At 46.0% G+C, this 144,179-nt stretch overlaps 2 protein-coding genes across 2 annotated transcripts; both read right to left on the reverse strand.

The window, feature by feature from the left end:
* Window positions 1-2,147: 2,147 nt before the first annotated feature.
* Window positions 2,148-4,206, reverse strand: LOC135050698 (uncharacterized). Its single transcript, XM_063957101.1, has 2 exons — window positions 3,746-4,206; window positions 2,148-2,919 (listed from the first exon to the last, which is right to left on the reverse strand). The coding sequence occupies exons 1-2, from the start codon at window positions 3,927-3,929 to the stop codon at window positions 2,231-2,233; spliced, it is 873 nt and encodes a 290-aa protein (XP_063813171.1). The 5' UTR covers window positions 3,930-4,206; the 3' UTR covers window positions 2,148-2,230.
* Window positions 4,207-50,849: 46,643 nt separating this feature from the next.
* On the reverse strand, window positions 50,850-108,985 carry LOC134991434 (dipeptidyl aminopeptidase-like protein 6). Its single transcript, XM_063950742.1, has 11 exons — window positions 108,712-108,985; window positions 108,537-108,629; window positions 107,698-107,789; window positions 105,876-105,923; window positions 89,515-89,633; window positions 87,071-87,118; window positions 82,485-82,583; window positions 59,902-59,968; window positions 59,397-59,591; window positions 50,992-51,046; window positions 50,850-50,891 (listed from the first exon to the last, which is right to left on the reverse strand). The coding sequence occupies exons 2-11, from the start codon at window positions 108,549-108,551 to the stop codon at window positions 50,850-50,852; spliced, it is 780 nt and encodes a 259-aa protein (XP_063806812.1). The 5' UTR covers window positions 108,552-108,629; window positions 108,712-108,985.
* Window positions 108,986-144,179: the final 35,194 nt, after the last annotated feature.

Raw genomic sequence — 144,179 nt, forward strand, 5'->3', positions numbered from 1 at the left:
GACAAAGCATCCGAGCTGTAATTCAATATAGTCTCAATGTACGCGCGATATGCGTAAAGATTGTTGGATTGTGATATGAGCCTGTCGCCCAAAGTTACATCCACTTGGTTGAATAAAGTCGCTATGGGGTAATTAATAAGTGCGACCCGCGCACCTCGAGGTATCGGTGTGTTATCGGTTCGTACGATCTTGCACTTCACGTACAACAGCGTGTTGTTCAGATCGTAGTAGTGTTCACCGCTGTCAGCTATATAAAATTCAAGCGGAGCTGTATCGGATAACGTCGCTAAAGGTTGAACTTCGATGTATAGACTTTTCTCTATGCTAGTTTGTGTCGGGGGCACGTCAAAAAGATCCAGCTCTGTTTTTGCACATTCGATGGACTCGTGGTGTATGAAAGACATGTTTAAAAAATATCACCAACGGAGCGCTTCGGCTAAAGGTTGAACTTCGACGTATAGACTTTTCTCTATGCTAGTTTGTGTCGGGGGTACGTCGAAAAGATCCAGCTCTGTTTTTGCACATTTCACGGACTCGTGGTGTATGAAAGACATGTTTAAAAAATATAACCAACGGAGCGCTTCGGCTTTCTCTTCCTCTTTGTGTTGCGTCGTCTCTGGTTTTTATTTAAAAAGGGTATGTCCCAAGGCGGAAGCGCTATCATACGCTTCCGTTTTCATTTAGACATGCCTTTTCTTGTATATATTGGTCCTGAACCGTCTTGCTTTGCTTGGTTCGCATCGTGTATCTTATTCACCACGGCCGTTGTGGCTTGTCCGATAACATCTTTCGCTATATTACGTGCCGCGGTCTTCATATGCGGTTTAGCTAACTCTAAACCTCTCCGGAAAAGAGGAACAGCTTTTCTGAAAAGACTTTGAAAAATACCGCCTAAACCGCAGCCGTACATGTACGCACTGCCGTGAAAACCTGGTAATCCATTACCGGCTTGAGATTTATAATATTGCGCGTAGAGACCCGGATCGCCATAATTTTTAACAGCGACCATTCTGCTTAATTAATAAAATTCAGTTTTGCGGCGTTTGAAGTGTAGCTTCACGATCGCTTTCCCAAACTTAAATGCCATGTTCTCGTTCTGATCGTTCTTTATCTCTATGGCTATCGTGTCAAAATGTGCTTTGCACAATAGTACGTAATCGGGCTTCTCGTATCGTATTGTGATCACCTCATTGTTATAACTCTTCATTTCAACAGTGCGAAGTAGCGGTACATAACTATCCCCGACCCGCTGGTGTTCGATAATGTCTGTGTACACGTACATCGTATATTGGCCGCCTTTGATGTCGGCGCATGGTTTAGAAATCTTAGTTTTAGGTTGTATATCGATGACGGTTAATATGTATTTAACACCATAGTTGTATTTTGACAAATCTATCAGCGAAACCAAATCGCATTGCCACTGTTGATTTATACCCGATACACAAATCCTGTTCCTTTTATAGTTTTTGTTTGCCGGTTTGTACAACGTGTATGCGTCTTGTTCTTGTAACTACTTTCTTACGTCGGATCTTTTACATTTATTTTTAACCGACCCATAATATTTATCAATGCCACTAAAACTACCTGGTTTTAACACTGTGTAATATGCATCTTTCATCCGCTTGATTTGACGCGCTGCGTTGCGTGACATTCTGCGACTGGTGTTACGTGACACTCTTTTCAAAGCCATTGGGGCAAATTTACTAAGCTCCCGATTTTGACCGAGATGGTGTTTTTTCTTCAAAGTGTCATCTCGGTCATTTACTAAACAGAAATCTCGGCAGTGATGAGGGCATTCGTATTTTTTTAGAAGTCAACTGGAAAAAATACGAATGAATACACCATCGGTCAAATACGCCTGTTATTTGGTAGAACTCGGTTATTTACCAAGAATTCGTATTTGTATTTTTCACCGTGAAAGGTCCATTACGTTCGTGTTCAAGATAGAATCGTAAAAAAATACGCCAAAAAAATAGACCTGCTTTTGAAAAGCGTGTTTACATGTGTTGCACCCTCACCAAAAATTACACATATAATTGTGATACTTTAAAAGGTCAATAAGTACAAGATTAATATCTCACCCTCAGAAATGGTAGAAATAGCGATTATCCACAACATTTTTATGTTTAAACCACAAATATGTTTATTAAAGTGTGAAAGTGTGTACATTGCAAACGTCAACAGACAGTGTTAACCCCACTTATGCATCTGCCATCTGCAGAGGCTGGCTTTATTTTTTTCGTGTAGCCTTGAAGGCTTCAGAGGTGGGGCCAGGGACATGAGGTCTTGATCTGCTTGACCTCCTTATTGGGGAGGTCACTGGGGTATTTATTGGAGTTGTAGTTCCTGAGCTAGTGCTCGCTTGTTGGGAGTGTAAAGCACTTATGTTGTGGCTTAAGTTAGTGAGTGTAGCATTTAATTGGTTATTGGAGGCCGTGTTATTCTCTATAATTCTACCCAGACTTTCTGTAAGGCTATTGTTCCTTTCAAGGAGATGCAGGTAGTTTTGGTGTTGCCTCATTTGTTCATCCAGAATTCTCTGTAAAGTGGTCATCATGGTGCTGTTTTCTGCCCGCATTTGCGCCAGACAAGTCGCCACACGACTGGTTTCCAAATGTTCTCTGCTGAGATTTCGACTTATGCGTGGCATGTAATGTGGCAGACTTGCCAGCAGCTGATTTTGTCTTTGGAGACAGTCTGAATTGAGCCTCTGGTGGTTTGCCCAGTTGGCCCAAAATGTCTGCTCTTCAGTTTGAGCCAGTGGTGTACTTGGGCTCATTATTGGTTGCGGACTTGTTTGTTGTGGAGGCGTGGCCACAGGTACCGTGCTAGGTTGCGTTGTCTGTAATGGGCGGAGATCCAGAACAAACGTGGCATCAGTTTGCAGTGTCTGCTGGTCCGTGGGCATGCTGTCATCATCTGTGTGTGGTATTAGAATACAACATTGTAGTAATATGCAACATGTATTTTATACTTCATTCATATTGCATTGCATTTATTATTCTGTTTGTCAAAAAATAACACACATATGTTTGAAACAAAAGCCACAACAAATATTTTTCTTAAAGGAAGACCCTATTTTGTTTTAGGTTCGTGGTTTTGATTGTTTTAAAAACATTAGACAATCAGGAATAGACAAAAAAACAATCATGTACAAACCCTGTTGAAGTAAGATGAGGCAGAAAACACAACATGAATGGCATAGTAGACCAACATTATTTTCTTTTTTGTAAGGTCGCAGGAGCAGGGACTTCTTTCCTCATGTTCCTTTTCTTTAATTTTTAAAACTATCTTATACTCAATACTCCCTTTGATGGCACCTAACACCGGCTTTTCTAAACCTGTCCTATTTTGTCCTGTAGTATAACTGTGCTTTTCAAGGTTTGCAGATTTAATTATGTACTGTGTTATGGGCGCTGCGGATCCCTTGTGCCGCCATATAAATCAAGGAAAATATTAATAATAAGATTAAAAACCAATAAGCAATGATCCTCATGTGCTGAAGCTTGCCCAGCAGATTATGGTGTGCACTTTAATAAGCATTATATTACTGTATACCTCAAGTGTGCACTCATGTAGTTTGGCTGCTTTAGTGAGGAGGTGTTCAGCCCTTTACATTAATGTTTGTTTTAGTAGTTCAAAAAATTATACTGACGCGGCATTACTGTGTGTTTGTTTCGTTGACATAATTATCAGAAGTACACTGTGTTTGTAAGTGTTTAGATGTGTTATTTTATGGACTCACCAGCCAGATGAGGGGATTCTGCTTCCTGTGTTGGGGAAGGTGCCAGTAATTGTGATGGTGGCCTTGAGGACACAGTAGACATGCGTCTGTGAGGGGGAGATGCAGATGTGGGCATCGGGAGATCTGGGCGTGGTCTTTTCAACGCCACGTGTTTGCGGCTGGATGTTGGTTGTCCTGTGCGCATTTGCGGACTAAGCTGTTGCCTGGATGGGACTATGGAAAAACACAATACATTAGTGTATTTTCATAAAAATATTTTGGCAAAAAAAACCCAACAAGGATACTTTACCTGTAGCAGCAGCAGCATCCTCCTGTGCAACATTTGTCCTGCTACTACGGGCTGCTCTTCTTTGTGACACTGAAATTTTTTTTGCATTATGGTTTGTATTTTTGGCAAAACATTTACAACATGATAATCAACATTAGCCATGTAGCCATTAGGAAAAACAAAACCATACCTGTGTTTTGAAATTTGTTATTAAAAATAGTCCGCCATATATTGTCGTCAGCAAGTACAGATATAATATACATCTTTCAAAAAAAACAACATGACCACACCTGCTTACTTTACCAAAAACACCTATGCTTACTACAACATAGATGTTTGCCACAAACAAGGAATGTGCAGTAAAACACTACATAACAAATGCTATATTCAAATACCACATATGCTTACAACCTATACATACAGTAGAACTGACAAAAATCAGCTGCAGAAAATATACCATCTGATACTGAAAACAAAAAACCATGCTAAGCACATTCAACATTAATGGATAAAGGTAATGGTTACAACTAGGAACACAATGTTTTACACACATCACTACTTCAACAATTTGTACCAGACAACTTAAGCCAATATTAATAGGTTTAAACATTAAACTATCAAACTGGGAACATACAAATTGCAAAAAATCAAGTATGGTCTGAGCCCCATATGGCACACATAATCGTTCCTTTTACATCACGTAAATGATGGTGAAAATCCCCCCCCCAAAAAAACAAACAAAAAAAAACCAACCAATTCATATGTCATAATACATATCCCTCATACACAAACACATTAAAACAACACATCCTCAATGCAACAAATATGCCAAACACTATAAACAGTTTTGCACACATTAAAACACATTTTTAAAACAATTACACTGATAAGAAAAAACAAAACAATACTCACCATCCTGCCTGGGCCGATCAGAATCTCTGACATGAGTGGCACGGGCAACTTCGTGTGGAATAATGCGACGCACGGGCTCCTCCCACTCAGCATATATGGCAATGAAAGGATGGCCACCCCCAGTTTGTCGGGCTGACTTTGCCTCCTTGGCCATCTTTGCCTTTACCCTGCACTTTATGTCATAAAATCGCTTTCAGCAAGTGTCCTCAGTCCGCCTCACCACACCCTCGCAGTTCACTGCCGAAACTACTTGACCCCACAACACAGCCTTTTTGCGAGATGTCACCTTGGAGGCCTGAGGGCCAAACAGGTGCCGATGAGGACGCATTAACTCATTCACCAATGCCACATTTTCTGCGTGACTAAATTTTTAATTTCTGCCTGTCTTCGATGTGGTGCGTGGCTGCGGAGCGCCATCAGCATCACTCTCACTATCACTGGAGGCCGCAGCAGCAACCTCACCCTCCTCCTCTGCCTCACTAACCTCCTCCCTCTCACTCACCTCCTCCACCTCACTCACCTCCTCCACCTCACTCACCTCCTCCCTCTCACTCACCTCTGACTGGGACATAATCAGGACAAACAACAAATAACACTGAGAAAAAAAACAGTAAACACACTCCTCCACTACCACTACACACCACACACACACACACACACACACACACACACACACACACACTCACTCACTCACAAACAATGACAATAGACGTTAAAAAAAAACCAAGACAAAAAACTAGGCAGACTTTTAAAAAACTACACAACAAGTATGACAAGACTACTTACACACACAGTACAGCACTCAACAATCGCAAATAACCTCCTCCAAACCGCCAAAAACTCCAAACAACTCACCAACTCCTAACACACCTTCCTCTCACCTCTCCACTAACTAAACCCACGAGGTGCGGCCGGTTTGGGGCGGATTTATAGTAATGAGCACAGACACTCCTCCATCACGAAACAAACCAATCACGGAAGAGTGACAAAAACGAAACTTAGAAAAAAAAACGCGGCCGGGAACGGATAAACACTGCCGTAACCGAAAAATTACGCAGTCGGTAAAAAAAACAGATAACACAGCCGCAAATCAACAAAATCGTCCGCATTCTACCTTTGAAAAACACGAATGACATCGACATCGGAAAACACGAAAATTACAAATACGACAGCTTAGTAAATGAGTCGTAATCCATTCAAAAAGTTGCACTTTTACACATTCGATGTCATTCGTGTTTGCACTTTAAGCTCATTCTGAAAAATACGAATTTTAGTAAATTTCCCCCATTATCTTTTAATACGGTTTAATATTGAACTCTATCAATTTTATATTACATTTTATATAAAAACAATATCAAACACTATAATTTAATATTAAAGGGGGCGTTCCCCAGGAGAAAGGGGGTGTGGTACCTGTCACTTTGACAGAAAGGTGGTCTTTATCTACTCCGGCAGCATATTTTTTCTGGACATCCAGGGAAACCCAAGGGCTACACAGACATTTCACGGGCTTGCCGATGTTCATGCTGTGGATCCACTGCTGCACCTTCAAAGGCATCAGTAGAGTGACCATATTATCCTTTTTACATGGGACGCTCATGGATTACACAGGTTCTTTGGTGTTTAAAACCAGCTGAAATGTAGGCTTGACGGCAGCCAGCCACAGAACCTGTGTAATCCATGAGCGTCCCAGGTAAAAGGGATAATATCGTCACTCTACCATCAGATCTTAGAAGCTGGCAGCGGGTGTCTTTTTTACACAAGGCTCCTCCTGCGGCTTTTGTCATATTTTTGCAAATAGACATGCGTCCACGTCTCAATCAGGCCCATTGTTCCTTACCAATTCATATCCATAATATTGTTTGTGTCATTGACTGGCAGCATTGTGCTCATATATCAACTTTGTATCATGTATTATAAGCAGAATTTTTAGATCATTTTCTAGGTTTCTTTTAAAGGTACTTTTAGTAAATATTGTGTTATTCAGGCCTCTGTTATTTTGTTGGTGTCTGAGTGCTGCTTTTTTCTGTTTCACAGTCTTGTTGTCGGACTGGATTTAAAGTTTGAAAGATAGATGGAAAGATTTCAGCAAGATGAAAAAGTTTGACCATGTTTGAGGCAATTCAAAAGCAAAATGCTGGAGCTTAAATGGCAACATTGTATGTTATTTTATATGATTTTCCATGTGCACTTTAAAATCGAACAGAACAATATTAACTAAAAAAAACAAACAAAAACAAACAAACAAACAAAAAGGGGCAATTCAGGGACTAATTAATTGGCTAATGTGATGTGTAAGGTAGAATCACTCACTGAATTCCCGAGAGTCATGGGGTAGGTGCCTAGTATCTAGCCCAGCAACTTGATGTGATATTGATTTCACAAGTGGACGGATGAACTCTGGAAATATGTTGACCCATGCGGTATGGATAGCTTTCCACAGCTCCCACACAAGAGTGATGCTGAGTTGTATGTATTCCTATCACATCTCCACTTAAGAAGTAACTGGGCTGTAATGGAGCCTACTCATGTAGTCCAAGTTCGGTGGGGGCGAGCTAGTACTTGGAAATATGCAACTCTCAGCAGGTGCATACAATCTGGTTTTACTCTGATTAAACATACCCTGTAAGCTGAAGCCTCTTGTGATGGTAATCCGAGGTACCTTTCGGAAAGTATTGCCGCTGCATCAAAATAATATAGAAATAGTATAAGTTAATGTTAGTGTAAATTAATAATATAGAATTTATAGTGCACAGCCGGCAGGATATAGCCCAGACATTCTCAATACATATAATGGTATGACAATTTATTTATTTGTACAATATCTATCAATATATCTATATATGTACATCTAATATTTACATTTTAAATCTATCGTACATACTCAGTGGCGGCACAAGGGGGGTGCGGACCGCCCCGGGTGTCACCCGCAGAGGGGTGATACCAAAGTGGGGGGTCCTGCTCAGTGACAGGAGCTGGGTGCTGCACTGTAACATTACGTGCAGCAACCTGGCTCCTACATGGTGACAGGAGACACGTTAGTCTTCGGGGGCAGCCCACAACTTCCCGACCCCCGGAGTGACGAGAACGCAGGTCGGAGAGCTTAGCCACGTCCCTTCCTGTGAAGCCAGTCCCCTCCTATGAAGCCACGCCCCCTATGCAGGCGCATAAGAGGTGAGTGACACCTCTGTGCATGCTGTATATATGTAGATAGATAGATAGATAGATAGATAGATAGATAGATTCTTTAATTTAACGGTTAATTTAATTATTATGGATTTTGGAATTTTGTTTTATATTACATAACACACACTACAATGCCATACTGGTGTGACAATGGAGGTGATAACAAAAAGGCCTGATTATTATTTGTAAGTAAAGCAAAAAAAAACGTAAATTTGTATCTGAAGTAAACCATGTTGCATGCAAAGGGAGCAAATACATTTATATTGTTTCTGTGCAGGGTAAATACTGGCTGCTTTTGCATGAAGCCCACAAATGTTAGATAGCTTTATTTTTACACTGCAATTAATTTATATTTAAATTTGAACACACCCCATCCAAATCTAATCTCTCTGCACATGTTACATCTGCCCCACCTGCAGTGCAACATAGTTTTGCCCAGTTGCCTGCTTTTTTGCTTTACTTACAAACAGTAATCAGGCCCAAAGTGTAAAGTGTATACTTTAACATAAATAACAATACTTCATTACACTGATCATGCATTTTCATCAATACAAATATGCATTTGAATAGACGTTTGCTGGCCACCTTTGTTAAATAAATCACAAGCTTGTACAAGATACGTTTAGAATGTTAGCTAATGTATAGGAAACTCTGTTACTTCTAATTTAGGTGTAGCTGTCCACTTGAGGTCGCTTGTCAGTGATTCAAGCTATTGAAACATGTATGAGAACAGAACACATAAGTAAGAAACTGAACATCACATAAGCCCAGTAAGAGGTACTGGGTATCATTCAGGTCCGGTGGCAAAGTGGCTATTGTATGCAGCCTATGTTTTCTTACTGCGCATGCATAGGAGCCGCAGTGCGCATGCGCAGTGATTAATTTGCTATAGCGGTTGCAACAAGGAATTTTCTCACAGCGTGAGTGACAGGAAGACAGCGTTTGGGGGTGGTAATGTGGAGTTGCTGGGTAAACGCAGATTGTTTTTTCGTACATTGCAATCTAATATAACATTATCCGATACAGTGACATTAACAACTGGAACTTTGCTTTTATTTACTGCTTGCTCTACATTAGAGCGGTGTCTAGAAACTACCTCTATCTCCGTGTGCAAATATTTATTTATTGCAGGAATTATTTATTTATTTATTATTTTCTATTACTTAATGATTTTATTTATTTATTTATTATTATTATTATTATTATTATAGGTCATTTCTAAACATATACCACCAATGGTGCATATATTATTTATCATATATTTGTCCACACACAACAGATTTTACGTGTAAAGATGGCAGTGTCTGCGGCTGTGCAATATTTAGTATCTTCTGACAGTAGAACTCCTTGTTATGCTACCACAAGCAAACACAATATTTAGTTTAACACATCAAGAGTATTCAAATGAAATTCAATGGGTGAGGAATATGACTTGAAAATAAATGTATAATATTTTTTTGCTATGATCTATAGGTGTTGGCCTAAGCCAGCTGTGGCCAACCTGTGGCTCTTTCTTTATTCAAAGGTGGCTCCCGACACGCTAAGTCACTTGACCACAACAGATCTGGAAACCGCTGCACTCTAGCCAGACATGCAGCAGCACTAAAGGGACTGAGAAGTGAGGGTGCCAGATACTAAAGGTGAGACATACAGAAGACACACAAGTGGCTGCTGCAATGGTAAGAGTTGGGTTGGGGGGCTGTAGTGACACATGAGGGGGTCTGTAGTGACAGAAGGGGGAGCTGGTTGGAGTGACACATGGGGCAGCTGGCTGGAGTGACACAGCAGGGTGCTGGCTGAAGTGACAGGAGAATGCTGGCTGAAGGGTATTATGTGAATCTGGCTTCTTCAATATATTTTATGTGGACCTGTCTTTTTTAAATTCTTTTATGTAGAAGTGGCTTTTTCAATGTATTTTATGTTGGATCTGTCTTTAAAGATTTATTTTATGGGGATCTTGTTTTTTAAATGTATTTTATACCAGGGGCAAGGCCTAGTAGGCATAAGGCCTCACCCCATTTTTATATGAACGCCTTCACCTCGATGTCGGCTCTTTGATATAGCTAACATGATTTTTTGGGTCTTTGTCTCTGACTGGTTGGCCACCCCTGGCCTAAGCTTTCAATGGAATACGTTTTTACATTCCAAGTGTACTTTATACAGGATAGTTAGTTTCCATGGCCTTCAGAAGTCTAATTTCATTATTTCAAAAAATTAAAATAGCTGGCCGTTCTGGAGAATGGATGTGCTCTCCCCAGCTCCTGCAGGCATAGTCCTTACAAAGTGTAAACAACACAGCGCTCAACCCCTGATATGGACTAATGCTGTGTCGGTGTTTACTATACCTATGTGTTCTTACCCATGATATTAATGAAGCACAATTGTAAATCAACTAAACACTGATGATGAAAAATAATGTTAACAGTTTGGTGTGCCAATTATCTTTTATTTCTGGAGTCACAGTGCTCCTAAAGGTAATTGATAAATATATGGTTAACTACACAATAATTCAGTCCATGTGATTGCGTGAAATTTCACCTGTAAACGATTATCAGGAGTATTGACCTCTTGCAAAGGTCCAAATTAATATGTCCGGATTAAATATCCGAAAAAAGCATGAAAAAAACTTATTTAAATTAAATTATGAAAAAATAATACATAGATTAAAAATGAAATTGGGAATAAAAAAGATCCATTGCTGATCGCAAATAGTCAGTATTATATGTGTTATCACTGCCCTAATTAGGGCCGTTTTACAGTCCTGCTGATCGCAGTAAATTGCCTGGTATAATTATTAGTGGAGATGCGAGTTGGGGGATATATGTTCTGGGGGTGCGGCGTCCCGTAACCCTCAGGTGCATATACTTACCCTTCTTCCTCTTGTTGTCTTCGTCTCTCGTCCCCCGCTGTGTCCGTTCATCTGTCCCTCCGTCTCTCTCCCCGCGGCCGGCGCAGAGCCCCTGTGTGCAGCCTGCACACCGAGGCAGGGACCTTCGGGGGCGACGGAATCACCGGCGGCTACGGCACTTCCGGGCACTTTCAGCCTGTTGCGGGCGTTCGGTCCCCGGCGTGCTGCAGCGACGACGGCGGCTCTACTTCACTGGCCAGTGAAGGAGACTGTGGAATCTGGAAGTGGCTGATCTTTAGAGCGGGTGTTCGATTGATGCTTAGGTAATAGATGTGGTAGTTGTGTCGTTCTTCTCCAACGCGTTTCAGCCTATATTGGCCTTCCTCTGGGAGCAGTGTATCATTCTGGGCTGCATGGGACTTTTTACATGGTCCCTCCTAGTTTCTGATTGGCTGCAATTAATTGATTGATTGTTGGTTAATCAGGAACGTGTGCTGAGTTGTAATTGATCCTGTCTGTTTGATTCAAACATTGATACGTTTTGCATTTGATGCAGAATTTCAGTTGCAGCTTTCACAATGCATATGAGCCTTCTTATTAATCATTCAAATAGTGCAGGATTTCTGATGTTTTAATGAAACCTACCATATTTTGGTGAAATTCTAAACCTAACAATGCTAACCTTTCAGTCTCGTGGATTATATACAGACTGACAACCCTTATAAATGTCATATATGGAATAACCCTGATATTCGTATTCCCTGATGGGATTAAATGTGTGCATCTCTCATATTAAGCTAATTGTTTATGGAAAGAAGAGATAATTACTATAGGAACCCAGTAAATGAATATAGTGTTTGTTTCCCGTTCTCTTGTACCATATCTGATTTATGTTTTATTTTTCAGTACAATGATTCCCTTTTTAAGTTATGTTGGCAAAGCCAGGTGCTTACACTGTGGGTAGGAGTATGGTTATACGTATCATGAGGGGGGGGGAATTGGTAGGGGGGGAAAAGTGTTGAATTTGGAGGGAAGGAAGGGGAATAAGGGAAGGGTGTGTAGGTGGAGGGTGGTTGATAGGTTGTATGAAAATGGATTAATTGATTGAACCTTATGAAACTTTGTTAACTTATGTTCAAAGTACTCATGTGTTCCTGATAATTTTTGTTGTATAATCATCCCTCGTATGTTGGGTCTGTGTTTATCTCACGATGATTGGGACTCTTATCGAGTTACTCTTGTATGTTATTCTATTTTCCTTCTTATGGAATTAGCTGTAGGTTATGGTTAACTGACCCCTATTTGGATTCTAATTCTTCTTGCAAATGATGGATCTGACTTCATTGTCCAGATTTAGTCCCCGAGGTGTGAATGTTTTTAATTTATACATCCATTTAAGTTCTGTCCTGTTAATCTTGTTTAAGAAGTTTCCTCCTCTCCAGTTTGGTGTAACTTCTTCTATGCCAATGAATCTCAGAGAGCTTGGATCGCTCTCATGGAATTCTCTGAAGTGTCTTGATAAGTTATGTTCTTCTGATCCTTTTTTGATATTTCTAATGTGTTCACTTATTCGTGTTTTAAGTGTCCTTATCGTTCTGCCCACATACTGTTTGTGACAGTCACATTCTATTAGGTATATGACACCTTTGCTGTTGCATGTTATCCTGTTCCTCACTTCATATTCTTTTTTGGTGGTGTTTGATGTGAACTGTGTTGTTGGTTTTGTGCTTCTAAATCTTGCATTTGTGCAGCCTAAACATGTGCCACAGTGATAGAAACCTTTTTTGGGGTCTATACCTGTTAGTGTCATCTGCTTCTGCCGTCTAGGGGGAATGTGATTGTGTACCAATGTCTTCTTTATATCTGGGGCCTTTCTGAAGACTAGTCTGGGTTGTGATGGAAGTTTGTCCGCTAGTGCCTCATCCTCCATTAGAAGTGGCCAGTTTTTCTTTAGGATCTTTCTCAATTGTGTTGCCTGTTTGGAGTAACCTGTGATGAAAACTAACTCATCATTGTTTTCTTTTTTCTTGTTCTGTTTCTTGTACTTTAATAAGTTAGTCCTTTCATAAGCTGTAACTTCGGTGAACGCTTTCTTCACCATTTCTTCATCATATTTTTTCTCTAGAAATTGTGTAGTGAGTTCTTCTCCTTGTGTTTTGAAATCTTCCATCCTGGAGCAATTTCTCCTCAGTCTTGTGAATTGTCCTTTGGGTACAGTCTGGAGCCAATTAGGGTGATGCCCACTTGTTGAAAGTATGAAGCTGTTTACATCAACCGGTTTCTTGTAAGTTTTTGTCTGTATTTCTCCTTCTTTTATGAATATCTCCAAGTCCAGGAATTCTATTTTCGTTTTACTGTAGTTCGCAGTGAAAATCAGGTTGTTGTTGTTGTTATCGTTAAGATATTTCAAAAAGTCTTTTAATCCATCTTCATCCCCGTGCCATAGAAAGAATACGTCATCTATGTACCTAGTCCACAGTACGAGATTTGCTCCAAGACCATGATGGTTCCAAATGTGTTGCTCCTCCCACCAACCCATGAACAGATTGGCATAGCTCGGAGCAAATCTCGTACCCATTGCTGTGCCAGTTGTTTGCAGATAAAAATGATTCTCGAACCTTACATAATTGTGTTTCAGAATGAAACTGATATTGTCTAGTATGAAATCACGTTGTGTTTGTGGGATTTGTTCCTCTTTGTCAAGGTGATATCTGATGCTATTGAGACCTTGTTCATGGTTTATGACTGAATAAAGTGATGTTATGTCTGTGGTCACCAGCCACATTTGCTCGTTCCATGTGACGTTCTGTAGGATGTTCAATATTTGTGTTGTGTCTTTCAAATGTGAAGGTAATGTTTGTACAAGAGGTTGTAGTATTGTGTCTAGATATTGTGAGAGATTGGCGGTGAGTGACCCTATCCCTGAAATGATGGGACGGCCTGGCGGTGTGTGTGGATTTTTGTGAATTTTTGGCAGGTAGTAAAATACTGGGATGATGGGGTGTGGAGTCTGTATGAATTTGTATTCCTGATCTGTGAGTATACCTGAAGTTCTTCCTGCTCGTATAAGGAGTTCGAGCTCTGATTGAAATGCTGTAGTGGGATCACTCTGTAGAATCTTGTATGTTGTGGTGTCTCCCAAGATCTTGTGTGCCTCTAATAAATAGTCAGACTTGTTTAGAATGACTATTCCCCCTCCCTTATCTGCTGGTTTCACTATTATGGAGTTGTTGTCTTGTAATTCTTGTAGTATGTTGCGGTCTTTCTTACTCAGGTTATTCTGGGACCTCTTCCTTTGCTCTAGTTTTTCTATATCGCTTTCCATCATTTTTACAAACGCACTGATTTGGGATCCTTGTATGTGGGTGGGGTAAAACTCTGACGGTGGTTTTAATCCAGTGTGTTTGAAATATTCTGTATTTTCGGTATTCCGTAACTGTGCTTGATTTGTAGTAGAGAAATACTTTTTAAGAGTCAGTTTGCGGGCAAATTTGTGTATATCGATGTATGTATTGAACTTATTCATTGAGATTGTGGGGGCAAACTTCAGGCCTTTGTCCAAAACTTTCAGGTGGTCTTCTGTGAGTGTAATGCTGCTCAGATTGAATATGCCCTTTCCTAAATCTGGTGTTCCTGTGATGACAGGACCTTTGCTTTTTTCTCCTCCCCTGCAACCTCTTCTTGTTCTTCCAGTTTTCTTTTTCCTCCCCTCACAATTGTGGTGATTGTGTCCGTTTTTGTTGTGAGGGTGCTCTTTCCTAAAAAAGGGACAGTGGCACATGTTGTTTCTTCCTCAATGTAGGTTCTTGGTATTTCTTTGGCCGTGCTGTTTTTCCGAGTCGTGTTTGGATCCCCTGTAACTGTGGTTGCTACTGCCCCAATCTCTATCTGTTTCTCTGTGTTCAGTAGACTTGTATTCCAACCTTTTTCTAGTGATAGTCTCGCTATATTTTCGTATCCAGTTTCCTCCTCTACTTCATGAATTGAGAAGGAGTCTTCTATTGTGTCATCCTCTGATGTTAAGTCAATGGACTTAAACAAAATTCAACACTTTTCCCCCCCTACCAATTCCCCCCCCCCCCCCCCCCCCTCATGATACGTATAACCATACTCCTACCCACAGTGTAAGCACCTGGCTTTGCCAACATAACTTAAAAAGGGAATCATTGTACTGAAAAATAAAACATAAATCAGATATGGTACAAGAGAACGGGAAACAAACACTATATTCATTTACTGGGTTCCTATAGTAATTATCTCTTCTTTCCATAAACAATTAGCTTAATATGAGAGATGCACACATTTAATCCCATCAGGGAATACGAATATCAGGGTTATTCCATATATGACATTTATAAGGGTTGTCAGTCTGTATATAATCCACGAGACTGAAAGGTTAGCATTGTTAGGTTTAGAATTTCACCAAAATATGGTAGGTTTCATTAAAACATCAGAAATCCTGCACTATTTGAATGATTAATAAGAAGGCTCATATGCATTGTGAAAGCTGCAACTGAAATTCTGCATCAAATGCAAAACGTATCAATGTTTGAATCAAACAGACAGGATCAATTACAACTCAGCACACGTTCCTGATTAACCAACAATCAATCAATTAATTGCAGCCAATCAGAAACTAGGAGGGACCATGTAAAAAGTCCCATGCAGCCCAGAATGATACACTGCTCCCAGAGGAAGGCCAATATAGGCTGAAACGCGTTGGAGAAGAACGACACAACTACCACATCTATTACCTAAGCATCAATCGAACACCCGCTCTAAATATCAGCCACTTCCAGATCCCACAGTCTCCTTCACTGGCCAGTGAAGTAGAGCCGCCGTCGTCGCTGCAGCACGCCGGGGACCGAACGCCCGCAACAGGCTGAAAGTGCCCGGAAGTGCCGTAGCCGCCGGTGATTCCGTCGCCCCCGAAGGTCCCTGCCTCGGTGTGCAGGCTGCACACAGGGGCTCTGCGCCGGCCGCGGGGAGAGAGACGGAGGGACAGACGAACGGACACAGCGGGGGACGAGAGACGAAGACAACAAGAGGAAGAAGGGTAAGTATATGCACCTGAGGGTTACGGGACGCCGCACCCCCAGAACATATATCCCCCAACTCGCATCTCCACTAATAATTATACCAGGCAATTTACTGCGATCAGCAGGACTGTAAAACGGCCCTAATTAGGGCAGTGATAACACATATAATACTGACTATTTGCGATCAGCAATGGATCTTTTTTATTCCCAATTTCATTTTTAATCTATGTATTATTTTTTCATAATTTAATTTAAATAAGTTTTTTTCATGCTTTTTTCGGATATTTAATCCGGACATATTAATTTGGACCTTTGCAAGAGGTCAATACTCCTGATAATCGTTTACAGGTGAAATTTCACGCAATCACATGGACTGAATTATTGTGTAGTTAACCATATATTTATCAATTACCTTTGGGAGCACTGTGACTCCAGAAATAAAAGATAATTGGTACACCAAACTGTTAACATTATTTTTCATCATCAGTGTTTAGTTGATTTACAATTGTGCTTCATTAATATCATGGGTAAGAACACATAGGTATAGTAAACACCGACACTGCATTAGTCCATATCAGGGGTTGAGCGCTGTGTTGTTTACACTCTGCAAAATTTTTCGAGTAGGTTAGATCACCTACAAACATCAGCAGCTCGCCACATCCAATAGGGGGTTGACAATACCTCAGTGCGCAGGTGGTAACCCTCCAAAAATAGTCCTTACAAAAGCCCTTTTCCCCTCCTGCCTTGAACCTGGATGTTCCAGATTATCATCTGTGACCCCTCCTGAGTAGCTGTTGCCGCTGTGGGGGACCCGCGGAGTCTGGGAGTGCTTTTAAGCACTCCTGCGGATTGCGGCCTTCCCCCAGCGTGAAGCCGGGACCTCGAGTTTGGGGCCGGGCCGGGCCTGGCGTCCGGAGGCGGGATCTCGCCGCCGTCTGCTTCCCACAGACACCACCAGCCTTCCGTTACCCCGTCCAGGTCCCCCGCACCCTCGTCTGGAGGCTGGGTGCTGGGGCTGGTCGTGAGGAAGAGGTTACTCGGGGACCGGAGTTCGAGCGGCGGCCATCTTGCCTGCCACCGCCTGAAGCCGTGGAGCCGCTGACCGTGTCCTCACTGACGTGTCTCCTTCCTCTCCCCTGCAGCCGGAGGACCGCGACGCTGTGCGGTAAGCTGCCCGGACCCCGCGAGCTTCCCCGCCGGTGCCCGCTTGCCTCCTGCTTTCCCCCAGCTTTGCGCGCCGGAGCTCCGTGGACGGGGGCGACAGTTGCACCAGAGATCCCCCGGAGTGCAGACGCTGGTCCCGGGGGCGCAGACGTGCATTGGTGGGGCTGAATTGAGGTCTCATTTAATTGTCAGGGTCCGTCTGTGTGCATCCGGGGACTGGGAGTTCACTAGTGGCCAGAGCTGCCCCATCTAGCTGGAACCTCTCCTCTTGCTGGATCAGTGGGCCCTGGTGCCCTCAGGGACGGCTCCCCACCGTGAGCACTATTTCCACCCCTGCTGCCTGGTTGCTTGCCTCTCTGCGCCAGGCTCCTGTTCCTGGCGATTTGGTGGGGGTCAGTGTCCCAACCCAACCCTGCTACCGCCGTAGGGGCTCCCTGTGATCTGTGCCTGTGCTGTGAGTAACTCCCCCCGCTTTGTGATAGCTGCTGTTGCCTTGTATTCCTGAGCTGCGGGCTCCGCACTGCTCCGCTACACGTGCCCCTCAGTACCTGGGAACTTTCACGAGAATTTATGCAGTGCCTTTTGCGCTACTCTGACCCTCCCTACCCGACAGCGGTGCACCATATTGCTGGACTCCTCCTCATTTACATACTCCCGGACGTCCACCCCGGGCTCGCTGACGGGATGTGAGCGCGACTGCTCTCCACGGCTATGCTGTCTATCTAGTAGGGGAATGTATCCCCCGTCATCCTTCTAAGACTATGGTGTTGTCCTTTTGAAATGGTCCTTTCATTTACCCTTTTCTGATGGCCAGAGGCAAGAAAAACCAACAGGGAAAATCCGCCCGGTCTACACGTAGCACTTCATCTCAATCGAATCTCCGATCCTACCTGTCCATAGCGACTGTTGTTGATCCCCCTCCTACTACGCCTGATACAGGTATTGCCCCACCCACGATGGCTTCCTCTCCCCCGACTGGAGATCTACGGGCTCAAATGTCCCAACTGCAGGGTGAAATTGGGGAAATCCTGACCCATGTCCGCTCCCTTCCTTCTAAACAAGACATGCAAGCTCTGGAATGCCGACTTCAGGACTCTGTTCAAACCCAGATCTCGTCGGTACAATCTGACATAAAACATTTTGGATCCAGAATTGTTTCCCTAGAGGAGGAAAGGGACACAGTGGAGGACCAATTACTTCAGCTTCGTGACACGGTTGCTCAACAGTGGTCGGACATGGAACTGATGCAGAATAAATTAGACGATTTGGACAACAGAGGTCGTCCGAATAATATTAGAGTTCGGGGCCTCCCTGAAGAGGTTCCTTCATCCGGCCTTGTTGACGCTCTAACCAAAATATTCGGCGAAATCCTGGGCCTGGACTCGATTGAATTTTACCGGGCTCACAGAGCCCTCAGACCTAAAGGGCCAGCTTCCGAACGCCCGAGGGACGTCATTTGCAGACTCCCTTACTTCTCACAGAAAGAGTAGATTCTTCGCAAGGTACGAGACTTGGAAGGAGTTTATTTTAATGGTACTCGGATCCAAATTTTCCAAGACCTCTCCTGGCACACGCTTCAACAGCGGAGACTGCTGAAGCCTCTGACAGAAACGCTGCGCAAACGTGACCTGAAGTACAGATGGGGTTTCCCATTTTCCTTGCAAGTATCCCATGCTGGTAGGGTCCTCTCTCTCCAATCCCCAGTGGATTTGCCTGGATTTTGCTTTGCTTTTGGGACTAGAAGATATTTCTCTCCCTGATTGGCGAGCTTTTACTCTCCCCACCCTGGCCTCCACCAATCCGACCAGAAGAGAGAGGTGGCACAGGGTCCAGAATCCAAAACGGAAATCCAAAGGCGAAGACCCTCTCTACTTGGTAGATGCCACTTGATGGGAGTACGGCTGAAGGACTTTGCTAGTCCTTTTCCAGTTCTGATTCTACTGGCTCCCGTGTCGAGTTTGTAGATGGACTCCCCTGTGAGATTTATTTGCTTCGTTTCTCTGTTGTTTCTGTTGCATGACTTCAGATTTGTGGGTTTTTTTTTAATTTCCTCTCCCCTCCTCTCTCCTTCTCCCCTCAGTCCCCCTAGGTGCTCGACAATATTTGTATCCTGTATTTCATCATTGTATCATGTCATAGCTGTCAATTACTGATTTGTTTTTAGACCTAGGCCCTTACTTCTACGCATTTACTTCACGCAATTTTGGCCCCTATTGGTGCCGCTTGAACCCCTCCCCCCCCTTTTTTTTTTGCCCTGAAAGGACCTTTCCCATTATTGTTATTAGTATTGCTATTCTTGTTGTTATTCATGTTACTGTTCTTGGATTGCACAACCAACACCGGTTATTTTTGTTGCTTACGCTCCACTTGAAATAAATAATTCTAGGATGGCGGGGCTGCGGCCCCCTAATGTACCCCCTACCACTACGGTTTTCCCGAGACAGAGGCACCCTTACGGTGCCTTTCCTGTCCGGTTGCGGTATCTTACTGTTCGACCTACTCAGGTATGTCGCTTTCTCTCTTTCTTGTTCATGGATTCTCTTCTCTTTTCTCTTTTTTTCCTAGTCCCACCTTTCCCTTTTTTCCTCTTGTCACCTGGTCCACAGTGTACGATCTTTGAGGTCCTACAATACCCCGACATATGGCTTCTACACTTAGGATCATCTCCATAAACGCGAGGGGTTTAAACGTCCCTGAGAAGAGGGCCGGTGCTCTCCGTTCGTTTCACGCGGAGAGGGCTGATATTGTCCTTGTGCAGGAGACCCATTTCCGACACTCCCCCTCTGCACCCCACCTTAGGAATAGGTTCTTTCCCACTTCGTATTATTGTAATTATTCCCAAACTAAATCTAAAGGTGTGGCCATCCTTTTTGCTAAACATGTACCTGTTACCAATGTGGTGGCCCACAGGTTGGAGGAGGGGAGATGCCTCGTACTTGTATGCTCTATTTTTAACACAACCTTTACAATTGTTAATATATATGCTCCCAATCAGGGTCACCCTGCCTTCCTCGAGGCTATTATGGACAGGGTTGATGCGCTGAAACAGGGGATCCTGATTGTGGGGGGTGATTTCAACTGGGCCCTCGACTACACCCTAGACACCTCCTCCGAGTCCCCGTTTGTGCATCACCGCTTGTCCAGGAAGGTGCGGCGCCTCCTTCACGTCCATCAGCTGTCCGACGTCTGGCGCATATTTCACCCATCAGACCGGGATTATACATATTATTCGGTCCCTCATTGTTCATACTCTAGGCTAGACTATATTCTACTTGACCACAGACACCTGTCCCTGGCTTGCGATTGTCACGATCCGGGTATCTGGACGCCATTTCTTACCCATCAGATGCCTCCTAAGGCTGGCTCAGCGCTCCAGGACCGGATCCCATCTGTTATCCTAATGTTCACATTCCTGCATCCTCTCCTGTCTCTCTGAGACGCTGTCACAGTAACGCCTTATTACATCTGGCATGGCGTCTCCCGCGGCCTCCGCCGCCGTCCCTGAGCTTCTGCATGCAGAGTGTCAGAGTGGCGATTACGTCAGCCGCGGCCTCCGCTGTGTCCGCGTGGTTGGATGTGCACTTGTCAGCCTGGCGTCTCCTGTCTCCAGTGGCCGGCGCCGCCATTACTGTTTTCATTACCACATGGATTACAAACCAAACTTCCCTCCAAGTGTCTGCATGGGCGCAGCCATCTTGGATTCTGTCAGCTGATCATTTCCTCCAATCTGTTGTCAGTATTGTTAATCTGCATAATTGCCTAGCCAATCCCTTCCTTGCTGCAGGTATAAATACACTGTGCCTGAGCAAGGAAGGCGTCAGTGCTTTGGTTGTCAAACCTAGTTCCTGTTTGTCTCTCTCCTGTGATTGTCTTCCAGGTTCCAGCTCCTGTCTCAAGACTTCCACCATAGAGACCCGCACCAGCATTCCACCTGCGGTGTAGCCTGACTCTCCAATCCTTTGTGGATTCATCTGTTTCCAGCTACAACATTACCTGCTTCCAGCTCAGCTTCCAGCAGAGTACAGCTTCCCTTAAAGGGCCGGTGTCCTTTCTACACTTTACCACTCTCCACCGGTATTATTATTTCTCCGCTCTCAAGTTCTACATTTCAGTTCATATTTCATCGCTCCCAAGTTCATTTATTATTTAACTGGTTCCAGCCAGTATCCACTCCGTGCTAACAACAGTCTGGTTCCAGCCAGTATCCACAGCAGCTGTTTTATCTTCAGCAACCCAGCTTTTCCTGGAACACCAGCTGGCACAATCCTGGGTTATCTCCATTGCTACAGTCGGGCCTGGTAAGGACTTTCCATCTAGAAGATCATAAGAACTATCTCACACTACCAGTGCCCTGTGGCTCCTGCCATCCTGTAGTACCCAGGAACTGTATTTATTCTTTGCTGACTTTTACGTTTTCTTTTACTGCTGCTGTGTTGCGGAGTTGTCATAATAAACATCATTGACTTTTATCCAAGTTGTCGTGGTCACGCCTTCGGGCAGTTATTATTCATGTTACTTACATGTCCAGGGGTCTGATACAACCTCCCAGGTTCCGGTACATCTCAGCCCCTACAACTGAGGCTGCCTCCCGTCAGCTCAGGCCCTCAGTTGTGACAGCGATGCTTCCATCGGCCAGATGACATGGTCCGATCACGCTCCGGTTAGACTGGACATTTCCATCGGTCCCCCTCCTGCTCAGCGATGCTCGTGGCGATTTAACGAGTGTCTATTGCACGAACCGTACTGTAAAGCCCAACTGGAGGATGCCATTCATATGTATATTGACTGTAATGTCTCCACTGATGTCTCTGATTTGACAATTTGGGAGGCTCATAAATGTGTAATCCGGGGAAAGTGCATTCAATTGGACTCCTATTTAAAGAAACAACGTTTGGGCCAAATTGAGGGACTTCTGCGGCAAGTTGAATCCCTAGAAACCGCCCATAAGGCCTCCCTCTCCCCTGACACCTATGTAGATCTGGTCGCGGCCCGTTCGTCCTTGAATAAATTGCTATTAGATAAAGTGAAATTCTCTTTTTGGAAGTGTCGCAATCGGTATTACCGCTGGGGCAACAAGCCGGGCAAAATGCTTGCCAGGGCTTTACGTTCCCAGAGGGCGCTTTCATTTATCCCCTCCATAAAGGATGCACAGGGCCGTCTGTTCCACAACACGGACAAAATTGCGGAGACATTCTGTTCATACTGCACCTCCCTTTACAATATCCCCTCCCCCTATTCGGCTAGCGATCGGTCGCGCGACGTGGACTCTTACCTTACAAAGATTGGCTTCCCTAAACTCTCGTAAGATTCCGGGGAGGAGTTGGAAAAGCCCTTTACTTCCCAAGAACTCGATGATGCCATTAAATCCACTCCATCTGGAAAGAGTCCTGGCCCTGACGGTTTTACCATCAATTATTATAAAGCCTTTAGGGATAAATTGTCCCCTCTCCTCTTAGACGCATGCAACACAGTCTCCGATACTAACCCTTTTTCTAGGCAATCCCTTGAGGCCCACATCACGATCATCCCTAAGGAAGGTAAGGACCCCTCCCTGTGTCCCAGCTACCGGCCTATATCCCTTCTCAATGTTGACGTCAAGCTCTTCGCCAAGCTCCTTGCTAATAGGCTCAGGTCCCTCTTACCCTCCCTTATACACAATGACCAAGTGGGGTTTGTCCCTGGTCGAGAGGCGAAGGACAATACGTCTAAGATCATAGCTCTTATACACTACATTTCCTCAAAGGACTCCCCGACGATCCTACTATCTACTGACGCTGAAAAGGCGTTCGATAGAATTGACTTGGGGTTTATGGCCGGGGTGTTGAGACACATGGGACTGCGTCCGACTTGCTTGCATCGCGTTCTAGCCCTTTACGCCTTCCCTTCGGCCACAATTGTGATTAACGGTTCCTTGTCCGGATCGTTCGATATTAATAATGGGACTAGGCAGGGCTGCCCCCTATCCCCCATGATTTTTATTCTCTGCATGGAGTCCTTAGCTAGGGCGATTAGGCTTAATCCAAATATTTCTGGGATCAGGCTCCAGGATGAGGAATATAAACTTGCCCTCTTCGCCGATGATTTACTGGCTACAATCACAAACCTCACAGTCTCCTTGAATAATTTAGTGGATGAGTTTAAGCTCTTTAGAGAGCTCTCTAATTTTAAAATAAATTATTCAAAATCGGTGGCCCTGAATCTTAATGCCCCGTCTGCCATGGTATCAGGACTTAAAGCTGCACTCCCCTTCACCTGGCATACCTCTCACTTGAAATACTTGGGGACTGCCATTACCAGGGAACTTTCACGTCTTTTCGATTCTAACTTTACCCCCCTCCTAACTAAACTTCGTGCAGACCTCCAGTCCTGGACTTCCAAGTCTTTCTCCTGGCTGGGCAGACTGGGTATTCTCAAGATGAATTCCCGCCCTAAAATCTTGTACCTATTGCAGACCCTACCGATCAAAATTCCTTCAACATGGTTCCGGGAGGTCCAACTGCTATTTAGAGAATTTATCTGGGGAGGCAAGAGGCTGCGCTTGAAATTTTCCATAATGGTTAGGCAGAGAGACAAGGGTGGCCTCCGCCTGCCAGATATACAAAGCTACCATCGAGCCTGCCATCTCCAAAGGATCCTTTGGTGGTCTAGAGCTTTCCCATCTAAACAATGGGTGCAGATAGAGAGTCAGGTGCTCCCGTCACCAATTGCTGTCGCTCCGTGGTTGCATACCCTCCCTGCCATTTCCCACCCCACTATAGGCCCCACTTTGACGTGTTGGAAAGCGATTAGAAAATCCCCCTCTGTTTCCTCGCCGACTTCCGCTTACATGTCCTTTTTATTTAATGAACGATTTCCCCCTGGTATGGCCATGCGGGCCTTCCAGTCTTGGTATGACTTGGGACTCTGGAGGGTCGGACAGCTGATGGATGGGGGTGGGGTTGTCTCCTTTTCGAATCTACAAGAGAAATGACATTTGCCGCCCAGAGACTTTTGCCGTTATCTGCAAATTCGCCACTTTTTGGTGTCTCCAATTTTTCACTATCACAGAAGGACCCAATGCCCAAGATCTCCCTGTTATACTTGAGATAAAACAAGCTCTGTACAACTATAGCTAGTTGTGGATATTAGGAGAGTTACTAGCTGCCTGATTTTTTAATGATTTATTCAGAATATCTGCCTAAAGTCATACACACATTTGCCTAAACTACTGCAATGTCTTCCACCTGGGTATCCTAGTAAAATAATTCCATGTCACCCGGCAACTGCACTGTGTATCACCAACTGTCACATTTTAAAAATCTACAGGTGACCTGCAAAACATGGACCGTGTGGGTTCCTGAGGACCGAGTCTGAGAACCTGTGCTCTATTCCCTCCACTGGCTGCCTGTTAGATGGTGAATCTGTTTCAAGATTGGTTTATTTATCTCCAAAGCCCTACATGACCAGGGCCCAAGTTACCTGAAGCAACTTGTGATACCTAACTGCCCTGCTTGATTACTATGATCTTTAGATGAAGGACTATTAGCAGTATCTAGAATCTCCCTGAATTAATCTGGGGGTCGTGCTTTCAGATTTGCGTATCCGACCCTATGGAACTCGCTGCCCTGCACAGTTCGAGAGGCCTACACTCTAGAATCCTTCAAAAACAGACTCAAAACTTTCCTGTTTACGCACACATTTCACTAATGTTCCTATAAAAATGCAACCCAAATTCTTAGTTCTTTTTCCTGCTAAACTAATTTTGTATTTTGTGTTGGGGAGAAAAGTTATAATAATATTATTATTATTATTATTATTATTATTATTAATAATAATAATAATAATAATAATAATAATACTAAGAAAAAATGTGTGGTGGCTTTCACATTACATTTTCTTTGTGAAGTGCATATAAAGGTACACATACACAAATATGCAGTAATACTGTCCTAATGTTTCCTCCCTCTCTTTAATAAATGAGGCAGCACCAAGTTGAATGTAGGGGAAAAAAAGTGCAAAACTGACCTAAATTAAAGTGAACATTTTAATATTTTTGAACAGCTTTGTGCATGTTTTGCACTCTAGTAATTGACCGTTATGATGTGAATTGTGTGCAGATGAATTTTATATGGTGTCAAGGAACCTTCTAGTCCCATAAATATGCATAACATACTTACAGTGCAGGTGGAAACTGGTGATAGGAGCTACTGCTACACCGCAAGTAAACAACTCTTCGGACAAGGACAGCAGCTTCAGAGCCAGAAACCCACCATAAGCCTTGAATACAAAAAACAAAATTAACATTAACATTTCGATTTGCCTTGTGTCAAGGAGCCTTTTAAGCTTAAGGTGCAATTTTGATGATTAAACAGGTGCAACTGGGTGCCAAGTGTAGAGTATATAGGTACAAAAAGGCTATCAATGAAACAGTGCGAACGGTTCGGGACTGCACCTGCACGGCGGCCGCAATGCGCACGCGCACCGTTGCCTGGCAACGGCCGTCGCCGGGCAGCGAAGCCGCCAGCGGAAAAAGTGTTCACAGCGGCGATCGCAAGAAGACTGACAGGCGGGAGGCATTCCGGGGCATCAACTGTCCGTTTTCAAGGCGTGGTGAGGCGAACGCAGGCGTGTCCAGGCGTTTGGAGGGTGGATGTCTGACTTCAATTCCGGGACCTTTGTCGCTGGATCCATCGCACAGGGTAAGTAAGTCTGACCCTGGTCTTCTTTTGCTCAAAACTGTAGCGTTGGATCTTGATCCGAGGAACCAACAGGCTAAAGCTTTGACTGTTCCCAGGATGCATTGCACCGCCTCCTCTATAACCCCGCCTCCAGGCACTGGAGCTCAGTTTGTAAGTTGGAGCCTGCAGAGAAGGTCACTAACAGATGGGGCTGCGCTCGGCAGCCCTGAAAAGAGCTTTTTAAGAAGACTTCAAGGGCCACAGCACTGTTTATGTCATTGTGACATGCTGTGCTGCGGCTCCATCACCTCCCCAGCAGCGCTGCATACTCCCGCAGCCGGTTCCCGGGTACTTGCAGTGGAGGCGCACCGGTCATCAGGCACACCACCGCTGATGCTCTCCAGGATCGCGTGGCTGCACATCAGGGAGGAGGTAAGAGGGTCCCCCATGTGGGATCCGCCAGTTAATCGCGGTTCAGTCACGGTCCCAGGAGACGGACCGCGCCGCTGGCGTGGACACTGTACTGCACAGGGACCCCACTATATCCACCAGGGCAGGGAGCACAGGTCGGATTTACTAAAATCAGTTTTATATATCCACAGTACCCGGTGGTGAGGACCAGCATAGGGGATAAGGCGCTGACCTGTAGCCCCTCCCCCAGCACCGGGCGCCGTCTACTGCTGGTGTTCCCGCCCTGGAGCTGCATTTCACTCTCCCACACTCACAGAGATTTTGGCACCATCTTCACTACTAGCTGGGCTGATCTCCGGAACTGCAGGGCTCTGTAATGCCGCCTGTCTCATCAGCGCTGTGCATTTACAGACACTTAACTATTCTACATGTCATTTAAGACAGTGTTAGTTAAGAACAAGTGTACTGCTATCTGAATATTTAGTACAAGTATTCTGTGATATACATCCAGTGTCTACTGCGCATTGTTATATCTATATTCATACGTATTTTGTTTTACTAGTCCAGTACAGTTTTATTGTTTATCTGTAATAACTTCTGCATTGTACCTGTGACTGAGTGTGCCTGTAGTGGGGATTTCATTCTCGTGTATCACACATATTGCTATCACTATATTCTGTACCCTGAGGGGCTAGGTGCGTCAGGGTTCCATACATTATATATAAATGTATATATATATATATATATATATACATATAGTGCTACACAGAATATACGATTTGGTATTTTTTTTACTGTCACCTCATACGCTTATATCCTCTGTTTGTGTCCTGTATTGACTGTCACATAACACAGGGGGATATTTGCAGGTATTGTGTTTGTCTGGCTATATTGTGCTGTCACGCTGTAAGGTTACATTCCCTATAATGTCTGCCACACAGGGCAGGAAATCCGCGAATGCTACTCCATCCTGCAGTGCTGGCACCACAGATTTACCTGAGGGGGAAGTGTTAAGGTGGGTACACACTAATAGATATATCTGCAGATCAATTGATCTGCAGATATATCTATGGACGGATCGGGCAGTGTGCTGTGCATACACACTGCCCGATCCGTCGGGGACTGACGTCATGAACTGAGCGGGCGTGTGTACACGCCCGCCCAGTTCAGCTGGCAATCACCGCCGGCCGCCGCAGCATGTGTATGGCCGCCCGCCCCGTACACACACAGCGACGCGCCAATATATCGGTAGATATATTAGCCGTCGACTGTGCTGCGCGGCCGTCGCGATACGTCTGTGAACGACGGAGTTCACAGACGTATCGGCCGTACACACTGGTCGACGGTCCCGTGATATATCGGCCGTTCAAAAGAATGGCCGATATATCGACCAGTGTGTACGGGCCTTTAGCTGCTGGTTCAGGCGCTGGGTGCCATACACCTCCCAGTCAACCCGCTGCACCTGTGGCCAATCAGGACCCACCTTGGGCAATGTTCTCAAGTATGCTGAATACACTTGTAACACGTCTTACGCCCCCTGTGGGACCTCCTGTGCCATTACAGCTACATATTGTCCCTGTAGTTAATCCGCCCTGGGCGGACACTTTGTCTACCCTGTTAAAACAATTGAATCAATCTTTGGGTAGATATAAGTCTACCCCACGCCCCTCTGGGGCCAAGGGGTCATCTAAGTGGGCCATTCCTTCCTCACAATCCACTAATATTTCGGATAATTCTTCCGATGAGGATGGGGAATATACTGATCCGTCAGACACTGATACAGTTGCTTCTGATGAGCAATCTACAACCCAGGTTGATGTTCCTGACCTAGTGGAGGCTATTAAGCTGATTCTACAAATAGATGATGAGATCGAGCCTTCTACTACGTCTAACAAACCTGATAAATTCAAACGTCAGAAGGTTGCTAAAAGTAGTCTTACCACATTCTGACCATTTAATTGACATATACGCCAGGAATTCTGGTCGTCTCCAGGAAAGAAGTTTTCCCTGTCTAAAAAGATGCTAGCTCGTTATCCTATCCCTGCGGAGTTGAGTGACAAGTGGGAAACTCCATCGCCGGTGAACTCTCATGTTGCACGTCTTGTGGTGTCATCTACTCTGCCTGTCACCACTGTCACTTCACTGAAGGAACTGACAGATAAGCGTGTGGAGGGTTGCCTGAAGTCTATTTACTCTCTTACTGGTACTGTTCATAGACCCACTATGGCAACCTCCTGGGCTGTGAAAGTAATTGAAGCATGGGTTTAAGCAATTGAGGATGAGCTACCTCAGGATTTTTCTGACAATGCCAGACAATATCTGTCTTAGATTACCACAGCCTCCCACTATGGGGGTAATTCTGAGTTGATCGCAGCAGCAAGTTTGTTAGCAATTGGGCAAAACCATGTGCACTGCAGGGGGGGCAGATATAACATGTGCAGAGAGAGTTAGATTTGGGTGGGTTATATTGTTTCTGTGCAGGGTAAATACTGGCTGCTTTATTTTTACACTGCAATTTAGATTTCAGTATGAATACACCCCACCCAAATCTAACTCTCTCTGCACGTTATATCTGTCCCCCCTGCAGTGCACATGGTTTTGCCCAATTGCTAACAAACTTGCTGCTGCGATCAACTCAGAATTAGGCCCTATATTCAGGAGGCGGCCTCTGATGCAGGTGTAATGGCGGCCAAGGCGTCTACTACGTACCACTTTTCATTCCCTTCGACCTCCAGGAAAAGCAAAAGGTCAGACGTACTCGAGACAGGCTCGCGCTTCCAAAACCACTAAGCCCAAATCTAAACAATCCTGGGCCGCCCATCAGCCTGCTTCCAAACAAGACAAGCCTGCTGCATGACTTGGCGGGACAACCCCTGGGGGACCCCAGAGTGGGAGTTGTCTCTCACGGGTACGCAATCTCTTTCAAGAGATGTCCCCCTTGCTAGTTCTGCACGACAGTTATCCCTTTGAATTCGTTAAAAGCGCAAGCTCTACACTTGGTTGTACAATCCCTCCTGGACACAGGAGTGGTAGTGCCAGTACCTCTGTCTCAGAGAGGCAGGGGATACAATTCAACCCTGTTTCTAGTTCCGAAGCTAAATGGGTTCTTCCAGCCTATACTCAACCTTAAATCATTGAACAAATTTGTGAGAGTATCCAAATTCCGTATGGATACTCTGTGCTTCATTGTGCTGGCCATGGAACCCGAAGACTATATGGTATTCCTGGACATACAGGATGCTTACCTGCACATGCCTATTGCCATGTCACATCAGCAATATCTGCAGTTTGCTATTGGCAACCTACATTATCAATTCCGAGCCTTGCCTTTTGGATTGACCACGGCCCCTCGGATATTCACCAAGGTCATGGCCGTAATGACGGCCGTTCTCGGCCGTCAGGGAATCAGGATCCTGCCATATCTGGATGACTTGCTGATCCTGGCGAACTCCCAAGAGGTTCTCCGCAGTCATCTGGAACTGACGGTCCAATTTCTACAAGCCCACAGGTGGCTCATCAACTGGAAAAAGTCCTCGCATGGTGCACCTGGGGTCACTGCTGGACACACACAGCCAACGATTGGTTTTGTCTCCAGAGAAAGTCCTGAAACTTTAGGACAGGATCAGATATGTCCTCTCTCACCCAAGAGTGTCGATACACTCGGCTATGCAAGTACAAGGCCTCATGGTGTCGGCTTTTGACATGGTAGAGTACGCTCAATTTCATTCCCGCCCTGTGCAGAGGTTAATTCTTTCCAAGTGGGACAGCCTGCCTCATTGGATTAGGTCTCAAATAATCACCTTGGCTCCGGAGGTTCATCTGTCACTGAGCTGGTGGCTACAGGACCAACAGTTGAGCAGGGGCCGTCCCTTCTGGATCTCCAACTGGGTCCTCCTGACAACGGATGCCAGTCTGCGGGGTTGGGGCGCGGTGTTGGAGCAACACTCTCTCCAGGGTCGATGGACCAGGGAGGAATCTCTCCTTCCAATAAACATTCTGGAATTGCGGGCAGTGTTCAATGCGTCGACACTGGGCACCTCTGGTACAGAACAGGCCCGTTCAAGTACAATCAGACAACGCCACCACGGTGGCGTACACAAATCATCAAGGCGGCACTCAAAGCCGCATGGCAATGCTGGAAGTATCAAATATCCTACGTTGGGGCGTAATGCCATCTGCCAGCAATATCGGCAGTGTTAATTCCTGGAGTCCTCAACTGGGAAACGGATTTCTTCAGTCATCAGGATGTTAATGCCGGAAAGTGGAGTCTTCATCCAGAAGTCTTTCAACTCCTAGTGGACAAGTGGGGCCTACCAGATGTAGACCTGATGGCGTCTCGACACAATCACAAGGTTCCGGTCTTCGGATCAAGAACAAGGGATCCTCAAGCAGCATTCGTGGACGCACTGGCAATTCCATGTAACTTTCGGCTGCCATATGTGTTCCCTCCAGTGTCACTTCTGCCCAGGGTACTATGGAAGTTCAAGCAAGAAAGAGGAATGCTACTTCTAGTCGCTCCAGCATGGCCCAGACAGCATTGGTTCTCAGACCTGCAGGGTCCATCGATAGAGCATCCTCTTCTGCTTCCTCAACGCCCAGACCTCCTTGTTCAGGGCCCTTGTGTCTATCCGGACCTGGTCAGACTGGCTTTGATGATGTGGCTCTTGAAGCTTCGCTCCTGAGGGCCAAGAGATTCTCTGAGGTGGTTATTCAAACTATATTGAAAGCCCGCAAACCGGCTTCTGCACGGATTTATTACAGGGTCTGGAACTCTTACTTCACATGGTGTGCTGCTAAGAATTATGATACCTATTCGTTCAGAACTTCTAGGCTTTTAGCTGTTCTGCAACAAGGCATGGATTTAGGCTTTCATCTGGCCTCCCTCAAGGTTCATATATCTGCCTTGTCGGTGTGGTTTCAGAGGAAAATTGCATCTATTACCGACGTTCATACTTTCACTCAGGGTGTTTTACGGATTCAGCCTTCCTATGTCCCTCTGGTGGCTCCATGGGATCTCTCTGTTGTCTTAAATGGGTCTGGGACTCCAGGTCGACAACAAAAAGGTCGACACACCTTAGGTCGACGCCAATTGTTCGACACACCTTAGGTCGACATGGACAAAAGGTCGACATGGACAAAATGTCGACAGAAACAAGGTTGACATGGAAAAAGGTCGACATGAGTTTTTAATATTTTTTTGGTGTCGTTTTCTTCGTAGAGTGACCGGGAACCCCAATTAGTGCTCCGCGTCCCCTCGCATGGCTCGCTTCGCTCGCCATGCTTCGGGCATGGTGCCTTCGCTCTGCTCCGCTTCACTCGGCACAGATTACCGTTCCAATCGCAGTTCACGTGGATCGTTAAGTATGAAAAAGTTCCAAAAAAGAAAAAAATTGTGAAAAACTCATGTCGACTTTTTTCCATGTCGACCTTGTTCCCGTCGACCTTTTGTCCATGTCGACTTAAGGTGTGTCGACCAATTGGCGGCGACCTAAGGTGTGTCGACCTTTTTGTTGTCGACCTGGAGTCTGGATACCGTCTTAAATGCCCTACAAGAGTCTCCATTTGTACCTCTTGAGTCTGTGGATCTTAAATGTCTTACACTTAAGGTCGTGTTTTACTGGCTATTGCCTCTGCTAGGAGGGTGTCGGACTTAGGCGCTTTGTCCTGTCGTCCACCCTTTCTGTTTTTTCCCTGTGACTGGGCAGTTCTTTGAACTGGTCCTGGTTATCTACCTAAGGTGGTATCATCTTTTCATCTTAACCAAGAGATTGTGGTTCCGGCTTTTATCTCTTCTAGTTTGTCCTCCAAAGAGCGGTCTTTGGATGTGGTACGGGCTCTCCGTATTTACGTAGAAAGGACTGCCTCCCTCAGGAGGTCAGATACCCTTTTTGTACTTTTTGGTTTTCACAAACGTGGCTGGCCTGCTTGGCCAGATGGATTAGAATGGTGATTGCACAAGCCTATACACAGGCTGGTCTTCCAGCTCCTGCTGCTATTAAAGCCCATTCTACTCGGTCTGTTGGACCTTCTTGGGCGGCCTGCCGAGGCACGTCCACTGAACAATTGTGCAAGGTGGCTACGTGGTCCTCAGTGAACATGCTCATCAGGTTCTATGCCTTTGATACTTCCGCCTCCCAGGATGCTTCCTTTGGATGCCGGATTCTTGTGCCCGTTACAGTGCGTCCCCTCCCATGAGAAACTGCTTTAGGACATTCCCTGTGGAATCCCAGTGTACCCCGCAGCAGGAAAGGAGATTTATGGTAGACTTACCATGGTTAAATCTCTTTCTGCGAGGTACACTGGATTCCACAGCGCGCCCACCCTGACGCACTTAGCTTCTTTGGGTTTGTATGGCATTAGCCGCTAGTCCCTTCTCCTGTCGTGAGAATGTGGTTCTATGTGACTAACATCTACCGTCTCTTTTACCTGCTATTGCATTGGACTGGTTAACGAAACTGAGCTCCAGTGCCTGGAGGCGGGGTTATAGAGGAGGCGGTGCAATGCATCTTGGGAACAGTCAAAGCTTTAGCCTGTTGGTGCCTCAGATCAAGATCCAACTCTACACCCACGATGTATTCCCTGTGGAATCCAGTATACCTCGCAAAAAGAGATTTAACCATGGTAAGTCTACCATAAATCTCCTTTTTTCAAACCCAGCTTGTAACATGGCAGTTAGGAAATGATTGGCTGTTACTTTATCACCTTCCACTTTATCACTTCACCAGGCTTAATAAATCTGCCCCATAGGGAGATGTATGAAGCAGTGAAAAATATGGAGAAGTGTGCCAGTGGAGACCTATCATTTTATAGAATGCACTTGATATGTTACTTCAAAGATGATTTGTTGCTATGGGCAACTTCTCCACTGCCACACTCCACTCTTTTCACTACTTCATACATCTACCGCATAGAGAGATCAGTGCCTCCATACTGGGGGAGTGCCGCTCCTCCCACACCACGCCCCCTGTCCGGAGGCACTGATCTCTCTATGCATGCTTAGCAGGTGATCTGCCTCCTCCCCCCTTCCCACGTCCCCCCCCCCCCTTTGTGTATTATCCAGCCACATTAAAGGTGCTCTGTCTGAACATTCAGATTTGCCTGCATTTGCCCAAACACTCCCAGAAAATGGTCAGTAGACACCTATAAATGCCTTCTTCCTGTCAATCTCCTTGCGATCGGCTGTGTGAATGGATTCTTTGTTAAATCCATCGCTCAGCAACGATCCGCTTTGTACCCGTACGACGCGACTGCGCATTGCAGTGCATATGCATGCGCAGTAGTGACCTGATTGCTGCGCTGCGAAAAACTGCAGCGTGCGATCAGGTCGGAATGACCCCCCTTAAGTGCTCAGGGTAGCCAACCTAACAGCTAAATTCTCCTCCGATCTTTTATACATTTTGCCCATAAACACTTGGTAAGTGAACATACTGCAAATTAAATTCTATTAAGATAACAAAAGATCTGCTGAAACACACATTTGCTGTATATATTGTGACAAACAAGGTAGTTTGTCCTAGAGAAAGACTAATGCACATTCATATTAAAGGGGATGCAGTTAAATTGCCAGCAGTCGGGATTTTCGGTGGTCAGGATACCGACGCCGGAATCCCGACTGCTGACAGTGTCGTCAGCCGGAATCCCGGCTCGCAGGGGCTATTTTCACTTGTGGGCGTCCACGACACCCATAGAGTGGGAATAGATTCTGTGGCGAGCGCAACGAGCCACCAAGCCCATGCGGTCTTTGCGCTTGTCCCGCTGCCAGCATACTGACGGCCAGGATGCCGTTGTCTGTATACTGACAGCCAGCATCCCGACCGTTTGTAATTCATATTAATCCCATGTTAAAGACAGGGTTAATTCCTCACATATCCGTGCACCCACAGCACAACTGCACAGGTGCATGACATAAGTGTGAATAATTAGATGGTGAGTGCTTAAGAGGAGGTATATGCACAGTGTGCTGTCTTGTGTTACCGGTGGGGTGACCGATGCTGGACTAGATGGCCAGCCAATAGCTATGTGACCAGTGTACAGCTCAAAGCAGGGTTGTCTTTGCTTGTAAAAGATTGAGGCTATCGTGAAAATGGGTGGTCTTCAGGTTGCCGACTGTCGGGATCCCGGCGCACAGTATACTGGCGCTGGAATCCCGACAGCCGGCATACCGATACTTTTTCTCCCTCGTGGGGGTCCACGACCTCCCTGGAGGGAGAATAAATAGCGTGGCGCGCTTAGCGCGCCACCGTGCCTGCAGCGTGGCAAGCGCAGCGAGCCTGCAAGGGGCTCATTTACGCTCGCCACGCTGTCGGTATGCCGGCGGTCGGGCTTCCGGCGCCGGTATGCTGGTCGCCGGGAGCCCGGCTGCCGGCATATCATACAACACCCCGTGAAAATCCTCAAGGCTTAGGTGAGACAATCCCTTCTATACTTGCATGTTGGAATACATCAATATATATATATATATATATATACATACAATAGACAGGAGTATAAAACACAGCGATACTATAAAAACAATAAGCCGAGCATTTTGGAAACCCCTCACAATCTAAAACCAGCATACTGGGTTAAAGATTATGTACTTTTGTAACTGCTACCTGTGGCATTTATACAGTATGTCTACTTTGAGTGCATTGTTTTTCCAACAGACAAACCACTAATTGAAATGAAGAATATTTTCCATTGCTACACAATAAACTTCGTTCCTATAATTCCAATAGAAAAGGAACCGCTTGTTTATCATCCCTCTATAACTCAGTAAATAATGGTACTGACTGCAAAGTCTGTAAATAATAAAGACATTTTTATGGCTACTTGGAGGAAACAATCAATGGATATTGATCAACAGCTCAGACTGAACACAAATGAATTATATATAAAATAAAAGTACTGTTTTGGACAAACAGCTAATTATGTTTCATTGTTTGAATACCTGGGCTTCTCCTGCCCTGAACACAGCATACTTTGTGCCCTTTTGCACAATTACACGATGTACAAGCAACTTCTTTTATACAGTATACGCTAAATTACTAACTATCCATATGCACAACCACCACTCTTAAGGTACTCCCTACAGTTATCCCCTGTATATGCACAACCACCTCTGATGTATATTAATAAAGTGTTCCATACATTTATCCCCTGTATATGCACAACCACCTCTGATGTACATTAATAAAGTGCTCTATACAGTTATCCCCTATATATGCACAACCACTTCTGATGTACATTAATAAAGTGCTCCATACAGTTATCCCCTATATATGCATAACCACCTCTGATGTACATTATTAAAGTGCTCCATACAGTTATCCCCTGTATATGCACAACCACCTCTGATGTACATTAATAAAGTGCTCCATACAGTTATCCCCTGTATATGCACAACCACCTCTGATGTACATTAATAAAGTGCTCCATACAGTTATCCCCTGTACATGCACAACCACCTCTGATGTACATTAATAAAGTGCTCCATACAGTTATCCCCTGTATATGCACATCAACCTCTGATGTACATTAATAAAGTGCTCCATACAGTTATCCCCTCTATATGCACAACCACCTCTGATGTACATTAATAAAGTGCTCCATACAGTTATCCCCTGTATATGCACAACCACCTCTGATGTACATTAATAAAATGCTCCATACAGTTATCCCCTGTATATGGACAACCATCTCTGATTTACATTAACAAAGTGCTCCCTACAGTTATCCCCTATATATGGACAACCATCTCTGATGTACATTAACAAAGTGCTCCCTACAGTTATCCCCTATATATGGACAACCACCTCTGATTTACATTAACAAAGTGCTCCATACAGTTATCCCCTGTATATGGACAACCATCTCTGATTTACATTAACAAAGTGCTCCCTACAGTTATCCCCTATATATGGACAACCATCTCTGATGTACATTAACAAAGTGCTCCCTACAGTTATCCCCTATATATGGACAACCACCTCTGATTTACATTAACAAAGTGCTCCCTACAGTTATCCCCTATATATGGACAACCACCTCTGATTTACATTAACAAAGTGCTCCCTACAGTTATCCCCTATATATGGACAACCACCTCTGATGTACATTAACAAAGTGCTCCCTACAGTCACCCCCTATATATGGACAACCACCTCTGATGTACATGAACAAAGTGCTCCCTACAATTATCCCCTATATATGGACAACCACCTCTAATTTACATTAACAAAGTGCATCATACAGTTATCCCCTGTATATGCACAACCACCTCTGATGTACATTAACAAAGTGCTCCATACAGTTATCCCCTGTATATGGACAACCACCTCTGATGTATATTAATAAAGTGCTCCATTCAGTTATCCCCTCTATATGCACAACCACCTCTGATGTACATTAATAAAGTGCTCCATACAGTTATCCCCTGTATATGCACAACCACCTCTGATGTACATTAATAAAATGCTCCATACAGTTATCCCCTGTATATGGACAACCATCTCTGATTTACATTAACAAAGTGCTCCCTACAGTTATCCCCTATATATGGACAACCATCTCTGATGTACATTAACAAAGTGCTCCCTACAGTTATCCCCTATATATGGACAACCACCTCTGATTTACATTAACAAAGTGCTCCATACAGTTATCCCCTGTATATGGACAACCATCTCTGATTTACATTAACAAAGTGCTCCCTACAGTTATCCCCTATATATGGACAACCATCTCTGATGTACATTAACAAAGTGCTCCCTACAGTTATCCCCTATATATGGACAACCACCTCTGATTTACATTAACAAAGTGCTCCCTACAGTTATCCCCTATATATGGACAACCACCTCTGATTTACATTAACAAAGTGCTCCCTACAGTTATCCCCTATATATGGACAACCACCTCTGATGTACATTAACAAAGTGCTCCCTACAGTCACCCCCTATATATGGACAACCACCTCTGATGTACATGAACAAAGTGCTCCCTACAATTATCCCCTATATATGGACAACCACCTCTAATTTACATTAACAAAGTGCATCATACAGTTATCCCCTGTATATGCACAACCACCTCTGATGTACATTAACAAAGTGCTCCATACAGTTATCCCCTGTATATGGACAACCACCTCTGATGTATATTAATAAAGTGCTCCATTCAGTTATCCCCTGTATATGGACAACCATCTCTGATTTACATTAACAAAGTGCTCCATACAGTTATCCCCTGTATATGCACAACCACCTCTGATGTACATTAACAAAGTGCTCCATACAGTTATCCCCTGTATATGGACAACCACCTCTGATGTATATTAATAAAGTGCTCCATTCAGTTATCCCCTGTATATGGACAACCATCTCTGATTTACATTAACAAAGTGCTCCCTACAGTTATCCCCTGTATATGCACAACCACCTCTGATGTACATTAATAAAGTGCTCCATACAGTTATCCCCTGTATATGGACAACCATCTCTGATTTACATTAACAAAGTGCTCCATACAGTTATCCCCTGTATATGCACAACCACCTCTGATGTACATTAATAAAGTGCTCCATACAGTTATCCCCTGTATATGGACAACCATCTCTGATTTACATTAACAAAGTGCTCCCTACAGTTATCCCCTATATATGGACAACCACCTCTGATGTACATTAACAAAGTGCTCCCTACAGTTATCCCCTATATATGGACAACCACCTCTAATTTACATTAACAAAGTGCTCCTACAGAGGATAACTGCAGGGAGCACTTTAGTAATATTACTCAGAGGTGGTTGTGCATATGGGTGTAGTATTGTATGCCGGTGGCCGGGCTCCCGGCGACCAGCATACCGGTGCCAGAATCCTGACCACCGGCATACCAACAGCGTGGCGAGCTCAAATGAGCCCCTTGCGGGGTCGCTGCGCTTGCCACGCTGCAGGCATGGTGGCGCGCGTATTTATTCTCCCTCCAGGGGGGTCGTGGACACCCAAGAGGGAGATAAAGTGTCGGTATGCCGGCTGTCGGGATTCCGGCACCGGTATACTGTGCGCCGGGATCCCGACAGCCGTCAAACTGAAGACCACCCGTTCATATACAGGGGATAACTATAGGGAGCACTTCATTAATATACATCAGAGATGGTTGTGCATATACAGGGGATAACTGTAGAGAACACTTTAATGATATACATCAGAGATATAGGGAAAATCAGGGACGTGCGGTGAGCTAAAGGGCTGAGGAAGCACTGGCTAGCACCAGAGCCAGATATACACACAGGGCCGGTGCTGGGGTGTTCGGCGCCCTCCTGCAAACTATAAATTTGCGCCCTCCCATACTTTACAAAGCAGTGACACGTATACACATAATGCTCCCTGTAGTAGTGCCGCTTATACACGTAACGCCCCCTGTACCAGTGACACACACATAACGCCCCCTATAGTAGTGTTGCTTACAAACGTAACATCCCAGTACCAGTAACGCTTACACACGTAACGCCCCCTGTATTAGTTACGCTTACACACGTAACACAGCATACACATGTAACGCCACCTGTACCAGTGACGCTTACACACATAACGCCCCCTGTACCAGTGACGCTTACACATGTAACGCCCCCTTTACCAGTGACGCTTACACATGTAACGCCCCGTTGTACCAGTGACGCTTACACACATAACGCCCCCTGTACCAGTGACGCTTACACACGTAATGCCCCCTGTAGTAGTGATGCTTACACACACAAAGCCCCCCATATTAGTGACGCTTACACATGTAACGCAGTGTACACACATAATGCCCCCTAAAAATGATTAGAAAAATGCAAAGAAGATATTTCAAACATATCCTTTGTATTTTTCATATACTTTATACAGCAAATACTCTGGCGCACACGTTAGTATGACAGGAAAGGCTCTGCCTCACCTCACCACACGTCATTGCTGTATATGCACAACCACCTATGATGTACGTATATTAATAAAGGTCTTCCTACACTTATCCCCTGTATACAGTATGCACAACCATCTCTGATGTATATTAATAAAGTGTCCCTACAGTTATTCCCTGTATATGCACAACCCCATCTGATGCATATTAATAAAGTGATCCCTACAGTTATCCCGTTTATGCACAACCATCTCTGATGTATATTACTAAAGTGCTCCCTACAGAAAACTCAGATGCATATTATATAATAAAGTGCTCCCTACTGTTATCCAACAAAACTGAAAAGGTTGTGACTGTAAATAGCAATTTGTTTTGAGAAATATACTTCTAGGGACTGTTTATGAACTGTGGAGAGGAAATTATTATTATTATTATTATTTATTTATTTTATTCCCCCCCCTCCCAGAATTTTTGCCTGTCTGTTCATTCCAGAATGACACAAAAACGACTGTATTAATCTGGATTGCGTTTTTACTATGGTATAGCTTAGTCCTACAAAGAAACTGAGGTATGTTTGATCTCAATGTGACATCAGGGAGAAGAGCAAAAAGAGGAAAAACTGAACGCTTGACACTCGTCACACTGAAAGCTGATAATCTGATCATGTTTCTGTGGAACTCCGCACAAGTTATGCAAGCCGATTTGGGGCCTAATTCAGACCTGATTGCAAAAGCAAAATCTTTCTCTACTGAGCAAAACCAAGACCCTCATTCCGAGTTGTTCGCTCGCTAGCTGCTTTTAGCAGCATTGCACACGCTAAGCCGCCGCCCTCTGGGAGTGTATCTTAGTTTAGCAGAATTGCGAACGAAAGATTAGCAGAATTGCGAATAGAAAATTCTTAGCAGTTTCTGAGTAGCTCCAGACTTACTCAGCCATTGCGATCAGTTCAGTCAGTTTCGTTCCTGGTTTGACGTCACAAACACACCCAGCGTTCGCCCAGACACTCCCCCGTTTCTGCAGACACTCACGCGTTTTTCCCAGAAACGCCAGCGTTTTTTCGCACACGTCCAGAAAATGGCCAGTTTCCGCCCAGAAACACCCACTTCCTGTCAATCACACTCCGATCACCAGAACGATGAAAAATCCTTGTTATTCCGTGAGTAAAATACCTTACTTTTGTGTAAAATAACTAAGCGCATGCGCTCTGCGAACCTTGCGCATGCGCAGTAAGCGACTAATCGCAATATAGAGAAAATCGGCAACGAGCGAACAACTCAGAATGACCACCCATGTGCGCTGCGGGGGAGGGTGGGGGCAGATATAACATGTGCAGAGAGATTTAGATTTCGCATGTTTTGTGAAGAATATGCACTAAATAAACGACAGACTTATAGTGACTGGTTGGCAGAACTGACTGACTGGTTGAATCAATGAAAAAGGTGAGAGTGCTGTACAGTGTCAGTGACACTGCACACCCACTGCACTGCACAGCATTGTCACCTTTTACATTGATTCAGCGTCCAGACATTACCCTCCGTAATATCACCCACTCTATCCGTTACATTAGCCATCTCGGGGCTTCCAGGCCGGCAGCCCAAGTGCTGTGTTGCGGAGCCAGGGCCTCTGGGGATCTGGGCTCGGCTGTGGTGGGTAGGTATTTCTGTGACATCACACGCAGAGGAAGCTCCGGGGCTCAGAGGGTATTCGGCGCAGGGAGGGCTATGAATGCCTTCCGCTGCGCCGCTTTCATACACATCTATGCCGGTGGCCGCAGCAGCTTTTGTTCTACCTGCACCGCGGGTTAGGGAGTGGGGATTGGTTTTGCCGGAGGGGGCAGGCGGACAGGCAGCAGGACATAGGGGGTCATTCCGACCTGATTGTAGCTGTGCTAAATTTAGCACAGCTATGATCACTTATACTGACATGCGGGGGAAGCCCAGTGCAGGGCTAGTGCGGCCCGCATGTCAGGCCGGCTCCCTCCCCCCCCACACACACACACACAAGTACAATAGCATCGCACAGCGGCGATTAATTTGTACTTGAAGAGTAACTCCTGCGGCTGCCGGGAAGTTACTCGTCGGTATCCTGGTCGCAGCGGCTGCGTTGGCCAGACCGTGCCCACAAAACGACGGCCAAACGTCGCCATGCCCCCCTCCCTCCCAGCGACCGCCTCTGCCTGTCACTCAAGCAGAGGCGATGGCTAGTCAATGACAGCCGTTGGCTGTCAGCCATGCGCTGACGCTCTGCGGTGCTGGCGCATGCGCAGTTCTGACCTAATCGCTGCGCTGCGATGAACTGCATCGAGCGATCAGGTCAGAATGACCCCCATAGGATGCTGCAGTAAAAGTTTTGTTTTTTTCCCCTATCCAATGTAAAATGCAGAGCCGCCTGTTATGTATATCTTACTGTATGATTAAGTGCTCCCTACTTTTATGCCTGCATATCTGAAAAACTGTTTCTGATGTATATTATATATTAAAGTGCTCCCTACAGTTATCCCCACTATGTGCACAGCCAACTCTGATGTATATTATATAATAAAGTGCTCACTTCTGTTATCCAATGTAAAATGCACACCCACCTGTTATGTATACTGTACTGTATAATAAAGTGCTCCCTACACAGGGCTGCCTTAACAGCAGTGTAGGCCCCTGGGCAAAGCAATGCTCTGGGGCCCCTACCCACCATGCAGCGGTAGGGATGAGGGGTGCTATCAGTGGCAGCTTTGATGTCCTGCGGGCGGTAGGGGGTGTTCTATCTTTCACTCAGCATGTAGGACTTGAAGCAGTAATATCTGCTAATTATTCCTTTACTGCACAGATGGTGGGAGATGGGGCAGAACACTGAACTGTAGAAAGGGGGCATTGGGTTGAATGCAGGGGACCAGGTACATGACTTCCAGGGAAGTAGGGGATGTTTAATACGTAGGGGAGGGGTGGATAGTGGAGTGGGCTTAATATTCATAATTTTTCCGGTTAGAGCGCAGCTTGCTTGACCGCAGATATCTCCACTTCCTGGCAATAGATTTATTAGCTTTCAATGGGATAAAAATCTAGAGAGTCCCACCTTTCAGGAGGTACTGGGTACTGGGGGATCAGATTTCAGGAGCCAGAGCAATCCACCAACGAATATATAATATACCGCTTCTGATGTACCGTATATTAATATAATAAAGTGCTCCCTACAGTTACTCCCAGTATGTGCACAGCCATCACTGATGTATATTATAAACTTAAAGTATAATAAAGTGCTTACTACTGGTATGCAGGGCCGCCAACAAGGGGGTGCCCTGTGTACTGTTGTCCCACTCTGACAGAGACACTGACCGCGGCTGCTACAGTCATTCCCCTCTGCCGCCCACCCGCTTCCGCTACCCCTGCCGCCGCGCACCGCTGGTCACCATCACTCAGCAAGCAGCAGCTTGCTGTTTAATAAAGTTTTTTCTATCCGGATGCGGCGCGGCGTGACGTCATGACGTCACACCGCGTCAGTAAAGAGGAGCCACAAAGAGCTAGGGACAGGAGGCCAGGAGCAGACAGTGTGGCAGAGAGGACTCTCAGGACGGATTTCTTAAGCTAAGTATCTGTTTGCTGTAGTGATGTGCACCGGAAATTTTTCGGATTTTGTGTTTTGGTTTCGGTTCAGCGGCCGTGTTTTGGATTCGGACGCGTTTTGGCAAAACCTCCCTGAAAATTTTTTGTCGGATTCGGGTGTTTTTTTACAAAAACCCTCAAAAACAGCTTAAATCATAGAATTTGGGGGTCATTTTGATCCCATATATTATTAACCTCAATAACCATAATTTCCACTCATTTTCAGTCTATTCTGAACACCTCGCACCTCACAATATTATTTTTAGTCCTTAAATTTGCACCGAGGTCGCTGGATGGCTAAGCTAAGCGACCCAAGTGGCCGACGCAAACATCTGGCCCATCTAGGAGTGGCACTGCAGTGTCAGACAGGATGGCACTTCAAAAAAATAGTCCCCAAACAGCACATGATGCAAAGAAAAAAAGAGGCGCAATGAGGTAGCTGTGTGACTAAGCTAAGCGACCCAAGTGGCCGACACAAACACCTGGCCCATCTAGGAGTGGCACTGCAGTTTTCTAGTGAGAGGATGAGTGCTTCCATCCTCATGTGAAGCTGAACCACTAGCTATGAACATAGGCCAGGGCCTCAGCCGTTCCTTGCCACTCCGTGTCGTAAATGGCATATTGGCAAGTTTACGCTTCTCCTCAGACGCTTTTAATTTTGATTTTTGGGTAATTTTACTGAACTTTTGTTTTTTGGATTTTACATGCTCTCTACTATGACATTGGGCATCGGCCTTGGCAGACGACGTTGATGGCATTTCATCGTCTCGGCCATGACTAGTGGCAGCAGCCTCAGCACGAGGTGGAAGTGGATCTTGATCTTTCCCTATTTTACCCTCCACATTTTTGTTCTCCATTTTTTAATGTGTGGAATTATATGCCAGTATCAATAGCAATGGCCTACTACTATATATACTGCGCACAACTGAAATGCACCACAGGTATGGATGGATAGTATACTTGACGACACAGAGGTAGGTAGAGTAGTGGCCTTCTGTACCGTACTGCTATATATTATATACTGGTGGTCAGCAAAATTATGCACTGTCCTCCTACTACTGCGCACAACAACTAAAATGCACCACAGGTATGGATGGATAGTATACTTGACGACACAGAGGTAGGTAGAGCAGTGGCCTTCCGTACCGTACTGCTATATATACTGGTGGTCACTGTCAGCAAACTGCAAAACTAAAATGCACCACAGGTATAGAATCTAGATGGATAGTATACTTGACGACACAGAGGTAGGTAGAGCAGTGGCCTTCCGTACCGTACTGCTATATATACTGGTGGTCACTGGTCAGCAAAACTCTGCACTGTACTCCTCCTATATAATATACTGGTGGTCCCCAGTACCCACAATAAAGCAGTGTGAGCACAGATATATGCAGCACACTGAGCACAGATATGGAGCGTTTTTCAGGCAGACAACGTATACTGGTGGTCACTGGTCAGCAAAACTCTGCACTGTACTCCTACTATATAAATATACTGGTGGTCCCCAGTACCCACAATAAAGCAGTGTGAGCACAGATATATGCAGCACACTGAGCACAGATATGGGGCATTTTTCAGGCAGACAACGTATATTGTTAGTCACTGGTCAGAAAAACTCTGCACTTTACTCCTCGTATATAATACTGCTGGTCACCAGTCCCCACAATAAAGCAGTGTGAGCACAGATATATGCAGCACACTGAGCACAGATATGGAGCGTTTTTCAGGCATAGAACGGATAAAACTGGTGGTCACTGATCAGCAAAACTCTGCACTGTACTCCTCCTATATAATACAGCTGCTCCCCAGTCCCCACAATTAAGCAATAAGCACAAATATTTGCAGCAACATTAATAAACGGAGAGGACGCCAGCCACGTCCTATCCCTAACATTTCCAATGCACGAGTGAAAATGGCGGCGACGCGTGGCTCCTTATATAGAATCCGAATCTCGCGAGAATCCGACAGCGGGATGATGACGTTCGGGCGCGCTCGGGTTAACCGAGCCATACGGGAGAATCCGAGTATGCTTCGGACCCGTGTAAAATGGGTGAAGTTCGGGGGGGGGGGTTCGGTTTACGAGGAACCGAACCCGCTCATCACTAGTTTGCTGTGTGTTTGTGACTCTCAGAAGTGGGTCTGGGGCTGGCTCAGCAATACATGGTGCAATACCCGGTGCAATGTGTCTCAGTGCTTTACATGGTGCAATGTGTCTCAGTGCTCTACATGGTGCAATATGTCTCAGTGCTTTACATGGTGCAATGTGTCTTAGTGCTCTACATGGTGCAATATGTCTCATTGGCCCTCATTCCGAGTTGTTCGCTCGTTGCCGAGTTTCGCTATATTGCGATTAGTCGCTTACTGCGCATGCGCAAGGTTCGCAGAGCGCATGCGGGTAGTTATTTTACTCAAAAGTTAGGTATTTTACTCACGGCATTACAAGGTTTTTTCTTCGTTCTGGTGATCGTAATGTGATTGACAGGAAGTGGGTGTTTCTGGGCGGAAACAGGCCGTTTTATGGGTGTGTGCGAAAAAACGCTACCGTTTCTGGGAAAAACGCGGGAGTGGCTGGCGAAACGGAGGAGTGTCTGGCCGAACGCTGGATGTGCTTGTGACGTCAAACCAGGAACGAAACTGACTGAACTGATCGCAGATGCCGAGTAAGTGTGGAGCTACTCAGAAACTGCTAAGAAGTGTCTATTCGCAATTTTGCTAATCTTTCGTTCGCAATTTTGATAAGCTAAGATTCACTCCCAGTAGGCGGCGGCTTAGCGTGTGCAAAGCTGCTAAAAGCAGCTTGCGAGCGAACAGCTCGGAATGAGGGCCCTTGTTGGAAGTTGCCCTATTATGGCTGGTTATGAAGGGGACCCCATAACAATTCAAGAGTCAGGGCCCCAAAAATGTAGGTTGGTTCGCCACTGGAAGCGAGTGCTCTGTCCAAGAACTTGCTGGTGATGCATAATTCATGGACAGAACAGCAGAACAGACAAAAGGAAATGAAAGACAAACAGACAAACCTTCCGTGCAAAGCTGACATACATGCAAAAACCTGTATGAGCCTCAGAGTTTAAAAACCGTCAATACATACTCCTTTTAACCCTTTTATGATAGTTTTGTAAAAAAATAAATAAATAAAATAAACCACAGTACATTACATATTGTACGAACTGTGAGCCTAATTCAGATTTTTGCACATCTGCGCATGCACGTACGCGGTGCGTGCATGTGCAAGGACCTAAACTGCGTTCTCTGCAGAATGCAGACCTGGAGGGGGGTGGGAACGTGGTGTCAGCTCCGCATTTTGTAGGCGTCGATGCTCTGTTTAAGGGTTGTGGTCCAGACAACAGTGGCGTGTGCCGGACAGTTGCGGCGGCGTGTTGCGGCGGCTGCGTGACATCGCACACACAGGGCCGTCTTTTCGTATGGGTTCAATGGGCACTTGCCCAAGGGCCCCAGGAGTATAAGGGTCCTAGGCTGATAGCTGAGGGTCCCCTCTTTCCAGGGGTACCAGATTTTTCGGCCTTGGGAAACTGGAGAGATCTGACTTCTAAGCAGTGGTCCCCATCCAAGCCTGTTAATTGCTCTTCCCAGCAAGATATCTCGGGTTCTGTCTGACTTAGAGTTTTTCTGAGGATATACTCCAAAAGCTGGGACAATCCCCTTTCGGTGCACACTGGCAGTTTGTCTCTAGTCTTCCCATAACCAGAGATATCAGCCTTCCAGCAGCTGGTCCCTCCTCCAGCTCCACACTCCTGGTATGCAGTTCTATAATTTCATTGGTGGATTGCTCTGGCTCCTAAACTTTGATCCCCAAGTCCCCAGTTCCTCCTGAAAGGTGAGACTCTAGTTTTTTTTTATCCTATTCAAAGCTAAGAAATACAGTATATTTCCAGGAACAGGAGATATCTGCGGTCAAGCAAGCTTCCCTCCCATCGGAAAATGATGAATATTAGCCCACTCCACTATCCGCCCCTCCCCTACGTATTAAACACCCTCTATCACACTGGAAGTCATGTACCAGGGCAACTTAATTCAGCCCAATGCTGAACAGTTTAGTGTTTAGTGTTCTCCCTCTCGCCCTATCAGTGCAGTAAAGGAGTAATTAGCAGATATTACTGCTCCAGGACCTACATGCTGAGTGGAAGATAGAACACTCCCTATCACCCGCAGGACATCAAAGCTGCTGCTGATAGCACTCCTCACCCCTACCGCTGAAGGATGGGTAGGGGGCTCAGTGCACTGCTGTGCCCAGGGGCCTACACTGCTGTTAAGACGGCCCTGCGCATGCAGCCTCTGTGATCAAAGTCTTCGTAGGCAGAAGACTACTCGAAACATGCAAAAGCATCACCGCCGTGCGATGCTTTTGCATTTCTGGGGGTGAAGGGCATGACCCGGCATGTGGGTCGGACTTGCCCTGTGCTGGTGGTCCCCTCCGTATATCAAAGAATTTGAGCGTAGATGTGTGTTTTATCTCACATCTACGATCAGGTCTGAATCACCCCCTGAATACACTAGAGAGCATTAACCAAGTGAAAATACCAGCTCCTAAGCACAAACACCCTCTGTCCGCTTGGATTTGCACAAATGTACCAACATTTCTATAGATTTGTTGAGACAAAGCTACATTTGTAGAGAAGAACTGTTAGGCACAGACAGAGAGAAGGAGAAAGTGTCCCCTGGGGACTATGGAAAATGTGCACCCATGTAAATAATTTTGCTGAGCAGCGCAGAAAGGAGGTTTCAATTGTCTGATCCCTGCCGTGCATGGCCATTTCTACACTGCAGAGGGACTTATATTATGCACCAGCTCAAACTGGCGGAGATAATGTTTTTTCTCTACTTTTAATAGAGAAAACCATCTTCATGTACAGTACACTATATAAAATGATTTATATAATGGATAGAATGGATGACATATAATAATCAAATTTGTTATCAAAACTGCGTCATCATACACCTCTCCACATGTTTGAGGGACGAGGGGTAGACAGAGAGCAGTAACCAAATCTGCAGAGATAGCTGTGGATTCATGGAGTTTACATTCAGCTCAAAATAATCTTTTACAGCTGCTTTAAATTTTAAGATGAGTCCTGAATGCAGTCATTCAATAACAAGTGAGATGAAACAGATTAAGGTGAGTGTTGCAACCAAGGGATTGCAAGAGGTTATAATAATGCGAATTCCAAAACAGCACCCACCACTAGCTACAACTGTATTCCACTACATTGTGGTGGTCATTCCGAGTTGTTTGCTCACTAGCTGCTTTTAGCAGCCGTGCAAACGCTAAGCCGCTGCCCACTGGGAGTGTATTTTAGCTTAGCAGGAGTGCGAACGAAAAGATCGTAGAGCAGCTACAAAATAATTTTGTGCAGTGTCAGAGTAGCTCCAGACCTACTCCTAGCTTGCGATCACTTCAGACTGATCAGTTCCTGTTTTGACGTCACAAACACGCCCTGCGTTTCCTCAGCCAGCCTGCGTTTTTATCTGGCACGCCTTCATTTTTCCACACACTCCCTGAAAACGGTTAGTTGCCACCCAGTAACGCCCTCTTCCAGTCAATAACTCTGCGGCCAGCAGTGCGACTGAAAAGCTTCGCTAGACTCTGTGTGAAACTACTTCGTTCGTTGTAATAGTACGACGCGCGTGCGCATTGTGCCGCATACGCATGCGCAGAAGTGATGATTTTTTGCCTGATTGCTGCGCTGTGACCGAAATCTGCTAGCGAACAACTCGGAATGACCCCCTATATGCACTATTATATATCAATTTTTCCACACACCAGTATTAGTCAAAGCCACCGTCACTTTCTATTTCATACCCATGTGATGTATTTATCTGTATCACAATATCCTCCATGTTCAGCCCTATGTAATATGCTAGCACTTTACAAATACAGAATAATAACAACAACAACAACAACAACAACAACAACAACAACGTGTAATTAACAAAAATGCAAAGATCAATGTAAATAAATGATCAAATATTTACAGATTATATATACACTGCTCAAAAAAATAAAGGGAACACTTAAACAACACAATGTAACTCCAAGTCAATCACACTTCTGTGAAATCAAACTGTCCACGTAGGAAGCAACACTGATTGACAATCAATTTCACATGCTGTTGTGCAAATGGAATAGACAACAGGTGGGAATTATAGGCAACTGGCACGACACCCCCACTAAAGGAGTTGTTCTGCAGGTGGTGACCACAGACCACTTCTCAGCTCCTATGCTTTCTGGCTGATGTTTTGGTCACTTTTGAAAGCTGGCGGTGCTTTCACTCTAGTGGTAGCATGAAACGGCGTCTACAACCCACACAAGTGGCTCAGGTAGTGCAGCTCATCCAGGATGGCACATCAATGCGAGCTGTGGCAAGAAGGTTTGCTGTGTCTGTCAGCGTAGTGTCCAGAGCATGGAGGCGCTACCAGGAGACAGGCCAGTACATCAGAAGACGTGGAGGAGGCCGTAGGAGGGCAACAACCCAGCAGCAGGACCGCTACCTCCGCCTTTGTGCAAGGAGGAACAGGAGGAGCACTGCCAGAGCCCTGCAAAATGACCTCCAGCAAGCCACAAATGTGTATGTGTCTACACAAACGATCAGAAACAGACTCCATGAGGGTGGTATGAGGGCCCGAAGTCCACAGGTGGGGATTTTGCTTACAGCCCAACACCGTGCAGGATGTTTGGCATTTGCCAGAGAACACCAAAATTGGCAAATTCGCCACTGGCGCCCTGTGCTCTTCACAGATGAAAGCAGGTTCTCACTGAGCACATGTGACAGACGTGACAGAGTCTGGAGACGCCAAGGAGAACATTCTGCTGCCTGCAACATCCTCCAGCATGACCGGTTTGGCAGTGGGTCAGTAATGGTGTGGGGTGGCATTTCTTTGGGGGGCTGCACAGCCCTCCATGTGCTCGCCAGAGGTAGCCTGACTGCTATTAGGTACCGAGATGAGATCCTCAGACCCCTTGTGAGACCATATGCTGGTGCGGTTGGCCCTGGGTTCCTCCTAATGCAAGACAATGCTAGACCTCATGTGGCTGGAGTGTGTCAGCAGTTCCAGCAAGACGAAGGCATTGATGCTATGGACTGTCCCACCCGTTCCCCAGACCTGAATCCAATTGAGCACATCTGGGACATCATGTCTCGCTCCATCCACCAACGTTGCACCACAGACTGTCCAGGAGTTGGCGGATGCTTTAGTCCAGGTCTGGGAGGAGATCCCTCAGGAGACCATCCGCCACCTCATCAGGAGCATGCCCAGGCATTGTAGGGAGGTCATACAGGCACGTGGAGGCCACACACACTACTGAGCCTCATTTTGACTTGTTTTAAGGACATTACATCAAAGTTGGATCAGCCTGTAGTGTGTTTTTCCACTTTAATTTTGAGGGTGACTCCAAATCCAGACCTCCATGGGTTAATAAATGTGATTTCCATTGACAATTTGTGTGTGATTTTGTTGTCAGCCCATTCAACTATGTAAAGAACAAAGTATTATTTTTTTGAGCAGTATATATATATATATATATATATATATATATATTTATTTTTTACTTCCTGGTTCCATTGTTCCATCAAATGTAAATAATAGATTACATTACTAACGGTATAATATTCTGTCAGTTTAAAATGATCTTTTGTGTGAATTAGAATTCAGAACGCTTATAGGTGGTCATTCCGAGGTGATCGCTAGCAGAAAATGTTCGCTGCGCAGCGATGAAGCAAAAATCCGGTACTTCTGCACATGCGGCGCAATGCGCACGCGCGACGTACTTTCACAACGGCCGATGCAGTTTTACACAAGGTCTAGCGAAGCTTCTCTGTCACACTGCTGGCCGCAGAGTGATTGACAGGAAGAGGGTGTTTCTGGGTGTTATCTGGCCGTTTTCAGGGAGTGTTCGAAAAAACGCAGGCGTGCCAGGAAAACCGCAGGGCGTGTTTGTGACATCAAAACAGGAACTGAACAGTCTGACGTGATCGCAAGCGCTGAGTAGGTCTGGAGCTACTCTGAAACTGCACAATTTATTTTTGTAGCTGCTCTGCGATCCTTTTGTTCGCACTTCTGCTAAGCTAAAATACACTCCCAGTGAGAGGTGGCATAGCATTTGAACGGCTGCTAAAAACTGCTAGCGAGCGATCAACTCGGAATGACCACCATAGGGTGTGTCTTATCCTGCAACTAAGATAAGGAAATACTGACATCTTAAGTATATGTTTTGTAGGTCTATTTTATTTATTCATGTTGGTTAGATATCATAAGGTTAGATTCATTCACTTACCTTCCCATATACTCCTATGCGATTTTGGTCCACAAATGGCAACTGTTTCAAGTGTCTGAAAAAATTATTGTTTCAGTTAAACCGAGACTGACCCAAGCTGACAACTTAGACATCCTTTTGTATTGTCTACCCTGTCTTAAGGACATCACTGTCCAAAATGATGTGTCACTACTGTAAAATAAGACTTTGGAAAATTCAGAACAACTTCTAGGAGTGGACTCTATGCAACTGAGGCCTAGCCGTAATCCTATATACACTGTATAAGAGAATTCAATACATACATTTTCTAAAGCATGGTGGACTTCCTGAGGATTGACCAAAGATACTGCCTAGGAGAGGAAGACGAGACTCGGGCCGCAGTGAGCCCAGGCAGGTGGTGGTGATTGTTAGGATTGCAGATCACTGTTGCCAGGTGAGAAGTATGGGCAGGTGCCTTGTGCTCCCTGACTCAGTAAGCAGCCACTGCTGAAGGATCCGGCACGGTCGCATCACATGTCAGAGCCCAGCTGCAAAATGGTGGTGAATTTACTGCTATGTTTAAATCCAGGGGCACTGAGAGGTGGGCTGATTACCCTGGCTCAGGTTTGTTGGAGGAGCCTGGGTCAGTTGCTGCAGTGAGCAGTGCTGGGCATAGTAGGTTTTCATTTTTTGTCAAGGGCGCAAGTTCAGCTCTTCACAGCCGTTTAAATCTGCAGTTTTTTTTAAAGCAAAACTAGGATGATTTTGTCTTTTAATAATTGGTGCTTCAAACAAATCTGGTGGCTAAATCGACAACATCTTGCATATGCCTCTATATCTTTTTCAAATGAGCAGACGACAGGGACCTCTGGTAATGGTTAAACAATATAATATTGATGAATTCTTTTAACAATTGTGTGAACAGTTGTAACTGATTTCTGTACTTGTGCTAAATTTCATTAATGATTTTCGGTAATTTGATTGGTGTTTGATGAAATAAGATCTCCATGTTTAACTGATGTTACTAATTAATCATGTAATTAACTTTAATAAGGTGTATATATTTTAGATTACAGTATGTCCTGCATGTTCATGCTTTTGGAAGAGACAGGGCTGCCATAAGAAAATGTTTGGCCCAGAACACAGGAAGAGATGAAACAGACAGCCACCCAGGTGCCCAGCGAAAGCACATGCCATGTTGTACCTTATTGTATGTATGTATATTATATTATATTTATACACACATACATACACACGTGTAGTAGGGTATGCCGGCAGCCGGGCTCCCGGCGGCCAGCATACCGGCGCCGGAATTCCGACCGCCGGCTTACCGACAGCTGGGCAGGCGCAAATGAGCCCCTTGCAGGCGCGGTGGCGCGCCACGCTATCTATTCTCCCTCCAGGGGGGTCGTGGACCCCCAAGAGGGAGAAAAGGTGTCGGTAAGCCGGGTGTCGGGATTCCGGCACCGGTATACTGTGCGCTGGGATCCCGACAGCTGGCAAACTGAAGACCACCTATATATACCGTATTTGCCGGCGTATAAGACGACTGGGCGTATAAGACGACCCCCAACATTTCCACTTAAAATATAGAGTTTGTTATATACTCGCCGTATAAGACTACCCCCTTCCACACACCAAATAAAACGTAAAAGAACATCAGATTTGTGACATACTGTATATTATGACCTGATAAGAGATTTGGATAGGGAGTATTTATCAAGGTATGCATAAGAAGGGGGGAGGGTGCGAGGAGAAAGTTGTAAAATGTATAAAAGTATACCCCTGTGTGCATTTAGTGTTACCGGTTTCACATGAGTGCCATTAGTATTAGTATTAGGGCCATTACAGTACCTGTCATTGTCACCATTGTACGGCCACAACGCGACTGCAGCGCCTCCGGCCAGTCCCTGCATCTCCCTGTAATTGGCACTAGTGACCCACCGCGGCCGCACAGGATATCGCGCGATACTGGATGGTGAGTAGAATGAGGTGGGCGGGCATCGGGAGGCCACTATGGGCACCGGGCGAGTATCGGAAGGCCACTATGGCAGCTATGTCTATCCCAACTGAAGTGCACCCCGCGTATAAGACGACCCCCCCACTTGGAGGCATGTTTTTCAGGGCAAAAAAGTAGTCTTATACGCCAGCAAATACTGTATATATATATATATATATATATATATATATATTTATTTATTTAATTTATTTATTTATATACATACATACAATAAGGTACATCAGAGGCCTGGACAGCCATTAGAGACCATGTAACTGACCCTCTAACAGAATCAGTGTATAATTTGAGTGCAAGTTCTGGAACCTGACATTAGAGGCTGGATTGGTACACACCAGGGATTTTCCCTGTGGGACAGTCAGACCATGAGCATCACTCACCGAGAAAAGCAGCACATCCCTGGCTCACTGACAGCGGCACAGCACTGCCTTACTATCATCAGCAAAGCACCGCCTCACGACAGCAGCACATCCATGCCTCACTGGCAGCAGCATATACCTGCCTCACTGACAGCAGCACAGCAATGCCTCACTGACAGCAGCACAACACCACCTCACTGATAGCAGTGACATACCTGCCTCACTGACAGCAGCATACCACCGCCTCACTGACAGCTGCCCAGAAATGCCTCACTGACAGCAGCATATCCCTGCCTCACTTACAGTGGCACATCTCTGCCAATCAGGGCCTTAACTACATGTGTGCACAGTGTGCCTTGCACACAGCGCACTTCGGCTGAGGGCGCATCGTGCGCTGTCTGCTGTAGGCAGCGGAAGTGGTGGATTTTTAAATGTTATTTATAGGTGTATATTCAATAAGTGTCTGATCCATTCCGACATGCATTTGCCGGAATGGATCCGATAAGGGCTATTCAATAGAGAGGCCAAATCTGACTGTCGGATTTGAGCCTAATCCGACTATCCGATTTGGCCGGAGTCCTTGCAGCTGCTGTCACATACAAGTTAGTGTCAGGGCTGTTATTGATTTTTGAAAAATAAATTTTCTTAAATAAGCCCTAACACTTACCTCACACCAAGTGGATTCCTTCTCCCCGGCCGCCCTGTGTGATATACATCCTATGCAGCAGCCGCCTCGTTGAGAGTCGCCCGGTGCCACTGATACTGACACTGCGGTGAGAGCGAGGTGGACGGGAAATCCCCACTGTCAGTGTCAGCGACACCAGGCGGCTCTCAGCGAGGTGGCTGCTGCACAGGATGTATATCAAACAGGGCGGCCGGGGAGAAGGAAGCCGGTTGGCGTGAGGTATATGTTAGGGCTTATTTAAGAAAACTTATTTTTCAAAAATCGATAACAACCCTGACACTAACTTAGGGGTGTAGTCAATAAGTGTCAGATCCATTCCGACATGCATTCAATAGAGAGGCCAAATCCGACTTCGGAGTTGAGCCTAATCCGACTGTCAGATTTGGCCGGCGTCCGTGCAGCTGCTGTCACATAAAAGTTAGTGTCAGGGCTGTTATTAATTTTTGAAAAAGACATTTTCTTAAATAAGCACTAACACATACCTCACGCCAACCGGCTTCCTTCTCCGCTGCCACCCTGTGTGATATACATCCTATGCAGCAGCCGCCTCGTTGAGAGTCGCCCGGTGCCACTGATACTGACACTGCGGTGAGAGCGAGGCGGACGGGAGATCCCCACAGTCAGTATCAGCGGCGCCGGGCGGCTCTCACAGAGGCTGCTGCTGCACAGGATGTATATCACACAGCAGCAGGGGAGAAGGAAGCTGGTTGGCGCGAGGTATATATTAGGGCTTATTGAGTTTTGAAAAACACATCACCTCATACCACTTTAATTCTCTGTTTGTGTCCTGTATTTACTGTCACATAAATCAGGGGGTTATTTGCAGGTATTGTGTTTGTCTGGCTAAGGTGTAGTATGGTATGCCGGTGGCCGGGATCCCGACAGCCGGCATACCAACAGCTGGCTGAGCGCAAATGAGTCCCTTGCCGGCTTGCTCCACTCGCCACACTGCGGCACGCATTCTCCCTCCAGGGGGGTCGTGGACCCCCAAGAGGGAGTATAGTTGTAGGTATGCCGGGTGTCGGAATTCCGGCGCCGGTATACTGAGCGCCGGGTTCCCAACAGCCGGCATACTAAATACCACTGGCTATATTGTACTGTTACGCTCTAAGGTTACATTCCCTATAATGTCTGCCACACAGGGCGGGAAATCCGTGGACGCTTCTGCATCATGCAGTGCTTGCAACACGGATTTACCTGAGGGGGAAGTTTTAGCTGATGGTTCAGGTGCTGGGTGTCATATATCTCTCAGTCAGCCCGGGGCACCTGTGGCAAATCAGGAACCACCTTGGGCAGCTGAATACGCTTGTAATGTGTCTTACGCCCCCTGTGGTGCCTCCTGTGCCATTGAACCACATATTGTCCCAGTGGTTAATCTGCCGTGGGCGGACACTCTGTCTACCCATATACAACAATTAAATCAATCTTTGGTTAGACAAAAGTCTACCCCACGCCCCTCTGGGTTCAATGGGTCATCTAAGCAGGCCGCTTCCTCATCACAATCCACAGTCCACTAATATTTCAGATAATTCTTATGATGAGGATGGGGAATATACTGGTCCGTCAGACACTGATACAGTCGCTTCTGGCAAGGAACTTACAACTCAAGATGTTCCTGACCTAGTGGTGGCTATTAAGCCGATTCTACAAATTGATGATGAGGTACATCCCACTACTGTGTCTAAGAAACCTGATAAGTTCAAACGTCCGAAGGTTACTAAAGTAGTCTTACCACATTCTGACCATTTAATTGACATACGTCAGGAATCCTGGTCGTCTCCAGGAAAGAAATTCTCCCTCTCTAAAAGGATGCTAGCTCATTATCCTATCCCTGTGGGGTTGAGTAACAAGTGGGAAACTCCACCGCCAGTGGACTCTCATGTCGCCCGTCTTGTGGTGTCATCTAATCTGCCTGTCACCATTGCCACCTCACTGAAGGAACCGACGGATAAGCGTGTAGAGGGATGCCTGAAGTCTATTTACTCCCTTACCGATGCTGTACATAGACCCACTATAGCAGCCTCCTGGGCTGCGAAGAGGATTGAAGCATGGGTTGAGGCAATTGAGGATGAGCTGCTACAGGATATTTCTGACACTGCCAGACAATATCTGTCTCATATTACCATCGCCTCCCACTATATTCAGGAGGCGATGGTGTAATGGCAGCCAAGGCGTCTACTACGTCTATACTAGCTCGCCAAATTCTGTGGTTGAGGTCCTGGAAGGTGGACCTAAACTCCAAAAAGACATTGGAGGTGCTCCCTTTTAAGGGAGACATCCTATTTGGGTAGGATCTAAATAAGATTGTGACTGACTTGGCGACTGCCAAGACTGCATTTCTCCCAAGTACTAATGCCGCCTGTCAGCCTGCTTCCAAACAAGACAAGCCTGCAGCATGACGGGGCGGGCCTCCCCCTGGGGTATTCCAGGGTGGGAGGCCGACTTCTGCAGTTCACCCAGACCTGGTTAAAGACCACTTTGGACACCTGGGTGTGGGAAGTTGTCTCTCACGGGTACGCAATCTCTTTCAAGAGACGTCCCCCTCGCCAGTTCTGCACGGCGGTTATCCCTTCGGATCCATTGAAAGCGCAAGCTCTACACTTGCTTGTGCGATTTCTCCTGGACACAGAAATAGTAGTGTCAGTACCTCTGTCCCAGAGAGGCAGGGGATACTATTCGAACCCGTTTCTAGTCCCGAAACCCAATGGGTCCTTCCGGCCTATTCTCAACCTCAAATAATTTAACAAATTTGTGAAAGTGTCCAAATTCCGTATTGAAACTATGCGCTCTATTGTACTGCCCATGGAATCCGAAGACTATATGGTATCCCTGGACATACAGGATGCTTACCTGCATATACCTATTGCCATATCGCATCAGCAATATCTGCGGTTTGCTATTGGCAACCTACATTATCAATTCCAGGATCTGCCATTTGGACTGGCCATGGCCCCTCGGATCTCCACCAAGATCATGGTCGTGATGACGTCCCTTCTCCACCGTCAGGGAATTAGGATCCTGCCTGCCAGGACTTGCTGATCCTGGCAAACTCCCAAGATGTTCTCCTCAGTCATCTGGAACCGACAGTCCAATTCCTACAAGCCCACGGGTGGCTCATCAACTGGAAAAAGTCCTCGCTGATCCCTGCTCGGAGCATGGTGCACTGCTGGACACACACACAGCCAAAGACTGTTTCTGTCTCCAGAGAAAGTCCTGAAACTTCAGGACAGGATCAGATACTTCCTCTCTCGCCCAAGAGTGTCAATAGACTCGGCGATGCAAGTACTAGGCCTCATGGTGTTGGCTTTCGACATGGTAGAGTACGCTCAAATGCATTCCCGCCCTCTGCAGAGGTTAATTCTTTCTAAATGGGATGGCCTGCCTCATCGGATTAGGTCTCAAATGGTCTCCTTGACTCCGGAGGTTCATCTGTCACTGAGCTGGTGGCTACAGGACCAACAGTTAATTAGGGGCCGACCCGTCTGGATCCCCAACTGGGTTTTACTGACTACAGACGCCAGTCTGCGGGGTTGGGGTGCGGTGCTAGAGCAACACTCTCTCCAGGGTCGGTGGACTAAGGAGGAATCTCTCCTCCCAATAAACATTCTGGAATTGCGGGCAGTGTTCACTGCTTTGACTCTTGCCCTGCCTCTGGTACAGAACAGACCTGCTCAAGTACAATCAGACAAAGCCACCACGGTGGCATACATAAATCATCAAGGCGGCACTCGAAGCTGCATGGCAATGATGGAAGTGTCAAAAATCCTTTGTTGGAACGCCATCTGCCAGCAATATCAGCAGTGTTCATTCCCGGCGTCCTCAACTGGGAAGCGGATTTCCTCAATCATCAGGACGTACACGCTGGAGAGTGGAGTCTTCATTCGGAAGTCTTTCAACTCCTAGTGGACAAGTGGGGCCTACCAGATGTAGTCCTGATGGCGTCTCGACACAATCACAAGGTTCCAGTCTTCAGATCAAAGACAAGGGATCCTCAAGCAGCATTTGTGGATGCACTGGCAATTTCATGGAACTTTTGGCTGCCATACGTGTTCCCTCCAGTGTTACTCCTGCCCAGGGTACCACGGAAGTTCAAGCAAGAAGGAGGAATAGTATTTCTAGTCGCTCCAGCGTGGCCTAGACAGCATTGGCTCTCAAACCTGCAGGGTCTATCGATTAAGCATCCTCTTCTATTTTCTCAATGCCCAGACCTTCTCGATCAGGGCCCTTGTGTCTACCCGGACCTGGCCAGACTGGCTTTGACGGCGTGGCTCTTGAAGCTTCACTCCTGAGGGCCAAAGGATTCTCAGAGGTAGTTATCCAAACTATGTTGAAGTCCCGCAAACTGGCTTCTGTACGGATTTATTACAGGGTCTGGAATTCTTACTTCACCTGGAGTGCTGCTAAGAATTACAATGCACACAATTTCAGAACTTCCAGACTTTTGGCTTAGACTTAGGCCTTCGTTTGGCCTCCCTCAAGGTTCATATTTCTGCCTTATCGGTGTGGTTTCAGAGAAAAATTGCGTCTATTCCTGACGTTCATGCTCCATGGGATCTGTCTGTTGTCTTGAATGCCTTACAAGAGTCTCTATTTGAACCTCTTGAGTCTGTGGACCTTAAATATCATACGCTTAAGGTCGTGTTTCTACTGGCTATTACCACTGCTAGGAGGCTGTCGGACTTAGGCGCTTTGTCCTGTCGTCCACCCTTTCTGATTTTTCACCGTGACCGGGCAGTTCTTAGAACTCGTCCTGGTTATCTACTTAAGGTGGTGTCATCTTTCCATCTTAACCAAGAGATTGTGGTTCCGGCCTTTATCTCATCTGGTTTGTCCTCCAAAGAGAGGTCTTTGGATGTGGTACGGGCTCTCCGTATTTATGTGGAGAGGACTTCCTCTCTCAGGAGGTCCGATAGCCTTTTTGTACTTTTTGGTTTTCACAAACGTGGCTGGCCTGCAAATAAGCAAACCTTGGCCAGATGGATTAGACTCTTATGGGCAGATTATGGGAGTGTTGCGGGCATGTCGCTGAATGCGGTAGCATACAGTGATGCTCATCCGCTGACAAAGGAGGTCATGTTCAGATGAAGATACTACACCTATAGGTCAGGTGCAGGGTTGGATGGTGCAACAATTGGTATGATAGCGCCTGTGGACACATGGCTGTACACCAGGGAATGGCTTTGTAGAGGCATTTGCATAAAAGCACAGACAGGTGACCGCCAAAAGTTGCAGACACTGATGCAGCTGCATCCGACTCAGAATCAGGCCCTTAGTATTAAACTGAGTAAACTTGATCTTGAATAACTAAATGACTTAAATTCAGGACCTATTTGATATTGTAATAAAGTCTTCACACCCCAAATAGCAGACATAGAACAACACGTACTGTAACAGAAGCATATGATCTTTAATCTCGACAGAACCCAGCTTTCGGTCCGTTTCATGGAGCAAATGCAGACCTTGATTTTTAGATCCCCGTCCGTCAAAATGTGCCACAATTATCTGGAAGGAGCTTACAAGCACAGTGCTCCATCCAAGATAGAACTCCTCTGTGACCTGCTGAGAGCCTGGAGCTTCCGGCCTGTATTAAGGGGAAATAAATGCATATTATTATATTGTATGTTCAGTAACATAAAAGAAAAGTAGAAACAATGCTTCATATAAATATAAAACTTCATCCAAGAAGAAGGCTTCTGGGAAACGTAACAGTCTGAGTTTGGAAATGTTTCTAAATGAAGAGAATCACCTGCTACAGTATTGTGTATTATTGTTGTTTGTACATGGTTTATTCTAGATCTTTGTGGGGTTTCCAGATCACACAATTTATTACTAAAATGAAATAATCGTGGATTTACATAGACTGAGGCTGCAGAAATGTCATAGTTACTTACAGCCAGAGCAGTAAAGGGTACTGTGACTCCTCGTAGTCCGATGGAAGAGTCAGGCGAACATGGAGCTCTGTTAGATAGGAAAAATATAATGTAATATTTAAAAAGCAGTCAGAACATAATAAGAACATTGAGTTGTTTTAGTTAAGTATCTGAAGGCTGGAAAAGTAAAGTTTATTTGTACAGTGTGAGATGCACTCAGGTTTGTTGGGTCAGTGGTATTCACTTAACGATAAATGATCTCTTTGCAAATTGATTCTTGAAGACAAAAGGTGTGACTGACCAACAGTTCTCTTTTGTGTTTGTGCAAGGGTGGCTAGCACAATTCAAGGTGTGTACTCTGGGCCTATTTCAGACCTGATCGCAGCAACAAATTTGTTACTTAATGGACAAAACCATGTGCACTGTAGGGGAAGGGGGGGGGGGGGGGGCAGATATAACATGTGCAGTGAGAGTTAAGGAGAGATCCGTGTTTAAAATCTAAGCAATCTGACTAGATTGCTTAGATTTTAAGTATGGATCCGTCGTGTGTATGCCCCCCAGTGATAGAGATGCGCTGCCCCACACATCGCTATCGCCGGTGCTAGATTGAGCCTGCATGCAGGCTCAATCTAGCGGGTCACTCACTTCAGTGTGAAGTAAGTGGCCCCCCTTGCTCAGCGTACATTGCGCTGTGCTGAGCGAGGGGAGAGATGTGTGCTGAGCAGTCTGTGTTAAGATCGCTCAGCACACATCTCTCCCGTCAGTACTGGCCTTTAGATTTGGGTGGGGTGTGTTCAAACTGAAATTTAAATTGCAGTGTAAAAATAAAGCAGCCAGTATTCACCCTGCACAGAAACAAAATAACCCACCCAAATCTAACTCTCTCTGCACATATTAGATCTGCCTCCCTCCCCCCCCCCTGCAGTGCACATCATTTTGTCCATTAGCTAACAAATTTGCTGTTGTGATCAGGTCTAAATTAGGCCCTCAGTTCCTTGTTCTTGGTCCTAAACTTGCAAATTCGTTCTGTACCTGGGGGGTAATTCCAAGTTGATCGCAGCAGGATTTTTGTTAGCAATTGGGTAAAACCATGTGCACTGCAGGGGAGGCAGATATAACATGTGCAGAGAGAGTTAGATTTGGGTGGGGTGTGTTCAATCTGCAATCTAATTTGCAGTGTAAAAATAAAGCAGCCAGTATTTACCCTGCACAGAAATAAAATAACCCACCCAAATCTAACTCTTTCTGCACATGTTATATTTGCCTCCCCTGCAGTGCACATGGTTTTGCCCAATTGCTATCAAAAATCCTGCTGCGATCAACTTGGAATTACCCCCCTAATTTGTAGGTTTGTGGTTAAATCTGAAAATGGTCTAACTTGCTAATACTTTAGGATCACCCATTTCTTAAAGTTTTCATTTATTCTCTGCTTGTCCATGCTTGTTGGGCTGATTATGAATTGGGGGTATATGCATTCAAAGAATATGTAAAAATAGCATTTTTAATAGCATATTTAAGGCCTAATGCAAGGTTGATTGCAAAACAACATTTTCCTCTAATGGGCAAAACCATGTGCACTGCAGGTGGGGCTGATGTAACATGTATGAAAATAAAGCAGCCAGTATTTACCCTGCACAGAAACAATATAACCCACCCAAATCTAACTCTCTCTGCACATTTTATATCTGCCCCACCTGCAGTGCACATGGTTTTGCCCATTAAAAGAAAATGTTTTGAAATCAACCTTGAATTAGGGGGTTATTCAGGTTTGTTAGCAAACCAAAAAAGCACACTAATGGGCAAAACCATGTTGCAGTGCAGGTGGGGCAGATAAAAGATGTGCAGAGAGATTTAGATTTGGGTGGGTTATATTGTCTCTGAGCAGGGTAAATACTGGCTGACTTATTTTTACACTGCAATTTAGATTTCAGTTTGAACACACCCCACCCAAATCTAACTTTCTCTGCACGTGTTATATCTGCCCCCCCTGCAGTGCACATGGTTTTGCCCTACTGCTAAAAAATTTCCTGCTGCGATCAACTTAGAATTACCCCCCAAGTGCACTGCAGGGGGGGCAGATATAACATGTGCAGAGAGAGAGAGTTAGATTTGGGTGGGTTATTTTGTTTCTGTGCAGGGTAAATACTGGCTGCTTTAATTTTACACTGCAATCTAGATTTCAGTTTGAACACACCCCACCCAAATCTAACTCTCTCTGTAAATGTTATATCTGCCCCCCCCCCCCCCCCTGCAGTGCACATGGTTTTGCCCATTAGTGTGCGTTTTTGGTTTGCTAACAAACCTGAATAAGGCCCTTATTCCCTTTCCCCTGAGAAACCCCCCTTTTTTTTTTTTTAACAAGAACAGAGATTTTTAAGTCTTAACAAGAAAATAGGAATTTTGTACTTAAATTCAATCCTGTTCACTTGGACATAAATCCTCAATGCCCTTACAATGCCTAGAGAACAAACAGAATTAGCCCAGTCTCAGGCCAGATGGGTCTGATTCAGAGTTGGACACAGTTGAGTAATTACAGTAGTTTCTTCTGCACATACTTCTTATGGGCCCTACCAGTGCCGTTTCTTGCGGCGGCCGAGCCGTGCAAACGCACGGGGCGCCCGCTGCGGCACTTTGCAGGTCCCGGTTTCCCTGTCCTCCGTCTTTCCGAGTACTCTTGCTCGGGGGGCGGAGTTTCACGGAATGACGCGGTTGCGTCGTGACGTCACGACGCCATCGTGTCATTCCGCAAAACTCCGCCCCCCGAGCAGGAGTACTCGGGAAGACGGAGGAGGGCTGGAAGGAAGAGGCGCGAGGAAGCTGGAAGGAGGAGGCACGAGGAAGCAGAGACGGCCAACCCGAAGAGCGGGAAGATCCTTCATATGTAAGTTGTCTCTCTCTCTCCCCCCCCCCTCTCTCTCCCTTCCTCCCCCCCCCCCCCCCCACTTGACACTTGCCTGCCACACTGTGTAAAATTTGGACTCTTCCCTGCTGCACTGTGTAATTGGGGACACTTGCCTGCTGCACTGTCTAATTGGGGACACTTGCCTGCTGCACTGTGTAATTCGGGACACTTGCCTGCTGCACTGTGTAATTGGGGACTCTTGCCTGCCGCAATATGTAAAATGGGGACTCTTGCCTGCGTACCTTGTAAAATGGGGACACGTGCCTCCCGCAATGTGTAAAATGGGGACTCTTGCCTGCCGCAATATGTAAAATGGGGACTCTTGCCTGCGTACTGTGTAAAATGGGGACACGTGCCTGCCGCAATGTGTAAAATGGGGACTCTTGCCTGCCGTAATGTGTAAAATGGGGACACGTGCCTGCCGCACTACGTAAAATGGGGACATGTGCCTGCGTAATGTGTAAAATGGGGACTCTTGCCTGCCGTAGTGTGCAAAATGGGGTCTTTTTTTTCCCCCTGTGGTGGCCGTGATATCAGATGAGGCCACACCCATTTTAATGAGACCACGCCCATTTTAATGAGACCACACACCCTTGTCGGGAGCACACCCACCTCAGGCGCGCGCATTTTTTGTTTTTATATCTATGGGGGGGGGGGGGCGCATTTTGAAATCTCGCACTGGCAGCCAAATTGGCTAGAAACAGCCCTGGGCCCTACACACAGAGCGACCCGCCGCTGAGCTGCCCTACTGCGGATACGACCGACAGACGACACGGCGGGGGGGTGACGGGGGAGTCACCCGGCTCCATAGCACTGCATGCAAATATGGATGAGATTGTCCATATTGGTTGCATGTTTAAACGAGCAGGCACCAGCGATGAACGAGCGCGGGGCCGCGCATCGTTTATCATTGGTGCCTCCACACTGAAAGATATGAACGTATCTCATTCATTAATGAACGAGATCGTTCATATCTTTCACTGGTATCGGCCAGTGTGTAGGGCCCATAAGTAGCATGTTTTATGGGTGTGTGTTATCAAATCTGGTTTGGTCTGTCAGATTCCAGATCATGGGTGAGATGTAAGAAGAGGTGATTAGAATCAAATGTGCTATAACCATACGAACCTCTGTCTGTATGAAATCAGATAACTTACAGAAAAATCACTTTTCTCTACAGTATCTGCAAACATCTAACAACTTTGTCATCACCATAGTATTGTATGGTGATGGAAAACCATTCAGATATATTAAAGAATGATAAGCGCACATGTGCTGCTACTCGTTTTTTTCACATATCGACAAGTGTGTGGACCTGCTGGGGTCCGGGCTGCACGCAGGAGATCTGCATGACTGGACGAGGAATCGGAGGATGATAGTGAGGAAATGCCGGTGCCGGAGGAGACTGTTCCGTCTAGCAACCAGAGGAGCAGTCCCTCTGGCGCAGTTGGGATAAAAGTTAGTAAGGTACCTAGTCAGATTGTGGTGGTAGGGGATTCCATTATTAGGAAGACAGATAGCGCAATCTGCTACCGGGACCGTGATCGCCGTATGGTCTGTTGTCTCCCGGGTGCGGCACATCGTGGACCGAGTAGATAGATTGTTGGGAGGGGCTGGGAAGGATCCAGTGGTCTTGGTGCACGTTGGCACCAACGACAAAGTTAGTGGAAGGTTGGATGTCCTTAAGAAAGACTATAGGGAATTAGGCAAGAAACTTAAGGCAAGGACATCTAAGGTAATATTCTCCGAATTATTACTCGTGCCACGCGCTAGCCCAGGGAGGGAGATCAGGGAAGTAAATGTGTGGCTTAGGGATTGGTGCAGGAAAGAAGGGTTTGTGCTCCTAGAACACTGGGCGGACTTCTTAGTCAGGCGCCATCTTTTTTGTCGTGATGGATTGCACCTGAATGAGGAGGGGGCAGCAGTGCTGGGGGGAAGGATGGTTAGAAGGTTGGAGGAGATTTTAACTAGGTACCTGGGGGGAGGGTTTAGCAAGAAATCACGGGTCATTCAGTAAGAATAGCAGGGTGGCGTTAGTGAACAAAACGGGGGAGGAGTAGGGGGAGGAATAGAGCAGACGGCCAGGGTAGTAACATGGGAAATATAAAGGGTTTTAGAATAACAGTAACCAATGACGATTATGGGTCATCTTTGCTCCATAAGAATTATGATGTCCCTACCATAAGGGGAAAGACATATCTCAATTGTATGTATGTAAATGCAAGAAGCCTTACAGGTAAAAAAGGGGAACTAGAAATCCTTGCAGCAAGCAAGGAATATGATGATATAGGCATTACTGAAACGTGGTGGGACGAATCTCACGATTGGACAGTCAATCTAGAGGGTTACACGTTGTACAGGAGAGACAGACTAAATAAACGGGATGGAGGGTTATGTCTTTACGTAAAGCCATTTCTAAAACCTGTTATACGGGAAGATATTCAAGAAAGGACTGTAAATACTATTGAGACGTTATGGGTAGAAATTGCATGCGGGGGTAAAGGAATAAAGAAGTTATTATTGGGGTTAAGCTACAGGCCGCCTGATATTAATGTGTCTGATGAGAAATTGTTACTGAATCAAATAGAAAGAGCAGCAGGAGTAGGAGACATAGTAGTGATGGGAGACTTTAACTATCCCGAGATAAACTGGAAAATCAATTCATGTGATACTGCTAGGTGCAATATGTTTTTAAACACGCTAAATGATAATTAGTTAGTTCAATTAATCGAGGAACCAACTAGGTACAATGCAATCTTAGACCTGGTATTAACGAACAATGGGGAATTGGTATCAAATATTGAAGTAGGAGAGCCTATAGGTAACAGCGACCACAATATGGTCACATTCAATATCAGTTTTCATAAGCAGTCCTATACTGGCTCAACTACTGTAGGACTCTAAACTTTAGTAAAGCCAACTTTGACATGATGAAGGAAGCGTTAAGGGACATTGAATGGGAAATTCTGTTTCAAGGAAAAAATACTACAGAGAAATGGGATGTATTAAAATCACTGCTAATTAATAATACTCGTAAATTTATTCCCACCAGCAGCAAAAAAAGGAATAAAAATCCCAAACCAATGTGGTTTAACAAAAATATGAAGGAATTAATGGACAAAAAAAGACGAGCATTTAAAAAATACAAATCTGAGGGGGATGCAGTCATTCCAGCACTATAAGGACTGTAACAAAATACGCAAAAAAGGAACAAGAGCGGCTAAAGTAGAAACTGAAAAACTAGTAGCAAAGGAAAGCAAAGCGAATCCCAATTTTTTTTTTAAGTACATCAACAGCAAGAGACTAAAGGAGAGTATAGGCCCTTTAAAGGACAAGAGGGGAGTCTTAATAAAAAATGATAATGACATAGCAAACAAACTAAACAAGTTTTTTTCAACTGTATTTACCAGAGAGGACCAAATGCTGGGTCTAACACAAAATCTCAACAAAGATACTGCTAAATGCTTATTTATGTGAGGTGGTAGTCTGTGACCGATTAAAAAAGTTAAAGATTAATAAGTCACCTGGTCCAGATGGAATTCACCCGAGAGTTCTTATGGAGTTGCACGCTGAACTAGCAAGACCTCTATATTTGATCTTCATGGATTCGGTTAAATCGGGTATGGTTCCCAAAGACTGGCGTATAGCGGAGGTAGTGCCGATATTCAAAAAGGGGAACAAAGCTGAACCAGGTAATTATAGACCAGTTAGTCTTACATCTATAGTGGGGAAAGTATTGGAAGGTATTCTAAGGGACGGTATTCAAAAGTTCCTTGAACACGGGGGCGTGGCTTGGACGCTGTCCTGCACAGTCACACTGAGCTGGAGCTCCTGCACATAAAGGCTTTAAATTAGCCATAATCAACTCAAATTAGCCTCTACTGACTCCTAATCTCCCCCAGCGAGCTGTTGTCTGCTGTGAACTCCCCGGAGAGGCCTCCCGCACCGCTGAGAGACGAATTAAGCCAGTACGAGATCGGGGCCTACGGGACTTCCAGAAGCCTGGGCCTCGAGTTTGAAGTGAACCCGACGTCGAGCTCCGGGACTCGCCCGCGGCGGGACCCGGCGGACCTCCTGTGGGCACCCCACGCATCCCCTGACCGGCGGAGACCCTCCCCAGACTCTCAGGTACCTGTAGTGGGCCGACAGCTCTCTCCCTGTGCCTGCAATAGCAAGGGGAAGAAGGGTCTCTGCCCTGATTACTCTGGCGGCGGCCATCTTGGAAAGCTCCTCATAGCTTCTGACATTACATGCATGCAGTATAACTGCAAAGCAGATCTGCAATAACCTTTCAGCCCACACACCCTGTATGCTGTATGTCTGCAAGTACCCTCTACCTATTGAAAACATATAATACACTGCTGGATGCAGTTAATGTGATAAGGTCTGCCAGCTAATTGTGCCCTCTCCTACTAATCTGATACTGCTCTCAGCCCTCCCTGGTGCTTTCCCACCATCATTATTGAGCTTGAGACGGCTCTCATCGCTACATTCATACAGCCCGGCCAGATGTGACCCCTGAAATGTATCCCCTCCGCCCAGAGTCTTACCGTTTAACATGGGAATACGTCTGAAAACCAGCACCCTGTCTACTTTATAACACATCAGCCTAGAAGGTTCCGGCTGCTGCACTACCCTCAGATCAGCTATTTTTTTTTTTTTTTCTATTTTTTCTTCTATCTCAATATGGCACCTAAAAAAGCAAAGGGCACACTACCTCCTCAGGTATCTCTCCCGATCCGGAAACAACATCAGGCGTTCCCGCTACCTCGAGGAGTGTCGACCCCTTCCACGAAAAGCCCACATACATCTGATCTGACCAGCTCGCTCTCAGTGTCAGGCGTAGATCCGAACTCGGATGCTCCACTTACCGTGAAGACCCTTTGCCAGGTCTTGACGGCCTTTAAATCGGACTTAACTCATGAACTCACAGCTGCTATACGGGAAGTTAAGGTTGAGCTGACAGCCATTGGTGATAGAACCGACACTCTAGAGCGCAAACTGGAAGAATTGGTGACATCACATAATGATCTCATTACAGCTCACGGCCAACAACAAAACGAGTTGGACACATTTAAAAACAAAATGGCAGATATGGAGGACCGTTCCAGACGGAACAATATTAAAATACGTGGAATACCCGATTCGGTAGATAACTCCGATCTGACGGAATACGCGATGGCCTTGTTCCGTAAACTGCTACCTGGCGTACCCGATGCAGAACTGCTAATTGACAGGATTCATCGCCTTCCTAAACCTCGGTTCCTCTCCAACTCCTTACCTAGAGATACGTTACTCCGAGTACACTTTTTCACCGTTAAGGAATGCATTCTCCAAGCTACTCGAGATGCAGAGAACTCCGATACCCTAGGAGGCCTACAACTGTTCCCGGACTTTTCCGCACTCACCCTTTCTAAAAGACGCAGTTTAGCCCCGATTACCACCGCCCTCCGAGCCCAAGATATCCGGTATAGGTGGGGCTTCCCAGTGAAGCTGATTATATTTTATGATGTCTCTTCGCTTACTATATCAGAGCTGGAAGCCGGAGTGAAGCTGCTAGAGGACTGGGACATCTCGGTGAAATTACCATCCTCTCATGAGAGGCGTCCTCCCCCTCGTTCGGAATGGTCCACTGAGTGAAAGCGTTACGAAACTAAAGATTGTGTTAACATGCCTTTCTATATTTCGTTAGAGATATCGACTTTATTGTATTATGTTTATTATTGCTCTTATGGCTATCGAATCCTTCTGGGCGAGACACACATTCTTCCCACTAGTTCTTATAGCGCATACTCTCCCACTTAAATGTGGCCGTTCAGTTTTCGCCCCAGTTTACCTGTTTACCTGTTTAATGGCCTATCTTTATAGCACTCGCTGATTACAGCAGACGGAAGTACTTCCGCTAGCAAGATATGCCATACCATTATGTACTACACTTGTGTTTTCCTAATATATGTCTATACCCCACGAGCCATTTATGTTTAGATGGAATTAGACAGTTATTCCCCCTACATATTAGCTATTTGTTTTCTCAATGACTCTGGGCGGATCGAAGAGTCCGCCTGCCCCTAGTTTATCTACTGCATTAATTTTCCCCCTGCAGTAGCTATGCAGACCCGATGTACTGGGTCAGTTTACTTTTCCTTCCCTTTTGTTTTATTATATCTAAGCAGATCGCCCCGTTTTCGTGTTTTCTGTGTCCCCCCCCCCTCCCCCCCCCATCCGGATGGGATGCCGTCACTTGCATGATATTTTAACTGAATAAGTATGGTTGGTATTCTTTCAATGAACGTTAAGGGATTAAACTCCCCCAACAAACGAAGATTAGCTCTAACCTCCTTCCATAAGTATAAAGCCGATATAGTTGCCCTACAAGAAACTCACTTCTCCTCCCACAATCCCCCTGCTTTGAAAGACCATAGGTTCACTACTGGGTATTTCGCCAACGGACCCTTTAAAAGAAATGGAGTAGCTCTGCTGTTTAGAAATGGTGTCCCTTTTACTCTCCACTCCCAAATTGCAGATAAAGCAGGCCGGTACTTAATTCTCACGGGTATTTTGGAGGGTAAATCTGTCACTATAGTCTCTCTATACGCACCTAATTCGAACCAGGTGGCCTTTATTCGGAAGTTATCCAGAAGGTCCGGGTCGGCTCCCTAATTCTCCTAGGAGACTTTAACTTAGTACTAGATCCTAAACTAGATAAATCATCCCAGCCCCCCGCAACTACATCTAAAACTCGCTCTGGCCCCTCATTAGCGCTGCGCTGCGTAATGTGGTGGCGGAGTTTGACTTATATGACATTTGGCGAATTCGCAACCCCTCAGGTAGAGACTACATGTTCTTTTCACCAGTTCACAACTCATATTCACGAATTGACCTCGTGCTATGCGATAAATGGACCTTACAGGAGTCTGGTGCGGTAGATATCCTACCTATCACTTGGTCCGACCACGCTCCGATATACTGGAAGTGGCACATTGGGTCTCCTCCCGCGCCCCCCAGACCATGGCGATTATCTCCCCATTTGCTGCACGACGCGCTAGCCAAAAAGATTATCTCAGACAGCTTGTCCCTGTATACAGATACTAATTCCCCCTCGGACACTTCTTTACCAAATTACTGGTGTGCGTTAAAAGTGGTTGTCCGCGGCTCCGCTATTCAGGCTGGAGCTACGCTTAAAAAGCAAGCCAAACAACTCCAAATAGACCTGGAACAGAGACTTAAAATAGCTGAAGACAAGAATAAGAAGCACCCCACCCGGCTTTTACGTAAAGAACTAGCTGACATCCGCAGCCAACTACAAAAACTCTTAGTTTTTAGAACCCAAATAGCCCTCAATAGACTACGACAGAAATTCTATTTAGTAGGTAACAGACCCGGTAAAATGCTTGCTCGCAGACTTCGTTCCCAACGAGCTCGCAACAGAATTAAATTCATTCTTTCCTCTACAGGCTCTAAGCTTGCCAACCCTCTAGATATTGCTAACCAATTCGCAGCCTATTATACTAAATTGTATAACTTGCATTCTGACCCCCTCACATTCCAGCCCACTCCTGACTCTATACAAGCGTTTCTTTCCTCTGTCAACCTCCCCACCTTAACCCCTGATCAGCTAGACGCCTTAAATGCTCCTTGGACCGCACTAGAGGTCGAATCCACGATTAAATCCCTCCCTAAGGATAAAGCCCCGGGCCCCGATGGGTTCATTAACGACTTTTACGCTTCCTTTGCGGACCGTCTCTCCCCCACTTTGACCGCTCTGTTTAATGATATAACCAGTACTGGTACCTTCCCTAAGGAAATGCTGGAGGCTCAGGTAGTAGCTATCCCCAAACCTGGGAAAGACCCTGCCCACTGCCACAATTACAGACCAATTGCATTGCTTAATAGTGATGTTAAGCTCTATGCTAAAATGATAGCATCCCGACTTAGCGTTTATTTACCACTGTTGATTCACCCCGATCAAGTTGGGTTTGTACCTGGCAGACAGGCCTCTGACAACACCTGCAGGGTTTTCAACCTGATAGATAGGGCCCCTGGCACCGAGGGATTTTTGTTACTCTCATTGGATGCTGAGAAGGCGTTCGACAGACTAAGTTGGCTATATATGCGTACTGTTTTGGTTAAATTTGGCTTCTCGGCCCAGATCCTGGCGTCAATCTTAGCACTATATACCTTCCCGTCAGCAAAGGTTTTTAGCAATGGATTCTTGTCGGACGCCTTCCCAATCACTAATGGTACCCGCCAGGGATGCCCTCTCTCACCTTTGATTTATGCTCTAAGTATTGAACCCCTAGCAGCTAGAGTCAGAGCAGATGCTGCATTCCCAGGACTGACCCATGGAGGACTCTCCCATAAGTTGTGTCTTTTTGCTGACGACGTTCTCCTCTTTGTATCTCAACCCTCCTCTTCTCTCCCTCATCTACATTCCATACTACTCGACTTCAGTGAGGCATCATACTATAAACTGAACACAACTAAAACTGACGCTTTGCCTGTCCACTTACCCGATACACTCACGGCTGCTTTACGATCTCAATACCCGTACAATTGGAAACTCAATTCACTCACATACCTCGGGATACATATCCCTCCTACCTCCTCTGCTGTGTTCGATTTAAATCTCCCACCCCTGATACTCACTCTCCAGAACCTGACATCCTCGTGGCTGCTGTATGAGATATCCTGGCTAGGACGTTTATCTGCCTTTAAAATGTCTTTATTACCCAAACTTATGTATTTATTTCGCACTATACCTTATTCTTTCCCCAAACCATATCTCGATAAATGCAGAGTTGTCATGACAAGATACCTGTGGAAAACGCACCCCCCAAAATTGGCACACACTAGAATGATACTTCCTCGACACAGAGGAGGCCTCGCAGTGCCTGACCTAAGTATGTATCAGGAAGCTTGTGTACTTGCCCAACTGAAAGCTTGGAACATCTCCAATCCCGCACCCTTGTGGGCTCATATTGAAGAGGTCAGTAGCATAGGATACCCCTTAACAGACCTGCTGTGGACTCCTAAAGTCTTCCGTCCCAATGACTTGAATATCCTCCCCTCTACGGCTTCCTCTTTAAGAGTGTGGGATGGCTTGATGAGTAGGCTTCCTGGCATCTCCACCCCCTACACGGCCCTTTCACTTAAAGCAGTGAGTAGGTTAATACCCAACTTACATATTTCTACGTGGACTGCCTGTAATATTCATACCCTTGGAGACTTGTTAGATGGAACTACTTTCCTTTCATTCGCCCAACTGCACGATAAATTCGCCCTCCCAAATACTGAACTGTTTCACTACTTTCAAATCAGACACTGGTTTAAGAGTCTGCCCAGCGTAAAAACTCCCCCCAGCTCTCTAGTTCAGTTATTCGATCCCGTGTGGTTTTATCTACATCAACTAAAGATATCACATATTGGTACAATATACTCATCTCGTTAGTCCCATACCAAAAGTCTAATGCTCAGAGGCGCTGGGAGGGGGACTTGGGTATTCCCATAGCCGAGTCACAGTGGGAGAAATTGTATCGATTAACATTTCGCATGTCTCGTTGTTTAAACCATTCAGAAATGCATGTTAAATTACTGAATAGATTATACCTGACCCCGGACAGACTTCACACATTCTGGCCTTCCTGCTCACCACTCTGTTGGAGGAATTGTGGAGAAGTTGGACATTTATACCATATCTTTTGGTCATGTCCCCTTCTCCAAACTTTCTGGGCAGAAGTATTTGTGCTGATAAATAAAGTCCTATGCCTATCTTTAAGCCCGTCCCCAGCTTTAGCTCTCCTGCATATGTATCCCCTAGAGGTATCAGCCTCCCAAAAGTACTTATTGGGACACATCTGTATAGCAGCTAGGGCAACCTTGGCCCAAGCTTGGAAACAAGCGGTGGTTCCCCCTGCTCTAAGGGTGTTCCATAAAGTTCATTTCCATTATACCATGGAAACTGAGTGTGTGCCCTATTCCTCTTCTGCTACCTCTCCCACTGTGAAATGGTTCCAATGGCATGAATACGTCACGGAGGGGGAAGGTTCTGCCCTTATATCACACCCAGGGAAGACATCCCCCTTACAATTCAGCCTGAACGAGGAATCTTCTACTCCTTGAGTGCTTTATCCTTCATGCTTCCCCCTTGGGTTTACACTAGATACCACATTTATAATGTTGTAAACTGCTTCCCACCCGATGCTAGAGACGGAGCGGAGAAACCTTATCGAATTAGCTATGCACACCTCAAACCGTTAACATGACTAGGATACCAGTATACCTGCTTAGTGTTATGTTATCTGTTCTAAATGTATGTTACATTTCATTGACGTGTACATCCCTCCCTACCCTGGTTTTTTTTCTGTACCCCTTCCCTTTTTCTTTTTGCATCCGATACAAAAACCAATAAAAAATTATTGATGTTAAAAAAGTTCCTTGAAGCAAATAAGGTAATTAAAAGGAACCAACATGGATTTGTGAAGGACAGATCATGTCAAACCAACTTACTTGGCTTTTATGAAACAGTAAGTGCGAACCTTGATCAGGGTATGGAGGTGGATGCAATCTTTTTAGACTTTGCCAAAGCTTTCGACACTGTACCACACATGCGTCTTATCTATAAACTACAAGAAATAGGGCTAGGGAGCACAATATGCACTTGGATCAGTAATTGGTTAGATAATAGGGAGCAGTGCGTTGTGGTCAGTGGATCATTTTCAAATTGGACTAAAGTTCTAAGTGGTGTGCAACAAGGGTCTGTACTTGGACCACTTTTGTTCAACATTTTCATCAACGACCTAACAGTAGGTCTAGAGAGCATGGTGTAAATTTTTGCAGACGATACCAAATTGTGTAAGGTTATAAATACGGAGGAGGATGCTGAGTCTCTTCAGAACGAATTAATTAAACTGGAAACATGGGCATCAAAATGGAGAATGAGATTCAACACAGACAAGTGTAAGGTAATGCACTGTGGGGCCAAGAAGACCAGAAATTACACCTACATACTAAATTGGGTAATACTAGGAGATTCTGTACTGGAAAAAGACTTAGGAGTTAACAGATAACAAATTAAGCAGCAGTACCCAAAGTAGGAGTGCAGCAAAGAAGGCTAATAAGATATTAGCATGTATAAAACGGGGAATTGATGCAAGGGACGAGAGTATTATACTTCCATTATATAAATCACTAGTGAGGCCACATCTTGAATACTGTGTGCAATTTTGGGCACCATATTACAAAAAGGATATCCTGGAGCTAGAAAAGGTTCAGAGGTGGGCGACCAAACTAATCAAGGGCATGGAAATGCTGGAATATGAGGAAAGGCTTGCAAGGCTAGGCATGTTTACATTGGAAAAGAGGAGACTAAGAGGGGACATGATCAACATCTACAAATATATAAGGGGTCAATACAAAGAGCTCGGGAGGGACCTGTTTTCTATAAGATCAGCACAGAGGACACATGGTCACTCGCTTAGGTTAGAGGAGAGGAGTTTCCGCAACATTGAGGCGAAAAGGTTTTCACAGTAAGGACAATACGTGTTTGGAATTCCCTGCCTGAGAGAGTAGTTACAGCGGACTCAGTCAATACCTTTAAGAATGGGTTAGATAAATTCCTATTGGATAAAGATATTCAGGGTTATGGTGCGTAGGCACGCATTATAGTTAATATAACTAGTCCTATCATAAAAATAACTAGTCCTATAATAAGACTGCATAGGAGACCACAAATAGGTTGAACTCGATGGACAATTGTCTTTTTTCAACCTTAGTTACTATGTTACTATGTTACCTTGTGCTTTGCCAGTGGAACCGACTGAAAGGTAAGAGACAGCACATCAGCACTAGGTTGATGTGCTTTGGCTCTGGCAGGGATCGCTGGTGAGGGGAGTTTTCACTCCCCCACTCCGGCGGCAGAGATATTAACACACTTGCACACTGAAACATGCTGATGTCTTGACCTGTAAATGGATGCATTGCTCCATAATACTGGGTGCAGGCGATGTCACAAAAATAGGATTTTAATAACCTACCGGTAAATCCTTTTCTCGTAGTCCGTAGAGGATGCTGGGGTCCATTTTAGTACCATGGGGTATAGACGGTTCTGCAGGAGCCTTCGGCACTTTAAGACTTTTTAACAGTGTGAACTGGCTCCTCCCTCTATGCCCCTCCTCCAGACCTCAGTTTAGGAACTGTGCCCGAGGAGACGTACATATTTGAGAGAGGATTAGCTCATAAACTTGTGGCGAGATTCACACAGCTCACACCATATACAAGAAACATGTCGGCTAACATGGCCTTTAACATAACTCATGCCAACCAGCATGTATAACGTAACAGCAACAGCTGTCAACATCTAAACATAAGTGTGTAAAATTTTTTAAACGTAATCAGCAGGAAAAATGGAGCACTGGGCGGGCGCCCAGCATCCTCTACAGCAGTAGCGGCTCTTGCCATGGGCAAGCAGGCTTTTTGCCCGGGGCGCTGCTACCCTAAGTGCGCCCGCTGCAGCCGGCGTCACTGACTGAAGCTAGAGGTCAAAACTGACCCCTAGTGTCAGTGCGGCGCTGCTATGGGAGAGACGTCATGACGTCTCTCCCATTGTGAGGATCCGGCGCCCAGAGACAGCAGCAGCGGTCCGGAAGCAGGAGCGAGGCTGGTAAGTATTGTGTTTTTTTCCTTTAGGCTTTGAAAGCGTTGCTACTACTGGGGGCACATACAGGGAGCACAGCTACAAGGGGCACTACTACTGGGGGCACAACTACAGAGGGCACATACTGGGGGCACTGCTACAGGGGGAACAGCTACTGGGGGCACTCCTACAGGGGGCACTACTACAGGGGGCACTACTACAGGGGGCACTACTACAGGGGGCACAGCTACTGGGGGCACTGCTACAGGGGGAACAGCTACAGGGGGAACAGCTACTGGGGGCAAATCAACTGGAGGCATAGCTACAAGGGGCACTGCTACAGGGGGCACAGCTACAGGGGGCACTGCTACAGGGGGACCAGCTACTGAGGGCAAATTAACTGGGGACACAACTACTGGGGGCACAGCTACTGGGGCAAATCTACAGGGGGGCACAGCTACAGGGGGAAAATCAACTGGGGGGCACAACTACTTGGGGCAAATCTGGGGGCACAGCTACTGGGGGCATAACTGTGGCCACGGCCCTCCCCTATGAAGCCACGCCTCTATTTTTCACAAACTAACTGTTTTGCCGACAAGGGGGTGGGGGTACCAGTGGAAACTTTCGCACTGGGCGCCGCAAGGTGTAGAACCTGCCCTGCACTATGGACTACGAGAAAAGGATTTACCGGTAGGTTATTAAAATCCTATTTTCTCTTATGTGCTAGAGGATGCTGGGGTCCATTTTAGTACCATGGAGATGTACCAAAGCTCCCAGTACGGGCGGGAAAGTGCTAATGTTCCTGCAGAACTGACTGACCAAATTTTAGGTCGTCAGCAGCCAAGGTGTCAAACTTATAAAACTTAGCAAACGTGTTTGCACCTGACCAAGTAGCAGCTCGGCAGATTTGCAATGCCGAAACACCCCGGGCAGCTGCCCAGGACGAACCCACTTTCCTTGTAGAGTGGGCTTTTACTGAAATCGGTAACGGCAATCCTGCCGTGGAATGAGCGTGCTGAATGGTACCTCTGATCCAGCGCGCAATAGTCTGCTTAGAAGCAGGGCCCCCAATCTTGTTGGGGTCATAGGGGACAAACAAAGATTCTGTTTTCCTTATCCTAGCCGTTCTTGCGACATAAATCCTCAACGCTCTGACGACATCCGAGGACTTTGGGATGGCTGAGGTGTCAAAAGCCACTGGCACCACAACTGGTTAGTTGATATGAAAAGAAGACACAACCTTTGGAAGAAAATGCTGACGTTTTCTCAGTTCAGCCCTATCTTCATGAAATAGTAAGTAGGGACTCTTGTGTGACAGAGCTCCTAACTCAGACACTCGTCTGCCTGAGGCCAAGGCCAACAGCATGACCACTTTCCAAGTGAGAAACTTCAACTCTACCTCTTGTAGAGGCTCAAACCAGTCCGATTTAAGGAACTGCAACACCACATTAAGATCCCATGGTGCCGCAGGAGGCACAAAGGGAGGTTGGTTGCGCAAAACCCCTTTCACGAAGGTCTGGACCTCAGGAAGGGAAGCCAATTGTTTCTGAAAGAAAACTGACAAGGCCGAAATCTGAACCTTGATCCTAATCTCAATCCAGCATCCACACCCGCCTGTAGAAATAGGAGAAGTCGTCCTAATTGAAACTCCACCACAGGAGACTTCTTGGATTCACACCAAGATACATATTTTCTCCAAATCCAATGGTAATGTTTGGACGTTACCCCTTTCCTGGCCAGAATAAGTGTGGGAATGACTTAATTGGGAATACCCTTACGGGCTAGGATCTGGCGCTCAATGCAGCTACGGTAAGTCATGATAAACTAACGGCCCCTGCTGAAGCAGGTCCTTGCGAAGAGGAAGAGGCCGAGGATCTTCCAGTAATAACTCTTGAAGATCTGGATACCAAGCCCTCCTTGGCCAATCTGGAGCAATGAGTATTGCTCGAACTCTTGTTCTTCTGATGATCTTGAGAACTTTTGGAATAAGTGGAAGTGGAGGGAACAGATACACAGACTGAAACACCCACTGGGTCACCAGTGCATCTATCGCTATTGCTTGTGGGTCTCTGGACCTGGAACAATATTTCTGAAGCTTCTTGTTGAGGCGTGATGCCATCATATCCACTTGAGGAACGCCCCAACAACTTGCGACCTCCGCAAAGACTTCTGGGTGGAGGCCCCATTCTCCTGGATGGAGATCGTGTCTGCTGAGGAAGTATGCTTCCCAGTTGTCCACTCCCGGAATGAAAATTGCCAACAGAGCTTTTGCATGTCTTTCTGCCAAGAGGAGTATCTTTGTCACCTCTGCCATTGCCGCTCTGCTTTTTGTGCCGCCTTGACGGTTTATGTAAGCTACTGGATCTGTATGGGACGACCTTGAAGCAGGTGTGCCGCCTGATGAAGACTGTTGTACACAGCTCTCAATTCCAGAATGTTTATGTGAAGTCGAGTTTCTTGACTTGACCACCTTCCTTGGAAGCTTTCGCCTTGCGTGACTGCTCCCCATGCTCGGAGACTTGCATCCGTGGTTACCAGGATCCATGTCTGAATCCCGAACCTGCATCCCTCGAGGATGTGAGACATTTGTAGCCACCACAGGAGCGAAATTCTGGCTTTTGCTGACAAGATTATCTTTTGATGCATGTGGAGATGCGACCCGGACCACTTGTCCAGTAGGTCCCACTGGAAGACCCTGGCATGGAATCGGCCATATTGTAGCGCCTCATAAGCCGCCACCATTTTCCCCAACAGGCGAATGCACTGATGAATTGATACTGTTCTTGGTCTCAAAAGTTATTTGACCATGCTCTGGATCTCCTGAGCCTTTTCCACCGGTAGAAATACCTCTTGTACCTCGGTGTCCAGTATCATTCCCAAAAATGATAACCTCATCGTCTGTTCCAACTGAGATTTTGGAAAGTTGATGATCCAACCGTGTTGTTGAAGTACCGTCAGGGATAACGCTATGTTCTGGATTAGCTTGTCCCTGGATCTCGCTTTTATGAGGAGATCGTCCAGGTATGGAATTATGTTGACTCCTTGTTTGCGAAGGAGAACCATCATCTCCGCCATCACCTTGGTGAATATTCTCGGAGCCGTGGAGAACCCGAACGGTAATGTCTGGAATTGGTAGTGCCAATCCTGAACTGCAAACCTCAGGTATGCTTGATGTGGCGGGTAAATAGGGACATGCAAGTAAGCATCCTTGATGTCCACTGACACCAGAAATTCCTTTTATTTCAAGCTGGAAATCACCACTCTCAAGGATTCCATCTTGAATTTGAATCTTTTTAAATAAAGATTCAGAGATTTTAGGTTTAAAATCGGCCTGACCGAGCCATCCGGCTTTGGTACTACAAACAGGCTTGAATAAAAGCCTTGATTCCTTTGTTCGGCAGGAACCAAGGCAATTACCTTATCTTGACATAATTTGTGTATTGCATTCAGGACATTTGCGCTGTCCTAAGCAGAAACTGGTAAGGCTGATTTGAAAAATCGGCATGGGGGAAGGTCTTGAAATTCCAACTTGTAACCTTGCGATATTATCTGTAAAATCCAAGGATCCAGGTTTAAGCGAAGCCAGACCTGGCTGAAAAATAGTAGACGTGCCCCCACCCAGCGTCATGCTGTGGTTTTTGCAGAAGTAGTTGTTGACTTCTGCTCTTGGGAGCCTGAGGGTGTTGTAGGTTTTCTACCTTTTCCTCTCCCTTTTCCTGTGAAAAAAGGGGTACTTTTAGCCTTTTTGTACTTGTTGGCCCGAAAGGACTGCATAGTATGAGAATGATATACTTTTTTAGCCGGTGTAGCTGCCGGCGGCAGAAATGCTGACTTGCCTGATGTAGTAGTAGATATCATGACATCTAATTTCTTTCCAAAGAGGGCCTTACCATTGTATGGGAGCGCCTCAATATTGATTTTGGATTCTGCGTCAGCATTCCATTGGCGTATCCAGAGCGCCCTGCTGGCTGAAACCACCATGGCAGAGGCACGTGAGCCCAGTAAGCCTACGTCCTTCATAGCCTCAACCAAATAATCTTTGATATGACCTAGAATTTGCAGCATGTCATCCTTATCGACCGTGTCAATATTAACAATCAAGTTATCTGCCCACTGTTCGACTGCGTTACCTTCCCACGCAGAAGCAATTGTGGGCCTGAGCAACGTACCCATAGCAACAAAGCTGGACTTTAAAGTCGTCTCTAATTTGCGGTCAGCAGGTTCTTTTAATGAAGCTGACCCTGGGGCAGGCAAAATGATTTTCTTTGACAACCTAGAAACTGAGGTGTCTATCATTGGGGGTGACTCCCACTTACGTCTATCCTCTTCTGGGAAAGGGTACGCTACCCACAACCTTTTTAGGGATAGCAAATTTCTTTTCCGGGTTAGCCCAGGATTCCTCAAAAAATGTATTTAAGTCCTTAGACGGAGGAAAAGTCACCACCTGTTTTTTATTTAATTTAAAATAATCTTTTCCTCAGGTGGAGCTGTTGTGTCAGGAAATTCCAATACCTCTTTTATAGCGACTATCATACATTGAATGCTCTTAGCCAGTTTGGGGTCTACCCCCCTCAAATCCCCAGTGTCGACTTCAGTGTCGGAATCTGTGTCAGTGTCCCTTTGCATAATTTTGGCCAGGGACCTTTTATGGGAACTGGAGGGGTCCCGAGTGGATGATGTGGAACAATCAGCAAATAGAGCATCTTCCACAGACTGTCTCCAATGCTTTGTCTGTTCCTCAGACTCAGAGAATTTCTTCGCTAGTTTAGCCATATTACTCTGCATCTTTCTCACCCACACAGGCTCAGAACACTCCTGTGCCTCTAACATGGGTTCCCCTGGGGAAGAGCTTTCTCTAGACATGTTACATGCGTGTATAGTCACACCACTCACACACACACACACACACACACGGGAGCTAATGGGGACAGACCTACACTAATGCCTGTCAGAGGGACCCAGAGGGAATTGCCAGTCCACACCACGCGCCCTATATGTATTACATACAATGAATATACATATATACCAAAACAGCGCTTTTTATCCAATGTGAAGCCTGCAGACTTCAATAAATTATGTGCTCCCCTCCCCTTCCATAACACCCTGGTACTTGTATCAGCGATGTGTGAGGAGAAGCAGCCTGCAGGATCAGCACTCCGGCGTCTCTGTGAGGAGAAAATGGCGCCAATTGAGTATTACAAGCAATTCTGAGGTGAAGCCCCGCCCCCTGTAATGGCGCGGTTCAGCCACAGTAATATTTATACTGGCGGGGGTAGTGTACATCAGCGGCTCACATGTATGTACATTTTGCCAGTGAGAGTAAGGATTTATCATGTCCCTCAGAGCGCGCCCCCCCCCCCCCCACGCTTTGCACCCTGTGCTGAGAGAAATGTTAATGCGCAGCGTCCCGCGCTGCGCTGGTACCTTTATGCCGCCATGATGACCGGAGGGCCACTCTGCAGGTCTCCGGTAAATACTCACCAGCCTTCTGACTTCTGGCTCTGTTACGGGGTGGCGGAAGTGCTGTGGGAGTGAGCAGCAGCCAAGCAAGGGCTGTGTTCAGTACCTTTCAGGAGCTAATGGTGTCCTGTCAGTGGAAGCAGAGCCATTAAACTAACTGAGAAGTTGGTTCCTACTTCCCCTCCCCCTAAGTCCCACGAAGCAGGGAAGCTGTTGCCAGCAGCTTCCCTCTAAAATAAAAAACCTAACAAAGTCTTTTCCAGCAGAACTCTGTAGAGCTTCACTGGTGTGCATCCAGTCTCCCGGGCACATTTTCTAAACTTGGGTCTGGAGGAGGGGCATAGAGGGAGGAGCCAGTTCACTCTGTTAAAAAGTCTAAAAGTGCCGAAGGCTCCTGCGGAAACCGTATATACCCCATGGTACTAAAATGGACCCCAGCATCCTCTAGGACGTAAGAGAAAGAGCATTTGTAGTGGGAGTTTGCACTTTTGGAAAGCACTCTGTATGGGGGGTCATTCAGATCTGATCGCACGCTAGGTTTTTTGGCTGCGCTGCAATCACTTCAGAACTGTGCATGTGTATGCACCGCAATGTGCAGGCGCGTCATACGGGTGCAAAGAGGATCGTTGCTGTGCGATGAGTTTTACGAAAAATCCATTTGCACAGCCGATCGCAAGGAAGAGGGCGTTTGTGGGTGTCAACTGACCGTTTTCTGGGAGTGTTTGGAAAAACGCAGGCGTGTCCAAGCATTTGCAGGTCGGGTGTCTGACGTCAATTCCGGGACCTGCCAGGCTGAAGTGATCGCAGCGGCTGAGTAAGTTCTGGGCAACTTAGAAACTGCACAAAACTTTTTTGTAGTGCTCGGTTGCATATGTGATCGCACACTTGCAAAGCTACAATTAACACCCCCATAGGCGGCAACTATCTGATCGCAGCGCTGCAAAAAATAGATAGCAAGGGATCAGGTCTGAATTAGGCTCTATGGGGGTAATTCCAAGTTGATCGCAGCAGGATTTTTGATAGCAATTGGGCAAAACCATGTGCACTGCAGGGGAGGCAGATATAACATGTACAGAGAGAGTTAGATTTGGGTGTGGTGTGTTCAATCTGCAATCTAATTTGCAGCGTAAAAATAAAGCAGCCAGTATTTACCCTGCACAGAAATAAAATAACCCACCCAAATCTAACTCTTTCTGCACATGTTATATCTGCCTCCCCTGCAGTGCACATGGTTTTGCCCAACTGCTAAAAAAAATCCTGCTGCGATCAACTTGGAATTACCCCCTATGTACAATGCATTAAGAATGTGCAAAATGGATGGTTGACTATAAAAACAAATCCAAATATTTGGAAAAGATGTCACAAAAAATAAGCCTATCATCTAAGTGTGAGGGCACTGAGAAATCCACCTACACTGTGCATTGAAACAAAAATGATACTGTCTACAGGAAGAGAAATATTCTCTCTTTTCCAATAATGCTCAGTAACAATACCATGTGTGAGAAATTCCATCATAATGGTCAAGCAATAAAGTATTAACAAAGTTGCTATGATATGATATGTAGGAGTATACATTGTTTGTCATTTCTCCAGCACCAAGAGTATCATCCTTACCATAGCCATCAGTATGAATGGTTCTGTACAGTATCTCCGGCATGTCCTTTATGCAGAGAGTGGCTTTCAGAGCCTGGTTGTCCTCTAGAACAAGGAAATCTGGGAAATTGGGAATGAGAGAAAGCTTCTTTATACCTGGAATTTCTGATGTTACCCATCACAGTGAAGCCCTGCACTTTCTGTAAACTTAAACGGATAAAGAACTATCTCTGGTCCAGCAAGGAGCAAGAATGTCTTACAAATATCGCCATGCATTCAACAGAGCAAAAGGTGGTAGATGTGTAGGACACAGCCACAAACTTCACCTCAATAAAAGCTAGCCAAGTGGAGTTTTGAGGAGTGGTCATTCACTTTGCAAGGGGTGCCCAGACCCCTAGTTCTATAGACTGTACACTTGCAAAGCATGGCCCTCTTACTGTTTGACTATTAATACCTTGGTGTCCGGTCGTTACGTCGCCAGTAAGTAGGTCGACACTGTCTAGGTCAATCACTATTGGTTGACAGTAAGTAGGTCGACATGGTTTCTAGGTCGACAGGGACTCTAGGTTGGCATGTTTTAGGTCGATGTGACAAGAGGTGGACATAAGTTTTCCACATTTTTTTTTATTTTGTAAACTTTTTCATACTTTACGATCCACATGGACTACAACTGGGAATGGTAACTTGTGCCGAGCATAGCGAGGCCATGCGAGGGGACACGGTTGCCCTAATTGGGGTTCCCGGTCACTGTACAGAGAAAACAACACCAAAAAAAAGGTAAAAAAAAACTCATGTCGACCTAGTACATGTCGACCTATAGTCCCTGTTGACCTACTTACTGTCGACCAATAGTGGTCGACCTAGACACTGTGGACCTAAGTCTAATCCACCTAACATACCACACCCTAACACCTTATCTTGTTTTATTTCTGTATCTGTTCCCAGTTGTAAAGTTTTGCAGAGTATGCTATCATCAAGTAAATAAAAGTACAAATAGAGTTAGCAAATGACTGCACACTGGATAATTGTCTGCAGTGCAAGCAACTTTATTATAGTATTTATGTTGCATTCAGGCTTTAATAAGCGGCACTGAAATGACATTGTGTACAATCTATGTAATTAAAAAAATCACTAAGACATAAATTCAATTTATTTAAAAAAATTATTTTACAGGCTTTGCAATAATTGCAATAAATTGTTTTCATTTTACCCTCATGACATATTTGTTGAGGCAGCACCACAGAAAGGCTCTACTGGAGCGTACAGGAACACATGAAGAGATTTAAAAACAACATGAACTAATAGATTTGTTACAGTAAAACAAATATTTGAATGAAATCATTATTTTTCACAGAAAATTTGTAATCAGCCGCGGAATGTTTGGAATGCTTATATTTGTTATAACATAAAGTGAATGTGCATTTATAGCTGATACCTATCCTTTTTCACCTTTTGATATTAAACAATGATCAAACTAAAGATACATTAAAGTTACTTAACCTTAATACAGATGTATTTACCGGGTCCCCATACCCACAATTCACCAGATTGTGATCATATGCCATTGTGATTATTAAATTGTATTTATTTAGCTTATCCTTCACAATTTTCACTTGATTAATACAGCCAATTACTAATGTATTTTGTAGGGGTATCCGGACTCCAGGTCGACACCAAAAAGGTCGACACACCTAAGGTCAACACCTGCTATAGGTCAACATGGACAAAAGGTCGTCATGGAAAAAGGTTGACATGATTTTTCCACAATTTTTTTTATTTAAGTTTTTCACACTTTACAATCCACATGGACTACAATCGGTAACAGTAACTTGTGCCAAGCGCAGTGGTAGTGGAGCGAATGTGAGGGGACACGGTGCACTATTTGGGGTTCCCGGTCACTCTACGAAGAGAACGACACAAAAAAACATTAAAAACTCATATCGACCTTTTTCCATGTCGACCTTGTTCATGTTGACCTTTTGTCCATGTCGAAATATTGCAGGTGTAAACCTAAGGTGTGTCGACCAGTTGGTGTCAACCTTTTTGGTGTCGACCTGGAGTCCCATACCCTTTTGCAGGATAGCCCGGGTAGGATAGGTCTGGGTAATAAGTACCCGGGTCTGTAGGATACCCCAGGTCTGGGTAATCAGTACCCACCCCCCATCACGGTGCCACTGCTCATGGATTTAACAACTGCACTAACTGAACCCAGTGTGCTTGTCGGATTAGATCTGACAGGTAGACATGATTTAACCTATTTGGCCACCAAAAGATTAAACAAATTGGGCACAGATTCCATATAACTAAACCCAAACAACTGGAAATGAAACACTACAGGCAGCGGAAGATGGTCACTGTACTATTCACAGGAACAGACAGAGATTCTACCACTATTATTAGACTCTACTCAGGGCTGCCGAGAGAAGAGTAGGGTCAGGTACTGGTGTGGGTGGGGCAAATCCAAGTGGCGTAACCATGCCCCCTCCAGAAAAAAAACCCATACTATCAGCACTGCAAAGGGGGACATTTATCCCCCAACAACAGCACTGCAATGGGAGACATTTATCCCCCTCAGCAGCACTGCAATGGGAGACATTTATCCCCCTCAGCAGCACTGCAATGGAAGACATTTATCCCCCTCAGCAGCACTGCAATGGAAGACATTTATCCCCCTCAGCAGCACTGCAATGAAAGACATTTATCCCCCCTCAGCAGCTCAACAGCACTGCAATGGGAGACATTTATCCCCCTCTGCAGCACTGCAATGGGAGACATCTATCCCCGTCAGCAGCACTGCAATGGGAAACATTTATCCCCCTCAGCAGCAGTGCAATGGGAGACATTTATCCCCCTCAGCAGCACTGTAATGGGAAACATTTATCCCCCTCAGCAGCACTGCAATGGGAGACATTTATCCCCCCCTCCCCCCCACAGCACTGCAATGGGAAGCATCCCCTCAGCAGCAGTGCAGTGGGAGACATTTATCCCCCTCAGCAGCACTGCAATGGGAAACATTTATCCCCCTCAGCAGCACTGCAATGAGAGACATTTATCCCCCTCAGCAGCACTGCAATGAGAGACATTTATCCCCCTCAGCAGCACTGCAATGGGAGACATTTATCCCCCTCAGCAGCACAGCAAAGGGAGACATTTATCCCCCTCAGCAGCAGTGCAATGGGAGACATTTATCCCCCTCAGCAGCAGTGCAATGGGAGACATTGATCCCCATCAGCAGCAGTGCAATGGGAGACATTGATCCCCCTCAGCAGCACTACAATGAGAGACATTTATCCCCCTCAGCAGCACTGTAATGGGAAACATTTATCCCCCTCAGCAGCACTGCAATGGGAGATATTTATCCCCTCTGCAGCATTGCAATGGGAGACATTTATCCCCCTCAGGAGCACTGCAATGGGAGACATTTATCCCCCTCAGCAGCACTGCAATGGTAGACATTTATCCCCCTCAGCAGCACTGCAAAGGGATACATTTATCCCCCTCAGCAGCACAGCAATGGGAGACATTTACCCCCCTCAGCAGCTCTGCAGCATTGCAATGGGAGACATTTATCCCCATCACCGTCAGCAGCACTGTAATGGGAAACATTTATCCCCCTCAGCAGCACTGCAATGGTAGACATTTATCCCCCTCAGCAGCACTGCAAAGGGATACATTTATCCCCCTCAGCAGCACAGCAATGGGAGACATTTACCCCCCTCAGCAGCTCTGCAGCATTGCAATGGGAGACATTTATCCCCATCACCGTCAGCAGCACTGTAATGGGAAACATTTATCCCCCTCAGCAGCACTGCAACAAGAGACATTTATCCCCCTCAGCAGCTGACCGGGGCTTCTATCCCCCTCTCGGCACCCCTGCTTCCATTATGGCAGATTCTTTACTGTATAGTCTTGAACAGCAGCACATTATGGGGTATATTCAATTGAGCTCGGATCAATTCCGACATGCATTTGTCGGAATGGATCCGACAAGGGCTATTCAATGCCCATCTCAATTCGACTTTAAAAAAGTCGAATTGAGATGAGGGACCGGAGAGGGGGGAGAGCCGCGGGCAGACGGGGGAGAGCCGCGGGCAGACGGGGGACAGCCGCGCTGCAGGAGGATGTGGCACAGCTGCTAGACCTCACGGCAACGTCCACCCGGCTCCAGCAAGCGGGACCTCACTTGCTGGAGCCGGGTGGACGCTACCGTTAGCGGTGGCAATGACACATCCTCCTGCAGCGCTGAGCTGTAGCGCTGCTGCCCCCTGTCTGCCCGTGGCTCTCCTCCATCTGCCCGTGGCTCTCCCCCGTCTCCTCCTCTCAGGTCCCTCATCTCAGTCCAAGTCTTTTTTTTAAGTCGAACTGAGATGGTTGGAAACGTGGGCCAAAACCTGACGAATTTGGCCCCGTTTCCCTCAGAAGTAAGCAAATTATTCACATACTATTCGACAGGTCGAATTCCCAGACTTGTCGAATAAAAATGCTCGGGATTGAATAGGTCGGAAACCCCTTCTGACCTGAAAAAGTCAAAAACTGCCGTCTTTTCAACAAGACGGCAGTTTCAACCTTCATTGAATATACCCCTATGTATGGAAGATGGTTCTCACCTTTAGGGTTCTGGGTTTGATGCACTGAAACCTGAGGAACACCAGGACCTGTAGGACAGATAGTACAGAATATTACCTGTCATGATTAAAATTAGGTAATCAAACCAATAGGTAGCCCTAGCAATAACAAGTACAATTTACTTCTATTCAATGCTGGATGAAGGATCTAAAACAAAACTATGAGATCCATACTCCCAGTCCAACATCTCTGGATTTATTAATGCTCACGCCTATCCTCCAGTGGTGACACGGTCCAGTAAAATATCAAATGCAGGGTTACCTATATTGAAACAAGTTGAGGTAGCTGAGATAATACATTTTGAAATACAGCAGAATTAAATAAATGTAAAAAAAAATGTTTGTCTTGATGCAGAGGTCAAACTAGGTCAAACTCTGTATAACAATAGAGGGAGAGGGCAATCTGTCTATCCTTCATCAAGTGAAAACAGACCCCCCCCCCAAGCGCGCACACGCACGCACGCACACCATACTTGCCTACCTGACCCTCTACATGAGGGAGAAAATGCTCTGTTCCTGGACTTTCCTGGTAATGTATGATTGCCATCACCTGTGGTGAAACACCTTTCTTATCAATCACCTAGCTTACCACAGGTGATGGCAATCATACATTACCAGGAAAGTCCAGGAACAGAGCATTTTCTCCCTCATGGAGAGGGTCAGGTAGGCAAGTATGACACACACACATCTCCCATTGCAGCGACGAAGACAGGGCAGATCAGCAGTAGCATACCCTCCAACATGACCCGCCCCACTAGGTACAAAATGCTGTTTCTGAACTTACCTCTTAATTTATTATTGCCATCACCTGTGAAGAAACAGCTTTCTTATACATCATATCTAGTTCAACACAGGTGATGGAAATCATAAATTAAGAGGGAAGTCCAGAAATAGAGCATTTTGTACCTAGTGGGCCGGGTCATGTTGGAGGGTCTGCAGTAGAGGACAGGTAAATGTCTGTTTGGTCTATTTCATAGGTTCTCAAATTCGGTCCTCAGGACCCCAAACAGATCATGTTTTCCAGGTCTCCTCAAAAAATCACAAGTAAAATAATTAGCTCCACCTGTGGATCTTTTACAATGTGTCAGTGATGAGTACTGAGTGCAACTATGAACCTACTGGGTGACCTGGAATACATGAACTGTTTGGGTTCCTGAGGACTAAGTTTAATAACGACTGCTCTATTTAGCTAGTTTATGTATAATACTTAAAAATGTGAAATTGTGTCTCTTAAAGGGGGCACAGTTCATAAAATATTTGTATAAGCAATAAGAAGGATGCCATTTCAGTTACCAATGTAAGTAACAGAATGGTCATACAAAGGCTTGCCATAATATCCCTTTAATTCAGGACATCTATGATTTACACATGTTCTGTCAGCTGGCTAAATTCGTTGTGTAACTCATCGGTGTCCCGAATTGAAGGGATATTATGGCAAGCCTAGTCAGACATAATCCTGACTGGATGGTGGTAAAGTTTGGAAATACCATGAGCAATCCCTAGACATCTTGTATTCATATGAATGATACTGATTTAAACTATATTTGGATAAAGTATCACTTTTGATTTAATATCATAGCTACAGTTAGGCCGGGTACACATATGCATGACTGGCAGTTGTGCCGATAGCAGAATTGCGAACGAAAGAGAAGCAGAATTGCTACTAAATAATTCTTTGCAGTTTCTGAGTAGCTCCGGACCTACTCACGAATTGCGATCAGCTCAGTACGTTTAGTTCCTGGTTTGACGTCACAAAAACGCCCTGCGTTAGGCCAGCCACTCCCCTGTTTCTCCAGACACTCCCGCGTTTTTCCCTGACACGCCTGCGTTTTTATGCAAACGCCGGGAAAACGCTGAGTTGCCGCCCAGAAACGCCCCTTTCCTGTCAAACATTTACCGAACACCAGTGCGACTGAAAAGCGCCGCAGAAGCCACAGCAAAACTGCTAAGTTTTGTGTTAAATAACTAAGCGCATGCGCTCTGCGTACCATGCGCATGCGCAGTTAGTAACAAATCGCAACATAGCGAAAATCGGCAACGAGCGAACAACTCGGAATGAACCCCATTGGTGGTACACATTACCCAATGTAATGAGTGACGGAACGATATCTCGTTCCTTTCTTCATTACACTGCACGGGGTTGCATGCGACATCTTTTGGTGGGCCGTGCTGACCCTAAGATTTTGCATGCAATCCACGTAAGCGCGCAGTTATGCATACACATTAGGCGATATGCACGATTTGCCATTCTGGTACGGCAAATCATGCAGATATCGGTCCAACTTTAGTAACAGTTGGCAGGTGTTTTTTTTTATTTGCTACAAAAGAAAAACATTCTCCATTTGAAAATGTTAAAGAATCATACACATGTTTATTGATAGCAAAATTAAAATACCACTTTTCCCATTTATCATATTATAATTCACCTTTGCAGAAAAGGATGAAGAAGCTGCCTCCAGGGCTGAATTTAACATCCACAAATTGGCAGTCTGGAAATAGGTCACAGGTCACACAGGTGCGGTTAAGCGATCCTAATGTCTCCACACTGCATTTAGAGATGAGAAGGAAAGTATATATGTATTAATTCACTCACTCTAAGTATTCACTGGCTTGTCTCTTATATGGATTCATGTAAATGTTCCACCGAGAGTAACAGTACAATTTATTTAAATTTAATTTAAAATGTATTTTAACCTGTAAAAAAAATCTGCATATATAAAACAAAACCAGCCTCAAAATCCTAATGAGATTTAATTAACTGATACAATATATCACCATTATGTACATGTAGCACTAGCACATACAGGGCTGGTTCAGGGACTTTTTGTGCTCCGGGCAGCAATAGGGGTGTGGCTTCATACAGGGGGCATGGTCAGTTACGCCCCTGTACAGTATTAGCGCCGCTGAAATGATGTGCGGTGCGCGATGACGTCATCGCGCACCGCACAGCAAAGGTCCTCTCCACAAAGGGAAACTAGACGCTACTAGTTCCCTTCGTGGAGAGGACCTTTGCTGTGCGGTGCGCGATGACGTCAACGCGCACCGCACATCATTACAGTAAAGGTCTAGTTTCCCTTCACAGCGGGCAGCGGCACAGCGGGCAGCGGCAGAGGACAGAGCGGCCAGCGGAGGGCACAGCAGCAGCGGATCTTGCCATGGTGCGGCGCCCTCCGGATGGCGCCGGCGCCCTCCGGAAGGCGGCGCCCCAGGCAAAAGTCCTGCTTGCCCGTGACAAGATCCGCTAATGAGCACATATACAATAAGGATGAAATAGTTTGCACTTGTATAAACAGTTGCACAGGCAGATACAAAAAGTAATTTAGCACTCCATATAAAAAGACAACAGGAATCAGGCTGAGAAGCAAATCATTAAGAGCAGATATCCCACAATCACCGGCAATATAACCAGCACTGGAGTCTTTATTTATGAAGTGCCGGACCAATGGGAGAGAAGTGGAGTATCAGGCCACTGTGGGGTCGATACTATTAGCTGCAATGATATCGCGGGTGCGAATCTTCGCGGCCACATTTTACGGGGGCCCGAATTCACACAAAAGTGCTCGCTGCCCCATAGGGCTCCGAGCACTTTTGTGCAAGTTCAGGCAGAAACCAGCCCGCATAGGGTGCGAGATCGGGTGTCACTGTCGGCGTTTAAATGCTGTGGCAATCGCACATCGCACCCTTCGCGGATAATAGGATCGAACCAGACAAGTCAAAGAAGGAACAGTTGTTTGATGCATCACTATGGAAACTCTATGGGTACCAGCTGTGTGTCATACAGATCCCAAATATGCAAACCTGTAATGCATGTTTTTAATTGAATAAGTATTTATCACAGAAATGGGAATCCGAACAGTAGCATTAATAGTCTGACAGTGTTAGAAATATGATCCTGGGTCAACATTCACTAATAGGAAGGTTCATGGATACAGTTAATGGTCTGGACATGAAATAGGAACAATTCTCTTTAGTGCTGATGCGTTACTTCATGGCCAACTTGATTTGTTGCCGATATTCCTCAAAGATATGAACGATCTCGTTCATTATTAAATGAGATACCATTCATATCTTTGAGTGTGGAGTCACCAGCGATGAACGATGCGCGACCCCGTGCTCGTTCATCGCTGGTGCCCCGTCAGCTGTACATGCAGGTCATTATGGACGATCTCGTCCATATTTGCCTGCATTTCAAATGAGCCGAGTGATAGGGGAGTGAAGAAACGTCACTCCCCCCGTCACTGCCCCCCCGCCGCCGGGTCGCCCGTCGGCCGTATCCGTCGTCGGGCAGCTCAGCGGCGGATCTTTATATGTGTAGGGCCCTTTAGGTGTAGTTATATAAATAGAGCTCTGTCCTTCCAGGAGGTACTTTGGTATAATCAGTAAGCTCTCAGCTGATATGATTAATTAACAGTGGCATTTAACAAATAAAACCTAAAAAAAAAATTGTATATCAAACAGTTAAAAAACATAAATGAATAATATTATAAGAGTGCAGTAAGTAAAAAGGTGTGCTTTACCTAGAGAACACCAGGCAAAAGGATAACTAATAACTAATTATCTATGACTGATCACTGTGGGATCCATATGTCAGGAACATATTCAGAGACATATTTACTAAAACAAACAACCAGCAAGAACACATAAATCCTAAAAAATGACATAAAAGGCAGTGCAGAATGATTGTAATATTGGTACAAATGGCAGATGGGAAAAGCGATTTCTCAGCAACATATAAGGGCACATTAATTTACGTTATATTAATGTCAGTGAATAGCAACAAACATTTACAGAAGATTTATATAATTAGTTTTAACATCTGATTATTAAGGCTATCCCATATAACACAAGATGGAAATCCCCCCCAATGTGAGCGTATAATTATAAGTGCTATTTAAAACTCAGAAGTAAATATAAATGTCACAAGAATCGTAGAATATATCTTTGAGACATCATTATTGCTCAGAAACTTGTAGCCCATATACAGTATAATATAGATGTGCTGTATATAAATGTCACCAGATTATTAGATGTATTTACTTTGTTCAGAAATATTTAGATATATTCCCTATGTATCTAATATAATGTATAAGATAGTTGTTATCTATCTATCTATCTATCTATCTATCTATCTATCTATCTATCTATCTATCTATCTATTGATAAAGCCTAATATTTATCTTATTTAAAACACTCTAAAAGGTTAAAGAACACAGTACGCAATTGGCGTACGAGGTACCGTAAGGGTACGCTCTTAGCGTAGCGGACGCTGTATCGGGAGCGAGCCGCTCGAGCGACACAAACGCTCGCGAGAATACGCTGTTGGTATCGGGCACACTATAGGTGAGCGACTACCGTAATGCTACGCTATCAGCGTAGCGGACGCTCGAGACCACGAGGAGATCACGAGCAGCGCAGACGCTCACAAGATAACAATCAGTAGACCTTGAATGTAACACACAGAAAGGATATTCTTACACTGTAGACCTTGTACTGAAACACTGTAGCTATATAACGCAGCTTAACCTTGTTTACACTAAAGCTGTTTGAGCGATAGAGACGCTCCTATTACCCTCTGCAATATAATAAACACTCAAATACCGGTCTAAGGGTCTAACGCCTTTTAAGGAAATGAATGAACGTTCAATCGCAAAAGAATAATACAGTACAAGTTATACACTACCAAAATAACATAGAATATCTAACCAAGTAACTACACATAAAATACAATAAAGATACAATTACTTTTAAAGGGGAAGGAGAGAGAGAGAGAAAGTGAGAGAGAACGAGAGAGAATGGCTTATAACAATAAAGACAATATGATTGCAGAGAAACTTACGCACAAAGGGAAACAATCGCATGCGCCTTCTGGATATCCAGCTCCCGATTATCAGTGATGAGAACCGTTGAAGAGAATAGAGAGCTGGCCCAGATCGGCTTGTCCTTTTATACACTACACACAATACAGTACAATGGTCCCTATATTCTTATTGTTCATTGGACACAGGAATTCGTCTTCGCATTATAACAAAAGGTCATAGGTTGATTCATACAGGTGGGCTGTGACTATTCCTAACTGCTCAGGTGGGTGGGAAACTGGGTTTCCCGCCGCATGGGTAATAAAGTGCAAATACAGTAAATGTTCATAAACTTCTTATGTCCATAACTATTCGCACGAGCGATTAATCCGCTTCAAACCATCACCGGAATATTGCTTATTAAATACTCTTCCGATGGATACTAAACACCACTGTATAACCCCTGTCTGACCCTTCGTATCAAACAAAGAGGGATCTCTTTGTCTATGAACATGCTACATTAACTAAACTTTCAGATTCTATCAAAGCGACCATAATCTATAAAATACATTATATGGTTAAAATATGTTACGATTGAGTCGCACGCTAGACGTATACAAACTCTACCGTAAATGCGCATACCGTGCGCCCGCGGGTGCACGCAACAGCGAGTATGCGCACGCACGGGAGAGCTCATGCACGCGCAGCGGGAACACGCATGAGGTGCAAATATGGCAATGTGTAGCGTGATATTTTTCTGACTTTGACAGTCCACCCTTTGGCAGTCACCAATAACTGCCACTTTCTAAAACATTTCAAAAAGAGAAAAATATATGTCATGTATAATACATTTCTATGATTGGGTAGGGGAGGAGAGGAGAAGGTAGGAAAAGGGTATGACCTAGTGAGATAGCAGAAGCATGTGTGTATGAATCCATGTTTGGGGGGTCATGTATCATCGTGCCGTACGTGTTTTAAATCAAGCTTCGAGGTATTGCGAAGTATACATTTGAATTCCTTCTTACCCCGTATTAAGGGTCTGTGGATGGGCTGTCAAACTTTACCGAGCTCTTTTCGGCTTTTGGTTGCAACAAAATGGGGGAGCACATTTTAGTTGATGATACATGAATGGGGGGATATGTGAGTGCTGATATCTGTGCCTGTATTCCCTATCGACTATGTGTGTCATTACCTGAAGGTTGTAGAGATGAAGATAAGAAACAATTATGGTAAATGCAGTGATATTCTATGTGAGGTTAATATGCATTTGTTGATTGAAGTCTTGTCTTGATGTACATGTTGACTGTAGTCTCTTTGTGCTTTTGCCAATAAACGCAAGCAAAGCTTTATCAATGTCCATAGACTTACAAAAAGTGTTGGGCTAGCGTAAAATTAAAGGTACTAGGGATATGGGGGGTCTATGGCATAGTCCATCAGTTGTCTGTGTAAAAGGTTGTCAAATTCTTCTTCCAAGCGGATGTCTTTTTACCCACAGGGTTTGGAGATTTATACAAAGGTTGCCTTGTGGTCAGGGCCTGTATACTTACGGCCATTAATTTATCACTTTGTAACTCCCTGTGTCTGGTGATATTCCGATCATGATCAATAGCGGCCTCTCTCAAAGTAGCCTCCGACAGACCTCGCCAACATGGTTGCGTGGTCTGTACCCTTGTCTTCAATACCTCCTTTAAACCATCCATTAACACCGAGACTGCTACTTCTCTATGATTTACATTTGTCTTAATGTCTTCTATGCCTGTATACCTGGCCATTTCCTGTATTGCCCTATGAAAATAGTCAGCAGCTGTTTCAGCCTCTTTTTGTTTAATGGAGAAAATCTTGTTCCATTTGACAACAGCTGGGAAATACTCTTAACTGTAAATTTATTCTCTTTACATTGTCTTGGTTGTACACATCCGTAAGGGGTACATCCTCATCTAATTTACAGTCAGCTAAAAATCTTGCTGAGTCGACATTGGAGGGTAAACATGCCCTCAGCAATATCTGCCAGTCTTTGTTATTGGGCTCCACAGTATTCCCTAGCTCTCTAATGTATTTCTGACTAGCAACTAGATCTTTCCTAGGATCAGGGAATTCAGACACTATTGTTCTTAATTCCATTCGGGAAAACGGGCAGTGCATGGCAATGTTTCTGACAGGAGTGACTCCTGAAGTGTCCGTTTTCCCATTTGGCACTGCTATTACCCTAACGGGATTAAGTCTAATAACATCATTCTGAGTAGATTCTACAGCCTGTGGTGAAATGGTTTCAGCATAGTGTATGGTGCCGTACTTACCCGTTGATACGACCTCACCTGTCCCTCCGCTAGGGGCCTTGGATACTAATCTTACGGGTTGGGTCGTGCCCACTGTTGTTTCTGATATGGTGGCTGCTAGAGAGAGTGCCGATAGTGTTGTTGACTCGTCCTCTTGATCACACTCCTGGGGAAAGTTTAAAACAGGGTACAACTTGCACGGGTTAATATTTGCATTACTCATCTTATTCATATTATCCTTAACATTTATACAGTTACTAAGTGCCTGTTTATCACACATTAGTGCGTCATTCTCTGCAACCAACTTCTCTCCCGTTATGTAAGGTGGCGGTGGTGCCGTAGCTATCAGTTTCCTGATAGGGTTAGATCCAGCCGCCTGAGCCAATCCTCTCTGTATTTCACCCTCCTGTTGCCATAACTGTAAGTAGTCATAATGTTTGATCCGTCTCTTTGTTGATTTAATGAGACATATCCTTCTCCTAAGATTTTGTAACACATCTGGGCTAAAACTACCTACCCGGGGAAACTTTTCCCCGTCATGCACAGTCATCCTTTCCCATTCATCACATAAAACCTCTGTGTGTGAACCGTATTTTTCACACATTACATACCTTGCCGACCCGATTGGCCGGTTTACTGAATCAACCCGAACCGAGGTTGATCGCCCCCTACCTGAACAACTGGCCCCCATACTTGCAGGTGTTGCTTTCACTACCTCTGACCTTCAAATCAGGGTCTTCAGCTAAACCTTACAAAAACCAAGATGTCCGGGGTAGGCCGACGGTGGCAGTTTACCGAGTACTCCACTCACTCACCCACGCCGACCAATACGCCCACACACTACTTTAGCGCTGGCGTACTCGACCTAGGGCCCCTGCGACCTGAACCGCTATTTACTGGAACCTGCGAGTGTGATCCGAAGAGCACTTAACCCTTTCCAGTAACTATTGGTTGTTGGATAGTTCCCAAGTGACTAGCGAACCTCCCTTAAAATAAAAAAAATTACACAAATCACGTTAGAGTGTACAAATAGCATTTATGACCCCTTTCGTACGCAAATGGTACTGGTCAGGTTACTAATGCACACAATTACGTGCGGTACAATCGTTCTGCACATAAGCAACTAATCTTATGTGCGGAGCGACAAGTGGAATCGAAAATTACAGCTGCGAATTCCTTCAGCCAGAGCTTTAATGGCCTATATGGGTTCCGCACCAACCCTTCCTGGTGTTGTGCTACTTTTCTCTATAGCGGACTTCTTAGTCTGCTGTACCTAGACCTCCTGGTCTGTTCCGGACCTCCTGGTCTGTGCTACAGTAGACCTCCTGGTCTGCTATACTCTAATGCTCAAATTTATGTTTAACAAGGGATGCCTCCCAAGCCACCATGCACGTCACTTACATGTATGTACCTCACGAGAACTCGACTTCTTGTGGTTCAACCCAAAAATTGTAAAAACTTATATATACAAACACTCACCACATGTACACTTTAATTTTTATTTCTGCGCAGAAATTCCTTTCATTCAGTAAACAGTCTAGACCAGATGAGTCGCAAATTGGAGAAGGATCTATTAGCTTAAAATTTTGGACACTAAAATTGACTTGCGCTATTTATCGCGTTGCCTCCTTTTCGCCTGTTAAAAATAATACTATCGTGTGTTTTGAATTATGTGGGCGTACCCGGACGCTCCGTTGCGTAATATACGCTACGTGCGTCGGCCTTTGTGTTGCGTACACTAGTCTCACCCTTTTGTTAGAGACACGTGTATGCCAGCCAGATATGTCCACAGAAATACAATTAACACGTTTATCAATGTAGATGATCTTTAATTGTATTCATCTACCGAGCACCACACAAGTCTCTCCTTGTATCTTAGGCAAAGCTGTGTGCGTGCTTTACAAATTACCCCTTAATGTATTACTTTTACTCTTTAACTACTAATAGCAACAAATCTTTCTTAGCACGTTATCAATTGTGAAATGGCAACCAGGAAAGTAATATGTGAAAATACACGAATGAAAAGAAATGCAGATGTATGCGTGCGTGCGTACGCAAAACAGAAAAAAAAAACAGTTTTAAAAGACACTAGCGTATTGTTCTTACCTCCGGTTCCGGATTCCTTCAGCACCCTTTACTAAGCGAAGCAGACGCTTATCTGGTCAGCACTACGAGGAATATTACCTCCCGCCCTTTGCTGACCGATAATGTCTGCTGAAATTACCTAGTGCAGATATGTGAAGGACGGACGAGCCGCCAATTGATAAAGCCTAATATTTATCTTATTTAAAACACTCTAAAAGGTTAAAGAACACAGTACGCAATTGGCGTACGAGGTACCGTAAGGGTACGCTCTTAGCGTAGCGGACGCTGTATCGGGAGCGAGCCGCTTGAGCGACACAAACGCTCGCGAGAATACGCTGTTGGTATCGGGCACACTATAGGTGAGCGACTACCGTAATGCTACGCTATCAGCGTAGCGGACGCTCGAGACCACGAGGAGATCACGAGCAGCGCAGACGCTCACAAGATAACAATCAGTAGACCTTGAATGTAACACACAGAAAGGATATTCTTACACTGTAGACCTTGTACTGAAACACTGTAGCTATATAACGCAGCTTAACCTTGTTTACACTAAAGCTGTTTGAGCGATAGAGACGCTCCTATTACCCTCTGCAATATAATAAACACTCAAATACCGGTCTAAGGGTCTAACGCCTTTTAAGGAAATGAATGAACGTTCAATCGCAAAAGAATAATACAGTACAAGTTATACACTACCAAAATAACATAGAATATCTAACCAAGTAACTACACATAAAATACAATAAAGATACAATTACTTTTAAAGGGGAAGGAGAGAGAGAGAAAGTGAGAGAGAACGAGAGAGAATGGCTTATAACAATAAAGACAATATGATTGCAGAGAAACTTACGCACAAAGGTAAACAATCGCATGCGCCTTCTGGATATACAGCTCCCGATTATCAGTGATGAGAACCGTTGAAGAGAATAGAGAGCTGGCCCAGATCGGCTTGTCCTTTTATACACTACACACAATACAGTACAATGGTCCCTATATTCTTATTGTTCATTGGACACAGGAATTCGTCTTCGCATTATAACAAAAGGTCATAGGTTGATTCATACAGGTGGGCTGTGACTATTCCTAACTGCTCAGGTGGGTGGGAAAGTGGGTTTCCCGCCGCATGGGTAATAAAGTGCAAATACAGTAAATGTTCATAAACTTCTTATGTCCATAACTATTCGCACGAGCGATTAATCCGCTTCAAACCATCACCGGAATATTGCTAATTAAATACTCTTCCGATGGATACTAAACACCACTGTATAACCCCTGTCTGACCCTTCGTATCAAACAAAGAGGGATCTCTTTGTCTATGAACATGCTACATTAACTAAACTTTCAGATTCTATCAAAGGGACCATAATCTACAAAATACATTATATGGTTAAAATATGTTACGATTGAGTCGCACGCTAGACGTATACAAACTCTACCGTAAATGCGCATACCGTGCGCCCGCGGGTGCACGCAACAGCGAGTATGCGCACGCAAGGGAGAGCTCATGCACGCGCAGCGGGGACACGCATGAGGTGCAAATATGGCAATGTGTAGCGTGATATTTTTCTGACTTTGACACTATCTATCTATCTATCTATCTATACAGTTGTGCTCATAAGTTTACATACCCTAGCAGAATTTGTGATTTTCTGGCCATTTGTCTGAGAATATGAATGATAACTCACAAACTTTTCTTTCACTCATGGTTAGTGGTTGGGTGAAGCCATTTATTGTCAAACAACTGTGTTTACTCTTTTTAAATCATAATGACAACAGAAACTACCCGAATGACCCTGATCAAAAGTTTACATACCCCAGTTCTTAATACCGTGTATTGCCCCCTTTAACATCAATGACAGCTTGAAGTCTTTTGTGGTAGTTGTGGATGAGGCTCTTTATTTTCTCAGATGGTAAAGCTGCCCATTCTTCTTGGCAAAAAGACTCCAGTTCCTGTAAATTCTTGGGCTGTCTTGCATGAACTGCACGTTTGAGATCTCCCCAGAGTGGCTCAATGATATTGAGGTCAGGAGACTGAGATGACCACTACAGAACCTTCACTTTATTCTGCTGTAGCCAATGACAGGTCGACTTGGCCTTGTGTTTGGATCATTGTCATGTTGGAACGTTCAAGTACGTCCCATGCGCAGCTTCTGGGCTGATGAGTGCAAATTTTCCTCCAATATTTTCTGATAACATGCTGCATTCATCTTGCCATCAATTTTGACCAAGTTTCCAGTGCCTTTGTAGCTCACACATCCCCAAAGCATCAGCAATCCACCTCCGTGTTTCACAAAAGGAATGGTGTACCTTTCATCATAGGCCTTGTTGACTCATCTCCAAATGTAACGTTTATGGTTGTGGCCAAAAAGTTTAATTTTGGTCTCATCACTCCAAATGACTTTGTTCCAGAAGTTTTGAGGCTGGTTTCTGTGCTGTTTGGAGTATTGTAAGCGGGATGCTTTGTGGCATTTGCGTAGTAATGGCTTTCTTCTGGCAACTCGACCATGCAGCCCATTTTTCTTCAAATGCCTCCTTATTGTGCATCTTGAAACAACCACACCACTTTTTTTCAGAGTCCTGTATTTCAGCTAAAGTTATTCGTGGATTTTTCTTTGCATCCCGAACAATTTTCCTGGCAGTTGTAGCTGAAATTTTTGTTGGTCTACCCGGCCGTGATTTGGTTTCCACAGAATCCCTAGTTTTCCACTTCTTAATTAGAGTTTGAACACTGCTGATTGGCATTCTCAATTGCTTGGATATCTTTTTATAGCCCTTTCCTATTTTATACAGTTCAATTACCTTTTCCCACAGATCCTTTGACAATTCTTTTGCTTTCCCCATGACTCAGAATCCAGACACGTCAGTGCAGCACTGAATGAAAGATGCAAGGGTCTTTCAGGAGTCCAGAAACTCACTGACCTTTTATACACACACACTGATTACAAGCAAACAGATCACAGGTGAGGATGGTTACCTTTAGTAGCCATTCAAACCCGTTTGTGTCAACTTGTGTGCATGTTATCAGGCCAAAATCTCCAGGGTATGTAAACTTTTAATCAGGATCATTTGGGTAGTTTCTGTTGTCATTATGATTTAAAAAGAGTAAACACAGCTGTTTGACAATAAATGCCTTCACCCAACCACTAACCATGAGTGAAAGAAAAGTTTGTGAGTTATCATTCATATTCTCTGACAAATGGCCAGAAAATCACAAATTCTGCTAGGGTATGTAAACTTATGAGCACAACTGATATATATATATATATATATATATATATATATATATCTATCTATCTATCAGTGGCGTAAGTTCGTCCCAGTTGCCTGGTGGCAAGATAAATATTGGTGCCCCCCCCTATATATAGAAAAGTATATACAGTGTACCATACCTCCCAACATGACCCTCTCCAGGAGGGACACAATGCTCTGTTTCTGGACTTTTCTCTTCATATAGGATTGCTGGCACCTGTTTTGAACAGGTTAATTGATAAGAAAGGTGTTTCAGCACAGGTGATGGCAATCATAAATTAAGAGGGAAGTCCAAGACTCAAGAGTGCCATCCCATATTGGACATATATTGTGATTGAAGGAGGAGGTGCACCTGAGCAAGCTGCATTAATTACGGACTGAGTGCCAAGCTCTTCAGCAACTATAAAGGGAACACTTAAACAACACAATGTAACTCCAAGTCAATCACACTTCTGTGAAATCAAACTGTCCACTTAGGAAGCAACACTGATTGACAATCAATTTCACATGCTTTTGTGCAAATGGAATAGACAACAGGTGGAAATTATAGGCAATTAGCAAGACACCCCCAATAAAGGAGTTGTTCTGCAGGTGGTGACCACAGACCACTTCTCAGCTCCTATGCTTTCTGGCTGATGTTTTGGTCACTTTTGAAAGCTGGCGGTGCTTTCACTCTAGTGGTAGCATGAGACGGAGTCTACAACCCACACAAGTGGCTCAGGTAGTGCAGCTCATCCAGGATGGCACATCAATGCGAGCTGTGGCAAGTAGGTTTGCTGTGTCTGTCAGCGTAGTGTCCAGAGCATGGAGGCGCTACCAGGAGACAGGCTAGTACATCAGGAGAAGTGGAGGAGGCCGTAGGAGGGCAACAACCCAGCAGCAGGACCGCTACCTCCGCCTTTGTGCAAGGAGGAACAGGAGGAGCACTGCCAGAGCCCTGCAAAATGACCTCCAGCAAGCCACAAATGTGCATGTGTCTACTCAAACGATCAGAAACAAACTCCATGAGAGTGGTATGAGGGCCCGACGTCCACAGGTGGGGGTTGTGCTTACAGCCCAACATCGTGCAGGTCGTTTGGTATTTGCCAGAGAACACCAAGATTGGCAAATTCACCACTGGCGCCCTGTGCTCTTCACAGATGAAAGCAGGTTCTCACTGAGCACATGTGACAGACGTGACAGTCTGGAGACGCCAAGGAGAATGTTCTGCTGCCTGCAACATCCTCCAGCTTGACCGGTTTGACAGTGGGTCAGTAATTGTGTGGGGTGGCATTTCTTTGGGGGGCAGCACAGCCCTCCATGTGCTCGCCAGAGGTAGCCTGACTGCCATTAGGTACCGAGATGAGATCCTCAGACCCCTTGTGAGACCATATGCTGGTGCAGTTGGCCCTGGGTTCCTCCTAATGCAAGTCAATGCTAGACCTCATGTGGCTGGAGTGTGTCAGCAGTTCCTGCAAGACGAAGGCATTGATGCTATGGACTGGCCCGCCTGTTCCCCAGACCTGAATCCAATTGGTTAAAAAAGCAATCAAATATAACCAAGCGCTCGATACACACCAATCTAAATGCAGCCAACAAAATAAGGCTACTCAACCTTATCAGAAGAAAAAATCGTAAGACAAAAATATTGTAGCGCATATAGATTGAGCAAAAATTTATTGCTTCATTTCAAAAAATAACAATAAAATTTAATAAACATAACCACCGGCCGGTAATTTAAACACATCAATATATTATTTTAAAAAACATAAAATATGCTCTTTTCTGTCTGGCCGATATTGATAAATTAGACAAAAACTCATTCAACAATATCCTCTATAGTGTATATTTTGACTGCTATACTAGATCAGTCCACTTTAACAATGTAGCAGTCCGTTGAGATATTTAAAAACACTGTGTCACTATAGAGATGATGTAGCAGCGTGACACCCTACACTCTGATAAATCCAACCAGCAATAATCACTGGTAGCTGTAATAGTGGGTTTCAATGACAGCAACGTGACAAAGTCCATTCAGCAATTAAGATTCGTTGGAGCTGAAAGAATTAATTCTTTAAAGTGTCTGGCCAGACAAAATATATATGCTCACCGCTCTCTTCCAGTATTAAGATCTCAGTGACTTCCTCCCGGCTGCTGGTGCTATTAACCTTTTAGGGCAGTCATCTCTGGAGGGGATCATCCATGTAGATCTAAAATATTGCTGGCGGTGGGCAATACAGTTGGCAGTGGTATGGAGCAGAAATATATGAGTCCTTAACGCGTTTCCCCGCCTCCCTCCGGGCTCAGCGGCTTCATCATTTCTGAGCGGTGAGCATATATATTTTGTCTGGCCAGACACTTTAAAGAATTAATTCTTTCAGCTCCAACGAATCTTAATTGCTGAATGGACTTTGTCACGTTGCTGTCATTCCGCGAAACCCCGCCCCCCGAGCTGGGCACTCGGGAGGAGGGAGAAGCCGAAGGGGGAGCCGCGCAGACGAGGGAGAGGCAGCTGAAGAGCGGGAAGAACCGCTTCAAATGTAAGTCAGCCCCTCCCCCCCCCCCACCGTAATGTGTAAAATTGGGACACCTGTCTGCCGGAATGTGTAAAATGGGGACAATTGCCTGCCTTAATGTGTAAAATGGGGACACCTGTCTGCTGGAATGTGTAAAATGGGGACACTTGCCTGCCGTAATATGTAAAATGGGGACTCTTGCCTGCCGGAATGTGTAAAATGGGGACGCAGTCTGCCATAATGTGTGAAATGGGGACTCTTGCCTTGCGTATTGTGTAAAATGGGGACACCTGTCTGCCGTAATGTGTAAAATGGGGACTCTTGCCTGCCGCAATGTGTAAAATGGGGACACTTGCTTGCCGTACTGTGTAAAATGGGGGCACGTGCCTGCCGCAATGTGTAAAATGGGGACACTTGCCTGCCGTACTGTGTAAAATGGGGGCACGTGCCTGTCTTAATGTGTAAAATGGGGACATCTGTCTGCCGGAATGTGTAAAATGGGGACACTTGCCTGCCGTAATGTGTAAAATGGGGACTCTTGCCTGCCGTAATGTGTAAAATGGGGACGCAGTCTGCCGTAATGTGTAAAATGGGGACTCTTGCCTTGCGTATTGTGTAAAATGGGGACACCTGTCTGCCGTAATGTGTAAAATGGGGACTCTTGCCTGCGGCAATGTGTAAAATGGGGACACTTGCCTGCCGTACTGTGTAAAATGGGGGCACGTGCCTGCCGCAATATGTAAAATGGGGACACTTGCCTGCCGTAATATGTAAAATGGGGACTCTTGCCTGCCAGAATGTGTAAAATGGGGACGCAGTCTGCCGTAATGTGTAAAATGGGGACTCTTGCCTTGCGTATTGTGTAAAATGGGGACACCTGTCTGCCGTAATGTGTAAAATGGGGACTCTTGCCTGCGGCAATGTGTAAAATGGGGACACTTGCCTGCCGTACTGTGAAAAATGGGGGCACGTGCCTGCCGCAATATGTAAAATGGGGACACTTGCCTACCGCAATGTGTAAAATGGGGACACTTTCCTGCCGCAATGTGTAAAATGGGGACTCTTTGTTAGGCGCCGTGGTCCGCGATGTCCTCGCGGCCCGGCGCCTAGCAACTAGGGACGCCAAGCGTGCTAGCCGCCGGGTCCCTAGCAACGCTGGGACGCCGGGCGCGCTGAGCCGCCTGGACCCTAGCAACGGGGACGCCACGGGCGGACCGCGCTCCCCGTTGCAGGGTCAATCAAGTTAACCACATACACTTGTCTTCTGGTCGTGCAGCAAGGCAGCTGCACGGCATTTATGCTAATCAGGCTTTGAACATCTGATTGGAGGACTCCCTGCTTAATACCTTCTCAGTGCTTCACACAGACGCCGGTAATAGCTTCCAGCATGCTGCTTAGGTTTGCTGAACGTCTGTTCCAGTCCTGCTGTGTCCGGTCATTCCTGTCCTCAGAGTTCCTGAATCTTGGAGTTGTCATCTCATCCCAAGGAGTCTTCTGGTCCTCAATTGCCCGCAATAGTCGCCAGAGGATCTCGTGTGGTTTTCGTGAGTTGCGGCTCTGCCGCGTGCTGCGGCCCAGCCCGCTTCATTTTGTATTCTGTTTCGGAGCATTTGCGGAGGTTTCCGCTTCCACAAGTCCTCTCCGGAACTCGGCGGTGCCGGGTAGGAGAGTGGACAAGTGGGTATTTTGGTTGTCCTTTTCCCTGGCGGTTTTCCGCACATATTCTAGTTTTAGGTTAGTCTGTAGCCCCTGGCTTTGTTGTTTAGTTAGAGGGCCCTTTGTTATCACCCTGTCTCGGATTTCTCTTTGTCTCCCATTAAGACCTGAGGGGGCATCGGAGTTGGGCAGACGTAATCCGCCCTTCAAACGCGGCTGCCATGGGCTCAAGCAACCATAGTCTTGCAAGAGATTTCTGACAGCACGGGCGAGACAACGGAGTTAGGGCGCCAGGGGCTATTCCCGTTCCCTTTCCCAGCATTACGTTCCAGTGCTCAGGTCCTTGCTATAAGATCTCCCCAGACCAGAGTGCTGGAATCATAACACTCTTGCCAGTTGAACTGTGTAAAATTGGGTCACGTGCCTGCCGCAATGTGTAAAATGGGGACAGTTGCCTGCCGTACTGTGTAAAATGGGGGCACGTGCCTGCCGCAATGTGTAAAATGGGGACACTTGCCTGCCGTGCTGTGTAAAATGGGGTCGCGTGCCTGTTGTAATGTGTAAAATGAGGACTTTTTTTTTTTTATCCTGTGGTGGCCGTGATGAGATCTGATGAGGTCACGCCCATTTTAACGAGGCCACGCCTCCTTGCCGGGAGCACGCGTGCCTTCGGCGCGCGCATGCTTTTCCTCTTTATATCTATGGGGGGTGGCGCATTTTTTCTTATGTGAATGGGGGGGGGCGCATTTTAAAATCTCGCACTGGGAGCCAAATTGGCTAGAAACGGCCCTGATTGAGCAAAACCATGTTTGCAGGTGAGGCAGATATAACATGTGCAGAGAGAGTTAGATTTGGGTGGGGGGTGTTCAAACTGAAATCTAAATTGCAGTATAAAAATAAAGCATCCAGTATTTTGTATAGGGAAACTACTGCTCCTAAAAAATTGATTTATCACAATTAAGGTAAACAGTTTATGTACTCAGAACCTCGCAGAGAATGTTAATGATATCGATTTATTACGGGAAAAGGTCTAGTTTTTAATTAAGCAAAGTGAGCTATGTGGTTTTCATTGCTGAAATCAATGAATACAATCAATGCAAAATACTATTTTTTCCCCATTATATTTCCATTTATAAGTAGATACCAGAAGGTTTATAGCTTTATGGTGATATCACAAGTTGATGTGCTATGTTGTGTTGGAAGTGTGAAGTAAAATGTGTCTCTGTACCTGTACAGGTGTCTTGTCTTGGACTTGTCTTCAGTGCTCAGGAAATAACTGGCATCAGACCGAGATGAGTCAGAATGTGAGGAGATAAAACAAATATACATTCATGTACAATACAGGAAACAAGAAAATAGCATGAGTCAAATGGAATGAAGGCCTAAAAGTAGGGGCATCCAAACTGTGGCCCACAGGCTAAACCCTGCGGAAATCTAGCCCCCCGGTTATGAAACTGCAGAAAACACCCTGCACTGCATGCTAAGGGGTCTATTCATGAAGCAGTGAAAAGAGTGGAGAAGTGAGCCAGTGGAGAAGTTGCCCATGGCAACCAATCAGCTGCTCTGTATCATTTTATAGAATGCAAATTATAAATGTTATGTCAGTGCTGATTGGTTGCCATGGGCAACTTCTCCACTGGCTCACTTCTCCACACTTTTCACTGCTTCATGAATAGACCCCTAAGTCACTGGATGATAGCGGCTGGGGAAATTTCTGCCGCACAGCCTCCTGTACTCTGGGGACAGACTAGGGTGTAATGCCTCTTCTAGAGCTGATCTCTGATTCCCGCCATCCATGGCTATTTCCGATTTTATCTCAGCTCTGTGGTCAGCAGTCAGAACAACTCTGCAGCAGACACTCTGCATCTCCAGCAACCTGGTCTGTGCACACGTGTACAGGAGAATATTGTGAATTGGGGACACTGATGTGTGACTTTTGCATTAGGGGCATTACTGTGTGCCATATTATAAATTGGGGGCACTGCTGTGTGTCATATGAATTTGGGCCACAAATGTGTGACTTATTATTAATTGGGGGCATTACTATATGTTTTATAAATCCATTCAGAGTTCTACTCATTTGTGCACCTTCACCCTATAAATCCGTGAATGAATGTGTCATCACTACCAGCAAGCATCTGTACCAGCCTTATCTTTAATACAAAAGATACATCTGCCATCAGAGTCAGACAGATCTCTGCAAACACTCTTATCTAAACAGCCTGCAATTCCATCTATCCTCCCACCACATGCCCACAAAATACTAATGCTACTAAATGTAAGAGCATCCAGTTGCTGACCATACACCCACTCAGCCACAACTGGAGATGTGGTTGCTGAATGTGGCCTATACATGCACAGTGATAAACATCTCAAGATCAATCCGCAAAGTGGACTTGTGTGAAACGCTGAATGAAGATATAGATCTACAATCAATACTTTTCACCATATGGAGGTGTTACCGCCGCACCTCGCCGGTTACCGCAGCGATGTTGATCGCGTATGTACTAACATATGCGATCAACATCGCGATGCGGTGACGGAGGCCCCCCGCGATACCTGTTAGGTGGTCTGCGGGGGGTCTCCGTCACCTCCATGGGGTCCCCACACAGGATAGATGCAGGGAAGCAGCAGCAGGCTGCCCCCGGCGCCTCCTCCTCCCCCCTGCAGCCGGAAGAACGTCCGGCTGCGTTGCTAGGGGGAGGAGGAGATTACCTTCCGGGTCCGGGGCATCATGGAGGAAGGTAAGCTGGGGGGGAGGGGGGGAGGCGTCTGCGACGGTGTCGGCGGGTTGCGGCGGTCGGCGAAAAGAAGCCCATAGGCTTCTATAAGGTATCGCCATCCAGAGATGGCGATACCCTGGACACCGAAAACGCGGCGGTAGGTTGATAGTAAATATGAAAATGCGGTAAAACCCCCGTTTTCGGGGGTTTTACCGCATTTTTGCTTTAGTACATCTCGCCCAATGTCTAACGCAGACTTCTACAGTAACACCTGTACCCCACACTCTCCATCCAATCACTCCACAGATACGCCATGTAATAACTCACATTGTTCTGTTGTCTGCATTATATGCCACAATCCGTGTCACATCCCATTCCCCAGAGGTCATCATCTGCAGAGAGTTCCCTTTACTACTTAGCTGCAGAGAAGACAAGAGTGCATTTTATAAACATACATTTGAATATATTACAATATACAGTATATTTTACTAAAAGTTTCTGTACTTGAAAATAATAACAAAATTTGTCTAGAAGAGGAATTAAATCAATGCCTTCATTCACATATACAGGCAGCTGTAGGAACATGGCCTGTTGCACAAAGGCCCTTGCATTGAGAGGCTGCCACAGTGCTGATTAATTTGCCATCATTCATCATTTTTGTATATGTTATGTTCTAGAACAATTCTTTATAATTTCCACATAATAATAATAATAATAATAATAATAATAATAATAATAATACTAATACTAATAATAATAATGTATTTATATGCCCAATTGGGACTGAAAAGTCTCCATATACAGTATTTATTTTGCATATGGAATGCGGTGGTAGCTAGGACCATGAAGACGCATGGTGATGTGAAAGGTGGATGATAAAGCATCACAAAAAAAGGTGGACTGGAAAAAAACAAGTTCAGGCTATTATACAGGCTTGCAATCTCCACCAGGTCTCTTTTTATTAAGGTTTTCCCTAGTAACATGCCTAATGTTTTTTTTATTCCATTGAAGGAAGCAAAATCACATTCGTTGTAATCTTTAGAGTCCTAAATGATTCCTATGGACAAGATTGACACTTTTAGGGTCTTCCATGCTGTCCATGGTGTTGATATAGTTTAGGATTTACAGATTATATAGTTTTACCTAATTACCTAAATCTTCAGTACCTGTGTGGATAACATGGCGATATGAACATATTTCTCCTGTCCCCCCACTGGAGCCAAGAGGAAGGCGACATCTGTGGAAAACACAGGATCACCCTGCAAAGAAACAAACTGTGACTCAAGCCAAGACTATTATGTAGGATAAAGCACAGAGAGATGGAAGTGAGAATTCCTTTACCTGAAAGCTGATCCACGCGTCCGATGCAGTTCTGTATTTCTAAACATACAATAAGTATTAATATCATCACCTTGGATGAGTTTTGATGAGAATGAGCGTGGTGAGAATTGTCCAGTGGCAATAAATGAGGATGTAGATGCATCTGCTGACAATAAAGCATGTCTTGTTAGCAATGATGTGAAGTCTACTGTAGCCAAGGCTGTATTGTCCTCTTGTAATAAAGTTTGAAAGAGGAATATTGTTCTGAAGGTGGCCATGCTGATGTCAGTACGTAGTCACTGGAGATAATGAAAATATTATCTTCTCAACTGTCATTTTCAGAATGTTATTATGTTAGGTCATCATTTACTTTCAGCAAAAGCTCATATTAGCATCATTCATAAAACATGTGGACCTCCCTGGAAATAATAAGAATTTACTTACCGATAATTCTATTTCTCGGAGTCCGTAGTGGATGCTGGGGTTCCTGAAAGGACCATGGGGAATAGCGGCTCCGCAGGAGACAGGGCACAAAAGTAAAGCTTTTACAGGTCAGGTGGTGTGTACTGGCTCCTCCCCCTATGACCCTCCTCCAGACTCCAGTTAGGTACTGTGCCCGGACGAGCGTACACAATAAGGGAGGATTTTGAATCCCGGGTAAGACTCATACCAGCCACACCAATCACACCGTACAACTTGTGATCTAAACCCAGTTAACAGTATGATAACAGAGGAGCCTCTGAAAGATGGCTTCCTAAACAATAACCCGAATTAGTTAACAATAACTATGTACAAGTATTGCAGATAATCCGCACTTGGGATGGGCGCCCAGCATCCACTACGGACTCCGAGAAATAGAATTATCGGTAAGTAAATTCTTATTTTCTCTATCGTCCTAAGTGGATGCTGGGGTTCCTGAAAGGACCATGGGGATTATACCAAAGCTCCCAAACGGGCGGGAGAGTGCGGATGACTCTGCAGCACCGAATGAGAGAACTCCAGGTCCTCCTTTGCCAGGGTATCAAATTTGTAAAAATTTACAAACGTGTTCTCCCCTGACCACGTAGCTGCTCGGCAGAGTTGTAATGCCGAGACCCCTCGGGCAGCCGCCCAAGATGAGCCCACCTTCCTTGCGGAATGGGCCTTAACAGATTTAGGCTGTGGCAGGCCTGCCACAGAATGTACAAGTTGAATTTTGTTACAAATCCAACGAGCAATCGACTGCTTAGAAGCAGGTGCACCCAACTTGTTGGGTGCATACAGTATAAACAGCGAGTCAGATTTTCTGACTCCAGCCGTCCTTTAAATGTATATTTTTAAGGCTCTGACAACGTCCAACAACTTGGAGTCCTTCAAGTCGTCTGTAGCCGCAGGCACTACAATAGGCTGGTTCAGGTGAAACGCTGATACCACCTTAGGGAGAAAATGCGGACGCGTCCGCAGCTCTGCCCTATGTCGAATGGAAAATTAAATAAGGGCTTTTATAAAACAAAGCCGCCAGTTCAGATACTCTCCCGGCCGAAGCCAGGGCCAGTAACATAGTCACTTTCCATGTGAGATATTTCAAATCCACATTCTTTAGTGGTTCAAACCAATTGGATTTGAGGAAATCTAAAACTACATTTAGATCCCACGGTGCCACCTTAGGCACCACAGGAGGCTGTATATGCAGTACTCCTTTGATAAAAATCTGGACCTCAGGAACTGAGGCCAATTCTTTTTGGAAGAATATTGATAGGGCCGAAATTTGAACCTTAATAGATCCCAATTTGAGACCCATAGACAATCCTGATTGCAGGAAATGTAGGAAAACGACCCAGTTGAAATTCCTCCATCGGAGCACTCCGCTGCTCGCACCACGCAACATATTTTCGCCAAATACGGCGATAATGCTTCGCGGTGACTTCCTTCCTTGCCTTTATCAAGGTAGGAATGACTTCTTCTGGAATGCCTTTTCCTTTTAGGATCTGGCATTCAAACGCCATGCCGTCAAACGCAGCCGCGGTAATTCTTGAAAAAGACAAGTACCCTGCTGAAGCAGGTCCCTTCTCAGAAGTAGAGGCCACGGATCGTCCGTGACCATCTCTTGAAGTTCCGGGTACCAAGTCCTCCTTGGCCAATCCGGAGCCACTAGTCTTACTCCTCTTTGCCGTATAATCCTCAATACCTTTGGTATGAGAGGCAGAGGAGGAAACACATATACCGACTGGTACACCCAAGGTGTTACCAGCGCGTCCACAGCTATTGCCTGCGGATCTCTTGACCTGGCGCAATACCTGTCCAGTGTTTTGTTGAGGCGAGACGCCATCATGTCCACCATTGGTTTTACCCAACGGTTTAATAGCATGTGGAAAACTTCTGGATGAAGTCCCCACTCTCCCGGGTGAAGGTCGTGTCTGCTGAGGAAGTCTGCTTCCCAGTTGTCCACGCCCGGGATGAATACTGCTGACAGTGCTATCACGTGATTCTCCGCCCAGCGAAGGATCCTGGCAGCTTCTGCCATTGCCCTCCTGCTTCTTGTGCCGCCCTGTCTGTTTACATGGGCGACTGCCGTGATGTTGTCCGACTGGATCAACACCGGTCTTCCTTGAAGCAGAGGTTCCGCCTGGCTTAGAGCATTGTAGATTGCTCTTAGTTCCAGAATGCTTATGTGAAGAGACTTTTTCAGGCTCGACCACACTCCCTGGAAATTTCTTCCCTGTGTGACTGCTCCCCAGCCTCTCAGGCTGGCCTCCGTGGTCACCAGGATCCAATCCTGCATGCCGAATCTGCGGCCCTCCAATAGATGAGCCTCCTGCAACCACCACAGAAGGGATACCCTTGTCCTCGGCGACAGGGTTATCCGCAGGTGCATCTGAAGATGCGACCCTGACCATTTGTCCAACAGATCCCTTTGCATGGAATCTGCCGAAAGGGATTGCTTCGTAAGAAGCTACCATTTTTTCCCAGGACTCTTGTGCATTGATGTACAGACACCTTTCCTGGTTTTAGGAGGTTCCTGACCAGGTCAGATAACTCCTTGGCTTTTTCTTCGGGAAGAAAAACCTTTTTCTGAACTGTGTCCAGAATCATCCCCAGGAACAGCAGACGAGTTGTCGGCATTAATTGGGATTTTGGAATATTCAGAATCCATCCGTGCTGCTTTAGCACCTCTTGAGATAGTGCTAAACCCATCTCTAGCTGTTCTCTGGACCTTGCCCTTATTAGGAGATCGTCCAAGTATGGGATAATTAATACGCCTTTTCTTCGAAGAAGAAATATTATCTCGGCCATTACCTTTGTAAAGACCCGAGGTGCCGTGGACAAACCAAACGGCAGCGTCTGAAACTGATAGTGACAGTTTTGTACAACGAACCTGAGGTACCCCTGGTGTGAGGGGTAATTGGAACGTGGAGATACGCATCCTTGATGTCCAAGGATACCATAAAGTCCCCTTCTTCCAGGTTCGCTATCACTGCTCTGAGTGACTCCATCTTGAACTTGGACTTCTTTATGTACAGGTTCAAGGACTTCAGATTTAGAATAGGCCTTACCGAGCCATCCGGCTTCGGTACCACAAAAAGAGTGGAATAATACCCCTTCCCTTGTTGTAGAAGAGGTACCTTGATTATCACCTGCTGAGAATACAGCTTGTGAATGGCTTCCAAAACCGTCTCCCTTTCTGAGGGGGACGTTGGTAAAGCAGACTTCAGGAAACGGCGAGGTGGCTCTGTCTCTAATTTCAACCTGTACCCCTGAGATATTATCTGCAGGATCCAGGGATTTACCTGCGAGTGAGCCCACTGCGCGCTGTAATTCTTGAGACGACCGCCTACCGCCCCCGAGTCCGCTTGCGAAGCCCCAGCGTCATGCTGAGGCTTTTGTAGAAGCCGGGGAGGGCTTCTGTTCCTGGGAAGGAGCTGCCTGTTGCTGTCTCTTCCCTCGTCCTCTGCCTCGTGGCAGATATGAATAGCCCTTTGCTCTCTTATTTTTAAAGGAACGAAAGGGCTGCGTTGAAAGGTCGGTGCCTTTTTCAGTTGGGGAGTGACTTGAGGTAGAAAGGTGGATTTCCCGGCCGTAGCCGTGGCCACCAAATCCGATAGACCGACCCCAAATAACTCCTCTACGCATCGCCTGTCCACTGTCGTGTCCATAAAGCTCTTCTGGCCGAAATGGACATAGCACTTACCCGTGATGCCAGTGTGCAGATATCTCTCTGTGCATCACGCATATAAAGAAATGCATCCTTTATTTGTTCTAACGACAGTAAAATATTGTCCCTGTCCAGGGTATCAATATTTTCGATCAGGGACTCTGACCAAACTACCCCAGCACTGCACATCCAGGCAGTCGCAATAGCTGGTCGTAGTATAACACCTGCATGTGTGTATATACCTTTTTGGATATTTTCCATCCTCCTATCTGATGGATCTTTAAGTGCGGCCGTCTCAGGAGAGGGTAACGCCACTTGTTTTGATGAGCGTGTTAGCGCTTTGTCCACCCTAGGAGGTGTTTCCCAGCGCTCCCTAACCTCTGGCGGGAAAGGGTATAAAGCCAATAACTTCTTTGAAATTAGCAGTTTTTTATCGGGGCACCCCACGCTTCATCACACACGTCATTTAATTCTTCTGATTCGGTAAAAACTACTGGTAGTTTTTTCACACCCCACATAATACCCTGTTTAGTGGTACCTGTAGTATCAGCTAAATGTAACATCTCCTTTATTGCCAAAATCATATAACGTGTGGCCCTACTGGAAAATACGGTTGATTCGTCACCTTCACCACCGGAATCAGTGCCTGTGTCTGGGTCTGTGTCGACCGACTGAGGCAAGGGGCGTTTTACAGCCCCTGACGGTGTTTGAGGCGCCTGGACAGGCACTAATTGAGTGTCCGGCCGCCTCATGTCGGCAAACGACTGCTTAAGCGAGTTGACGCTATCCCGTAATTCCACAAATAAAGGCATCCATTCTGGTGTCGACCCCCTAGAAGGTGACATCCTCATATTTGGCAATTGCTCCGCCTCCACACCAATAACGTCCTCATACATGTCGACACACACGTACCGACACACAGCAGACACACAGGGAATGCTCTATACGAAGACAGGACCCACTAGCCCTTTGGGGAGACAGAGGGAGAGTCTGCCAGCACACACCAAAAAGCGCTATATATGACAGGGATAGCCTTATGATTAAGTGCTCCCTTATAGCTGCTTTTATATTTATATATTGCCATTTATTTTGCCCCCCCTCTCTGTTATACCCTGTTTCTGTAGTGCAGTGCAGGGGAGAGACCTGGGAGCCTTCCTGACCAGCGGAGCTGTGACAGAAAATGGCGCCGTGTGCTGAGGAGATAGGCCCCGCCCCTTTTCCGGCGGGCTCGTCTCCCGCTATTTAGTACATTTAGGCAGGGGTAAATATCTCCATATAGCCTCTGGGGCTATATGTGAGGTATTTTTAGCCTTTTTAAAGGTTTTCATTTGCCTCCCAGGGCGCCCCCCCCCCAGCGCCCTGCACCCTCAGTGACTGCCGTGTGAAGTGTGCTGAGAGGAAAATGGCGCACAGCTGCAGTGCTGTGCGCTACCTTAAGAAGACTGCAGGAGTCTTCAGCCGCCGATTCTGGACCTCTTCTTGCTTCAGCATCTGTGAGGGGGCCGGCGGCGTGGCTCCGGTGACCATCCAGGCTGTACCTGTGATCGTCCCTCTGGAGCTTCATGTCCAGTAGCCAAGAAGCCAATCCATCCTGCACGCAGGTGAGTTCACTTCTTCTCCCCTCTGTCCCTCGTTGCAGTGATCCTGTTGCCAGCAGGAATCACTGTAAAATAAAAAACCTAAGCTAAACTCTCTAAGCAGCTCTTTATGAGAGCCACCTAGAATTGCACCCTTCTCGGCCGGGCACAAAAATCTAACTGGAGTCTGGAGGAGGGTCATAGGGGGAGGAGCCAGTACACACCACCTGACCTGTAAAAGCTTTACTTTTGTGCCCTGTCTCCTGCAGAGCCGCTATTCCCCATGGTCCTTTCAGGAACCCCAGCATCCACTTAGGACGATAGAGAAAATATCATATATAGGGCGGGATGTATTAAAATACTAACATATGCGATTTATATTGCAATGCGGTGTCAGAGGACCCCCACGATACCTGTCAGAAGGTTATGCGGGGGTCTCCGTCACCTCCCTGGGGTCTCTCACCTCCCAGACACCAGCAAGCAGGCAACAGTCAGTCCCGGGCTCCTCCTCCCTGCAGCTGGAAGGATCTCCGGCTGTGTTGCTGGGAGAGGAAGAGTTTGGGTTCCGGGACCAGGGCTGCCTGCACACAGGTATGCCGGGGGGCGGCGTGAGCGGCGGCTGGCGGGTATAAGGTTTTACCGCATTTTCCCTTTGGTACATAGTATTTATCTGAAGAGTGGTCCATAGACCCAAACTATGTTGTAAATGGGGCCTAAGCTAGTGACAGTAAGCTAACCTAAAGACTGCTCCAGTGTCCGCCTGCTGAACAGTGAGGTACTCACATAGAAGCAAATTCTCTACATCAAGGCTCGACAAATCCCAGGGGCCAGGTAGCCATGGCCCCAAGATTTTGCTGCCTGGCTACCAGATTTTGGAGGGAGGAAGCAGATCCTCTTCAGCCCCAACAGTCCCAGCTGAGATTTTTGGAGAAGTGCTTGTGTTGCGGCTGCCATTTCTTGCACAGGAGTGCATGTGCTGAGTGTCTGTCCCAGCCTGCACTGACTGCTCTGCCTGTCTGTCTCATCCTCCCCTGTCTGCTGTCTCCAAACTCCGGTTGCATAGAGAACTCCAATAAAAGGATCCATGTGGGCTTTGGAGGTGTAGTGATGTGGGTAGGAGGTGTTGTTTGGCTGAGGGTAGGCTGTGGAGTGGCTGGTAGCTAGTGGGGGTTAGCTGTGGGTGTGTGTGTGGGAGGGGAAGGGGGGGCTGAGGCGGAGGGCTGCTATGCAAGAGGGTGCCCCCTTAGTTGTGTGGCTGTGGGGGGTTGGTTTGCCTTGGGGTTTGGAGCTGCTCAGTATTGTGGCTCCTATACTTTCATCCTGGCTCCTAGATTTGAGAAACATTTGTCAAGCCCTGCTCTACATTGTAATGAGTGTAACATTGGTGAGGAACCCATTACCCTGTATGGTCATAAAATAAATGCCAGAAATGGCAGTACTATTGAATCCACATTGTGAGTCAGGATTGTGCAATAAATAGATAGCTCTGTTTGCTTGCCATGATAATTTCCTAAGAATGACAAATGGATAATTGTAATGCAGAATATTACTGTATATTAATAAAAGTACAGTATAAAGTTAACTCTGCTATGGAGACTTTCTCAAGGAATGCACATACAGTAGAAATGTCATCTATCTTCTTCTGCATGAATTTTCTTCCTTCTCTCGTACCTTATTTATGAACAGTAATTTATATATATAGGCTTACCATAATATCCCTTTAAACTGGGACATCTATGATTTACACAGGTTCTGTGGCTCATTTAAACCAGGTGAAATGGAGACTTTAATTTAGCCAGCCACAGAACCTGTGTAAATCATAGATGTCCCAGATTAAAGGGATATTATGGCAAGCCTATTTATACCATGCACACATATTTTGCAGCGCTTTATGGAGAATATTTCAGTCATTCACATAAGGCCCTATCCCAGTGGAGCTTACAATCTATATTCCCTACCTCATGGACACACAATTGAACTACCAGTATGTTTTTGAAGCATTGGAGGAAACTGGAAAGCCCAGAGAAAACCCTCGGACATCATACAAACTCTACATAGATATGGCCTTGTGTAAAACAGCATTGTTTGCAAAATGACAGCAGCTGATAGATTGGAGCACCATTTAAGATTAGTAACAAGAATATCACTTGTGATCTTTCGACTATTCATACTTGGGATGTGCCCGTCTGATAAACTATGGAATACGGACTCCAGGTCGACACCCATTGGTCGACAATGGATATGTCGACACTAGAAATAGGTTGACACGGCCGTTATGTCAACATGGACAAGGTCGACATGAAAAAAGGTCGGCGCCAGTTTTTCACTTTTTTTGGGGGGGGACGGACTTTATGATCCACGCGGACTACGATTGGGAAGCGAGCCAATCATGGGGACGCAGAGCACTAATTGGGGTTCCCGGTCACTTGACGGAGAAAACTACACCAATAAAACATTAAGAACTCACGTAAACCTTTTTTTCATGTTGACCTTGTTCATGTCAACCTAATGGCCGCGTCGACCTATTTCTACTGTCGACCTATCCACTGTTGACCAATGGGTGTCAACTTAATGGGTGTCGACCAAATTGGTGTCGACCTAGAGTCCCATACCCATAAACTATGAAGGCATTCCTCTGTCCTTGTATTTCTCTAGCCTGACATCTCCATCTGCTGGATACACACTATAAAGCTGGCCATACACCTAAAGATTTATCTGTCCAATCTGGCTGGTTGGAATAAACATCTGGTAATGGATGACAGCAAATTGCAATTGACCATTTGCTCCAAAATTATGTAAAACTGACAAAAAGGTCATTCAGACAAATTGGTTAAATCAAATGGATTTAAACAATTTGTCTGATTGACCATTTTTGTCTGTTTTACAGCGTTTGGGAGCAAATGGTCAATTGTCATTTGCTCTCATCCATTACCTAGAGTGACCATATTATCCATTTTACCTGGGACACTCATGGATTACACAGGTTCTGTGGCTGATTAAAACCAGCTGAAATGTAGGCTTTAAGTCAGCCAGCCACAGAACCTGTGTAATCCAAGAGCGTCCCAGGTAAAAGGAATAATATGGTCACTCTACATTACCAGATGTTCATTCCAACAAGCCAGATTGGACAGATAAATCTTTAGGTGTATGGCCAGATTATCTGTCCAATCTTTCTGGTTGGAACGAAAATCTGGTAATGTATGGGAGTAAATGACAGTTTACCATTTGCTCCCAAACACTGGAAACTTAACAAAAACGGTCATTCAGACAAACTGTCATTTGCTCCCAGACATTATCAGAATTTTGTTCCAACCAGAAAGATTGGGCAGATAATCTTATACTGTGTATCCTATGGTCTCCATACAAGGGTCATTTATAATCTGACAGTTCTGGTCAATCTCTGGAGCAATGTCTGCACACACATTCAGATGCGGTCATCACCAGGCAAGATTTATCATCTGTTCCATTTAAAGCTGAAAGAGCTTGATTAGATGCTGATAGAAAAGCAATATTTTTAAATCAATACATTTTGTGGACAATTAGCAGTAAATGACCTAATTATCTAGCTCTGGGGCTGGCAGAGGAGTAAAACACCTACCTCTAGACAGGTCCCTGTGGTTGCATCACAAATAGTGAGAACAGATAGATTCTGTGAGCGATTTAACCATTGCACAGCAAGTTGTGTGTTTGTTACCCAGCTGACCAGGGTAATATAATACTCCCTGAAAGGAAAAGACAGGACTGTTCATGATACTGCATAACTAAATGCAGAATTGTTTCATAAGAAGTTCTTTACTACAATGAGTAGATTATTTTTGTGGAATTATACTACAGGTATTGACAGCTTGTTTTTTTGCTGCATCCCCCAGAATATACCAGAATCTGTCTAATAGGCCCATCCGTATTGTTACTATAAACATTCCCTTGCTAAATAAATATTTTATAAAGGAAAACTGCTTGAAAATGACAGGCCCAGTTAGACACACAGGGGCAAACGCAGGATTTTCAGGGGGGGAGGTTCCATATAAATATCCTATCCATCTATCTATCTATCTATCTATCTATACACTGTATATATATGCATGTATATGCATGTGTGTATATATATATATATATATATATATATATAGTATATATACATACATATATACAAACAAACAAACAAACAAACAAACAGTATATGTTAACAAGTTAGTCCAAGAATATCAACTGCCTTTCCTCAAGAAATGTACATGTCCTAAAAAAGGGCCATACCATCCAGCATCCTCCACCACATGGAATTCTCGTCTACATTCGCGGAGCTTTGTCTGTTGGGAGCACCCACCACTGGAATCTTGATGAGAGTGCAGAACTGTCTCGTTTGTATAGGTTTAAGACCTCTTTTATGCGGTCTTTTTCTTTTCTGACATCCATCCCCATATCTAGTTTGAAGTGGCACTCTAAACGTGACTTTCTTGCATGCAGCATATGTGTTTTTCTGTTTATTATTGTTTTTCATGTAAAAATTTGGTAAAAAATGTCACAGGAAGGCGCATATCTGCTTGACGATGGTCTGCTGTCACAAGCAGAACAAGGTACCTTATCCTTTACTGATGAGGAGGTGGAGAAGTTGTTATTCGACAAAATAGATTTTGATGCACTACCACCTGATACTCCATTAGATGTGTTTCACCGATTAGTGAGACAAAGGCAACGTGAGATTGATTTGAAACTCCATGGGCAATTCCTGTCGGAATATCACCGACGACGGCAGATTCCAAGAGGCTTTCGTATTACTAAAACACCTACCATAGGGAGAAGTAATCCTAAATTTTGCAGTCGTTGGTGTGGCATTTTAAATAAATGTTCCTTCGATTTGATAGCACTGGTTATAGAGGAGGTGGGCCATGATCTCAAGAGTATCAGGGCTGATATTGAGGCAGCTAATGTTGTTGCGATTCCATTATTACGTGATGATAAAACACAAAATTGGGTTGATAAATTGCAGGTACAAATTGACACATACCAGCGGGAGCTAATTTCGTTTAAACGTAAAAAATTAACAATAGTCACGAGTGACTATAAAAATCACACTGTGTACAGGTGGCTGCTGGGCAATACGCAAAACTTCAATGATAACACCAACAGACCAACGAGAAGGAGAAGGGCACCACACTTCCCTGTGGAATTTGCCTCCTCAGTGTCAACCTCCGACACAGACCCCAACGAAGGGTCGGGAGATTCGAGGCATTTTTTAGAAGCTGGGGCAGACCTGCCCCCCCCCCCCCCCACTCTGGAAATCCCCGAGGCGGCGGAGGCCGCACCCGAGGAGGGGTGGGTACCAGAAGACGTGGGAGGCCCAGAAAAACATAAGTACAGTGTTTAATTTGTCCAATACACCCCTCGATGAGTCTGATTTGTCCCTTTTGTCTAAAGGTCTGTCATTTGTGCCCACTTATCAGCACAATAAATTTCAAAATACAGTCGATCAGTTCAGATTTGAACGGTCCCTTAGACTTAAAGAATACTTTTCTGACAAATCTACAGATCGACCTCACACATCCATTAAGAAACCTTCCACCTTTGACCCTCCCTCTCAAAATGCTAGTGTAAAAACCTTTTTAAGGATAGTCAATAAAGACATCGGTAATTACTCGCCCCCTAAAAGTTTTGATAACATCTCCAATTCGGAAAGAGGTGCCTTAAAAAGATTACGTGAGAACAAAGAGTTAGTGATACGTTCAGCCGACAAAGGTTGGGCGGTGGTGATCCAGATTTGGCAAGACTATGATAAAGAAATTATGCGCCAACTTGCGGATGAAGTGACGTACCAACGATTGGAATATAATCCCGTATCAGGCAATAAGAGAACCAGTGACGAATGCCTCAAAAGGGGTCTCGACAATGGGTGGCTAGATAGTGAGTTATATTCTTTTCTCACTGTCGAACATCCTAAATGCCCTATCTTGTATACTTTGCCAAAAGTGCATAAAAGCTTGAATGCACCACCAGGCAGGCCTAGCATAGCCGCTGAAGGGTCTCTGCTACAGCCGATAGCTCAGTTTGTAGATCATATTCTTCAACCCTAAGTAACCAAGAGTGGCAGTTATATCAAGGACACTGGAGATTTCCTTTCTCAACTTAAAGAGGTGGACCTACGTGGTGTCCCGTGTTTGTTGGCCACCATGGATGTCAACTCTTTATATACAGTGATACCACATGATGACGGGTTATGTTCCTTAAGAACAGCATTAATTAACAGTTCAAAATTAAGTATGCCCATTGAATTCATCATCGAACTGGCTGAATTGGTCCTTAAGACCAACCACTTCATGTATAAAGACGCATATTATTTACAACTAGCGGGTACAGCGATGGGGTCGAACTTGGCCCCATCATACGCTAACCTATACATGACACAATATGAGTCTACCAATATCTTTCCTAAATATGGCCATTCTATTTTTTTCTATCATCGTTTTATCGACGATATTTTTTTACTTTGGACTGACACCGAAGAACTGTTCACATCTATGGTTACTGAATTAAATTCTCTGGCTAGTCCTATCAAATTTACATCAACCATTTCAGACTCGAGTATCAGCTTTCTTGATGTAGCCATCAATAAAACAAATAACGTGTTGGCTACGACATTGTATCGGAAACCAACAGACCGCAATCTTACGCTTCATGCCTCTAGCCATCATCCACCGGCTCTAAAAGTTAACTTACCTGTGTCTCAATACCTTCGAGTTCTTAGGATAAACTCTACCAGTGAGAATGTAGAAACACAACTTGCTGACGTTACTGCACGTTTTAGGGAACAAGGTTACCATACTCGAGTGTTAACCAGATGTCTCACTAAAGCAAAGGCTATTTTCTCAGGGAAATGTAACAGTGAGCGTAATAAAACCAAAAACAGGATGGTGTTTACTACTCGTTTTGATAACCATTCTGGACATATCAACAAAGTTTTGAAGAAACATTGGCCAATTGTCAGCTCTGATTCTACTTTACCATTCACTCATATGAAACCACCCATGTTGGCCTATAGGCAAGGCCTGAACCTGAAACAAATGTTGATGAGACCTACTTTGTACCCAGAGGCAAAGTTAACTCACACACAATTATATACACGGAAACCGGGTTGTTTCTCTTGTGGAAACTGCACGACGTGTAGATCGATGATGGTGGGACCGACCTTTAACCATCCCCATACTGGGACCACGGTTAAAATTAGATTTCATCTGCACTGCAGAATGGACCATGTCATTTCTATCTTGAAATGCCCTTTTGGGCTTCTCTATGTGGGGCTAACTATGCGTAACTTCAGAGAAAGGATGGCTAATCACCGGTCCTCGATCCACACCGCATTAAACAGTGGAACCTCTGACAAACCGGTCGCACGCCACTTCTTAGAAGCTAAGCATCAAGTGGCTAGTCTAAAGTGCAAGCTTATTGACTGGGTACCCCCCTTGTCTACAGGAGGGGATCGAGGTGAGGCAGCTCAAACAGCGGGAATGCTATTGGATTAACGAACTAGATACTGTATCCCCTAGGGGGCTCAATGAATACAATCCATTAGGTGTGTGTCTATGAGTCTACATAATTTTAGCTAGTTTATTAACTTTTGGGGGTCATTCCGAGTTGTTTGCTCTGTATTTTTTTCTCGCAACGGAGCGATTAGTCGCTAATGCGCATGCGCAATGTCCGCAGTGCGACTGTGCCAAGTAAATTTGCTATGCAGTTAGGTATTTTACTCACGGCATTACGAGGTTTTTTCTTCGTTCTGGTGATCGTAATGTGATTGACAGGAAGTGGGTGTTTCTGTGCGGAAACTGGCCGTTTTATGGGTGTGTGCGAAAAAACGCTACCGTTTCTGGGAAAAACGCGGGAGTGGCTGGAGAAACGGAGGAGTGTCTGGGCGAACGCTGGGTGTGTTTGTGACGTCAAACCAGGAACGACAAGCACTGAACTGATCGCAGATGCCAAGTGTGGAGCTACTCAGAAACTGCTAAGAAGCGTCTATTCGCAATTTTGCTAATCTTTTGTTCGCAATTTTGATAAGCTAAGATTCACTCCCAGTAGGCGGCGGCTTAGCGTGTGCAAAGCTGCTAAAAGCAGCTTGCGAGCGAACAACTCGGAATGACCCCCTTTGACATCTAGCATTAATTGAATGCACTCCCCTGATGTATTATATTGTGATCGATGTCATATGTGGATGTCGATTGTTTACTACATAAGTTTTAAATGTAATTGTCATATATGTATGTTTTTGTTTGTGTTTATGTATTGTTTATTGCTGCAGCTACCTCCTGGGTCCCCTGTAACAATTCTTTGACTATTTTTTATATATTTGCGAAGATTGCTTTTTCTGAACCATATATCAGCATGGTTGGTTGAATATGGGTGGCTTAGGAATGAGTTTATCATTAAAAACATAACCCTATTTCTTTTTATTATATTCTAGTATTGTTTCCCCATGTTTGAACCACACCAGCAGCTTGCGTTCCACCTGGCGCTGTGGTGAGTGTAGGTGCGGGTGTGCTTATATTGGCCGCGGTTTGCTGCTTTGCGTACATGCCCCCTCTGCTATGCACATTTTTTGTTGTTTCCCTGTGGCCGGTTGTGGCTTGCGTTCCACCGGGTTTCTCGGGTGGAACGCAGGGCACTTCCAGTTTCCGGTCCCAGACACGTTGAGCGCGGGTCTGTCGTGCCGCGGGTTGCTTGGTAGCCGTGGGGGGTGGGGCGCGTGGCGGGGGTGTCTCTCCCAGTCCCCTGAGCTATTAAAGAGTGGCTTGAGTGAGCTCAATAGGTTATACAGGTGAATAATGAGTTGACCCCATTGACCCTAGGTACTTCCGGGTCATGGAGTATTTAAACCTCTGCTATTGATGAGGTTTGTGTATGCAGCCCTGGCTAGTGTGGTGTTCCTTTTGCATCTGTGAGTAACTCCTGAGTTTGTCCCACTGACCTAATCTTTGCTGGTTGAGCAGTTTACTGACTCGGATCTATTATTGTTTGTAGTTATGGATGCTATACCCAGGTGCTGCCCCATGTGCATGCCTTGGACCCACAGGTATTTATTGAACATTGATTATGATCCTAGTTGCACATGATTACGTTTAGATATGTATTGTTAATACCTAGATGTTTTTGTGATTACAGCATTCATATGCTTTTTCTATTGAGACCCTGCAGCCTTGGATTGTATGTGTGAGATTGTTTAGTCCTGGTACTCAGAGCCGGCCATAGGCATAGGCAAACTAGGCAATTGCCTAGGGCTTTTGATATGCCTAGGGGCATCAGCAGCTTCTGCTGATTAAAATGATATGCGGCATGCCTATATTCTGTATGTAGCATTTCATATGCAGATACAGCCACAGTCTCACACAGTATATAGGCATGCTGCATATCAGTTTAATCAGCAGAAGCTGCTTGTGCATCCTAGCCACATAGCAATGCAAATAAGATGCATTTTCATAAAAAAAAAAAAGTGCCCAACGTTAGCATTGATGCAAGATTTGTGAGGACACATCTGTATCCAAGCAGAGGCAGAGGTCACAGTGTTAGTGGAAGTGTGAGTGCTGTGTGCATGTGAGTGGGTTGGTTGTGCAGTAGTGTTCGGAATATGTGTAAGGAGCATTATGTGTGTCATGTAAAAATGCATTAATAATGTGCAACATATGTGTAAAGGGCCACTGTGTCTGTCATTATGTGTATAAGGGCATTAATAAAGGTTGTCATAATGTGTAAGGTGCATTATGTTTATAAGGACATTAATGTGTCTCATATGTGTAAGGGGCATTACTGTGTGGAATTGTGTATAAATGCATTACTAATGTGTGGTATTATGTGTATAAGGTGCTCTACTATGTGGCGTTGCATATAGAAAGGGCACTACTGTGTCATCTAATGTGAATAAAGAGCAATAAGGTGTGATGTAATGTGAATAAGGGGCTCTACTGTGAGGAGTAACGTTTATAAGGTAAAGTGGTACTACTGTGTGATGTAATATGAATTATGGACACTATTGCTAGATAAAATATGAATAAAGTTGCAGTACTGTGTGGCGTAATTGGAATTGGGGTTACTATTGTGTGGCCATGCCCCTTCCCAGCAAGAAGATGCCCCTTTTTGGGCTGTGCGTCAAATGTGCGAACTGTTACTATTTCAAATATAGGGGGTACAAGGACTGCTATGGGTGAGGGGTGATGGTGCTAGGAAAGAGGTGCAAGGTCAGAGGCAGAACCAGCGGTGGTGCTAGGGGGCACCAGCCAAAATCTTGCCTAGGGCATCATATTGGTTAGGGCCGGCTCTGCTGTTGCTACTCCATGTGCACCTTTTTCAGACATACAGGTGATTATCTGTCACTGATTAAGCTCTATAACCTTGTTCTGATTTGTGTTTACAACAGATATTTTTATGATTACAGCAGCTGTCTGGTTTGACTGTTGAGACTGCAGATTTTCACCTACACACAGTGCCTTATTGTTTAGGCACAACACTATTGGAATGTGCTGATAGAGGTGAGGATAAGTGAGTTGTCCACATATGCTTGGGATTAGTGTTGCACACATGGTGTTTTAGTACATCCTCCTGAACATTCACCCTCAGCCACCTGCTCTGGTATATTGGTCTTTCTTCTATTTTTGATAATTTGCTGCATGAGTAGTAGTAATTTCTGTAACAATCAGTGTTACTATTATTGTTACTTATTGGGACCTGGGAGGCTTAGTCATGTTTTGTTTCATTTTTTCTAGATATATACTTTTAACCATTGTGAATCACTTTATCAAGATTGGATTTGATGATTTATATATAGCCTTTCTTGAAAAAGATCCTGGTTCTGGATCGAAACGTCGAAACCCATGAGGCTACAATAAATATTTTGTCGTGAAGTAATGTTTGGACTTTGTATTTAGTGAGAGTGCACCCTCCACCATGTGGAATTCTCGTCTACATTCGCGGACCTTTGTCTGTTGGGAGCACCCACCACTGGAATCTTGATGAGAGTGCAGAACTGTCTCGCTCGTATATATATATATAAATATATTACATATATATACACACACACACACACACACACACACACACACACACAGTGAGAGAGAGTATAAAGTACTAGGCGATTCATCGCGCCCTACGGGCGCTCTTCAAACCGTCGTTTGTGGCTACGCCCCGTTAACCCCTGCACTCCTTTGAACATACGCAGGCCGGTAGAGAACAGATGCAGAAATGCAGGGCAATATAGAGGGCATACAGAAAAGAGAGAGGCGTAGGGGGGAAGGGGGGGGGGGGGGGGAGGGAATGTACAGAAACGCTGTGCGATGGGTAAAGGATAGGGAGAGGCAGGGTGGTAGGGAGAGGATAAAGAGAGGCAAGGTGTTACAAAACAAAATACCGTTGCAAAAGGCTACGACCCGTTAACCCCTGCACGGGCTTCAGCTGTGCTATAATTGTTATTATATGGAGTATTACCTGCCAAAAATTTTATGCTAGTGGGTAAATATTGCAAGGGGGAAAGGCGTGCGATTGTCAAGGGGGCGTAGGCCTTTGTGAGGGCGTGAAGAGTGGCCGCAGGGCACAATGAATAACATAGTGTAGTATATACTGCTAGTGTATGCAGCGCAGCTTATACACACAGTGGCCACAGGTAATGGAGCCGCGTATACACACAATGGACACAGGTAGCAGCGCAGCTTATACACACAGTGGCCACAGGTAATGGATACGTGTATCCACACAGTGGGCAGAGGTAGCAGTGCAGCTTATACACACAATACCCAAAGGTAGCAGAGCCGCTTATACACACAATACTCACAGGTAACAGAGCCGCTTGTACACACACAGTGCCCACAGGTAGCAGAGGCGCTTATACACACACAGTGCCCACAGGTAGCAGAGGCGCTTATACACACAGTGCCCACAGGTAGCAAAGCCGCTTATACACACAGTGCCCACAGGTAGCAGAGCCGCTTATACACACAGTGCCCACAGGTAGCAGAGGCGCTTATACACACAGTGCCCACATGTAGCAGAGGCGCTTATACATACAGTGGCCACAGGTAGCAGAGCCGCTTATACACACACAGTGCCCACAGGTAGCAGAGGCGCTTATACACACAGTGCCCACATGTAGCAGAGCCGCTTATACACACAGTGCCCACAGGTAGCAGAGCCGCTTATACACACACAGTGCCCACAGGTAGCAGAGCCGCTTATACACACAGTGCCCACAGGTAGCAGAGCCGCTTATACACACACAGTGCCCACAGGTAGCAGAGCCGCTTATACACACACAGTGCCCACAGGTAGCAGAGCCGCTTATACACACACAGTGCCCACAGGTAGCAGAGCCGCTTATGCACACACAGTGCCCACAGGTAGCAGAGCCGCTTATACACACAGTGACCACAGGTAGCAGAGCCGCTTATACACACACAGTGCCCACAGGTAGCAGAGGCGCTTATACACACAGTGACCACAGGTAGCAGAGCCGCTTATACACACACAGTGGCCACAGGTAGCAGAGCCGCTTATACACACAGTGACCACAGGTAGCAGAGCCGCTTATACACACACGGTGCCCACAGGTAGCAGAGCCGCTTATACACACAGTGACCACAGGTAGCAGAGCCGCTTATACACACAGTGACCACAGGTAGCAGAGCCGCTTATACACACACAGGGGCCACGGGTAGCAGAGGCGCTTATACACACAGTGGCCACAGGTAGCAGTGGTGATTATACACACACAGTGACCACAGGTAGCAGAGCCGGTTATACACACAGTGACCACAGGTAGCAGAGCCGCTTATACACACGCAGTGCCCACAGGTAGCAGAGGCGCTTATACACACAGTGGCCACGGGTAGCAGAGGCGCTTATACACACAGTGGCCACAGGTAGCAGTGGTGCTTATACACACAATGACCCCCGGTAGCAGCGTCACTTCTAGACACAATTCCCATAGGTAACAGAGGCGCTTATACACACAGTGGCCACAGATAGCAGTGGCGTTTATACACACAGTGCCCACAGGTGGCAGCGCCACTTATACACAATGGCCACAGGTATCAGTGTCGCTTAGACACATAATGGACACAGCATTAGTGTTTCTTATGAATCCAATGTCCATTGGTAGCAACTATACTCACAGAAGTTCAGTGTGTGTGTGTGGGGGGGTTTGGAAAGGGGGTGGGTTCAGTGAGGTGGAGGTGCGTATCCGTGCCGCTGATCACCGCGATTCAGAGAATCACTTGCAGCGGCTGCGGATGGTGTCCGAGGTGCTACGTGTGGTGGTGGGATGGGTGCGGGAGGGGGGTATGGGGGTGGGGGAGGTGTGGGGGTGCAGTGGGCGGGGGAGGGGCGTCTGAAGCAGATGTGGTGGGTGCTGTGGGTGCCACGGGTGGGGGAGGGGCGGGTGGGTTGTAGGGTGCAGGGGCGAGAAGTAGGTATAAGGGTGGTGCGGGGTTGCCGCAGGTGGGGTGGAGGGTGCGTGGGTGTAGGAGGGGGGGGGGGTGCAGGGGTGCCGCCGGTGGGGGAGGGAGGGGGGGGGGGGGGGGTTGGGGGTTGTAGGTGCTACGGGTGGGGGAGGGGGCGTGTACCGCGGGTGAGGGACGGATGTGGTGGGTGCTGTGGGTGCCACGGGTGGGGAAGGGGTGTTGCGGTTGGGGGAGGGAGTGCTGCGGGTGGTGGATGGGTGGGGGTGCTGAGGGTGTGGGTGCTGTGGGTGGGGGAAGGGGCAGGAGTGCCACGGGTGGGGGAGGGACGTGTGCCGCGGGAGGGGGGCGGATGTGGAGGATGCTGTGGGTGCCGTGGGTGTTTAGGTTGGGGAGGGGCGTGTGCCACGGGTGGGGGGCGTATGTGGTGGATGCCGCGGATAGGGTGGTGGGTTGCAGGGGGGAGAGGTGGGTATGGGGGTGGTGTGGGGTTTTTGGGGTTGGGCCGGTGGGTTTTGCTGGTTGTGGGTGTTACGGGAGGCGGCGGGAGTGCCGTGGGTGGGGGAGGGGAGTGTGCCGCGGGTGGGGGGCGAATGTGGTGGGTGGGGGAGGGGCGGGGGGTGCGGATGTGGTGGATGCTGTGGGTGGGGTGGAGGGTGCAGAGGGGGGGGGGGTAGGTAGAGGTAGGTGTGGGGTGGGGGAGGTGCTGCGGGTGGGGGAGGGGTGGGTGGGGTGGAGGGTGTAGCGGGGGGAGAGGTTGGTATAGGGGTGGGGGTGGCGCGGGTGGGGGAGGGGCATGGGGTTTTGCGGGGTGTGGGTGTTACGGGTGGGGGAGGGGGCGGGAGTGCAGCGGGTGGGGGAGGTGTGTGTGCTGCGGGTGGGGGAGGGGTGCTGCGGGTGGGGGAGGGGGCGGGAATGCCGCGGGTGGGGGAGGGGGTGGGAGTGCCGCGGGTGGGGGAAGGGTGTGTGCCGGGGGTGGGGGCGGGAATGCCGCGGGTGGGGGAGGGGGCGGGAGTGCGGGGGGTGGGGGAGGGAGTGCCGGGGGTGGGGGAGGGGTGCTGCGGGTGGAGGAGGGAGTGCCGCAGGTGGGGGAGGGGTGTGTGGCGCGCGTGGGGGAGCGGCGGGAGTGCCGCGGGTGGGGGAGGGGTGCTGCGGGTGGGGGAGGGGGCGGGAGTGCGGGGGGTGGGGGAGAGGGCGGGAGTGCCGGGGGTGGGGGAGGGGTGCTGCGGGTGGGGGAGGGAGTGCCGCAGGTGGGGGAGGGGTGTGTGGCGCGGGTGGGGGAGCGGCGGGAGTGCCGCGGGTGGGGAAGGGGTGCTGCGGGTGGGGGAGGGGTGTGTGTCACGGGTGGGGGAGGGGTGCGTGCCGCGGGTGGGGTGCCGCGGGTGGGGGAGGGGTGCGTGCCGCGGGTGGGGGAGGGGGCGGGAGTGCCGCGGGTTGGGTGGATGCCGCGGGTGGGAGTGTGCGGGATGCCGCGGGCCGTGTGCCGTGGTTGGGTGGGGGTGGGGTGGATTCTGTGGGTGGCGCGGCCCGTGTGCGGCGGGTGGAGGTGTTGGGTGGTGTGTGTGCCGCGGGTGCGGCTGTCAGCGTTGGTTCTCCTCCACACTGTGCGGCAGGCAACGGTGAGAGCGCCGCTTACAGTCCTCGGCTGCAGTGTCACCAGGTGCAGAGTGTACGGGGAGGGGGGAGAGAGGGGAAGGGGCGGAGATGGGGAGGGGACTGGGCAGGGATGGGTGGACAGAGGGAGGGGACTGTTCCTGCCCTGCATCCAGCCGCCCAGATCTGTGCCTGTGACTCCGCCCAGCGTTACGGCCAGCACAGAGTCACAGACTTGGGCTAATATATAGGAGATGTGTGGCACCCAGCATTCTTAGAAACACAAAGCATACATGTAGAATGCACACACAGAGCATGCTTAAAGACACACTGAGGGCATATACACACACACACACACACACACACACACACACACATAGCATACTTCTTGCACACACTCACACAAACACACACACACACACACCAGTTGCAAAAAAATACCAAAGGGCATACAACAAACCCCCCCCCCCCCTTTCCCCCATACTTCATACGTAGTTTGTTGCAGCAGCAGGAGCACCTACGTGACTGCTGGCCGTGCTGTCCAGTGCAGAAGCTCTTCCTCACTGTCAGGCAGGGCTGTAATAGTGTGCGCGCAGTGAGATGCCCAACCCTTACCGATTCAGCTTTCAGCGCTCCGCGTCAGGTGGTATGGATTAGAAAGTCACCTGACGCAGAGTGCGCTGACAACTGAATCGGCAGTGGCCGCCGGGTAGCGGCAATGGGGTGTGCGGCTGGTGCAGAGACGGAGACAAGGTTGTCTCTGTCTCTGGAAAAAGAATTTGGTCTGTCAGGGGGGGGGGGGGGGGTCTCTGGGTACTCAGAAACCCCCCCTTGCGTGCGCTACTGACACAGAGGGGGAAATTCAAATGTTTGAAAAGTCAGTTGGGAGTCTGTTATTTCCTATCTAATAGACAGGAAAAAACAGACACCCAACTGACTTTTCAACATTTGAATCTCCCCCAGAGAATGGGAGTTACCTATCTAGGGCACAGCTGCCTACTATATGTATTGGGGTACATCAAGCCCCCTCAGCTCTGTTCTCTAGTTACTTAGTATTTTCCAGGAACGCTTGGGATGAAAAGGTACTTGGACAGCTTGATCATTTTTGTCATAAAACAGAGCTGCAACTATCCTATAATCTGATAGCAGCTCAGTTTGTCTTCCACCTCTTAACTCTAGCAGTGCAAAGGAAACTAAAAGCTATCCAGCCCAGGGGGTAATTCTGAGTTGATCGCAGCAGGATTTTTGTTAGCAGTTGGGCAAAACCAGGGGGGTAATTTCAAGTTGATCGCAGCAGGAATTTTGTTAGCAGTTGGGTAAAACCATGTGCACTGCAGGGGAGGCAGATATAACGTGCAGAGAGAGATAGTTTTGGGTGGGGTGTGTTCAATCTGCAATCTAAATTGCAGTGTAAAAATAAAGCAGCCAGTATTTACCCTGCACAGAAACAAAATAACCCACCCAAATCTAGCTCTCTCTGCACATGTTACATCTGTCCCCCCTGCAGTGCACATGGTTTTGCCCAACTGCTAAAAAAATTCATGCTGCGATCAACTTGGAATTACCCCCCATGTGCACTGCAGGAAGGGCAGATATAATATCATACTTGCCTACTTTTGAAAAGTAGTTTCAGGGAGATTATGGATCGCACTCCAATACGCAGCGCGGCGCACCATTGAGGGGGCGTGTCACATTACACCCAAGGGGCGTGTCTAGAGAGAGAGGGCGTAAGAGAGAGGGTGTCACCCCCCCCACAAAAAAAATACCCTTAACAGCAATCAGGTCCTGCAGCAGAGAACACTAACCAGGCAGCACAGAGGTGGCTGTGGCGAGTTGCCGGCGTCAGACTTCAGCAGCCAGGTCACGCCCATGCTGGAGTCACATGCTGGGAGAGGGGACCGCAATGAATAATGTACTGCTTCAAGCCAGCAGCCCTCATCTAAGTGACACCGCCGGAGTCAGGACCCAGGACTCAGAGCTGCAGTCAGCGGCAATACTCACTGAGCTTCACAATTGCGTGTGTGACCTCCAGCTGGGCATGTGCAGCAGTTCTAAATGTGGTGCTATCTGATCTCTGATCAGTCAGCCGACGTAAGAAGAGCGGGAGCAGCAGAGGTGAGCCTCTGTGGGGAGGGGGGGGGGGGGGGGGGTGAGGAGAGAGTGAGCAGCTCTGGAATCTGCTGCTAAATGGGGTAGGCAAGTCTGTAATAGGGTGGAAATAGGTAATAGGATAGCACATACATCTTAGTATACTGTAACTGGCTTCTGGTAGCACTGATATAATACAGCACTTACCAACAAGCAGTGCAGACACCATCACATAGCTTCCCAGCAGATCCCTCGTTCAGCAGCATCCAGCTCCTTATAGTCTCCTCTCCTGTCCTGTCTGTGTGGTGGAGGCGGAGCTTACCTATGCTGTGGCTGGGAGTACAGGAAGGGGAGGTCCATAGGAGACAGCAGGGGACTGTCCGTGACTCAGCTAGAAGCAAACTACACTAGCATCCGCTGCCTCTCTCTGTTACGTGCACTGCAGGAAACTGAAAGCCGGCTAAACACAACCCCGCTGTAAATGTCATCATACAGTCCACATGCAGGCTCCGCCCCCCAGCGTCTCCGGACTTGCGCATGCGCAGTCCAACTTTTCATGGAGGTACACTAAAAACCGGGAGGAGAAGCAGGGTTTGCGGGGCAGCAGGGGACTCAGTTAAAAATCGGGAGCCTCCCGCTGAATGCGGGAGGGTAGGCAACCCTGTATAACATGTGCAGAGAGAGTTAGATTTGGGTGTGGTGTGTTCAATCTGCAATCTAAATTGCAGTGTAAAAATAAAGCAGCCAGTATTTACCCTGCACAGAAACAAAATAACCCACCCAAATCTAACTCTCTCTGCAAATGTTATATCTGTCCCCCCTGCAGTGCACATGGTTTTGCCCAACTGCTAAAAAATTTCCTGCTTGGAATTACCCCCCCAGTACTGTCTATTGGGGGTAATTCTGCGTTGATCGCAGCAGGAATTTTGTTAGCAGTTGAGCAAAACCATGTGCACTGCAGGGGAGGCAGATATAACATTTGCAGAGAGAGTTAGATTTGGGTGGGTTATTTTGTTTCTGTGCAGGGTAAATACTGGCTGCTTTATTTTTACACTGCAAATTAGATTGCAGATTGAACACACCACACCCAAATCTAACTTTCTCTGCACATGTTAAATCTGCCTCCCCTGCAGTGCACATGGGCCCTCATTCCGAGTTGATCGGTCGCAAGGCGAATTAGCAGAGTTACACATGCTAAGCCGCCGCCTACTGGGAGTGTATCTTAGCATCTTAAAATTGCGACCGATGTATTCGCAATATTGCGATCACAAACTACTTAGCAGTTTTAGAGTAGCTCCACACTTACTCTGCCTGTGCGATCAGTTCAGTGCTTGTCGTTCCTGGTTTGACGTCACAAACACACCCAGCGTTCGCCCAACCACTCCCCCGTTTCTCCGGCCACTCCTGCGTTTTTTCCGGAAACGGTAGCGTTTTCAGCCACACGCCCATAAAACGCCGTGTTTCCGCCCAGTAACACCCATTTCCTGTCAATCACATTACGATCGCCGGAGCGATGAAAAAGCAGTGAGTAAAAATACTATCTTCATAGCAAAGATACTTGGCGCAGTCGCAGTGCGAATATTGCGCATGCGCACTAAGCGAAATTTCACTGCGATGCGATGAAAAATACTGAGCGAACGACTCGGAATGAGGGCCCTGGTTTTGGCCAACTGCTAACAAAATTCCTGCTGCGATCAACTTGGAATTACCCCCATTAGGCAAGGCTGACTTTTGTGAGCTGCAGCTTGTGCCACCTCCATCCTGCAAGAAATGGCATTGACAAACTTCTTTAAATGCCAATATTGCATGCCACACTAATGCCACAAAACCATGTTTGGTAAAACAGTATAGTGAGAAGATATACTATATGGTTTGTGTGTAGGTAATATTATACACTGCATAAACAGTGAAATATAATGAATTATACTTGCTTAACTGCTTCCATATGACACAGGTGAAACCAGAAAATAGGATTTTAATACCTACCGGTAAATCTTTTTCTCTTAGTCCGTAGAGGATGCTGGGGATGCTTCAAGAACCATGGGGTATAGATGGGATCCGCAGGAGACATGGGCACACTTTAAGACTTTGAATGGGTGTGAACTGGCTCCTCCCTCTATGCCCCTCCTCCAGACTCCAGTTTAAGTAACTGTGCCCAGGGAGACGGACATTTCGAGGAACGAATTTATTGATAAACCACGGTGAGCATTTTACCAGCTCACACCTCCAGTATGCCGCAGAATGTGGCATTCAATAGAAAACCAGCCGACGGCATGAAGAATATGCAGCATTACGCTGACATAAGGCGTAACACAACCTATGTGTTTAAACACAACCATTAACAGCATAACTCATGTCATGGCATGAATATCGTCAGTAACAGGCTGACTTAAACGCAACACACCATGTGTGTAAACATACCCAACAACTGCAGATACAGTACGCACTGGGACGGGCGCCCAGCATCCTCTACGGACTAAGAGAAAAGGATTTACCGGTAGGTATTAAAATTCTATTTTCTCATACGTCCTAGAGGATGCTGGGGATGCTTCAAGAACCATGGGGTTTATACCAAAGCTCTAGAATGGGCGGGAGAGTGCGGATGACTCTGCAGCACCGATTGACCAAACAAGAGGTCCTCCTCAGCCAGGGTATCAAACTTCTAAAACTTTGCAAAGGTGTTTGATCCCGACCAAGTAGCAGCTCGGCAAAGCCGTAATGCTGAGAGCCTTTGGCAGCCGCCCAGGATGAGCCCACCTTTCTGGTAGAATGGGGCTTTACCGATTTCGGTAACGGCAATCCAGCCGTAAAATGAGCCTGCTGAATCGTACTACAGACCCAGCGTGCAATAGTCTGCTTGGAAGCAGGATCCCCAATCTTGTTGGGAGCCCACAGGACAAACAGAGCCTCTGTTTTCCTAATTTGAGCCATTCTGGCTACTTACATTTTCAAAGCTCTGACCACATCGAGAGACTTCGATTCCGCCAAGGCGTCAGTAGCCACTGGCACCACAATAGGCTGGTTTACGTGGAACGATGAAACCACTTTTGTCAAAAATTGCTGACGAGTTCTCAACTCCGCTCTATCAGCCTGGAAGATTAAATAGGGACTTTTGTGAGACAAAGCCGCCAATTCAGATACCGGCCTTGCGGATGCCAAAGCCAACAACATGACTACTTTCCAAGTAAGGAATTTTAACTTAACCTTATGTATAGGTTCAAACTAATGAGATTGCAGGAACTGCAACACCACATTAAGATCCCATGGTGCCACTGGGGGCACAAAGGGAGGTTGGATGTGCAGTACGCCTTTCACGAAGGTCTGAACATCTGGAAGGGAGGCCAATTCTCTCTGAAAGAAAATCGATAAGGCCGAAATTTGTACTTTAATGGAGCCTAACTTTTAGGCCCGCATCCACACCTGCTTGCAAAAAATGGAGCAAACGCCGTAGGAGCCTTCTTGGATTCACACCAAGACACATATTTTCTCCAATACGGTGGCAATGCTTTGCCGTTGCTTCTTTTCTAGCCTGAAGAAGTGTGGAAATGACTTCACTGGGAATACCCTTTCGGGCTAGGATTTGGCGTTCAACCGCCATGCCGTCAAACGCAGCCGCGGTAAGTCTTGATACACGCACAGTCCTTGCTGTAACAGGTCCTCTCGTAGAGGAAGAGGCCAGGGATCTTCTATGAGTAATTCTTGAATATCTGGATACCAAGCCCTCCTTGGCCAGTCCGGAACAATGAGGATTGCCTGAACCTTTGTTCTTCTTAAGATCTTTATCACCTTCGGAGTGAGTGGAAGTGGAGGGAACACATAGACCGACTGAAACACCCACAGTGTCACCAGGGCGTCCACCGCTATCGCTTGAGGGTCCCTTGACCTGGAACAATATCTCTGAAGGTTTTTGTTGAGGCGAGACGCCAGCATGTTTATTTGAGGAATTCCCCAATGACTTGTCACTTCTGCAAAGACCTCTTGATGAAGACCCCACTCTCCTGGATGGAGATCGTGTCTGCTGAGGAAGTCTGCTTCCCAGTTGTCTACACCCGGAATGAAGACCGCTGACAGAGCGCTTACATGTCTTTCCGCCTAGCGGAAATCTTTTGTGGCTTCTGCCATTGCCACTCTGCTCTTCGTTCTGCCCTGGCGGTTTACGCATGCCACTGCTGTTAAGTTGTCCGGCTGACTTAAGACGGCAGATTGCGAAGAAGGTGTTCCGCTTGCAGAAGGCCATTGTAAATAGCCCTCAATTCCAGAATGTTTATTGCAGACAAGCTTCCTGGCTAAACCACCTTCCTCGGAAATTCTTCCCCCTGAAAGGCTGCTCTCCAGCCTCGGAGACTTGCATCCGTGGACACCAGGATCCAATCCTGGATCCCGAACCTTCGTCCCTCTAGGAGGTGAGAACTGTGCAGCCACCACAGGAGAGAGATTCTGGTCCTGGAATAAAGCGTTATTTTCCAGTGCATGTGCAGGTGAGACCCGGACCACATGTCCAACTGGTCCTGCTAAAACCACTCTGGCATTTAACCTGCCCACTGAATGGCCTCGTAGGCCGCAACCATCTTCTTCATCAACGGAACGTATTGATGGAATTGACACCATTGCAGATCCGATCCGACTCTGGATCCTCAGAGCTTTTTCCACTGGAAGAAACAAACTCTCAACAGTTCTGTATCTAACATTATTCCCAACGCCGACAACCGCTTTGTTGGGATCAACAGTGATTCTGGCAAGTTCAGGAGCCAACCACTTTGTTGAAGAACTGTCAGGGAGAAAACAACGTTTTGCACCACTTGTTTCTTTACCTCGCCGTACTCAGGAGAGCGTCCTAGTACAGAATAATAATGACTCTTACTATTGAAGGAAAACCATCATACCGCCATCACTCCGGTGAATTGGCAATGACAATCCTGAATAGCAAACCCAGGTCAGCCTAATGCGGAAGAAACCGTACTTAGACCCTCTTTTTTCCTTTTACAGATTGGATATCCATGCCCTGAGAGATTCCATCTTGTAGTTCAACTTCTTAAGTAGAAATTTTTGGGATTGTTCTGACCGAGTCGTTCAGCCTCAGAAGCACGAAAAAGTTTGAATAACAGCTTTTTCTTTTTCTTTTTTTTCTTTTTTGTGTGTCCGGGACAGCAGGACAATGACCTGATCCTGACCCAACTCCTGTATGGTGTCGCATACTACCTCTCCGTCCAGAGGAGAATCGGTAAGGTCTATTTGAAAAATCAGTGAGGGGAATCGTCTGGAAACTCCAGTATGTCCCCCTTGGGACTCTATTCTTAAACTCACTGATCCACATCCGTTCCAGGACTGACTGAAGAGTATTAGACGTGGTCCCACCGGTGTGGGCTCCCTCAAGATAGACCCAGCGATATGCTGTGGATGTGGTAGAAACAGAGGATGATTTCTGCTTCTGCGAACTTGAAAAGGCTGCTGACCTCTTACCTTTTCACCTTCCTCTACCTGCAAAGAAAGGGAAAACCGTATCCATTCGGTCGAAATGACTGCATCCTACAATAATGCGTCACCAACCGATGTGGGGGAACATAGGTCAAGAAGGTAGACATACCAGTGGTATCTGCCGAGATCAACTTAACAAAGCCATCCCCAAACCAGGTTTCACCTTCATAGGGAAGATAGTCCAGTACTTCCAAGTGTCAGCCTCAGCATTCCATTGGTGAATCCACAACGTCCTCCTAGTCGAGACCGCCATGGAAGTGGCCCGCGAACCCAAGAGTCCTATATCCCTTGTAGTCGCACGGCAGTATGCTGCAATGATATACACATGGGGCCTAATTCTGAGTTGATCGCAGCATCAAATTTGTTAGCAGTTGGGCAAAACCATCTGCACTGCAGGGGGGACAGATATAACATGTGCAGAGAGAGTTAAATTTGGGTGGGGGGTGTTCAAACTGAAATCTAAATTGCCGTGTAAAAATACAGCAGCCAGTATTTACCCTGCACAGAAACAATATAACTCACCCAAATCTAACTCTCTCTGCAAATGTTATATCTGCCCCTCCTGCAGTGCACATGGTTTTGCCCAATTGCTAAAAAACTTACTGCTGCGATCAACTCAGAATTACCCCCATGACTCAACTTCAGGCAGTGGCGTAACTACTGCCCCCGCAGTCCTCGCGTGGCTTGGGGGCGAGGGGCTGCGGGGGCGCCACTGACTTTGCACAGATTGACATGCGGACGAGCGTCCGCATGTCAATCTGCGGTCTCCTTCCCTCTGCTGCTGTAAGGAGGGACACGGAGCGCACATCGCGCGCCTCTCCTGTGTCCCTCCCTGGCTCTCCCCCGGCCGGTCTAATAAAGGAAGTGCCGTTCGTGAGCTCTGATTGGCTCACGAACCGGCACTTCCTTTATTAGACCGGCAGGAGAGCCAGGAGGGACACAGGAGAGGCGCGCTATGCGCTCCGTGTCCCTCCAACACAAAGGAGCGGGGGGTGGGAGCAGGCACTGTGGGGGAAGATCTGGCACTGGGGGCATATACCTGGCACTGTGGGGGAACATCTGGCACTGGGGGCATATACCTGGCACTGTGGGGGAACATCTGGCACTGGGGGCATATACCTGGCACTGTGGGGGAAGATCTGGCACTGGGGGCATATACCTGGCACTGTGGGGGAAGATCTGGCACTGGGGGCATATACCTGGCACTGTGGGGGAAGATCTGGCACTGGGGGCATATACCTGGCACTGTTGGGGAATATTTGGCACTGGGGGAGCAGGCACTGAGGGGGCATATGTGGCACTGTGGGGGAATATCTGGCACTGGGGGCATATACCTGGCACTGTGGGGGAATATCTGGCACTGGGGGGAGCAGGCACTGAGGGGGCATATGTGGAACTGTGGGGGAATATTTGGCACTGGGGGGAGCAGGCACTGAGGGGGCATATGTGGCACTGGGGGGGGGGTATATGTGGCACTGGGGGCATGTACCTGGCACTGTGGGGGAATATCTGGCACTGGGGGCATATACCTGGCACTGTGGGGGAATATCTGGCACTGGGGGCATATGTGGCACTGGGAGCATGGCCCTAGCAACAAGCACTACCCCCTAGCAACGAGCATGACACCCAGTGCATGAAACCCCTGGCAACAAGCATGACACCCAGTGCATGAAACCCCTGGCAACGAGCATGACACCCAGTGCATGAAACCCCTGGCAACGAGCATGACACCCTGAGCATGAAAACCCCTGGCACCGTGCATGGAACCAAGTGTATGAAACCGCTGGCAATGAGCATGACACCCAGTGCATGAAACCCCTGGCAACGAGCATGACACCCTGAGCATGAAAACCCCTGGCACCGTGCATGGAACCAAGAGTATGAAACCGCTGGCAACGAGCATGACACCCAGTGCATTAAACCTCTGGCAACGAGCATGACACCCTGAGCATGAAAACCCCTGGCACCGTGCATGGAACCAAGAGCATGAAACCCCTGGCAACGAGCAGGTAATTTAAAAGTAATTAGAAGCCTTACTGTAGAACTTAATGTGTAATGGGCATTACGGTGTGTGGCATAATGTATCACGGACATTGCAGTGTGTGTCATAATGTGTCAGGCATTACGGTGTGTTGTATACTATATCACGGGCATTGTGGTATGTGGTATAATGTCTCAGGATCATTGTGGTGTGTGTCATACTGTGTCACAGACATTGTATGTGCTATAATGTATCAGGGGCATTGCAGTGTGTAGCATAATGTATAACGGGCATTGCGATTCCTGTCATAATGTGTCACAGGCATTACGGTGTGTGGCATAATGTGTCGGGGGCATTACAGTGTGTGCATATTGTGTCATGTGCATTATTGTGTGTGGCATAATGGCTAAGGCCATTGCAGTATGTGGAATAATGTATACTGGGCATTACTATAAGGAGGAAAAATGACAAATAATGCAAGGGGCATGAATCAGGATTATTTTTCTTTCCTGTGGTGGCTAACGTCTGGGCGTGCAGGTTGCAAAACTGGGGTATATGGTAGTCTTTTCCTGCAATACCACGCCCCTTTCCGCGAAGCCACACCCATTTCAACAAAGCCACACACCCTTTTTGGTGACGCGCGCCGTAGGCGCGCGCATATTTGTCCCTTTACTAGTGCCAATTATGGGGGGTATGGGGGGGGGGGGGGGGGCGCTGAAGGATTTTTTGGCTTGGGGGAGAAAAATTTCTAGTTACGCCACTGACTTCAGGAGTACCCTGCATACAACTACTCCCCCATGTGCATGTAATGTTAGTATAATCAACGTACATGCGGACACATAATTATAGTAATACATATCTTCCTGCATACGATCCTTTGTGACAGAGCCCTGTGCAGAACAGGGGTGACTCTTACTTTATTCTATCCATGAGAAGGAATAACTTTTACCTCAGCATTCATTATAAATATTTATATATACATAAATATACCTTCAAATGCACCTACACACACACACACACATATATATATATATATATATATAACTAATACGTATACATATATCCTTTTGTCAGGAACAGCAGGGTCCCTAGTGACATTAATACGTTCCAATGTGTATGAACAGGTACTGAATGCCGATTTTGTGGATCTTATCAGGAAACATTATGGTCGACATAAGAAACACTCTTCGAGACGATCTCAGGGAGTAGTAAGTGGGCAAAATAACATTTTTGCGATCCCGAGGGGTCTGAGAGAAATCAATTCTATGAATAGGACTTCCTCCATAAATATTATCACATCTGTGATCGTGCCACAGACCTATGTAACTTTACCATACCTGCATATACATATAGGTATAGCTCTTTCTAATATGCATCACATTAACATGGCAATTTTCACCCAGTCAGATATTGTTGGTGCCGACAGGGTCACCCCCCACGTCTGTGTCTCCCATATAGTTTTCTCTTGGGAAAAGTATACCTCTACTGCAGGGTCGGATCTAGACTTTTCTTTTAGGGGGGGGGGGGGGGGGGGGTGGTTTACGGTTTAATCTTGACCCCTCCCCTCTCCAGTCCCGACTCCTCCCCTCTCGTCTTGACTCCTCCCCTCTCACCGTGACTCCTCCCATCTCCCATCTTGACTCCTCCCCTCTCCCGTCCAAATTTCTCTATCACACAAATAGGTATAATTGCAGGTAAAGGATTTGTTAGTGGATGTTAGGTATAATAATCACTTCTACAACACATCAAAGCAAAGTTCCCCAATATGACATCTATCCAAATCCCTCCTTATGTTCATCATAATGTATGACACAGTTGTGATACCTACAGTATAAAAAGTTATAATCCCCTAATATTGGGGTATAGCAAAAGAAAATGAAATTAAATAATTAAATAAAAACAAAATGTCTGGAGTAATTATTTGCATCTATTTCTCATCTTAATATGAGGTAATGATATAGAGACAGTCAATCATCAAGGTTTATATGTCAACGTCGTTATGAAATACAGTATTATCATAAACCTTGATGATTGACTGACTCTATATAAGCGCATTATGTTAAAATGAGAAACAGTAACAATGTGATAATACCTATAATTCCTTTCTTTGGGATACTAGCAACTTGTATGGATACAAATGGTAACAACTGGCATACTATGTGTTACTGAACCAGGAAGGGAAGACACATTATAATACCTGGTTATATTATTATAATAAGGGGAACTGCTGAATAGTACCAAGGGGGTTTTAGGCACAGAGTCTTGGGGGAGGGGGGTTAGGCCAATTATTTGATAATCCCACACAGTACTCAACACTTGCCAACACTAACAGATGAATTCCACATTTGTAATTGTCCAATAATGGAGTTTGGGACTAACCAGGATTAAGTGAGAGTACGTAATACTCGCAGGAGTTCACCCGTGGATTAAAATCCCTTTTGCGTCTATGTGCCACATAGGTTTGGGAAATCCCCCCACCACCCTTTTTTTTTCTCCAGAAATATGTTGCTAGTATACCAAAGATCTCTGATTGATACAGATAATTTAAGGAATTATAGGTATTATCACATTGTTGTATAGAATTTAGCCAGTGCTACTGCATATGTATGTTGTTCATAAATATACCACTTCAGATACAGCGGATGTCATACTTCTTATTAGGCCCATTCAGTTATACCCAAAATGGAAGGGTTAAGCAAATATAGTGAAGTGCTGTTTAATAATTGTTAATTTCTGCCAAACCTGAGTCTGCACCAGTGAGAGAACCCAGGACTTGCACTGTTTCAAGGGGGTAATTCTGAGTTGATCGCAGCAGGATTTTTGTTAGCAGTTGGGCAAAACCATGTGCACTGCAGGGGAGGCAGATATTACATGTGCAGAGAGAGTTAGATTTGGGTGGGTTATTTAGTTTCTGTGCAGGGTAAATACTGGCTGCTTTATTTTTACACTGCAAATTAGATTGCAGATTGAATACACCACACCCAAATCTAACTCTCTCTGCACATGTTATATCTGTCCACCCTGCAGTGCACATGGTTTTGCCCAACTGCTAACAGAATTCCTGCTGTGATCAACTTGGAATTACCCCCCAAGTGCATTCTGAACTGTTTAAAAACAGTTCATGTCTAGCTGGTAATTGTCAAAATTTGGCCACTTGGAAATACCTGTAATCTGTGTGGAGTTTATATGTTTTTGTTTTTCTCATATTAAATCTTACAATTATTAAACAGTATTTCACTATAATTTCTTATCTCTTACATTTTGGGTATATCTGAATGAGCCTAATAAGAAGTATACTGTGAGATATGACATCTGCTGTATCTGAAGTGGTATATTTATGAATGACCTACATATGCAGTAGCGCTGTATAAGTTCTATTCAACCTTTTTTGGCACATATTTGGTGAAGATGTGAGGATACCTATAAGTAAAATATTGAGCTCACCGAGCTGCTTTTTTCTGCTTGTGCAGGATTGTCTATTTTATATATCTATTATTAGATTGTTATTGTTTCTCATGCTAATATGAGTTGCTGATATAGGACTAAGTCAATCATAATTAATCCAGGCATTCTGCTTTAATTTAATATTTTTTTGCTATACCCCAATATTAGGGAATTACAACTTTGTATACTGTAGGTATCACAACTGTACATGACGTGTCATAAATTATGATGAACATATGGATGGTATAATAGAGGGCCATCAAAATATGGCATTTGTGGCAACAACAGTGACAAGACATTGGGCATAATTCAGACTTGATCGTAGCCGTGCAAAATTTTGCACGGCTACGATCAGTTACTCAGACATGCGTGGGGGGGGACCCAGCACAGGGCTAGTCCGCCCCGCATGTCTGGCTTTGCCCCACCGTACAAGTTCAAAAGCATCGCACAGCGGCAATGCTTTTGTACTTGATGAGTAGCTCCATACCAGCGCAGCTCCTACGCACATGCAGGGAGCTACTAGTCACTGACCGGGTCACAGCAGCTGCGTGTGACGTCACGCAGCCGCCGCAGCCTGCCCCCCACACGGTCCGGGCACACCTGCGTTGCCCGGACCGCACCCCTAAAAAGGTGTCCAAACACCACTAGCCCGCACCCTCCTGCCCAGCGACCGCCTCTGCCTGTCAATCAGACAGAGGCGATCACAGGGCTAAGAAGGCCGTCGGCTGTCTGGCATGCGCCGGTGCATGCGCAGTTCAGACCTGATCGGCTGCTGTGCGAAAATGCACAGCAGTGATCAGGTCTGAATTAGGCCCCTTGTCTGTAATGACATCAGTTATAAGAGAGTGAGGCTCCCGAGGACGCACCATATCAAGCAACTGAAATATTTTTAGGTATTCCGACAGATGTCATATTGGGGGACTTTGATTTGATGCGTTGTAGAAGTGATTATTATACCAAACACCCACTAACAAATCCTTTACCTGCTTGTCTTGAAATATGTCCCTACCAGCTATTAGGGTGCCATTTATAATCAAGGGATCTCTCCCACTGATATATAAACTGTTTGATGCACATTATAGGACCAATGCTATACACTACTACAGACATCCTCTGTTCTACTGTGTTACACATATGGGAGACTCAACCTGTAATACCCTGCCTAGGGAATATAGCACTAAGATCTCTCCCTGGCTGGTTCCTCTGCAACAGGCTGGTAGGATGGTCCCTCTTCCACAGGCTGGTCAATGGTACAGCTTGGCAGGAAAGTCCCTCTGGCAGCTGGCTGGTCTCTGGGTGCAGGAATGCAGCATGCTCTCACTGTGAAGCAAAGTCAACACACTATACCTTTCTATTAGCCCACTAACCTGTCATATAAGTGAAGCCACGCCCCCCTACACACAGCCATTTCCTGGATCTCCTGTTATCAGCACTTTGGAGACACTGGGGAGATGAAAGCAGTCTCAATCAACAAACAATGTTGATTAACTGCTGTGCAGGCCAAAGGTGTGAGTGGGGAGGAAGGGGCACCTGCTGTGAGCTGCTGCGACTCACACCACTGACTATAGCTGATAGCCAGCTGAGATAGGAAGGGGTTAAGGAGCAGGACTTCACAGACAGTTTGTCGTAGGCAGGAGTGTGCTAGGGGGGGCGACCGCCCCCACCGCCCCCCTCTGTATCCGTGCCTGCTCTACTGACATGTTGACATTGATTAACATGTACCAACAATTAGGAGTCGACAGCGCCAACAAAGTCATTCCCTTTGTGGCAGAGCA

This window comes from Pseudophryne corroboree, chromosome 2 (genome assembly GCF_028390025.1).
Source record: "Pseudophryne corroboree isolate aPseCor3 chromosome 2, aPseCor3.hap2, whole genome shotgun sequence".
NCBI classification, from domain to species: Eukaryota; Metazoa; Chordata; class Amphibia; order Anura; family Myobatrachidae; genus Pseudophryne; species Pseudophryne corroboree.

Bases quoted from the DNA above. Each gene is read 5' to 3' on its own strand.
- LOC135050698 (XM_063957101.1), bottom strand. From the start codon at position 3,929: ATGCGCACAGGACAACCAACATCCAGCCGCAAACACGTGGCGTTGAAA. The intron at 2,920-3,745 runs GTGAGTCCATAA...TACCACACACAG, and splicing joins AGAATCCCCTCATCTGGCTG to ATGATGACAGCATGCCCACG.
- LOC134991434 (XM_063950742.1), bottom strand. The intron at 59,969-82,484 runs GTAAGGATGATA...CCTATCTAACAG, and splicing joins CATTCATACTGATGGCTATG to AGCTCCATGTTCGCCTGACT. The intron at 50,892-50,991 runs GTAAGTGAATGA...TCCTTATCTTAG, and splicing joins GCATAGGAGTATATGGGAAG to TTGCAGGATAAGACACACCC.